Source organism: Cyrtonyx montezumae, unplaced genomic scaffold, assembly GCF_038088225.1.
Source record: "Cyrtonyx montezumae isolate F1298 unplaced genomic scaffold, pur_monq_1.0 scaffold_8, whole genome shotgun sequence".
Taxonomy (NCBI): domain Eukaryota; kingdom Metazoa; phylum Chordata; class Aves; order Galliformes; family Odontophoridae; genus Cyrtonyx; species Cyrtonyx montezumae.
The window spans coordinates 44079086-44223264 of NW_027072089.1; the positions used below are offsets into that span (position 1 = coordinate 44079086).

At 40.4% G+C, this 144179-nt stretch overlaps 1 protein-coding gene across 4 annotated transcripts; it reads right to left on the reverse strand.

Moving 5' to 3' along the window:
- Window positions 1-870: 870 nt before the first annotated feature.
- Window positions 871-38971, reverse strand: RBBP8 (RB binding protein 8, endonuclease). 4 transcript variants are annotated; one of them, XM_065752602.1, is made up of 19 exons: window positions 38865-38971; window positions 32276-32499; window positions 27233-27275; window positions 23072-23167; window positions 21440-21552; window positions 20661-20736; window positions 16730-16899; window positions 15184-15282; window positions 14027-14124; window positions 13275-13402; window positions 11757-12642; window positions 11552-11678; window positions 10329-10426; window positions 9495-9609; window positions 8411-8581; window positions 7772-7841; window positions 6668-6764; window positions 3163-3304; window positions 871-1464 (listed from the first exon to the last, which is right to left on the reverse strand). In XM_065752602.1, the coding sequence occupies exons 2-19, from the start codon at window positions 32385-32387 to the stop codon at window positions 1367-1369; spliced, it is 2739 nt and encodes a 912-aa protein (XP_065608674.1). In that variant the 5' UTR covers window positions 32388-32499; window positions 38865-38971; the 3' UTR covers window positions 871-1366. The 4 variants fall into 4 exon arrangements, with proteins under 4 accessions (XP_065608674.1, XP_065608675.1, XP_065608676.1 ...); XM_065752603.1 differs by lacking the exon at window positions 38865-38971 and adding an exon at window positions 34056-34089; XM_065752604.1 differs by lacking the exon at window positions 38865-38971 and adding an exon at window positions 33968-33984.
- Between the last annotated feature and the right edge of the window lie 105208 nt (window positions 38972-144179).

Here is a 144179-nt window from a genome sequence, read left to right on the forward strand (position 1 = left end):
GACTCTATGTTTATCCATAGCTCTGCAAATCTTGCTCATTACACTGTGGGCTTTTTTTCCCTCCAGTTAAGTCCAATATTTGCACTAACCCATAGAACTGATTGGGCAGCAGCTCCGCTGATCTCAAGTCTTTAGAAATCCAATGGCAGAATTGCAACTGTGTCCTCATCAAAGAGCAGAACTGCTCAGAAGTGACAAGTCCCATGTTAAAGTTAAGGGGGCAGCAGTTTCCTCTTTCAGATCTGTGGGAGTACCCCCCAGTCCTGGCAGCCTGCTGCCACTCCCTTCATCACCCTTTTCTACCACTTCATTTTACCACAGCTCCTCTTACTCCTCCTGCAAAGAATTCTCCTTAAGCACTTCCATAATGAACATCAGTGCTAAAGATCTTTTTCTTGTCAACTCAAATGTTCACATGATAGTTGCATCATTTAACTGTTGGAAATAACTGTTGTTATTTGGCTTTCTGCCTTTGCCATGCAATAAGATCTCCCTTTGCAATGGTAAGGCAAAACTTAATCAGCTAAGCAGGGTAGGTAATTGGTGACAACACCTGGCAGTACGTAGCTGTCACTCAAGTTTAGGAGTAACAATGTTTATCTCCCTATCAATAAACGAGACACGGTGACTTATATCAACAAAAGCTGCACATTCAAATTTAAACAGTGAAGAAATGTGGTACTATGCATTTAATACCACCATTTTCAAGACCCACCGGGACACCTACCTGTGCAACCTGGGCTAGGGAGCTGCTCTGACAGGGAGTTGGACTTGATGATCTCTGAAGGTCCCTTCCAACCCCTACAGTTCTGTGATTGTGATTTTAAGAAAACAAAAAGACTGTACAGGTTTTCATAGTTCCAAAACTATTAACAGTAGATAACTTTCCAATTTCATACACTTTTATTACAAGTAGATTAAACTATTATTTCTAGAAGAAAAAGTTTATATATAAAAATCCAGTGCAAAATGGAAGCACTCTACAAAATCTGCATCTCTGATCCCACTGACAGGCACTTAGACCTTGCAAGAAGAACTGTGATCTCACTGACTTCAAAGAAGTTACTCAACAACAAAAAGATTCAATGAGATTTGCTGAAATTGTAGCAGTTGACTTCAAAGAAAAAAAAAAAGACTCATTGTTTGACAGGTGCAAAAAAATACAAAATGTATTAACACAATATGAACATACATTAAATAGTTTGGTTTCCTGGTAGATACTTCAGATTTTCAAATTAATTTTTATAAAATTTACATATTTAACGCAATGATTTATCGTGGTGAAAAAACAGGTCTCTATTTCAAGTTTATATTAACTATAAATATCTAAGGACAGCAAAGATGCTCTTCAAGTTGGTGTCATCATTTATGTCTTCTGCTCTTTGCCTTTTGGAGAGAACATCACAGCATAAGGCTGCCGTCTTTTTGGACGCTGACAGGGCGTGACATCCTCTTTAATGTACCCTTCAAGAATAAGAACAAATCTGAAGCAATAAATATCATATAACAACACGCATAGCTTCAGCTTCATTTTTTGCTTACCCACAAAAAGTCTGATTATTTCCACCTCTCCCCCCACCCCCAACAAAACGTTACAGATCGCAGGGTGCTGTATCAATAATGAAAGCACTCAACTGCTTTCTGGTAGGTGACTGCACAGTGGTGCAACACTGACACGTTAAGACTGAAGAGAAGAAGGAGGCTATGAGCTGTTCATCTAAATACAAAGTTGCATTCTGCGCCATCTTTTCTGCAGAAGATTTTACATAAGAGTAACGTAATAAGTATGTTAGTACTGCAAATTCAGTCGTCTGACAAAATTAACTTCTTAAAATGTATTCCAGTCATATACAAGAAAATTAAGGCACACGTGTTTTGTGAGTTTGAAGAGTACATCCCTCTGTTTCGAGAGCACTCTATTTTATTAAAGAAGTCTGCCTGGAAAAAGCTAAACCTACAGATCAAACACACTTTGAACAGCTTTCTGATAAGAAAAGTGCATAGGAAACTTCTATAACATACTCAGCTTAGCTAGCATTGACACTAAGCAGACACTTCATGCAAATCAGTTACAGCATCTGGCTTTTGTCAAATCTTTACTGTTTATCAGCAGTAACGTCCATTGAGGTGAGAGCAGTAGATTCCTACTTCACAGTTGGAAAACACTTTATATACAATCCTCAGTTATTTTAAAAATCCAACTGGTTCAAGATACCATTAAGAAATAGAAAATACATTCTAGACACATGCCTGACTTCTGATAACTGCAATTATTCATCATCACTGGAACCCTTCCCAGTGTTCCTGCTGCACCACTGCTTTTATAAAGGAAGGGCACATCTGAAGTCTGCCTTTCACATGCTGCTGAGGACTGTTAACAACTGACCAGCTCTCACCCTAGCAGAACTAGGAGATTGCTAAGAAGCTAACTTAACAGGAGTGCAAGCAGATTCCAAAGGAATAGTAACAGGCAACCTCTCTAAAAGGATATCTTGAGCACCTGATGTTATAAAACGGACACTGCTTAATGAGGATCATCAATTCTCCTTGGTTGGAACAGGTAAAAGGCAACCAAGGTTGGAAGAGGAAGGACAATGATTTATCTTAAAAAGACAATCATCTCAAACCACAGAAGGTTCTACAACGGTGAGAATATCTCATAAACTAAAGGAAAGGAGGAATAAATTCTCCACAGCCAAGCCATAGCCATAAACAGGGTATATGCATTAAGAACTACCTACACACACATCTGACCCTCAACTTTTCCACTTTTGTTTTGTTATAAGGAGCTCCCAAGATACACACAAAGGAGACCAGTGGTGCCACCTGTCTGTCCTCAGTTGAGTACAATCTCAGCCTTTACCTCTGAAAACATTGGCCTCATTCTTGCTCTGGTTGAAGGACAAGTAAGGTTTCAATTAAGTTCTACGACAACACCAATTACTTCTACCTTCTCTAACTAGATTATGAGAAAGTTTCCCTATATTTTCTTCTTCCTAGCTAAAAAAGACAATGATAATTCAAAATAACAGTTACTAATAAGTAAATGGTTGTCAGAAAGGCTAGGTGAGAAAGGCTGCCTGACAAACTAGAAGCAAAGCACTTTATAAAGCAGATTTCTAAAATGGTTTCCTGGATTTATGAGCCATTTTTCATACTAACCTCTTTCCACACAAGTTTGAGTGGAAGGAAATCCGACCTCCCAGAAATTTTCAGGTGTATTTGGAGGAATGTAGCGAAATCTGTGCCTTGAACAGGCAGCTAGCTTCTTTTCTCTTTCCTCTTCTGGAATATCTGCATAATACTGTATGTTAGAAAAACAAACAAACCCCAAGTTAACAGATTTATACATATAGAGGAACTGCTTTACACAAAGACACCATCAATCAGTATTTACTAACACGGTTATCTAAAAGTAACAGCGAGGACAGGCAAGAGTAAAGATTTGTTATCCAAATGACAACTTCCTGGCTATTATCCCAAAAGTTTACCAAGGGTACAGATTAAGCATAACCTTACAGTGGCACATTTGTTAGCTTTGTATCTTTTAGCATACCACAGGTAAAAGGTTTAGCAATGTATATAATTACTTATGTCAACAGTTTTACTTGCTGATTTTGTGAAGCTGGCACAGGTGTCAAGATAGGTGAGTTTCCTAGTAAATGAAGTTTCAGTTTGCATTTGCAAATAGAACAGAAAAGAAGTAAACACCATGCTACAAAATTCACACTGCAAAATTATTTCCAGTACCTAAATTTACAGTGCTTACAACAAATGTAAGTCAAAATCCTTCCTGCTTTATTACCTTCAAACTGGGAGTGCATAAATAGCTATTTTAACACCATTTTTTAAACTTGTGATTTTAGTTTAATATCTCCTAAAATGTTGAGCGTGAAGCTGTCACAAAGTACTACAGTATTTTCAAGGCTGAGCGCATTATATGATTTGAGCGGCATGGAATTGTTTGATTGCACAAGAAGCCAGGCCCTCATAAAAGTGGTAAAACAATTTCATCAAAACAATAGTGTTATGATTCAAAAAAAGCAGAATTAAAACCTCATTAAGTCAGCTGGAAAGTAATCTAGAGTGGGAAACAGGAAAGGAACAGAATACTTCTGTCAATAGAGACTACTTCCTGTCTCCATCTACTGGCAGCATCTCAAAAAATCTACTCTTTTAGAACAGTAAAGTACACTGATAAATTCCTTTTTTTCCTAATAGATAGCAGGTAAAGGATAAAATAGGCATAAAAATCTTCTTGTTCCCAAACTTCCAACAGCAGAACTCTTTCAGTGCCTGAATCCGGAGAAATTTAGTTTGCTACAGTCTTATCCAAGGTTCCCTTCAAAGCAAAAAAGCCTATGGGCAAGGCTGGAACTCCAATGGGTATCAGCAGTTCAGGGATTGAATCTCATGAAGTGGGGCCACTGTTAAGGTCAGCTGGTCTTCAGAGACACAGCTGGAAAAATGACTGGCCCCCTCTTACAGAGGTAATGAAACTAATGAAAAAAAAAAGAGGAAGAGGCATCATTATTCACTAATAAAAGTTAAGAAGTGACAAGGAGTAAGAGTTAATAAGATTATAAAAGTTCTACAGTATCTGTGTGATTGTTAGCCAAGTTTTATTTAAGGATAAGTGGTACACATGTTTATCCTTTAAACAGTTGGAATTTTAGAAAGCAGCCTACTGAAAATCTGCAATGTACTGCATTTTGGAGGAGGGACTAAATAGATGATGACTGGTGGGGAGCATTTATGTATCAAACAATGAGAAATACTGCACAGTCTTGGAGAAACAGATAATTAAAAAAACAAATCAAGCTAATCAATCCAAAGATATTAAAAGTAACTTTTCTATTTTAGTTTGTTTTGGGATGGTAAAGACTGAAAAAGTTACATATGGCTGCTACTAAGAAAAAATAACTAAGCTGTCTTCTAGATGGAGATATCCACAGCATCTTCAACCCCCCACAGAACACTGCAGCTAGTTTGTAATGTGTATAAAAACACCCAACTGATCATCCTATTTGAAGTGTAGCAAGACTGAATCACACTAACACACATAATTTTACAAACTCTATGCTGCTCCTGCATATTATCTTTCTCTGATCTCACTGTGAAATCACAGTAATAGAAGATATCTTGCCACATTTTACACTGTGAGATGAATGAGATCTTCAAAAGAGGTTTATAACCAGGACTTTAAGGACTTTAATATCAGTTTGCCAGAGCACGTGTGAAAGTTGGATCTCTCACAATGAACAGGTAAGACTTCTGATATTGCTTGCAGCATTGGGCCAGAAACTATTTACCCATTTCAACCCATTCTCTAAACATTTCCTCAGACTTTGGAAACTTTTCAAAGCCTTCTGACTAATAAGCCAAGACTTCTTCAGTATTCCTTATGCTTTGTCTAATTCTCCTTTTCTTGCATAGGCATTTCATCAAACACCTGTTTTATGCATGTTGCAATGAGACAGCCAAGCATTCCACACATCCTAAAACATTCATCTTGAATGGCTTGGACTTATATATATATATCCTTGTTAAAGTTTAATGCCCAAACCTAATACTGTAAAAATCAAAGCTGTTAATGTTTCCATAATTACAACTCTAAGCTGTCAGGAAGAAACAAGAACTGGATTGACTGATCTGTAGCTTGCAGATACAGGAAACTGAAAGTCAGTATGTGGCTCTTGGTCCAAGAAACAGACTGAAGGTTTTAGTTTTTCGTTATTTTCCTTCCCCTCAACATCCTGTTTTCCTTCAAAGTATCTGAATTAAGTACATTTTTTGAAAATGTCACTTATAGGTGACTGTAAGAATTATTTTAATTTAATGCGTTTTAACAAGAATATTTTTCAGGAACATGCTTTTGACCTAAATACAGTCCAATACATTTCTTCTGCTAAGTAAATGTGACTTAGCTATAGAATGACCAGCAGCAGAATCTATAACAGTGCTGGTTACCAGTACATATTTGTGTGGAAATTATGTGAAAAGACTCCTAAGAGAATCCATCACTATTCAGTCATTAATCAACATTTCTATCACAGTTACCTATTAGATCATTGCCTAATTAATTCAGTCCACTCAGAATCAAATTACACGCCCTTACTACGCATGTAACAATATCAGTATATTCTCTTCAAATTATACATAAGCAGTTTAGTTAATTTAAAGGAAGGAAAACCCGTAATGGAGAAACCTAAAATCTCATACTTTTCTCCTGATAATATAAACATTTTTCTATAAATTTGCACATATATTTACATTAGTACCTATGTTGGTGTAACCATCTGAAAATACAGATGCCTCAGAAAAAAAGAAACAAAGATGACAGAGGTACAATAGGAAACAGAACATACTTATTCAAGTACCTGTGAATTACAGAAGAGTTTAGAACTAAAATTTAGAAAGTTACAATTCTTCAGCTAGCTAACATTTCTTCTATTAACAAAAACCATACAAAAAAGGCATACAAAAAAAAGAGGAGATGCATGTGTTGTTTTTAATCTGTAGTAAACAACAACAACTTTGTAAACAGCTTTGGTAAACAACTCTTTGATCCTGTATATACCAAAGATGTGACCAGACTCAACTTCAATAGCACTTGAGAATGTAGATGGTAGAAGAGCTGAAGACCAAAACTTCCAACACTACTTACTATTTCACATTCCTTACAAGTATGGCCAGGCAATTTTCTTCTTTCTTCTTTCTTTCGAATCACCTCAATATGAGGAAAATCTAACATAGTGTTCTTTCTGAAAAGCAAAAATGTTTTCATGTGATAAAGTGTTTTATTTCCTCTACGTGTCTGAGAATTTCCTTTTTCTAGGATACAATAATGAATCACTTCAAAAGAAAAAAGAGAAGTCATAGCAACTACAGAACCCACACATACTATATTTCATACTTGAATATGATTACTTCTGGGATAAAAACAACTTCAGAGTTTTTAAATATAATAAAATCCTTAAAAAAAGCCACACGTGTCAAATGTTTATGGCTTTTCATCATATGAAAGTGACTTGATCTGAATTACTCAAAAATACTAGTGCTGTAGAACACATTCTGGAACTTGGAAGTTCCTGCACTGATTTGTGCATGAAAAATATTATGTCACAGTTCAATCACTGAACTAAGATTTTTTTCAAGTAATACGCTCTTCTTTGAAGCTACAGAACACTAAACAAGTTTTCATCTACAAAGAAAACGTGACAATGTTAAAAAGAAAAAGATAGTAATTATTTAATTGAAGGGCTTGGAATCATTGTGAAATGAAGACTCAAGACCATCAACGATGATTCAGTGGAAAGGCAACAGAGAAAGCCCTGAGGCATATAGTTATCCAACATTCCTGATTTATTCCCTAAAGGAAGGGAAAAAAACCACCAAAGATAACTACTTTTTTCGTATTTGTACAAGCAACCCATCAGCTCTTTGATGATAAACTGATGTATGGCTACATGCCCATAAGAAATCACATGGATTACAAAATACTTCATTCAACAGGATTATAAAAAGGAAAAAATATCATTCCTTACTTTGCAACAAATGTGACTGATATATCTCAAAGTGTTTTTTTCCCACTCTACTTCAGCTTTTATCTAATTCACAGCATCTTTTACCTGTGCATCTCCAGCTGCTATTAAGTTTTATATGAACAGGATTGCTTTATGGCAAACAAGTTCTCTTTAAAGAGGAAATACTCTCAGAATGCCTATGCTGAACAAACTACTTTTATTACTATTTATGTTAGGCAAATTACCTTTCATCGCTCTTGAAATATGGCTCCACAAAAGCTTTCTGTTTGGCTTTATCTTGTTTATCCTCATGTTCTGCAAACACGCAGAACAAGACACATGTCACATAAGGTTAACAGACTGTCTGCAGAAATGCCTCTAAAATTATTAATAAGCTAGTAAGAAATAGAAAAATGCCACATACATGCTGCTGAGGCAGCAGATTCAAATATAAAATAAAAATAATACAGAATTGGTTGATCAGTGATCACAAAGCATTAGAGGAGAAGAGCAGTTAGATAAGATGACCAGAACAGGAGTGGAAAGATTACTTAAAATACAAAATACTGAGAAATCTCAATATAGGTGGGGAACACAGAAAGCAAGTAAATCACAATCCTAACTTACAGCCAAAAGTTGGTGTTTCCCTTAGGAGTGGCTATGTTGTACAGCTCCAATATTCTTATGCATGTAATGTAAATAAACCAACAGAACAATTTTCATATTGGTTTGTATTATGTCATTACATATAAATTATCCCATGAACTATGAAAAATAAACTGCTTGTTTGGCATATTTGTTCCTGTTCCTAGAACAGACCCTGACTTCAATTCTCGTGGTCTGACCAGTCTAACAAAGAAGAGAAAAAAAATATTATATCCCACTCTTTAGTTTCTTGCTTGTTACTGTTATTCCTTTGTCTTGCTCTTCACCATGGAGAGTTTCTTTTTCATCACATGCAGAAGGACTATCTTCTGGTAGGCATGATTCGTATTCTTCATCGGCTGTCCGATCAAACATTTCTGTTATAGAATCATTCATTTTTTTTTCCCTTCCTATTACAGCAAAAAACAAAAAATAAGTAACAAACATCCAAATCACTCTCTCAACAATTTAAGTAAAGAAAGCATGCTTTGTTTTAATGTATATAAAGAACTGGTATCTACTTCCAGCTCTAGTACTCATTAACTCAACAATAATACATTTATTCTTTCTGCAACCACTCCAGTAACCTTTAGAATGTGAACACTCATTTTTCATAAAGATATCTTGCTTCCATTTCAAAACTTTGATTAACTGCTGAATCATTTTGATATACCTTTAACAGTACTTGTTGTAATTATGGACTTTTCCAAGCAAAAGGAAATACTTTACTTTTGCGTAGGAAACCAAGTACAGAAATGTGATCAAGCTGCAAAATCTTGGAAGAGAAACAAAGCAACAATAACAAACAAGCAAAAAAACAACAAAACCAACAAAAACTGACCACCACCAGCCTCAAAGCAAAAAACAGACTGCAATCACTGTTAGAAGACATGGCCCTGTAACTACATCACATGTGATATAAACACATCTGGATTTATTTTAAATACACTAGTCATAATTATATGCTATTAAAAATGGGAGTGGCCTTTCTATGTAAGTCTGATATGATTACCTATCAGCCTTTCAAAAGCTCTTAGTTGTAAGCATGTTCTTTTCTGGTTAGAACATGGAAAAAAGTACTTCACATTTTAAGCACTGTAGAAGCATGGTTCTAGCTTTGACTCGCATCAGATCTTGTTTACTCAATGTAAGTTTAGCAAAGAAACAACCAATCTGTTTTTTTTTTTTTTGTTTGTTTGTTTTTTTGCTATAAGCCAGTTTATATTATCTAATCTCATATAGGAAAAATCTCTTGTTTTCTCCTAAAGAAAAAAAATAATAATTATAATAAAAAAAAAATCAAAGGGGGAAAAGAAGTCTTACTTGGACTGCTTTCCTGGGTTTGCTCTTGATTTTTCATTTTTAGTAGCACACTTTCACTGACATATGTATAATCCATATCAACAACTTCTCCTCCAGTTATTGACTGAGAATCATCCTGAATAAAAAAAAGGAAACATGACAATAACCCTCAGAATCAACTAGTATAACTACTATTAGTGCTGTATATCTAATGCCATTTTGTAATTGTTCCCTGAAACATTTTGGGCATTTACCTGGCAAATTACATTACTTGCTAGACAAGAAATTCCTTAAACTTCTCATGTTAAAATTCCGCAAAGAAAAAAAGCTGCATTAAACATACAGAAATTGAAAAGTAGTCAATCTCAATTCAAAACACATTAAGACAGATCTTACTTGAGAGAAAGCCAACCATTTCAGGAAAATTCCCAGTGATCCTGTTATTTCTAATAACCAAACTGTACCCAGAGAAGGATAATGGTCATAATCTGCACATCTTCCATTACTTAATGAAGAGAGATATCTCCATGAATGCTTCCACAGGAAAAATCATGAGATTTGATTTTTTGTTTTCAAAGAAATGCCAAAATACCAAGTCCATCTGTTTTTCATCCTGAATATCCACATGGCAAAGTTTATCAAATAGAACAAGACAGCTGAAATCATTACAGGGTAACTTAACTATACTGTGAATAAACAAACATTTTAGGAGTGTGAAAAAGCAACAAGTGAGCTAAATTGATTTTAGTTAGGAAGTGGGTTTGGTCTGGCCAGAATGAAGTTCATGATATTACTTCTAGAGGCTTTTTCCTAACATCATGGAACACGCCAACTTGCTGCAAAGCAATGGCTCACCTTTGTATCAATCACAGTTACGTCCATTTTGTACTGTGCAAGGTCAGCTCCTGGGTCTACGCTCCACTGAAGGTTTTCTAGAGGTTTTTCTTTCAGGTCTGGATAATAGAATATGATGGGAAAAAAAAAACAACAAGTCAGAATCAAACTCTGTAGGTGGCAGCTGGTACGCATAATATGACTTCGCTCTCTTTTCATCTTTTGTTTTAGGGATTTACTTCTCTCGCATTATAAATACAATAAACAAACTATTTTATTTGAAGATTCAGAAATACATCTCAAGGTTTGGTGTTTTTTTTTCCTCCATATTCAGGGAGCACACCATGCCTATATATTTCTACACAGTATTTAATACTTAAATACTCTTGCTGATAAAAATCTTTGTACTTTGCAAATCAAGTAATGTTAAAATTGCCTAGAAGACATTAGATGAGTAAGTAAACAAAAGTTAATTCTTAGAATAAGAGTACATTAGTGTCTGGTCACTGTTCTAGAGATGGCACCCAACGTAGCTGTGAACTAGTTTAGATTTTAAGCTACATAGCAATACAAACTGCTTATAGATTTTTTTTAAGCTTGTAACATAAACTTTTAAGTATTTCTACATCAAGTATGCAGTGCAACAGCAGAGCTAAGGAACACAGGTAATACTACAATCCCACTTATAGAAATAAAAAAAAAATACAACTGGGATCACCTACAGGAAAGAATATAACTCCCAGGAAAATTTTTTACAGAATCTGTTCATTATTACCGATACAGATTTCTCTAATAGATCATAAAGGACTAACAAAATGGCTTATTGTTACATTTAAGAACAGTTTGAGCATTTGATGTAAATAGTGAAATAAAATTTCAGGAAGTTTGAGTTTAAACTATCTGTAATTCATGAGCTGCAGCAAGGCAATGTGCAGATAAACACACTAAATAAGGAATAATCATGTATCTCATTTATTTGTTGAGTTTACAGCTGAATGCCAATGATATATTCATTATATAGTGTCAAAATACAGGGAAGATACTACTAGAAAAAAGCCTACTGAAATACAGAAGATTGTAATTGAAAATCTGAAAGTGATCTTGAGAAGCACAGAATGGAAAGGGACAAAATATGAAGCAGGAGAGTGATTAACGCTGGAAAAGACACGATACAAAGTATTCTATTCATCCATAACACAGGCTATGAGGATAAGGGAATAAAATGAACAATTTCTTTAAGTTACCTTGCTCATTTGGCTGTACTTTATTTTTTGATAGCCTACAAGGGTTTGGTTGAAGTACAGATGCTGGTTCTGACTCTCCATGCCCTGTCCTTGTTTTCTTTCTGTTTGGTACATGGCCACTGGCAACCTAACAACATATTGCAATTTTATTGTTTCCCAAAAAACACAGCATTTCAAAAGAGAAGGAAAATGGAGAAAAACATACCTTCACATCATTAAAAAGTTGCTCTGTGTCTATAGTACTTGGCAGTGGCGTAATTTTTAAAGGAGGGACTTCTTCTTTCATTTGGATCTGTTTTTTCGTATCTGCAATTGTTTTTGCCAGCACTGCCTCTTGTACATAGGGTTCCTCTTGCACATCTCTACCAAACAAGCTCCTCTCATTGCTGGCATTCTGAATGGATGATGAACCCTCATGAATGGGCTTCCCTAGCTGCAAAAAAACGTCATACAGGGTCACCTGCTTCAGTTTATTTTTACAGGTCTCCTCACTTCCGTGTTTTTTCTCTTGACAACGAACTCCAGAGAAGCGATCAGACAGATCCAAGGGCTTATCACCTGTATGCTCCCCATTAACGTGCTGAATACCTGATCGAAAGGGTACAGAGTTCTCTTTGTTGAAGGATGCATTTTCACAGCTAATTGCATGCTCATCTTCAGCTTTCTTTCTCTTAGCACACCTTCCTTCAGGCTGCTTCTGGTGTATGAGAAGGAAATCACTCTTGATCATCTCATTTTTAGCCGCACAGGTGTTTCCAACACAAGTTACAACCTCATTACTATTCTTTTTCACAACCATTTGCCTGTTGATAGAGACCTGGCTGATAACAGAATTGATTTCAGTTCCAAGATTCAGTGGTGCAACAAAAGCAACATCTTCAGATTTTGATCTGTTTTTATGAGATCTGGAACTGGAAGGATTGTTGAAGAGGTTGATTTTGACATTAAGCTTTGAATCTGTATCTAAAATACAAGATGCATGACTTGGACTTGAGTTGTGCCGTGTACTGCTAGAGGCTCCGAAAACAGGAGACACTACCTGAGAATCCCAGTCAACACGTGGTGGAGTGTTCTGAGATGGACCTGAAAGACTGAATACAGTGAGAGATTAAATCATTTTCTGATGGTTGGGAAAAGACAGAAAAAAGCCTACACACTTCCCATCAATGATCTGCAAGAAGCTGTCAGAGTATTAACTGCCATTATTAATTAAATTGAATTAAAAACAGAAGGAAAAATGAACAGGGAAACTTTCAGTCTAGGAAGTCAGGAATCTCTCCTACTGAAGGACTGCCTACCTTTAAGTGCTGTGAAGAGGTAGAAAGTAGAAACAGTTGACAGAATAATCTATGGAGGCTCTTGTACAGATTCTATAATCATGACAACACTCTCAAAGCTTCTGAAAGTGAAGAAAAAGTGTGCAAGCATTGTTTTTTGGGTTTTGTTTTGTTTTTTTGGAACTACTCTGGTTTTCACTTGTGATCAATAAAACATACAAAAAGTCATTTAGGAAAGGACTGCATACATACAAAGCTCACACACTGCAAGTCTGAAAGGGAAGTAGAAGTCCACAGTTTTGCTTTTATTAGTTCCTTTTCTTCTACTGGTGACTTACTTGCATCAAAGAAAACAGTATCATGTGAAAACAGTTTTATTTCTGTGTCTATACCTTTAAAAGAAAATGCTGTTTAAACCAACACTATTGAAACAATTGGGAACACACCCTACACTGTTGTCTTCATTTCTTGATTCAGAAGCTGAATGTTTTTTCAAGTCTTCAGAGTGCATGCTGTCTGGAGCCTGGTGCATAGCAGTACTAGTGCGGGGAGAACTCAGTACGCTCTGGGACTCCTTGCAAGTCGTCAAGTAAAACAAAGAATGGAAGTGTTAGAAGCTGTTGAAGTTTATAAGTATGCTAGATTTACACATAAATACTCCAAGGTCTCATTCAAATATAAACATTCACCTTGAGAAGTAACAAACTAAAAGATGAACTTTTCCCCAGCAGCTCATAAAGAAATCTTATGGAAACTTAAGAATTCCTGCAGAGACATGCATACAAATGCAGGCACTTTTTCTATTTAAAGGAAAAAATTACTATCATCTTCACTGTACGTACAAAGCAAAAATATAAAATAAATCAAGTCTCATTACCAAGTAAGTTTTTTTTAGTCTCTTACAACTTGATTACTGCATGAGCAGATCCTAGGATTTACTCCACTACCTTTGTCAGACTTGAAATATGTGCTTACAGCAAGAACTGTGACCCACCTGTCTGCCCAGTCTGCAGACAAGTCAGTTCAGTTACCTCTCCTGTTGCTACAAAAATCCTTTATGAAGGAAGAAGTAAGCTAGAGTGAGCTTACTGGAACTCTAAATATGTTTTGCAGAATTTTAATGCAAGACAAAAATACCACTTTCCAAAACAGCTGGCAAAAAAGTTGGTTATGCGAGAAATCTGTGAATTATACTTACAGATTCATCCGTAACAGTGAGTCCAATTGTTTCTGCAACAACTGCAGCCAAGTTAAAAGATGGCTTTGGAACAGGATAACCTCCCATCCTTGGTTTATCTTTATGAGTAGAAAGAAATTCATTTAATAAGTTATACGTATATTATCTTAATCTACTTACATGAGGGATACAAAGTCTAAACTAAAACAAAAAATCACAAATTGAAATCTGATTACTATGGAAATAGTATGATCTGTATCAGAATCAAACCTGGAAGCAATAAGTGGAGCAGAAGGAAAAAAAAAGAATTTCTGATGAGAGCAAACTGCTGCGTTATCGCAGAAACTTTTAATTCCTGTTGGCATACAATTCCCCAGAACTAAAATACAAATCTAAACACAAGTTGTATTTCAAACCCTCAGTCCAAGGCACGAGAAATCTGAGAACAACATGTAGAAAAGGAATACTGAATATTTATAGCAAAATGATTGCGTTGTTTATTTCCTAGGTGACACTTCTATTATTCTTGCATTTCACTGTGAAAGCCAAGAGATGAGTTCCCCTTCTTTGAGGGGCATAATGTTATTCTGTTTATTAAACTGAGTCAAAGGAATAATACAATGGGAAAGTAGAAAAACTACAATACCAGAACTGTTACCTGCATGAATAATTCTAACACTAACTCTTACAATCATTTATAGTTATATACTTCAGAGGAAAAAAAAAAAAATCAGGGACAAAATTATTCCCAAATAATTATTTATGGAGAAAGATTTAAGATTTAAAAGACTTACCATAAATTCACAAGCACAAAGGAATAATTAAATATTATATATTCCAAAGTGATTAAGTGCAACGCTCAGAGTATTTTACCTCATGTTAAAGTTGAAACCTTGGACAATTGAATGAGTTGGCCAAAGCCAATCAGCAGTAAGGGGGTTCTGCAATGAGGTTCTTTTCATTTCTTGACTGTAAGCCCTACTGATATGCTACCAGATCACACTATCCACTGGCACTGCAGTAGGCAGTTCAGAAGCAGTTCTGTGGTTAAACGTGATTTCCTTATGCTGTCTACTGTTCAAAGGGAAGGATCACAAACTGAACCTCAGTTGTCAGTAACTCCACAGTCGAACAAAGTTTTTTTTCATTGTTTCAAACAGAACTATTAATACACTCACTTTGTACAGGGGACAGTTGTGGATCACAGGTGTCTGCCACTAGTATCTCTTCCTCTTGGTGACAGCTCACTTGTGTGGAATACAGCGGAATTTGAAACTCTAGGAAAAGTCGTATAAACATTATCATGTGATGAAACCACATATCATACTTTCACAGTTATATGCAGACACAGAATCAACATCCCAATATTAACAGCACTTGAATATGAATTTTGGTGCTTAGGTGAATGGATCTACTAACACACATCTAATTACTTCTAATATTTGCTGTAAATTCTCTGTCTCTCAGACATATCTCCCCTGCTAATCAGCCTTATTTTAAGGCTGCCACAAAACTGTATCACTTTCTACACTGATTGCATAAACAGAAGATATCTAATCAATACTTCATTAGTTAATACAGCATTGAAAGTACTTAAGAGTAAGCTGTCCAAGACAATAAATTTCTGCACTGGCTAAGTTAATGCAAAAGCAAAAAAACCTGTGACATGAATAATGACCAGCCTTCCACGTGTCACTTAGCCCTGGACACTAATTGCTTCTCTTAACCATTAAACAAGACAGACATTTACATTTTTTCTTATATGTATAGATAGACAGATGAGCTATCAGATTAAACCAAACCTAAGTTTTTTATTCAGAAAATTGAGAGAAATAAGTATGTTTAGACAAGATTAGCTGCTCACAATACCAGAATTAGATGGTTAAAATAAAAGCCATGAATAACCAACCCACCCTATTCATCCCACATTCATTCTGCTTTTATTCTTGGAAAGTTTTGAGTCAAGACATCTATTTAGATCCAAACACATATGTTTTTAAAATACTTCTTGAATTATTATTTCAGAATATAAATTAATGCATTAAAGGCACCTGGATTGTTTAACATATTTCCTGTGTATCATTAGAATACAAACCAAAAGTCCCTTACTTCACAATTATCAGTTATGGTCAAAATACATTAGAGCTATTTCTATGGCATTACAGAAGCAAGTTTGAAAATTAAATGTGCGCAGTATCTCCAGGCTTAGGCATACAAAAAGTGCAATGTATTGGTACTAGGAAAAAAAGATCATGTAGATACTAGAATTAGACTCCTATTGGTATTTAAAATGTTACTTTAATTGGAGGATAATTGGAGAATGTGGCAAAACATTTGTTTTACTCTCCACTAGGTGGTGATGAAGCTGTATGCACATGTCAAACCCTAACAGTTTAGAGTTACAGCACTTAACTGTCAGGAACTGTTGCATTTAACAGGAGGTTAAGGCAAGCTTTGAGCTGTGATATAACAGTTGGTGCTAAAGCATTTTCCCACTCAGCATATTCATATACATATATCTTTTTTTCATATTTTTGCATAAGTGGAAAAAAAAGCAAACCAAAAAACAGGCAGAAGAACAACTGAGACTTTTTTTCTAGTTTCTGTTTTTTCTAGTTTTTGTTTCATGTTTCTTTGCAATCAGACTTGTGTCTTTCACTCCTTATCCCTTTAGAATTTTGAGATGTAGTAAAGAAAACCCAACCAAACAATAGCATCTCTTACCACTGCTGTTCTTTGCAAGTTCCAAATCTGGGTGTGTATGTTCTGTGTATCGGATATGCCTATTCTCTTTTTTCCTCCTCATACGGTTAACCATAGAAAATGAGGAAGTGAGAACCGGAGAATCTGGAATGACACCTTCTTCTACATCCAGTGCTTGCTGCTTTCGCTCCCTGCAGACCAGATCAGGTGGTCAAATAAAACCTCAAGTTTACAAGACAAAGATTTAGTTGTGCATGCAGGACAATAATACAGTTTAAGAAACAAGAATTTAGAAGATACAGACATCTCAATAACACTGTAAAATAAGTACATATATACTACTACAATCAAGCTTTTAAACACAGCAAATTCAAAATTACCCCATTAAACCCAAGAACAGCATGCAATTCTAGCTCTTCACATCTGAGGCAAACATTCTACTACTGCACCATGGAAAACATTTTCCGTGGAGAAAAAAAAACAGCCAACAAAAGTCACCAACTGAGAATTGTGTCATTTTTGACTTGTTTTCATGAAAATGCTCAAGGGGGTGGACTAACGTACTTCTCCTAGGTGGAATTCCATGCGTGCCTTGAGAAAGCTCTCTTTAAATGGAAAATGAAGCTTTCTGACCATTTCAAACTGTAATGAACAGTGTTATACCAAAAGCAATCCCCCTCCAGACCACCTGATGTTACCTCCTATTCACTTCACAGAAGATTTCATTGAGTAGCACAAAAAACAACGTGAACTGCTCATAACAAAGTGAAACATGAGTTAACATTACTGTTAGACATAACTGTGAGAGAAAATATATTGTAGAGTCAGTATACAAAAAATATTAACAAATAAATAGAATTTTCTTTCCAAAACTCTTGTTTAGTGATGGCAAGAAGGAAAACAAAAAACAAAAAAAAACAACCAACACCAGTTTATTCCAATTCTTTTAACTTTGAGTTTTAGTAGTTAATGAGGGCATTGCTCCCTGTAATATGGTGGTGGTAGCAGGCAACAGAAGAAGCAGTGAAAGATAAGCATAAGGAAATCTAACTCTGCCTGCTTGGACATCTTTGGTAGCATTCTTCCTTACAAATCTCAGGAGAAGATATGAACGAAAAGATAATTTCTTAACTATGAAGAGAAAAAAATTGTAAAGTTTTAATCTAGGGGAAGAAGACAGGGATATATTTGTGTCTGCACTAAAGTGAACTGCAGTCGCTAACACAAGTTAATAATATGATGGCAAAACTGTTGAAAGCAGTCAGGCTTCAGACAAGGAGAATTTTTGTAAAGTTTTGCTTTTACCTCATGGCTCACTGTGAACATTTAACTAACACTGATTCACCTATTTTCTTCTCTGACATCTTGATTAATCCTATCGTCCAATTCAGTAATTCCTCTTTTCTAGCACACACAGAGAAAATGCTCTAACTGGAATGCTGTGACATCTACTAGCAATATCTTAAATCAAAACATACAGCAAAACAATGTATTAATCTAGTTACATCACAAATTTAAGTTAGCTGATGGGATACTCATTACGTTTATCAACACAGCCCTGTACAGACAAATGGCTTGCTACCAATATTTTTCCATACCTCAGCTCTGTGCAAGCCAAAACAAAGTTCCTAAATGCCATCACTGAAAAAAAAAAGAAAAAAGGAAGCTGCTGCCATAGACACCATGCACAATGAATATGCATTACATTGTTTCTGAGTTACAGAAACATTTAATTGAGATCTCAGGAAATGTTTTTGTAGAAATGCCCCCTACTCTTCCTATCCACACATAATGAATTACCCCCTGCCAAAGCAGCACCCTAGCCCAGGCTGCACAGGTAGGCGTCCAAGTGGGTCTTGAACATCTCCAGAGAAGGAGACTCCACCACCTCTCTGTGCAGCTGTGCCAGTGCTCCATCACTGCACTGGGAAGGAGCTCCCACTCATATTTGTGTGAAACTCCCTATGCTTCAGTTTGTGGTCATTTCCCCTTGTCCTATCACCACAAACTGCAGAGAAGGGTCCAGCCTCATCCCTTTGCCTCCCGCTCCTTAGATATTTATAGACGTGGATCAGATCCCCTCTGAGTTCTCTTTTCTCATGGCTGAACAGACCCAGGGCTCTCAGCCTTTCCTCATAAGAGGTGTTCCACGCCCTTTATCATCTTTGTAGCCCTCTGCTGGACTCTTTCCAGGAGATCCCTGTCTTTTTTGTACTGGGGAGCCCAGAACTGGACACAGTACTCCAGGTGAGGCCTCACCAGGGCAGAGTAGAGGGGGAGGCCAGACCTGCTGGCCACGCTCATTTTAATGCGCCCCAGGATCCCATTGGTCTTCTTGGCCACCAGGGCACAGTGCTGGATCATGGCCAGCTTGTCATCCACCAGGACACCCAGGTCCTTCTCCTCAGAGCTCCTCTCCAGCAGGTCACCCTCCAACCTGTACCAGTGCATGTGGTTATTCCTCCCTAGGTGCAAGGCACTACACTTGCTCTTGTTAAACCTCATTTGGTTTCTTTCTGTCCAACTCTCCAGCCTGTCCAGGTCTCCTTCCAGCATGTCGGCCATTCCTCCCAGCTTTGTATCATCAGCAAACTTGCTGAGGGTGGGCTCTATCCCCTCATCAAGGTCATGGATGAAGGTGTTGAATAGGACCAGGCCCAGCACCAATCCCTGAGGAACACCGCTAAGTACAGGCCTCCAACTGGACTCCGCACAACCGATCACAACCCTCTGAGCTCTGCCAGTCAGCCGCTTCTTCCACACCTCAACTTTGTCATAAGGATGATGTGGGACATAACATCAAATGCTTTGTTAAATCAAGGCAGAATACATCCACTGCTCTCCCCTCATCCACCCAGCCAGTAATGACATCACAGAAGGCCACCACATTGGTTGAGCACGACCTCCCCCGGTGAACCCATGCTGACTACTTCTGATAACTCTCTTTTCTTCCAACTGCCTGGAGATGGCATCCAGAACAAACTGTTCCATCACCTTTCTAGGGATAGAGGTGAGGCTGACTGGCCTGTAGTTACCAGGATCTTCCTTCTTGCCCTCTCTGATGGCCAGAGTGACATTGGCTATCCTCCAGTCATCAGTAACCTCTCTCATTCTCCAAGACCTCTCAAAGATGATAGAGAGCAGTTCAGCAATCACCTCTGCCAACTCCCTCAGCACATGTGAATGCATCCCATCAGGGCCCATGGATTTACATACATTGATGTTGCCTAGATGCTCTCAGACCATCTCCTGCCTCACCAAAGGGGAGCTTTGCATTCCCCAGACCCTCTCACTCCCACAGACCAGGAGCCCTGAAGGGAAGTTCCCACAGTGAAGACAGAAGCAAAGAAGGCGTTCAGCATCTCCGCCTTCTCTGCATCCCCCGTTAGCAGAACACCTTGTAGGGAACCCACAGCATTAATTCTACATTAAGCAACAGGATATTCTATTGAAATGTAATAGTCACTACCTTCAGTCAAACAGTAGGACCATCCTTCTTAAATCAATCTTAACCCACTCAACTCTGCACCCATTTGTAAGATTATCAGAAGTTTATTTCAAAAAACAAACTGCAACTCTGACTATTAGAAAAAATGCTTTTCCTAGGAGGAAACTGTAAACAGTCTATAAAGGAATAAAAGAATGAGAGGCAAGACTTTCTGATGTACCATGTGTGGAATTGTTTTGAGCAACCACAAAGTCAAACTGAATTTCTATTATATTTATCCACCTTTTCCATATGAAAGCCCTGGTGTACAGAGTTCAAAACAAATAAGTTCTCTAACATGAAGATGTTAGTCATATCCTGTTCACATAAAGTGGCATTAAACCATCTTTTCACAGTCTATTGCAAAGTAATAAATGCACGTTTAAAAGACTTACAAGTCAGTATTTATATTTTTCCAGACTCTACTATCAAGATCAAAAAACAACAATAACTCTGAAAACTTACTCCAATTCCTTCTGCAGTTGCTGGAACTGCTCAGATATCTTTTTATTTTCATCCTGCAGGCTGTTTTTCTCATTCACTGCAATTAATATAGAATAACAAAAATCAATTCACACATGGTATCATTGTGTTATATCTGATTTTGTCAGGTATTCTAAGGAAACCAAATCAGTTCTTAAACCTTAATACCATACATCCTCTACACCTTACCAAAACGAATTTGCAAATTAGTCACTAAAAGTGTAAGAAAAGGCAAAGGTGTCACAGTTACTAGATTACCACGTTAGTTGCACACAATCATTAATTGTCCACGTGAATATGAGTGAGCCGGTGTTGTTAAGATGAATGAATTGCTCTATCAGATCCACGGACCAGAGGGCACTAGCTTGACTCAGGAAACTTTTGAAATTGCTGCTTTCTGATCACTAGTTACTTCTGAAAACATGGTTTACAAAGGAAGCCTTGACATCTGTCATTCATTTTATACTTTGATTCTAGGAGCAAACAAAAGCAGTCAGATTTCAGCTCCACTACTATCTCATGCTATTAGATTTTTCACATCAATACAACTGCAGCATTAGCACTTCAATCTAAGTGAAGGTGGTTCAAATGATGAGTAATTGCAGTGTGCTACATACTTTCAGACTGCATAATCTACTGACATCACCTCTGGAACTTACAAAAACATACCAAATGTGAATTTTACAAAGTTTCAGGACTTCATGAAGGACTAGTTTATAAAACACACTGCTTTTGTCTGCAGACTTGTGGATAAAACTTACTAAGCTCAGTGATGAGTTTAAGATTCTGCTGCCGGATGTTTTCAAATTCTTGCTGTTTCTTTCTCATATGTTCTTCAGTTACAGCACAACGATCACATAATCCTGCTCTTAACCTTCAATAAAATTAACAGAATAAAGGTTTACAAAAATAGTGCCATGCATAAAACAACTATCCACACTAAACAGGCCATTTGAACAGCAAAACTACCAAACTAGTCAAATTAAGAAGAACAAATATGCAGTTCTGCCTGTAACAAATATCAAACAAACATGAAAACCTTTAACTTGACACTTAGAAGTGGAAGCTCCACATGAGGCACTGCCTCCATGTTCTCTAATGGTCTAGATCAGTTGTTTAAAGCTCATCTGTGATCAGAAAAGGAGTCACAATTAGCAGTACACCTTATCTGACACATTCGTTTATGCTGTGAAATGTGTGTTATTATCTGTAAACTGAACTAAAGGTATTTTATTTCTGGTACACAACAACAGTGTAAGCAAAAGGCAGATTATTTTGACTGCAAAATAAGATGCCAGCTGGCTAAGAGTTGTGCTTTGCTGCTGTTAGCAGATGAAAACAGCCAGTTAAATTTCTAATTCTGCAGTTTAATATGAGAAATAGAAGCCATCTTGATTTATAAGTATTTTGATATTGTAGAATAATGGAAAAAGTAAAATAATGGAGATGCCTCTTCATAGTAGCTTTTATCATCCTCCTGAAACAGACCATTTTAAATACTATTTTTTTTTTGTTTTGTTTGTTTTTCATATTTCATCTGGCAAGGAATTTAGAGAACTCCATCCTCCATGCAAATGCTTCTCTACTTACGTGTTGTGAAAGTTTAGTACCTGCCTGGCTACAAGTTTACACCTAGTGCACTTTACAGAGAATTAGAGTTGAAAGCAAGTTTTGAATATTTGTATTGATAATTTTGAATATTTGAATTTTGTAAAATTTGATGTAACACAGGAATGCAAGAAAATTTCATATGAAATCATCTGTTCTCAAAAAACTTCTAAGAGCCTACTTAACAGCAAATTTAACACACTATCCAAAGCAGTTGCCTTTTTTTTTTAGAATATGAAAAAAGTACTGTAATCTCACATCTACTGTTTTTGCTTTGCTGTAACAGATTAAATAGAAGCAGAAAAGCAAAAGGCAGAACAGGTCAAAAGGTGATCAGAGTGGCAAGAGATAGAACAACTGATTAAACTCACACAGAACAGGCATCTGAAATCAGTCCTGCAAAACTGGAAGATTTCTTAATAAGTCATTTAATTTGTTTCAAACACATTACAGAGCTTACCTTTGGGTTTTCTATTTGTATTCTATGACTGATAGAAAAATCTAACTCTGAAAATATGGATTAAAAAGAACATGGCTTAAAATAGCTGTCTGGATCTCAGGCTAACCCATTAAACTTCAACTAGCCTTTACTGAACTAGAAAATAACAACTCGATTCACTCAGAAGAATTTGAATTTTACACTTTTCTTTAAAACACTATCTGGACTGTATTAGAAAAGGACCAATTCACAAACAAGCAACACTGCAAAATATACAGAGCTACTCTGAAAGAACACAACCAACTCCCAAATTAAAAAAAAACAAACAAAAACCACAGTAGTTCACCTGTCTTCTAGAACCTTGATTGTATCATGAAGTGCCTTTTGCTGCTCTCTGAGCTGTTGGTTCTTGGTATAAAACTCTTCAAGCCTCTCTGCATCCCTAAAAATTAAAAGAAAAGTTACTTCCAACTTTAAGTTACAGATTCTATCTTTACAATACAGAACTATCTCTGCTATATTTCTTTTGTATTCTTGGGGAATGCAATAGATCACCAGTAAAAAAGAACAAAATACAAAACAAAAAAACCCCAAACAACTAAGCTGAAGATAAATAAAGCAAGTTTTTCCAATGAATGGTAATTTATAAATGCCTTTGTTAGAAAAGGAGCAGCTAGTTTCTAATCCTACCGCTGCAGTTACATTTCTGTTGCTGTATCTGACTTTTGCTCAAGACAAAATTCAAGTAACAACAGTCAAGGCATAAAATCTAATAGCATTCAAATAATAATGTCAGGGAACATAAGCTCGAGCACTCCCTACTTCAGTGTCGTGCTGAGAAGACAGTTGGAGACTTTCACAACCAGGTTAGTTTGCTCTTTTTTTTTTTTTTTTTAGCAGTGAGTTCAACTTGTAGCACAGTAAACCACATTAGGTTTGTAAATCTTAAAATTCATTAAAGGTTTAATTCCTCAGGCAGCATTTCCTAGTCAACAGAACATGGATTTCTAGAACACAAAGAGGAAGTGAACTATTTCTGAAGTGTTTGCTAAGAGGGAAGAACTTGGGAAAAAATAATACTCTCTGCAAAACAGGACTTAAAATAAAGAACATTTCCTCCTCAAAAGAGCTAAGGAATACCAGTAGCATGAAATTCCCAACTTTAGCTCCCTTTGACTTATCTTTGACCACCATATCTCCAGGATTCAAAGTAATTATACAATTAGTATAAATTTTCTACAAGCCAGAACAGCTTTCATTAGAAGCAAAGCAGCTGTACCTATGTAACATGACACTAACTTCTGAGAACTGTCATTCCTTGCTCTTCTTTTTAAACACTGAATCTTCTGTGTATTCCAAGAAAGAAGGTGTTAGTTCTCAGCACACTGAGATAATTATTTAAGAAATCCATGAAACAGGCTGAGACAAAAAGATGATAACACATACAATAGGTAAAGAAAACATACCAACTTGTTCATACAATTCTTTTACACAGACATGCTTTCAAATCAGCGCTTCCTTTAAAATACATTAATCAAACATTAGCTATTGCTAGTTACATAGCTATTATAGAAATACAAGAAATTGACCATCATGGGTCATAAAGTGAACGGACAGCAGAAGCCTTTGAAGCATACATTCCATAGATATTTCGCTAACTCTGAAGATTTAAAAGAAGCTCTTATTTTTATTTGTGAGCTACCACCCAGATTGTACTATTCTTTTCCACTGCTTATATAACATCAAATGGTCAAATACTAACAGAATGATGGGCTGCTGGATTTGTACTTTGATACAGAGAAGGCAAAGTTCTATTACTTCTGTTCATTAACCAAATACACCTGGGCCACAGAAGATGAAACATCGGCAGAAAGCAGTCTATTTTTCTGATGCCTGTGACAAAAAATAACCAGTCTTTTTCAGCTTTTGAAACTTACAGAAGTCTGAACATAAGCAATTTTAAAACCTTTTCCCAAACTACTTTTGTCGTCCCTTCCTCAAGATCATTAACTATAGAAAATACATAGTATTAACTAACGCTCCACCTCTTCCACTTAAATCCTACAAGATGTCACAGTAAGATATTAAGAAGATAGAAGGAACAAGGCTTTTTGTTTTTCATTCCAGTTCAGTCAATAAACTTAACAGACATTTTTGGCTACGAGGCACTCCTCATAATGAATGGTCCCTGACCCAGCATTTACGAGTCACTAGATCCAATGCTAAAGTGGGGTACAATATAAGGCACTCATTGTCAGCCAATTACAAAGTCTGAAACTTTAAACCATAGGTAATTCAGATGCATCAGGGAGAACAAGATCTCCTATATATGACCACTGTATCTACAATGTGGTAATCAGATTCCAACAAACAATAAATAAAGCATTCAATGCATGTTCAGTCACATCGCTGATAACAGTCGCATCTTGAAAATTAATTGACCAATTTAGGATTTCCAGGATGCAGAAGCAACTGATGATATACCAGATCAAGTTAACAGTAACAGCAAGAGATCGTTTCACCCTTTCATAGTAGAAATGAAATGATGATTTCAATTTGTGAACTGTACATAATAAGAAGATATTAAACTGTTTTTTCTGCCCTAGGAAAGTACAGTCTGTAAGTATAAAACATAACATCAAACATGTGCTAACTGAAAGGAATCTAATAACTGTAACAGCTCATCCTATATTTACTGTGATACTGCACAAAAGTTGACCAGCCTTGGTCCTGAGGAACAGGTGCATACTTGGGGGAACTGGGAATTAGCAACTTCAGTACTCCTAGGAATGTAAGCCCTGCTGTGGGCTTGGGGTATTGCTATGTAAATGCAGGGGATGTCTCATGGTACTGGAATAAGATGAATGCTGTTCTGGGAGTGATTAGTCAACCTTTCCTTTTGTGATACTGTCCTGAACTGTTCTTTCAGCCACCACTATCCTCTAGCAGTTTCTCTGCAGCATTTGGTTCATTGTTCAACCATCTCAGATTTTTGTCTAGCTATCTACTGAAAGTTATCTAGGGAAGGGAGCAACACAAGCATAACACAACCAAAGCTAATTTCTTCCAAAAGCTAAATGAGAAGAAACAAGAACAGCTTTCCTGGAAGTGAGAAACAGATATAATTACTGAAGAACAGTAATAATAGGAGACAACAAACTGAATATGTACAATAGTATGATAAAATAAACATGGAAAAAGCACTATTATTCCATGACATAACTACATCACATTTTGGGGTGAAGGTGAAGAAGGTAAAGTCTACTAGAGGGACTTTACTAGTACAAAAAATAAGCATTTGCTCCCCTTCCAACCAGAGATCAAAGCACACTGGGAGTTAATAAAAGAACTATCAGAAATGCTAGATAACTGCTTGACTACTATTGTTAAAAAAAGTATACAATGCCATAATCTTCCTTACCTAAGGGAGACTTCTCAATTACACAATTTGAAAAACACAACTAAGAAAAGGTAACTAAAATCTAACAAAATAATGAGGAAGGCAACTGACTACACAATGATTTAAACGTCAATTCTGAAGAAGTACAAACTAAACACAGTTAAGACAAGGATGAGAACACAATAGCTGCACCTTAAAACAAAGACTGCATATGCACTGCTTCAGATGGCAATGATGGGAATGTAACTATGCAGTATTTTTACTTATCTTAAGAGGAGACAAATTGTATTTCTTTAATATACCTAATACCATTCTACCGTTTTCCAAAGTGGAAAAAAAACTGTAATTTATTTTTATTCCTCTCACACAGCACTTCAAATTGCAGCCCATTCTACAGCCCTAACTACAGTACTAACACAATGTTAATATAAATAAAACTGAACAAAAAATTCTAATGGAGAGCCATTAGCATATCACCTATCATTTAATTAAATTTGACCTTAGTCAGCAGAAGCACAGCGCAAGATGATGTAACATATACAAGAAAACTGAAGTCTATATTTACCTTGTTTTTTTTCCAAGTTGCTTTTAATGAGCAGAACTGAAGATCAGCAATAAATATTGACAGCAAAAGAAGTCACAATTGTCTGAAAATTAGCTAGCTGTGTTGTTACTGTTTAAACCAGAATTCTAATTGAATGACTGAAGGCTGAATTAAGTCACATCATATTAAATGGTGTTAAATACAAATATCTAGTTTTAAAAAAATCCAAAAAATTGTCTTGTCTTGCCACTTCTCTTTATAAGATCTTAACTAAACTTAAAAATGTCTTAATTAGAAACGTTAATAAACTTGGTGGGCATCCTAGAAATTTGAACTTTACCAGTCATTCGTTCAAGGAAGACAAACCTAGTTTTCAGGTGATATTTTCTATGAAGAATGACATACATCTTTAATAATTCAGCTGAAATCATACAAAGGAAGCAGAACTTTCTATGTCTGAGAGAAGCATCCATGACACCTTAATTGATCTTACAGGAATAACAGGTTGTTAGTTGTACTTAGACCGTACCTTAATAAATTAGACCATGAGCATGACTACTTACAAGCATCTTTCCTTTTTCAGCTTGGATATTTTCAGTTGTAAGCCTAAAAAGTGGAAAGAAAAAAATTACACATTGCACAGCACTCTCAGTGAATAAAATGATGTCTTCTATTGCCAATGACATATGTACAAGAGAGAAAACAGTAACTAATATGGAGAGAAAAAGAGTCAATTATTGGGTATGTTCTGCAGTATCCTAGAAACAAACAAAGCTATTACAGTCTCCAGGAAAAAGAGACTTCTTAAACACTCAGATTTGCACTTAACAGCACCTTTCTGGAAAAGGAGGGGAAAAAAAAACGACCAAACCAACAACAAACCACAAAACCACATGCATACGAATATAACGATTGTCAATCTATTTTCAATGCCTATAAACACATGACACAAAATACATTCTGTATATATATAAATGCATGATGCTACACTTGAAACCTAGTATGCAATCAATGAATCAAAGAATGTACCAGAACAAATATACATAAAGGAAATGTGCTAATAAAAATATATTTTAAAGCTTTAAAGAACAAAAGGACAACGTGCTCTGTTGGTGGTATGCCACCAGATCCTCTAAGCCATCTCCTAATGTGGACTGAGAAATGATATTTCAGATGTGGCCCTCCTCCCACTAAAGTACATTCACTCCAAAATGTATGCTCTGTGCTGCAGTAATAAAGTTTGCAAATATAAATGATGCTCTCAGGCATGAGTTGTCAGCTCACACCAATCCAGACAATTTTCCTGCATTGTTTTAGGTACACGTGGATGTGCACAGGGGCAGGAATATAAAGGTGCTTTAAGTGTTGCCCAGCTTAAGAGGTATGCAGTGATGTTTGTGATACTATCCATATGCAAGCTGGCCATTCCCATTCTGAATAAATAGCTGTAAGTAATCAGACCCCAGCTACTTGACATTTTCATAATTAAATATGCAATAATAATTTTACTAAAACATCAGAAAGGTATGTAACATCCCAAATACTATATTTGCTTCACACTCTGAAAAGCTGTGAACAACTTGAGTTTGAACACCTTGTGAACTTTTTTGCAAAAGCATTAGCCTTTTCAGAATACTTCTAGAAGAACTTCAACTTTAAAACAAAACCAAGTAATGTATCCAATGCATTCTTACTGTAGGAAAAGTGGGTTAAGGCTGCTAGTAGCCCTTTTTTTTTTTTTCCTTCCCTTTCACCTACAACACTTGATTGGGATCAGCTCAAAGGGGTAAAACTACTTGCTTGAGAATGCCTGCTTTTCAGGATATTTAAAACATAATGGCCAGGTCAGCCAAAAACTTGATGTATCACTGCTACAAGATGCTAGTGAGACATGGAGATTAAAAAAATACACTTACTGCTTAAAAGAAAAAAAAAGAAATATTGCCATATTTCTCAATATCTGTAGGTGTTCAACACCTGTGAGATGTTAGGTTCTGTCATGCATATCAGCACAGAAAGAGGGTTTTTTTTTTTTAAGTAGTTGCTATTCATTAAGTCAATTAGGCATCTGCAATTAGAACCCCTATAAAGGGTGCTTTAATGCTGCTCCACACCCATCGGAAGGAATGAAGCTGCACAACAATGCATCTCCTGTATGAACAGGTAGTTCGTTCAGCAAGTATTCAGGACTGCAACACTAGCAATCTGAGCCACAAATTGAAGAGGCAGCACTCAAAAGGCTCAACACTGTGCTGCAGGTAACATAATCTCACCTCTCACCTGAATGCAGGAGGAACTGAACTAGTTCCTTAGAGGTTGTGTTTTTCTTAATTCAAATGCCTGCAATGAGAAGGCAAGAAACCAGCCTGTTACAGTTCTCTGAGAGCACTGAATTACTGCATTAGTTGTAATCTCTCACTTTTGCTTTTCCAGGGTGTTGGAGACTTTAACCAAGATCATTAAGACAGCTTTCCTCCATCTGTTAAGCAACATGAACAAACTTTCACATTTCCTTATTTAACCATCTACTAAGCATATAACTATGTGCAACCATGCTATCTACATTCCAAACTCAATTTTCTCTTACACAATACTCCTATGAAATAGACAAGCTATAGACTATAGAAGTTTACGTTACCTAAAGCTTATTAGTGCTTTAGTAAACAACACTGTTTCTTCTAAGATGATGGAGACTTTCTTCAAACTATCATTAGGCAGATTAAATACACAACACTGTCTTTAAAAAAAAATTGCAAACTAATTAAATTACATACCTGTAAGGTTTCAATTAACAGCCATGACAATTACTGTTCTGGAGAATTTTCAATGGCAATAATTCTATCTTCTTAAAATTGCTTATTTTAAGATGCTTTCCTTAAAATGCTAAGGAAGCCTGCAGAGTCTGTCTTCCAAGAATGGGTTGGACAAGCTTCCATCAGTAGTGACACAGATAAAACCCTACCTTAAGGGTATAGAAATTGACTGGATGACCTACTGCACTCCCTTCTAACTTTGTTTTCTATGATTACTTACTTTTGAAGAGTCTGTAGCCATTTCCTTACTGATGGCAACTAACCAGACTGCTTTTCCTGTTCCCCTGTTCCTGTTTTCCCTGCTTCAAAGGCTACATTTTCCAACCCCCACACACCCATTCTCCGATTATGAGTTTCAGATGAGGAAAATTTGAAAATTATTAATATCTTGTACACAACTCTCTTCATACATTTCTACAGGAAAATATAAAGTTTTACACTAAAAAAAAAACAACTCTTATCTTAATTCATCCTCAGGAACCACGTGATAAGACGTGGTAAGCATTCAAATGATCATTTTCAGCTAGTTTTAAGTGTTGGACACCTGCAAAATTTAATCACCTCATAAAGCAGCATTATCACACTGCTTTCTAATTTGCACAGGCTATGCAAGTCTTTCACACATTCTACAGGCAGGAATAACAGCAAACATAGTTTTAATAAGCAGTATTCTATGTTGCTGAGCATGCCCAAATTCCATGGAACATCAATCAGCACTGACCATGCCCAGTATCTTCAGAAACTGGGTTGGTTGTAGGAGTCCTGTTGTTGGCCACAACAAGGTCTGTTTAGCTAACATGGTAGGAAAAAAAACATCAACCATATGCTCTTTACAACGCAGCAACAGAAAAAATTCAATGCAACCCACTTAAGAATGTATGAGTTTGAAATATTCTATTTAAATATTGATAAATATTGACTGTATAATACACCTGAACACTTCAGGTCTTACGTAAAAAAATTCTGCACTCTTTGGATTTCTAATAAATAAGAATTACACCACAATAGCACCCTGTGCATTGCACACACCACACACCTCCAACTTCTAACTTTCACTTAATCCGACATCCACCATCTTTAAAATAATTTTTTGCTGACATTCAGACTGGGAACTCATGAGTCAATTTTAATTCTTATTTATAGACTTCAGAAACAAGCGAAGTCCAGGCAAGCCTGTGTTTGATGTTTCTAAAATATCTTCCAGTAACATTTTCTATAAGAGGATCCCCACCTTTTGAAAAAATTAACTCTCCTTAAGGCATGTCTTTGATGTTATCACGGAAGACCTAATTTTACCTAACACGGTGCGGGACACACTGACAAAGGGCTGGGCATGAAAAAGTCTGCCTAGTGGCAAAATTATCTGGCCCCACCTAGCATACATTCTAAAGAGCATCTTTATATGCATGAAGAAAACCAAAATGTTAAATCACGTGCTGCACATCCCAAGAAACTGGAGAAGGGGTCACTTAACATCACCCTCCACATTAGAGCTTTTTGGTTTTCAAGTTTTTGTTGTTCAGGCATGCCACAGATTGCCAGATCCCATTCTGTCAGTAATTCTGCTTTTATCTGTAGCTTACATCACACCCACTCTGAAAAGAATTTTTTTTTTAATAAAATCAAGAACACAATTTTTTTCCCTGCAATTCAGGATACAGTATAAAATTATATTTAATATGGCTACACATGCTACTTTTTAATGGAACATAAAGTTATTAACTGGCATCTCCCTCCAAACTGGTGGATTTCTTTTTCTCTCCAAATACTTAAAGCATGAAGGATCAACCTTCCAAAATGTTGAGTTGTGAGGTATGAAACATCTCAACCTTATAGAGCAATCCTCACAGCTTTTAAAATTCACAAGAGATGATCTATCTGGACCAAAATGGTCAAACCTACATCAGGTTTAAGGCTGTGGGAAACAATCAAGGCTACCAGAGTGGTCCGACTGTAAAGACCCACTTGTACAACTAAAGCTCACAATTCACAAAAAAACTGAACTGCTATTATTCCAAAAACAATACTTTATGCATAGCAATATCTTGTTGAATATGCAAATACTGTTTTAACTCTCTTCAGAGAAAAATGGGTTGTGTGACTGCAGATAACCAGATACAACTTCCAACAAAGTATTTTTAGCACATGTTATGAGTACTATGTGTGAAACAATATTACAACCATAAACATACAATGTGATAATCCATCTTTGAGTGCTGCTCATTTCCCACACTGCTGAAGAATGGAAAGATCCTAACAGTCAAACCATAGTAAAACTAGTATCACACAGGTCACAAAATAAATATATTGGCAACATTTTTATAAATAACATTGAGAAACTGTGAATCACTGAAAATTTAAGAAATACTTTTCATTTGAGTAATTCTAACCTGCAATGGGATTTGGCACAGTTCAGTGAAATTACACAGTTCAGTCACCACTTTCATGTACTTGATGACATTAAAAAATAAGTAATTGATCTGGTAACTTAAAATCATAACATTAAAGCTAAGCCACCATTTGAGTGTTTACTAAACAAAAAAAGAGATCTCACATAACACTGCATCTCATCTGGTCTAACAAACCATTTACAGTTGTTGGCAGTTTAAATGTGATTCTTTTAAATCAGACTTTGGTGGTTGATCTGTAGGGATCATTTATAACCATGCAGTCCATCATCTTGAATAACACAAGATGCTAAGAATGCACTTAGTTCCATACACAGAGTGGTACTCTGGTTCCAGCCTCTCCAGTGGTACCAGATAAAATCTGTTTTCACAGAAAGCTTTTTACCTTGCACTTCTTTATCGTGACATTCCTTCAGTTTGGACCACAGTTCCTTGAAGAAATCTCCAGCAGGCTCTGCAGAACTAGGGCTCCCACAAGTTCCTCCAGATGCATTCATCTTGTTTTTTCTGCTCTCAACTTATCTGGTTTGTTGGCAGAACTGGCGCACTCTCACACTTTAAGTTTTAAACAGCATAGTTATGAAGCTGTTTCTGAAGACAGGTGTATACCTGTAACGACAGATTGACAACACTCATGTTTGCATTTATCAGAGCATAACATGCAGCTGTGGATGAAAGACAAACTCACTCATATTCTTGTCAAGTTGCACTTATTTACTGGCAGTCATGCTAGAAGTATGGAAGATGCAAATATTGGGCTGCAACTAATTATAAAACTGTCCCTTCTACCTTGCACTTCTTAAACAGTTATCAAATTAAAAATAAAGATATGTGTGTTTTTATTCCTCCTCCATGTAAAACTACTGCTGTTTTCTAAAAGTAACCCAAGCTCACAAAGTTCTGCTGTTAGTAAAACTGTTTGTCAAAAGTTTTGTAAGACATACATTTGTGTATATGCATTCTTCATATACATAGGATTCGAATGACACTCTTCTGCAAAGAGAAGCCCAAATCTCCCTGAAATCTGCCTGATTGTACACTGAAAATATTCCTACACCAGGATGCAAAGGAACTCAATCAATCTGAGAACTCGCAAATCCCCCAAATGCTACTAGGTCAGGACAACAATGAGCCAGCTCTATGTTAAAAATCAGACTGCTGATACAGATAGAACAATCTTACTTGCAATTCTTCTTTCTTTTTAAGGGTTGCTTAGCAGAGATGATGCCCTCAGGTGATCTGCAGAAGTGTGATACTCAGATCTCTAATTGGTACACTGGGCGTCCAATACAGACACTCATTTAATCTCTGTCCTTCACTTCCCTGTGAACACATCTGCTGGCTTAACTGATAAGCCAGTGGTCAATGATCCAGCCTAGGACCTGGAGGCCTTGGATCCTGTCTCCTTTCTCAAACCTTTGAGCTGAGGGTTAAGCAGGTCACTTTTATTTCAGTTTGCACATCTTTACTATGGAATAAAAACAATGAAGTAAACAGAACAAAGCGTTATTCCTGATAACATAGTAATACTCAAGCTGTATGTTTTCTACAGTGTACTGAGATACAGTAATTGCTGCTGACAGCACATTCAGCATGCATTAAGCATTGCTAGATTTGCCTTAGTATGTCCCAAAATTAAAAAAAAAAAAATCACCAAAAAACCGCAGTGGCCATTTCAGTACGTGATTTCAAACCAGCTCACATCCTCGTACTGAGAACAGAACAGAACATAAAATTACCTTTCCAAGTCAGCAATGCCTACAGCTTCAGCTCAAGTTGGCCGGCACTCTGCTCACATCTTCGCGGTCGAAATGCTCCGCTCTGTGTGCTGCCATCGTATAGCGCTTCCCTACGATGGCCTAGCGACCACGCGAGTGGCTCGTGCGCTCTTATTTCCCTACACCCAACCGCGCATACTTCAGAAAACACCCTTTTCCCCTCACAAAATCACCCGGGTCGCGCTCCCCCTCACAGGTACGGGGCTCACGGGAACGCGCACCTCTTCCGGATCCCATCCTCACCCCCAGACCCAGCAGCACGGCACCGGCCCTCACCCCAAGAGCGGAGCTCCCCGCACCTCTGGGCGGTGACAAACGGCTGACAGCCCTCCGCAAACGCAGCGCCCGGTACCAGAGGGCGGTGAGGAGGAGGGCGCGCGCCGTTACCTGGTTGGCTCCCGGCGGCTCCGCGGGAAACGGCGGGAAAAGCGAAAGCCGAGAGCCGGCACCCTCCCAGCTTTTAGGGAGGGGTCAGGGCCACATCTCGCGATGGTTCCGCGCCGCTCTCGCGAGAGCGGAAAGATGAGGGGCAGTGGTTTTTATCCTGTGCTTCATCTCGGCTGGTTGTCGTGTGTGTCGCGTTGGCGTGTGGCAGAATAGCCCAAGGTGTGCTTTAATGCATCGTGTGGCTGTTAACCTGTGGGCTCGTGGAATTGGCGTGGCTTTAGGCAGCAGAGGCTGGCTGATCTATGTGAGGCATTTTACACCACTTGGATGTTTGGAACCTGCTCTGCTCTCTGCCAACCCCCTCAGTCTTAGATTCACAGTTAGTAACAAAATAGAAACAAAATACTGTTTTTCAGTAATAATATTCTGCCTTCACATGATTCCACAATACCGTCTGGTATGTACAGAAACACGTAATACAAATTAGTGACATCCTTACATTGGTGATCTGTTTGCAAGGGCCAGTGCAGCAAGCACATGCTTCCCAGTCTATTAATTCATACAATCATAGAAATGCCATGTTGGAAGGGACCCACAAAGATTATGGAGTCCCAGCTTCTGACTCCACACAGCACCACCCAAACATCAGACCCTGTATCTGAGAGCATTGCCCAGTTGTTTCTTGAACTCCAACAGCTTGAGGCTATGAATACTGCCCTGGGGAGCACGTCCCATGCTCATTGCCCTTTGGTGCACAACTTTTTCATAATATCTAACCTGATATCTAACCTAGTACAGTATTAGTTGTTCAGGTGTTCAGTAGATGTTAATAGCAGTGTCACCTTCCTCTTATTCCATGACTCAGATCACTTAAACCTCCAGCAAGAGTCGTAAATACCAAGCTACAGTATAAGTAAAATCTGATCTGAGATAGTATTTTAACATTTCTGAGGTATCATGAAAAGCTGTCAGGCAGGAGTCCTAGAGGACCAGTGATTAAATAGACTCAGATCTGTTGTTCATCTCTGCTGAGAATGTTCTCAGTTTCCCATCACCTCTATGCCTTGAATTTTGAAGTATTTAAAAAAATCCTGTCATTAACTCATCCACTAATTCCTCACCATTGTTTAACCACTTATTTTCCAACTAACTTAAAATAAATCCAGTGTTTAGTAGCTCAGCAGCAGATTGCTTACATTATACATTTGTTATATTATAATTTCAGTACAGACGTCTTACAGAAAAAAAAAAGCTATCATCATAGGTTACCTTAGATGCTCCGGTATTCTTATGTAAGAAGAAGACTGTAAATACTGTCTTAGTGGCAGCTTTGTATTCTGCTTTTGAAGCTTCTCTAATCTAAAAGTTAGTGATGTAGGAAAGTAATCATTTCCTTACAGTTAAAAGAAACAGGTGTCTTAGATACATACAAAGACCTGATAAGTAGCAATAAAATTGTCCTCTTCCTTATTCATCGGGTGTTTTACCGTAAATCTCTCTGTAGGAAGCACTCCAGAGAATAGTGTCATCAATTTTATTTCCCAATAAACTCTGTGAGCAGCTTATTTTCATATTTGCTTACGCTGAATGAACTTTACAGCAATATAATTCCATTGACTTCTACAGTGCTATCCTTATCTGTGTAAAGTAAGCGATAATGGATTAAGACCAGCAGTTGAACTTTATATTTATCTCCCTTCCAGATTTATTTGGTTTTATGTATTTCATAATCACATATTTGCACAGATCCCTGGCTCATTAAACATACTAGAAAACTACTGAAGAGTTGTATATTGCACATCCACTTATACTGGATGTCTTAAGCTGGCTAGTCTGACTAGAACTCAACTCATTCATCTCCTAACTAAGAGTAAACACCACACCTAAACAATAAAACTGTGGAAAAAAGACTTCACTGTTCAGCTTGAACAGAGGCAAAACTTTTTGTATTGTCTTGGCTCACATTCAGATTTCAAAATAATATGGCACATTAAACTCGCTGACAGAATACTTATCCGTGAGCAACTCTGGAGAAGGGAACCTAATTTAATCCCAGCGAATCAACTAATGACAGAAAATCTTTTCTAAGAGTACTGCAGTGGTGTAGTACAGATAAAATAACAATTAAGAAAAGCCTTTATGACCCCTCCTTTTTTGATGATGATGATACAGAGCATCAGTGTCTCTAACCATTCAGATAACACTGCATTCAGATAAAAGACCTAGCCCACTGCATATGCTTACAAAATAGGGTTAAAAGAGATTAGTAGATAACTTGTATTTTTCTGTTTCTATTACTTCGAATTTAGATCAAAGATTAAAACCAGCTTTGAATTGCAAGGGGGAACTCTAATTTAGATGTTTAATTGTTTTGAATACAATAAATATATCACTCTTTTCCTGTATTTATAGATATATATACACAATGGTGAAGTCCTTATCTATTTACATAAGATTTAGCAGATTGCACACACACATCCATGGTCAGTTTGCTCCCAACCTCCCTGACTTGCATATCTGCACTGAGGGATAAATATGTTGCGTAACATCTAGACATGTGCATTTCATGAACTTTACGTTACAGTTCCCAATAAAGACATCAAAGTAGCCCAGCTTCATATGCAGCTACCAGGGGCATGTGGCAGTTCAGCTGCTACCTAAACCCCCTGAACAGGGTTTGACTAGGAGTACAGGAGCCGGCAGTCCTCTGTGCGATATGATTTCTTACATCTGGGAATGCACGCAGTGCATACCACTGCTGTCTGGCACTGGTACTATTTGCTTTTTCTGCCACTCCGTCACCCCCCACTAGTTGAATGTGATTCTTCTCAAGCTGCTTGCATAGCCACTTTTGAAATGAAGCCAAGATCAAATTCACTGATGCCAGTAACAATGTTCACTTTAAGAGACTCTCTTCTTTGAAGTGCTTTCACTGCTCATCTGTAGTCAAAAACAGCCTGAATTTGTTCAGCTGAAACTCTCAGGTCTTTTAGAGAGTCTTGATGGAGAAAATACCACACCAGGACCTGAGGGATTCTGTTTCAGGACCACAGCACGGTGCTCCTGGGCCTCAGATTCTGAGAGTACCTGTTTGTGCTATCTGCATGCAGAAATCCTTTGCTCTTTCTGATGTTTCTCAGGTTGCTATGAGTAGTCTTGAATAGTTTTGCATATTTATTTCAGCCTTGGAAGGCTACTTCAGCTTGAAAGGCTGAAGTAAAAATTTACAGGTTTCTGTACAAAACCATGCTGTCTACCTTCTGCTGTAGTGAATGACAAAAATTCAGGACAGGAAAACAATCAAAAGAGGAACAACAAATGGGAAACCTTTTACTTACCTCTTTGGGGAAAAAAATTCCGAACAATAGCCCCTGCTTTCTGTGCCCTTCAACACCCCCCCACACCCCGCAGTGCAGTTCGGCCAGTTACATTCTTTTTCTTTGGAGGACAAAATTTCCTTCTATATTTAATAGGAAAATCAACAATGATGATAACATTTAATTAAAAAAAAAAGTCTTTATCTTTCGTGAGAGTGCAAAACTTTAGGGCATCTCTATGTTCTTTTCTGTTTACCCACACTTTGAAAAACAGTTTTAACAAAGATGCAACGTGACTAGTGAGAAAATCATTAAATCTGCTGTTTGATGGGGTTTTTAGCGGCTTAGGAGGCATTTTTTTTAATGATACTTTACAGAAGGATAATGTTCATTTTTTCATCAACTTGGAAATAGCAGGCAGTTAAATGCCTCTATAACTGAAGCTTCCTGTTGTGTGACTACTGTAACTTCTTACTTAATCCCGAACAGATCTTTTTGTATCTAGTGGCTTATGTCCACTGGGGACACTGATTTATTTACATTTTTAACATCATGAAAGAAAATTTCACTTAAAGATAGACTAAATTAAGACTCTCAGGGATACAGAAGTAACTATGCAAGGGTTTTCAAAAATGCAGTTACATGCATGGTGAGAATATTCACATTTACTTAAGTTAAAGTGTTATTTTGTCCTAACAGGCATGACAAAACCTGTCTTCATTCCTTTCTGTTCAGCTCAGCAAGTACTTCTGTGCTCCAGTAGTTAATCAGTTACCAGATTCCACAGCTTTTGTTTTCACACTGTTTAATTTTTCTTTTTTGACACCATACTTGTGAATGGATTCACTTGCTGATACAGGTACAGCCTTGAGGTCTGCCTACTCTCTACGCCTAGGACTGCTTTTTGTTACTGTTGCCACCACGGTTAACCGGTGTGTTCCAAACAGGAAAACTGTTAAGTATGTAGAAAGGAAGCGGTAAGAATGACAAGTACATTTCCTATTTTACCAGGAAGCCAATTCTGAACATGTAAATCTACTTTTAATTAACTCACGTCATAAAACTGAATAATTAATAAAAATAATTCCAACAAGAATTAGTAACAGCACATCTTGCTGTAGTTGCACTATGCCTCATCACAACAAGAGTTAGTATGAGAAAGGGATTACAAAAACACTGTATTAACGAGGAGACCAGGAGGCAACACTCGAGTGACATGCTCAGTGTATTAAGTCACTGGCAGTGAAGTTTCTCTCTCAATCCATGCTTAGTTCCTTAAACTGTCTCCAGTAAATACTCCTGCAGACAGATGTTGAGCTACACACAGAAGGGTCAGAAAGCTGCTCTCCCCAGCATCCTGTCACCAAGCACCACAGAGTCTGGCAGTACCAGACACATTAAGGAGATAGCCACTATACCATTTCAAGCATCATATAAATTTTTCCTTAAGGTTATCTAAAATTAATTTTAAATAAAGGCTTTCAAAACTCACCCTTCTCTTTGAATTGTGCAAAGTTCTGCTCTTGATCGGGTGATAAATGTTTACTATTGACTTCCCCTCCAGCTATAAACCTCAAGCGTAAGTAAGATGAGGAAGCCACCGTGGACCACACTAGAGAGTGCCGAGAGGAGATCTGCTGCTCCTAGGATATATACAATGTGCAATGGATAACCTAATATGCCTTTCATTTAACTGGCTGGGCAGGTTTCTGCATTCTGTAGAGTGTGGAATCATACCAGAATTTGTTGGCATAACAGGCCTGTCGGACCGGTTCCCAGGGCGCAGGGAACCAGCACAACCAGTTCGCATCAAAGGCCGCCCAACATGCTGCAGCTCAGCACTGGGGAGGCTTCGTGCCTCACGCCTCCGTCAGCTCCCGGTGTGCTGCTCAGAGGGAATGATGTAGCCTCCAGCAAAATAATTTACAGAGGGGTGAGGGAGTGATACATTCATGGTAAGTGTAGCAATATGGTATTATAAACTTTCTTTCATTTTATGTGCTGAAGCACTGGGCTAGAGGTCTTGCTCAGCATAACTGCTAAAGGAAATGGGGCAGAAAATACCTTTTTTTACAGTACTGACCATACAGATTTATTATAATCAACACCAAATCTTGAGTGTGAAAAGACAGAAGTCAGGCTCCAATTCAGCCTTATTTCATAGAATCACTGAATTATTTGAGTTGGAAGGGACCTTTAAAGGTCGTCTAGTCCCCTGCAATGAACAAGAACACCTACACCTACATCAAGTTGCTTGGAGCCCCTCCAACATGACCCTGAGTGTCTCCAGGGACAGGGGCATCTACCACTGCTCTGAGCAAGCTGTTCCAGTGCTTCACTACCCTTAATATGAAAAACTTTTTCCTTACATCCAATCTAAATCTCCCCTGTTCTTGTTTGAAACCTTTTCCCCTTGTCCTATCACCACAGACCCTGCTAAATAGTTTGTCCCCTTCTCTCTTATAGCCCTCTTAAAGTCCTGCTCTAAGAGCTTAAGCATACCTACGAGATGTATAGAGAACTCTGATTAGCTCTGCTATGTGTGAGAGACAGGAGCCTGGGAACACCTTGTGCCTTCCTTGAGCTCTGGGTTGACATAAGGTTCCCTGAATTATCGCATGTGATAATTCAAGGTGAAACAGGTTGGAGAACACTGAGTATATGGGACATGCTTCCATAACCATGAGGAACTACTGATAAGGCAACACCCTTCTCTGAAGGATACAGCAGCTGCCCTACTACAATAGCATACAGGTTGTAAGCAGCAGCTGTGCTGCTTCGTAGTCATGGCTGGGAGGCAAGAATACTTCATATTAGTCCTGTGTAGAGGATATTTATTCAAGCTGTAGGCAGAGAGCAGGATATGCCCAAACAGAATCCTGCATCTGTGTCAACTTACTACATTCTTTCAAATACAAATATAGACCATAATTTTCAGATCTCCTGCTGTGATTGTCAGAGCTGTTGACTAAAATCAGTAGGACTTGTAGGAGTTCAGCACTTCTGGAAATGTGGTCATGGATACCTATAATCAGCCTGCTAAACTCTGCTGAGGCAGATTCCTTTATCTTTTATTTAGGTACCTACATTTAAGCACTCTATCTTGAAAAAAATTCTATTTAATGTTTTCAAGACACTGAGTAAGTTCTGAAACCTATGTTTCTTCATAAAATTATCCCATAGTGACATCAGTTACCCTTTTTAGATCTTAATTTCTAAATTTTTGTAGTAGATAACCAGTAAGTAGTCAGAATAGGAAGTTACCATCAACATCTACCAGTGTTGTGCACCATGATTTTTCATCATTGACCAGAATAGGTAAAAGAAATAGTGTTGATATTTGTAAATACTCTATTTGGATTATTGCACTACTGTTTCACTACAGTTACCCTTCTGATAAGACTACTTTTTCTGACAGCCTTGAGAGAAAGACTTAATTCTGCAGAAGCAACTGGATTACTAACTGAGCTGAAATGACAGATGTACACTGTTTGTGCTTGCAGTCGCACCACCTTAGGGTATGATTTCATACAACTAAGCAAGGCTGGGCTTGGTCAGTATTTGAGAGGTGATTTACAGGAAAGTCCATGGCAGGAAGTGGTTTTGGTGATTCAGTGGGCTGTACTGAGTAATTGGGCATCACTGCCAAATGTGATGGAGATATTGGATTCTGTATATGCAATGGTTTTGGTGCCATATGAAACTGAAGTTTTATAGACTCCAAGCCCTTTTCATGGGCACTATATTTGGAACAGTAAATTCCCATCCGGTATGAAAATACCATGTGTGGAAACATCGCCTTCAATTTGTTTTAATGTGCGTCACATAATTGGATAAACTGCCTAACTGATTAACATAGGTAAATTACAACTCAAAAATAGCTGTTAGACTATACAGGGTGGAGAAGGCTCTGCTTGTAGAGTGGACTGAAGAAAAACAGTTGTGCTTCAAAGTTGTCCTGCTCCTTCCAGCTATGTCAAGTGATCTCATAAATGATGCCATCTTAAATTTTCCCTTTCACATCCTGAGTTCATCATGGTAACAGCAGAACTGAGGAAAGAATATTTTGACCATTCTTAGATGGGTACAATAAATACTAGCTTTCTTGATACCTTTCCTCTATCTTAAATCTGAAGCCCCATAGCGGATCTGTTATCAAGCCTTTAATGCACATTGGGCTTGCCATTTAACTGCTTACTGGAGTCTGAAAATAGAGGGACAAAAGAGATCTTTATTATCAATTCTTTTGATCTGGTGCCTTGAACAAGAGTTAGAATGCCTTTTCACCTCTCCAGCCCATTGCTTACTTGAAACTAAGCCACCACATACACACTTTACACACTCAGTAGGATCTTCTCACCTGAGGTTGCTGATGGGGTTGAGGTCTTTAAATTAGACTTTCACATTCTTTTCCATAAGTTGTAAAAATTTAATTGTTCAGAATTCAAAAAGCGAAGGTACTGGAGACAAAGGTTATTGAATATATCAATAAAGTTTTGGGTAAGCATGACTTGGCTGTTGTTCTCAACATTCTAACTCCTGACAATTCTAAAAATACATATACCACAGAAATAGTTATCATTATATCAGACTTGCTTAGAGCTGTCTGAGTATTTCTTTTCCACCTAAATATGTCAATATGATTATCTGAAATAATGCTATCCAAATCCTTTCTTATTTCTAATACAGTTTGCAACAAGGAGACCTTAAAGATCAACGCTTTCAAGTCAAATCTATTATTAAATGCTTTTCCAACTGAGAACACATTTTGTAATATCTTCAGCTTCAACTAAGAAAAGTCACATAATGCTTATCTGTAAATACTTCCAACTTACACAATGATCACATGAAGTCTTCTTCAGGAGAAAGACTCAGAGAGGTGCAATTCAGAAAAGTAGGCAATCTAAATGGTGCAGGCTTGAACTTGTTCTTATAGTAAAGGTATGCACAAACATTCATGTCTACAAGTATTCATTACAGAAAGTTTACAACATACCTCCCGGTAGCTATCAAAAGCTGCTCAGGGCTTTCACAAACAAATTCAGATAACACATATGCCCCCACACCCTATCAGAGTTAGGCAATATATCTCTTCTTGGCTGTAAGGACAGCGAGACTTTTGGTTCCTAAGGAGTAACCTGAAAGAAATGCCAAGTCCTGCCTCGGATGGGGCAGGCAGGTAGCAGGTAACTTCTGCCCTGGGAGTTAGCCAGAGCAAATGCCTCCCAGTGAGCCAAACGATGAAACCAAATGTGGTTTTAAATGACTTTCTGAACATTAACAGTTTTAAAATTTGTTAGTACTGATTTGCTAACGAGAACAATTTCTCTCAGCTGAGACAGCAGAATTGTGCACTGGCAGTATGTAAGAAAAATTGCAAGAGAACTTTCACTATTGTCCATACAGGAATATAGTGATAAAAGAGAGACAAAGCCTCAAAATGTTACTCTTCTACTTGTCAATTTGCCTCTTTTTCCCCAGTTCTGAAGACCGTCATTAACAGTTGATGCATCTCAGTAATTTGAGAAATTTTGGATGAATAGAAGGCTCTCTACAGACTACAGAGCTACAGGAATGTTTTGAGGGGAATGTCGCAAGAGCAGAATTCTTAGGAAATTCCAGCATTGCCTTCTGGTCTCAGAGGGAAAGAGAGCATACAAGTAGCAGAAGCACCTCAGACCATTAGGCTGGATTTGTTCCTCTGGAATGAGATCACACAAATGGCTGGAAGAGGTCATCCATCTCTACATGTTTTCCTTTCCAGCACTGAGAGTTAACATTTTGGAGGAAAAAAAAAAAAAGACTTCTACAGACTAAAGTATCAGTATCACCTGTAATTGTTTTTTTTTTCCCTGTCTATGGTCTTAATTATTATTACTAAGCATTGTATTCTTTTATGCAGATTTAGGAATACTTTTTTGTTAGGAAAAGAATCTTCACAGAACAGATAATATTTGCTCTGAAGATGGTCTTTTTCAGATGGTACTCTATTAAGCAACAGGCCTCCTATGGAGTGATGTGAAAATGTGGGATATCAAGGACCTTCGAATTACCTTTTCCCAAGCTGAAACTCAGTATTTTATTTTTACATTTTGTTTTCTATGCCTCCACTTTTTTAAGCACAAGAACTGCCTTACTACATTACAGTGACTGAACTTGTGCTTACAGTCTCTTCTGCAGCCTTTTGTCAGACCTTGGGAAGTCCAATTCCCAGCTACTCATTTATCTGCTGTTTTACTAACGCACCAGATACTTTTAACAAGGAGCTACAGTTTTCTATTGCAGGAATCATGTTGAAATCTCCTTACTATATTAGGTTTCTCTTTGTGTTTCATATTGCCAAATGTAATTACAGTTTAAATCAAGTTGTTCCTGAAGAAAGACCCACTAAATTTACCCAAGATTATTTACAAGGTCTGTTTTAAAAGAATCTTTATACTTATTTGTCAGTTCTTTGAGTGAGAAAAGTATTTTTGGTTTAAAACTTGACATTTGTGAGGAGATATCTTTCTGTTAGAAACTTAAAAAGCCTCTTTGTTACTAAACTTTCTCAAAACCCAGAACATCAAGATAAAGCCAACAGCTCTTACGCTTTGTTACTTCATTCAGCAGTTTGTTGTAGCATTTTGCCTTCCAATACCTAAAGCTTCTTCAGTCTCATGTTTCTTGTACCTGGAAACAGCAACATCAGGAGTACTGGGAAAATAAGAGGTGAAAGTGTAGACTCCAATTTTACAACTTTAAAAAAGGACCTTCACAATTAGTACCTTTCAGGTAAAATTCTGAGCTTAAGTTAATGACTTTAGTGAAGCCAAATTTCTAATCTTCATTTCCTGCCTTCCTATTCTGTCCAGAATATCTTTCTGGACTGAGTCTTTAAGAGAGCTACTTGCTTCTTTGAGACAATGGGGAAAGATGAACTTAAGCTAGTTGGTACACATAATATGGGTCCATGCATTATTGTAACCTGAGAATGTCTTCCAGGCTCTGAATGGTAAAAGCAGCAAATGAGGACACAGACCCTTCAAGCCTCCAGCTTTGACCCTCAGCCTGTGACTTGAACCATAATTACTCTTTTATCATCTGTTCGGCGCATCACTGGCAGATCACTAACCAGCTGTCATACAGTGACCATCTTTCTCTGGTAAACTGGATTCTGTAGGAGAGGTGTAGCAGCATCTGATGCAGTAAGCAGGAAAGCATGCTGCTTAGTAAAGTCTTTGCTCAAAGAGGCCCATTAGTGGCAGTCTCCCCAGCAGCATCCTGTTTTTTCATCGTGATTCTTGCTACTAGGGAGCACTATGTGTCAAATGCATCCTTTTGCCTTGAAATGCACTGAAGTACTGTGTTGTGTGTTAGAAAAGAAGTGTCACCGGAATATTTTTAATGAAACGCACTTCATCGTATTTAGTGTTTTTGCTTCCTGCCCCTCTAAGGTTAACTGACAGTAATTTGTCTGGAGCTACTTAAATTTAAATGTATATGTAGAATACACGGAATAAGGCCAATCTTTGTTCTGCAGTCTACCTTCGAAGTTGCTAATCTGTTTTTCATCCACTTCACAAAACGGTAACTTACTTAAATTAAAAGGTTCTATGAGATGGGATTCTGAACCTAAAGTCAACTGCTGTTGTTTCAAAAGCAGTCACTCTCAGAACAAATGAGTAAACTATGGAAAATGGAAACTAGTGTTTACACAGATCATGTCTGATTCCTTAACAATGTCCCGTGTTTCCTATAGATACTCAAAATTAAAAATAAATGTACTCCGTTCTCTTACTTTTGTTTGCTCTTTATAAGAAGAGAAAAGATCTTCTGACTTTTTACAGCTTTTTGGGATAGTCCAATTTGTCATTGTTCCCTAAATTAAATTCAGTATTGTCACACCCAGCAGGTATCCACTGTTCCCACTGAAGTGTCTGAGCAATTACTTAAGTCTTGGCTTAATCACACTGAACTAAATTAATTTCTATTAAAGGTGATGAAATCAACAGGGAGATTAACTGGACCTTGTTTCATCTGATTTCTTGTGCTACTTCTGTCAGTTCCTCAGCTTCTATCACCTATTGTCAGTTGTTTACACTCAGCAACTACAAGAGAGTTGTGTCACAGCATGAGAGGACAGCTAAAGTACTGTCAAACATTGTCAAGGTAGGCAAAAGTGGTGGCCCACAGGCAAACAAAGTACATTTAATTTTAGAACAAAACCATCAGTAGTTGCATGTCTGAGGGTGTGGGCATGTGCTCAGCCCTTTTCAATATCTGAAAAGGATCAAACTTCTGCGAACACGCACGGTAATTCAACTGTCATTTAATAAGATATGAATGTCGCTCAGGTCTTAATTTTGTGAAGGAATTGGACAATTCCTTAGAGCTACCATGCAGGTACATTACTGGGCTCATTCTGGAAATGACATGTTTCCTAAATTCCCTAATTATTTATTGCTGAGTAGATGTGATCAACTAAAAAACAACAAAACAAAACAACACACAAAAAGACCCACAGAGAAGGTAATTGGGATTTAACAATGTCTGTATTAGATCTTCCTCCCAGAGGCCAGCTGTATGGCTAAAACATAAACTCTTCACCTGCAGAGGGAAGATTTATTCTTTGAAGTGATTCTTCATTACATGGTGCTGCTCGGGTTTCTTTTTAAGCTGTGGTTACTATGCTGTGCACAACACTACCATATTTTCAATGCACTGGTGATAAAAAAAAAAGTACAATACAGACACAGTGCAAGTATTGTTGTTTCCTTAAGTACTTCAAGCTTGAGAATTCCAAAGAAAATGGGAATTTGCCTTAAGGAAAGCATATGTTTTTTCTCTGGTACTTCCATATGCTCCTGTGAGAAGACAGTGGTGTCAGAACTGACCATTCAGATAGCCTCCACCTGAAGCATGATCAGAATCTGATTCATAGCTCTTCAGGTTGCTGAACTGTGTGATCTGAGAAAACAAACACTACATTATTTCACTGTTGAAGTGATTCTGTTAAACTAAATTATATTAATCTGTAGCCACTTGTGTTGATTTCCATTCCAAGTTAACTCAACTAAGTGAAGAAGCCTAATCTGGATACTAACTTCAGTGATCATCCTTTCTTCCTTTCTTGAAAATGGGAGTAATGTTTCCCTTGAGTATATAAACAGGAGGGGGAGCAACTGTTTACACAGGTTGATAGTGATAGGATAAAGGGGAATGTTTTTAAACTAAGACAGGAGATTTAGGACAGATGTTGGAAGTGTTTCACTCAGAGGGTGGTGATGCACTGGAGCAGGTTGCCCAGAGAGGTTGTGGATGCCCCACCCCTGGAGGCATTCAAAGCAAGGCTGGATGTGGCTCTGGGCAGCCTGCTCTAATGGTTGACGACCCTGCCCACAGCAGGGGGGTTGAAACCAGATGATCTCCAAGGTCCTTTTAAACCCAAGCTGGTCTTGATTCTATGATCAGATAAGTTGTTGGATTTTCTCATTGCAATATGTTTCAAACTCATCTTCATCAGCTGAGAGGAAAATTAGAGGAGTGTAAGTTATGGTGTGAATTTACAGCTCTGTAGCTGCTGTGCCTTAGTCTCTTCTGAATTAACATTCCATGACTCTAATGGCATTCTCTAGTCCACACTGCAGGAATTACCTTGTATAGTTGAATTCTGAGGTACCAACTGAAACTCTCTCATATCCTGTGTTGGGATTCATTTCTATTCTTCCTTTATCAATAACTGGGCAGAAAAGGCTTACCTGGAGCATCTCTTTAGTACTGGTGCTAATAGAGCTAAGTGTCTGAATTGGGTGCTGTGTGATTCAGTCATCTAAAAAGTACTTTCCTACCATGCCTTCTGCAAGTTCTCCCACTATTTTCATGTTAAGGAAATAAATTTTATTTTAACAAGTGATTTTTAAAGTAAAATAATTTAAGTCTGTTCAGGACTTGTAGAAATGAATCTACCAGTGCAGATCTGAGGCCTCGAGTATTTCTATTTGCAATCAGTAGTATGATTTCTTCTTATGTAAGCATCTAGAAAAGCAAAATACGAATATGCTGCTGAAACCATTCTTTTGCCTAACACTGAGAAAAATAACGTTGATGCACCCACTAGAATTAACATAACCAGATTTATGAGGGAAAAAAACCAAAACCCTGACACTCTATTTCTAGCCAACACTCGCTGGGTAACCATCCCTCCCCCAGGTGGCCCAAACACAGGCTCTCTACCTCCCTTCTTATAACTGAACTGACTCATAGGCAGTTCAACAGACAACACAGGCAGGAGTAGACAGTATGCTCTGTAAAATGGTGGCAAGTAGCGATCTAAAATACAGCAAAGAATGTGGCTAGTAACACCTTTTCAAATTAAGCAAACGAAAATGTATAAGCTAAACAAAAATCTGAGAGAGCTTTTCCCCACCATGGGCAATTCAGAGTAGATACAGAATAGTGAACAGTTTAAGTGTATTGCCAGTCATAATTTTTTCTATCAGTCACGTCTGTAATTCACTACTGGCTCATGTTCAGGCAAATACAGAAATATGATTAATTCTAAGAGCAAAGATCAGGGGCTTCATATTTCAGTTATGTTTTAAGTGACACTGGAAAAAAAGCATGAAGTGTTAAACCACACCTGAAGTAGGATGTAGGCTCTGCTACCATTTAAGCATAACTCCCCGATATGTCCTTAAGTATGAAATATTGAGCTGCTGATGTGCATAAATTTATTTTTGCAACCTGAGATGGATGAGTTTCCATGTAGGTGAGGGAAGAATTTGTCCTGTTGTGCTTTATCCTTTCACTGACCTGTTGCTCTTTGGGTTTCATGTTTTAGGATTTCTCAGAGAATTGTATGCCAACACAGAACTAAGGGATGGAATGGCTTGCTTTCATTTGTAAACTAGACTGGGAGAGGATCTGCTACTTAAATTCCTGTACTGGAAGAAATAGGGAGTGCTTATTGACCAAGAAGAAAATTGCTACATCCCCATGCAGCCAAATATCTAGCTGCTCCCCAGCAAAATGACAAGGAAATAGATGGCTGGTAGCTGATCTGGTAAGAGAACTTCTCTCTTCACAGGGGCCATCACTACATCTACTTTCTTCACTGCAGCAGCGAGGGTTAAACTCTTAGCCACTGAGTTCTGCCAGCATGAGTGAGATGCTTTGTCCTCTTTCTTAGGGTGCCAGGGTCCAATCTTCTCTCTGTGCTGAGTAGCACTGGGACAGTCCAGTGACAGCAAAGCACTGGAAATGTAGAATTTAGCACACTTACATGCTTACTGCTCAGTTGATATCTTAGTTGTTTTTCCAGTCATGTCTGCCTCTTGTATTTTAAACACAAAGTGGTACAAGGATTAATGTAAGTGGAATGTGCGTACTGGAACATGGCCTATTTGTTACAGGAAACTATTGTCACGCATTGCTGACAAGCTGACATAGACTCGATTGTCTGAATTGCAGTGTAAAAAGAGAAACTTACATTTGAGGAAATATAAACCATTTATCAATTGCTAATCTTCAGGTTGTTTTCTTAATGTCAGTGAGAAACAATAATTTGGTGACAGAGAGAAGTTGCTTTTTTTCATAGGTACTCTACGTGAGTTACCACTAATACCAGGTAGGTTTTCTTCGGAAAATAACTTTTTTCCTCGGTCATAGCCATTCATAATGCTAAATAAGAGGAGTAGCACCAACAAAAGGCATGCTGGTCTCACTGAATTTCATGGCAAAATGATGTTGATTTCAGATGGTACTGGAATTGGTTTAAGAAGCAAAGCCAGTCACTTCTGATTTCCTTGTCTCCCATTTTCAGAAGTTTCTAGACCTCATTCATGTGCTAGGAAAGAAAGCAAAAGCTCAGTTATGACCTGGCTCCCCATCACCTTTCTGTCTTAAAAACAAGGCAGGATCAGGCCCATTTTGTATTCAGACTGATGCCATTTTAAACAAAAATGTAAGTTTATTAGTGGGATAGAAATTACCACATTGAATTGCCTCAGACAGTTTCTTTCACAGGATATCAGAATTGCTGAGAATTCAAGTGATATTTAGATTCAGTAAAGCTATGAGAATTTCTGTCTGCCATCAGCATGACACAGAGATCAGACTGAGATCTTGAGTGTTCAGGATGTGAATAGGAAGGAGATTATGGGAACAGCAGGGGTGACAGTGAAACGGCACTTTCTGCTAAGCATGTTGCAGTCCTCAGAGAAAGCAGACAATTCTAGCATCTGATAACCAGTAGCATGAATGTTTCCAATCACCAGTGTTTTCAGCAGTATCAACCAAGCAGCATGCTTAAGAAATTAGAAAAAACATCTTTATCCAAGCAGCTTTTTCCCATTTCAGTTCAGGTCTCCTTCAGATTCAGCTATGGGATAATCACTTCATGGCAACTGTTAGAAAAGTTGGAAAAGTTAAACCAGGGTGAATATGGCCTTTTTGTTTGTGCTATCTGTACTTTTTGTACTCTAAAGCCCAGGGTGACACTTGATATTGTACTTAGTCAAAGCCTTTCAAGCAGTGCTCTCTGTATCAGATTAATGATGCTCTGAGCTACACTGGCAGCAAATCAACCAAATCAATACACATACAATAGTTCAGGTGGCTTTTTGTCAAAAGAATGAAGGACTTGCTGTGACAACAACACCAGAGAGATAGAAATATGTGGGCAGATGGCAGTAGGGCCTCGTTAGGACAAGTGAACAGACTGAACTGGTGTCATCTCACCTGGCATGTGACCTGGGTTTGGCTCAGAGTTCTTTCCTCCCTTTTGCATGGCTCTTTGTTCATTGTCTTCCAGCAGTGATTGATGTTTGAAATCCATATGTTGCTGCTGCTTACAGAGCCCTAGCACCAGAGGAAAGCAACCTGAGCTCTAGATACACTTCAAAAGCAAAAAGACATAATATCTATCTCGGGACAGCCATTTAGGCTCATTCCTTTTTTTATGAAACAAAGCTCCTGAGAACATGACAGTTGCCTACTCTGAGCAGCCATAGCATTCCCTTCCTTTTTTTTTGATGGCTCACCTGGCTCATCTGGGGTGCTTCCATCAAGCAGGCTGCCCACGTCAGTTAAGTATAAGCTGAGGTGTGAAAGAAAGACTTGTAAAAATCCTGAAACAGGGAGGAAAAAAAAAGGCCCATTTTTACTTAAATATTTGAGTCAGAACAGAAGGAAGGACTCTTTCATGTGCTGGAGTTGGTGGCAGGATCAAACCACAGGCCTTCCAGAGACATTCTGAGGAGGCAGTTGTTACAAATGCTAAACTATATTTTGTACTCCATTTCTTGATTAGTTCATCTGGTTTTATAATGCAGGAAGATCAAAAGACATATACATCTTTTGATGAAAGACATCCAGGAAAAGCTGCAATTGCAGAGATGATACCTATTACAGCCTGCAGGGTGACTGAGGTTGGGCTGGCTTCTTTCTGGGCTGGGGCCCATCTACACCGTGTCCTCACACAGCAGGAAAGGCCAGATAAACAAAAAGTAGAATTTCATTTCTGTGCTTCTTGTTCTAGTGTAACTGAAGGACAGCTGAAAGCTTGCATACTGCTTCCTCAGAGCTTTTGGGAGGAGTTGATTGCGCAAGACAAAGCAGGCATGAGGAAGGGTGCTGCCTTCCTGTCTGCAGTACTTTCTCTGATGCACTATGTTGTGTGATATATAGAGCAATGCTTCCATAATGTTCATATGTTTTATAATACAAGCTAACACTAGAGTCAAAGCCAAGTGCCAAGACAATTAATTCCTGAATTGCTCGTAAGGTTTAAGTTATGTATGCCAATCATTAAATTGTTAGGAGTGCAGAAAGTGGTTTTTGCCTGCTGTCTCTCTACCTCACATGCTCTGCACCGTGGAGGGGAAGCAAACACTTCTGCACGTGCCTGTGTGAGCACAGACCCTGCTGCTGGCATTACCAACAGGCCGTGCTGTGCTGGCGGCCTCCCCATGCGCGACAGCCTGCATGGTGAGCTGCTGGTAACTGCCCCCTGTGGAGCTCCTGCTCTGAGAGAGGAGATGGAGAAGACTGGGGCACTGGTGTATCACCATCATGGCTGATAACACTAAGGAAGAACAAAGAGAGATGAAGTGGCCCTAGGTTGTCCTAAGGAGTTGCTGCAAGGAACTGAATCCCCCCATTTAACCCATGTTTCTATCACAGGACCTACCCACAGAACTCCGTGTTAAATCACACAAACCTTGTGGTGGGTCCAGACTTCTTTTACAGTCTAATTTCCTCATGCTGCTAAGACAATGCCAGTCCCTGGCCACGCTTGCTTTATGTAACTTCAAGGGCTCCAGCAACTTAAGCAAACAAGGAAAACCACAATCAAAGGGTAAAACATGCTACTCCTTGCTTGGGCTTCTCTCTCTCTTTTTTTTTCTTTCTGCTGAAGGTGCCCGGTTGCTTTTTAATTATCTTACTGTGATTAGCCTTTGCTGGGCCTGATGTACGATAATGAACTGGAACTTAAACCTAACAGCCTGAGGCTGCTGCGTGACTGTAGAGTGGTAGCACCTCCCAGTTTGCTTGCAGGGCACATGAGAGAGCCTCTATACCAAAGCTGGTGGACTTAAATGATTCCTGGTGTTTTCTGCCAACAAATACCAGATGTCCTGCAGTGTGTCGCATGGCCCTGACAGCCATGTGTGCTGGCTTCACCATGTGGGGTCCTTACACTCACATTGTACTTGTGAGTCTACTTTGGGCTGTATGGTTTGGTTCAGTGGTTAATTCAACCCTGGGCTCCCTAGCAGACTTCAAGATACAGCTCTCTGTCAGTTTACAAGATAAACATATTGTACATGAGCCATATGTAATACCTAGACCACCATCCATCCATCCCAGCAATTCATAGCAAGTAGATAAAACCAGAGGACAGTATATATGCAGGTAATGAATTTGAACCAGGAGCCAGGCAGTAAGGAGTGGGTATTCTCCCAGAATAACAGAATGGTTGAGGTTGGCAGGGACTCTCAAGACACATGATCCAACCCCTTACTCAGGCAGGGCTGCCCAGAGAAGGTTGCCCAGGACCATATCCAGGCAGCTTTTGAAGTTCTCCAAGGAGGGAGACTCAATAGACCATGTCTTTTCTGCTGGTCTGGGGAGACACAGCAAAGTGGTGTTATAAGACTCCAGCTCAAAGCCCGTAAAGCTCGTGTCCCTGGAAATTGTTGCTTTTAAAATGCACACTCTTAGCCTACTAGGAAAGTAAGATAGTTAATGGTGAAAAATTAGGGTGTTTTTTACAATTTTATTTAAAACACTAGGGGAGCCTATAATGGTCTAAATGGACTACTTAAGAGAAAAGCCTCATGTCTTCCTCTTTTTTGTGTGTGTTTTAATTTACTGTGTGTAGCTGCCATTATCCATAAACCAAAACTTACAACTCTGTTACAACAGGAGAAAAGAACACTTTATTGTCTGCTGTTGGCAGATCACCCAAGGTCCCCTCCCAACTTAACAAGCTTTAAGCTTCAATAAGACACAAGACACTTCAGAAAAAAACATCGCCACAAGGCTAATGATGACAACAGCTGCCAGCAAACTTTTCATTGCAAGCAAGTAAAGACATGAAACAAATTTTAGCTCAAGTTTTTGTTTTAGTAGCATCAGTGACATGTCTGTGCCGGCAAAAGCTCAGATTGCATTCCTTAACACTAGGACTGTAGACCTATCTCCTGGAGTCATTGCATTGCAACAGCCTGGTAGTCACGGGCAGAGCTGTGAAGCCTTTAACAAATCTGGCCTTTTTTTTCTTTTAAAATATGGTATTTACACTCCAAAAGGCCAGTGAGAAGATTCTCTGGAGAATATAGATGAGAATTTCTGCGTGCCTGAGAAAGTTAAGGTGTCTTATGTTTAGAGGAGAGCAAGAGGAAGAGATTGTGTGTGTATCATCAAAGCTAGAGAGTCAAGAACTTTGTAATTCTATTTACTTTTCTGATATTATTTTTCTTTCTAGTGGGTAATTTATAGCCCAGTCTACACTGGTGTTCTTATATATGTGAATAAGAGCTCTATGCAGTTTGAGTAGTTGACATCTCACCTCTAGTCTTTTCTCTTCATTTTTCTCATCTATAGTGCAGTGCATCTCTTTCAACTGGCAGGATCATTAGGTTTTTCCATACAGAAAGCCTTGAAAACAACATCCAAAAATTGGTAAAAGTAAAATGCAAGATGGTACAACAAGGACAGTGAATACTGTTTGGTAGGAAGAGGTGTTCACACTGTTTGTCACTGATGCAGACTCCCTTCTCAGTGTTGCCTTTTTACTCGGAATCTTCAAGAACTGCAAAGAAATAATGAACAACAGTAGACCAGAAAGCCCTTTTGACATCCTACCTTTTCCATCCTATGCAAAGTATGACCTTAAAATGGGAAGTGCTTTATAGAGGTGTAATTAAGCATTGGGTAAAAATGGCACTAGAAAATGGAACTAGTTCAAACAAATCTACTTCCTGTGCTGCAATCACAAACTTCTACATATATACCCATTTTCTGACTGAAGTATATCATTGCTGTGTACAACCTAACACAGGGGTAGAGATTGCATTTGGTCTGAGAAAGATCAGGAAATTCTGGGCCAGGTAGTGGAGCACAAGCCAGAAAACTGCCTGAAACTAAATGTATTTTATCTGTATGTCTTCAGTTCTGGCCCTGATGTATAGTTCAGCAACCTGCTTAATTTATAGCGTCATGCTGCAGACACCAACCTCTTTAGAAGGCTCTTGGGCTGTTATGTTGAAAATGTAATGTTGCTGCATTGTGATAAGAGCAGCTAACTTCATCCAAGTTTACATAGCCTATGAGTTGGCATGTGCTTGAATCTGAGCTAAGGGATAGTGTGGCTTAAAATCTCTGCTTGTCTGAAGCTCCCATGTTTTGGGTGTTAGTGTTCAGATAATTTGTACATGAAATGAATTGGAGCTTAAGCTTTTGCTGGAATCTAAGCTTGAAATGCAATCTAGAAGTAATTGTGGTTGTCTCCATAGCCATGCAGAGGATAGTGCAAAGTTCTGTTACTGAAGCTGCACAGGAGCATCATGTTCTGATCTTCTGCTTTTTCTTTATTATTTGCTTGTTTATTATGTATTTATTACTAGGATAACATAGCTTGGCCTTAATATCCTGCGCTGAATTTATATTGTATGAGGTTAGGAAAGCAGGTTTTAAAGAAAATTTAAACCAAGAACGTTGAGTCACAAATTGATCATAAACACCAAAAGCCATGTTACTATTTTTAGAGTGAATTTTCAGACCATAAATGTACCATAAAGATACAGTTTCCAGCTGGCCAATAAACAGAACAGAACAAGTGAAAAACACTCTACAAAAATATAGACCTTCTAAGGGGCTTCTACAGTGATGATTTATATTAGTGGTCCTATCAGCAGCATGGAAAGTATGGTGCAGGAAAAAAAGATAAAGTGTTTGAAAAGGGGTTTGCAGTGACTGAAGGTAAAAAATGCAGGCTGTAGAAAGTAAAGAATGTCAGATTTGAGATTTTCAGCTGAATACATCATATAGAAATCTGAATATTAACTTTGCATAGAACGCTCATCTGTATTTCATGGATGTAGTCCTAGTTGCTTATATATGAAACAATTGTTTGTCTTGATAATTTAGGATACATTTCTTAATTTATTTTAGACTAAAACAAGAGTGAATTTCTATGCTTTTTATTCAAGGCAAAACACCCACATTTGGCCTAAATGAAATGAACTTGCCTTGATTAATCTTTTATTTATTTTCTATGGGACCTGTTCTGTTATTAATTTAGGCAGGATTCTCCTCGTTTCCACTGGGGAGTTCTGCTTAAAACATAGCTCCACGTTACACCATCCCAATGATGGTCTTGGAGTGAGTAAGATCTGAAGGAAGAGATTACCTGATTTTGGAAATCTGTTACTTTTTATGCATGCTCAATTTAAAACATCAAAAAGAACAAAGAGAGAAATTTTGGTTTGAATTCTGCCACACAAAAGCAGCACTCCTTTTTCATTTATTTATTTTTTTTAATTTTTTAGAAGGAATATTCATGTGGAAAAAAAAAAAGAAAAAAAGGAGGAGGCAAAAAGAGAAAAAAAGCCCCTGGATTGCATCCTCCCACGAGGACATTTAATTTAATAAAGCAGCCTCCTCGAGATTGCTCCGCTCTTGCTCAGGCGCCTCAGGGGGAGGATTCTTCCTCGTGAGGGGGAGGATCTTGGCCAGGCATGAGGGAGACGCTGAGGCTGGGTGTTAGGGAGTGGATTTGTCCCTGAGGGCAATGTTCCCCTTTCCAAACAGCTGTATGGATTTCTGATGCAAATTCTGTGCTCATTATGAGTGCGAGAGGATTTGTTTTTAGGTAGATCAACAGTTTTGCAGTTATTTCTTAGTGCTCCCAGTGAGCTTGGTCTGCATTCTTCTTTCTGCTTGGTCTGGCAGCTTGCAGAGCTGCCCGCCTTCTGTTCTAGTGCCCACCTGCAGGCTCTCTATCCTTGCCCCCAACAGTGGCATGCCTGATGGTGACAGTGTGAATAAACTGTTGACAAGTTACCCAAGGTTTGTCTAAGCTTTGGCTTTGGTGAGCCACAGTGGAGTGGAGTCCATCCTCCTTTGATCATAGATCAGAGGAGTTCTCTGTCCATGGCTGGGGTGGAGAGTGGTTTTACTATAGGCTGCCTCAGAACCAGTCCTGGGCCAGAAGAGCTTTTCCTTGTCACATAGGATCTTGTCACTAGGATAGATCCTATTGCAGCATTAGTTTACATGGTCAGAAGCAAGTAACTAAAAAGTTGAAGACTTTTGAGGTTTACAGTTTTGATGCCAGCCTCAAGACAAGCAAGACAGATGAATCCCACAGCCTTTGCAGCAGCATGAAAGTCTTATAAATGTAAAATGGATTCCTGCTTTTAAGAAACTCAGTGTTTACCTGTTACACAGTGCCTCCAGCCCGGGAATGGCAGCTGCCCAGGAAATGGCAAGGAGTCATCTGCAGTTTTACATACACAAATAACGCCCTTTTTTGTGGAGGGATACTCACTGGAAGTAAAATAAGACAGCATTAGTTTCTAGAACATTTCAGGTCAAACAAGCTAAGAATGGAGCCTGGAATGAAGAGGTTTGCAGCTTACATGGAAGAAAATCCTTGATATCCTGTCTGTGTGCTCATGCAGCACGGGATACCATCCTTACCATTGAAGAGGTGGGAGAATACATGGATGTGTGATATAAGCTTTTCGATCTTTATGACTCCCATCCCTCTGGTTTGTCCCACATCATTCACTTTTCAGGAGGGAGAACGAATGCTTACAGAAAAACAAAGCACCACCAGATGGTGCTGAAAGCACTGAGTAACGGCGGTGCCCCCCCAAAACGCAGTGCCTCCAGTGCCACCTAGTGCCCCTGGCGAGCTCCTGCCTCAGGCCAGGTCTCATCCGGTCTGAGAAGCGGACTGGGAATGCAGAAAGAATTCCCGTGTGGTGATATTTTACTGTATTATATATAGCATGTATATATATAATGTATTCTGTGTGCATATGTGTCTTATATGTATGTATTGTGTGTGTTGTCATAGCTGTAGCCATAGCACTCTGTGTGCTGCCCTTCACCCTGTGACATTGAAGCTAGGGAACGACTGCAGTTCGTACCCTTCGTGGATTCATTTTGAGTAACTAATCCCCAGTTCCTTCTGCTTTGCTGCTGAGCTTGCAAATAATTCCTGGCAAACTCTGTTGTTCATCATGGGAGAAAAAAATTAAAGCAAATGAACATCAAAGTAGCAGTGAGAGGAGGACTGACATTTTCCACATTAGACTATCCTATGTAAAATAATAATAAAAAAATAATAAAAAGCAAAACAAACCAATCTTGTTTTATCTCAGATTGGATGGGACTTAGTCATCCCACGCCAGCTGCCTGCTTTACGCAGTCCTTTAGCTTGCCTGAGCATGCATGTTCTCTGAGAGTGAAATGTCCCATCCTGCCAGTTCCTTTTCTCCCCAAAAAGAAGAGCTAACACAAACACTCGTCTCTTTCAGACCTGTGATTTTCTGAGCTATGATTTTCTACATTTGGTAGCTTTATTGCACACCAAGTACTTGCTGTTTCTAGCAGAATGAAAACCTTCCTAATAGTTGAAGCAAGTTAATTGTAATTAATTAATACAACAAATGCTTACAGGCATTACATATTAAGTTATTATTTTGCGTAGCAACCTGTTGGTCTTATGATGTTGTTCTCCTACCCATGCCAGCTCTCTATTCCTCCTGTGGATCACAATCATTTACCCACAAGCAACAGGCAAATATGGGCGTTGGTTGCATTTTCAGGCATTTTTTTCACCTCAGAGTGGCTGTGGTATGCTTTCTCTGCAAAGTACACCTGAGCCACCTAGAGGGCCGAGGGCAAGGAGAGGAAGAGGTTTTTATGTCCAATCAAAGTGCTTGAGGGGATTGCTATTACAGATAGATATGCGTAAGACCCAGCAACAGTATCTGGAGCCAGCTTGGCTATCTCTTGCTCTGAATTTTGAGAGTTTAACAAAATGAGGAATAAAATTCCTAATTAAATAATCTTGAAAAAGGCGGGGGAAGTAAGTCTTTCCTGTGACCATACGAAGGTTCTTTGCTTTATCATGAGTATACCTTTTTTGGCCACTAGTGTCAAAGGTAAGTGCTATGTGCAGGTCTCAGGCACTGGACTGGGAGAAGACAGTGACAAACACTGCAGTTCTTCTAGCTTGAGTGGAATGAGTTCTCAAAATTAAATGTATGTGTGAGAGTTAAGCACTTCTGTACGGAGAGGTCTCCAGCATTTTGCTGAGTTGAGGCCTGGGACACATGTGGGCCTGGACTAGCGTGTAACATGAGGACACCCAGTAGAACACAAACAGGACTAAGAATGTATTCCCTCGAAGACACTTGGAACAGCTACTTGTGCCTGCAGTAACATTGTCTGATGCTTCCCAGTGAGAAAATGGGGGCAGGGTAAGTAGGAACAGATGTGGGGATGGCTAGAGAAGCCAGGGAGAACAAGACCAGCAGAGTTTCCAGCAAGAAAATACATTTTTCTTCTGAGATGGAACTGTGCTTTCCCAACTTTCATCTTTCATTTGCCATCTAACAAATAGCTTTGAAATGCATTCAGTGGAGATCTCTCTCATCTTCCTTCTATGGCTGTACATAGATAATAGTCTTCCACTGTGTCACCAAATACTCAAGTAGATTAGGACAATCGTACCCTGTGCTGTGAATCCAAGTTTTTGGGACCTGTTGACTACCCATGAAGTTTTCCAGTACTGTCTCAATCTTTTTTTTTTCTTTTTTTTTTAAGGGAACTGCTTGTAACAACTACATTATTTTTGATGCAAGTCAAGCGCTACGAAGTTACAAAATATTTGAAATAAGTGTTCTGTGTTACATTAATTTTTCTCTTGTTTTCTGCGTCCCTGACATTTACATGATTTTTGTCCACAGGGTCCTTAGCTATACAAGATGGGTTTTATTCTCAGAACAAATTGAGTTTCTGTCCAACTGATCTCTGGGAAAGTGCAGGGGATGGACCCAAAGCTACAGTCTGAACCACCAAAAAGCTGCAGTTTGCCAGAGTAGTTCTGTTCAAATCTATCTACAAGAGAAATTAATACATTCTACAAGCAAAAGCAATCAAATTTGTACTGTTTTTTACCTCTCTTCTCTTCTGAAACCTATAAAACCATGTGGTTTGCTTGTAGTTTTTGAACCGGGCAGGTGGTGAATTCCTGAGTAGATTGTATGTTGCCTGAGCCCTCTGCTGTTTGATTTGGCTGATAATTAAAATCTTGGTTAAATTACATGGAAATGTTGTGCTGACTCATTCTTGTCAAGGCCTGTGTAGTCCAGGTGGATCAAAAAGTGGAAAAGAGAAAGGGGCTTCCCGTCAGATGGGAACCACAAAGTCCTGTGGAGTCTGGCACTGGTACTTGCTGGTTCTTTGCAGACAAACATATGAGGAACAGAGGTGTCCATTTCCAATGACTGCTTTCAAAACCTCAACATAACATTAATTATTTAATTTTTATTCAGGACCTTTCTGGGGCAGTGGGGCCAACTAGATGTTAAGCAAGTGATACTTAAAAGATCCCATTTGGCTGTCATTATTTTACATTCTTTGGAGATACCCAGTGTGGCTATCTCAAAAAGGATCAAACAACTTTTCTAGACACTCCTACGTGGAAATTTGAGTGCTGCCTGAGACTCCCGGGAGAGAGGGTAGGATGGGATGTCTAAGTTCAGCTTCTTCTCATAGTCAGGAAGACAGTCCGTCTTTGAGACCCCAGGCTTCCCATTTGCCAGGGCAGATTTTCCTTAACTCTTTTGATACCTCTTCCCAAAGAAAACTGGATGGAAAAGTGCTGAGGTGAGCTGATGACTGGAGCTTTTTGTTTCTTCTGAGCTACCTCTGCATCCTTGCGCAATCTAATTCTGACTTAAAGTTTCCAAAAATATCACTAGTTCTGATGATATAGTTTCATCTTAAGAGCTTCCAAATATATTCCTAGCTCCCAGCCAGAAGCCAGGAGCCAAAAGTTCAAGAAGTGACCTCCTTAGGAAAAAGTGAAGCAAAGGTTGTGGAAGATAATTGGCTTTACTGACTGAGGTAAACCATAGTTGCAATATATATGGCCTCTAGTGCTCTTTCCCCCCCCCCTTTTTCCCAAGGAACATAGCCAAAATTTGTTAATCTCATTTAGTTGTGGAATCTCCTGTGGCAAAGAGATATTCTTACAAGTTTTGTGATCCTTCCCCAATGTAAAAGTCTGTCTTACCAGATGAAATACATTCTTGAATTCATTAGATGACATTAATTTTTAGAGCATGCACTAAATTATTGTTAGAGTAGGAAAATAAGATGATGGCATTGCCTTATCTTGTCTAGGAAAGTCTTAGAGGCCTCATCCACACTCAGCGGTACAGCACATTTTGGCTGCACAGCCTTTACCACAGCTGTGCAGATGTATTAGTAAAGCGCTTTTTGAAGCAAATACGTCTGCTTGCCTCTTCTCGTTTGTGGATGTAGCTATATTTCAGGCAAAGGTTGAGCAAGGACACCATTTTTTCTAAGACAGAAACGCTGACAATCTTCTAGGATATAGACATAACGGAAAACTGAAGCAAAAGATGTGTCCTCCTGTATCCTTTTAGACATTGTCACTTTGGACATCTCTTGCTTTCCTCTTAAAGAAAGAAAATGCACATAAAATATGAGAGACACCCTGACGATACTGCAATTGAAATTTATTTGTTTTAGCCCTTATTTTTGCTAATGGAGTTTATCCCAGTGAATACTTTACTAAGTAAATATTCGCTGGTTAGAAACTGTGTGGTGCAGTGACAGTTAGCTCAGAGACAGGCATCAGTATTCATATAGAGAAAAACAAATCTTTTCATATTGTCCGTAAGCCATCAGCTCACTGCTCCTCCACTGCTCTCAGACATTAGTTTCCTGCTGCCAATAAAGAACATCAGAGTATCTTGAAAAAAATATCTGCTCAAACTAACTTGTCCGCTGTGAGCTTCTCTCTTGGCATGACTGTGCTAGACTTCCCAACAATTGCAGCTGTTCTTATAAAACGAACATGCACCTTGATGATACACATAGCATCTAATATACAAATCCGCGTATGAGACAAAACTTAGAGACAAGAGCAGATGCATACAAGACCCTTGGATTTCTAACTTGCTTTCATTCAGAAGTGTGTATTATTCTCTTGGACTTACTTTGGAATTTTCAGACTAATCTCCATCTATTTAGTGAAATAAACGCAACACATTGCATTATTCCTTGTTTAGTGAAACGTAGCAGCTGAAAAGAGTGGAAAGGCCTGTCTTACTTTTCTGCTGAGGGAAAAATTTTGTTAGGAACAAAACATTGATCCTGGCCATCAGAAAATCCTCATGTGAGGGAAAAAGAGATGATAGTAGTCTCAACCACAGGGAGAGTTTAATCAGAGTTTGCAACTTATTAGGCTCAGGATAGTTCAATCACAAGATACAAGGCTGCAGGAAACTGGACTTCATTTTCTGCAGTAACTTGTTTTCTTAAATCAGACCATTTGGTGGTTTCCTCTCTCTTCACTTTCAGAGCATTATTGCTGAACTGTGATCCTGAGCCTTGGACATCCGTCATCTTCATTTTTAGCTCTAGCCCCCTTTCTAATAATTTTATAATACCCTGTCAATGTGAAAGCTAATTGCATAAAAAGTGGATAGTAAATCTGAATATTAAAACATACTGGTGAGGTCTGTCTGCTGATTAACTATAGAGTGTACCTATGTTTAATAAGTAAAAGTACTTTTCCAATACCTGATTCCATTTTCCAAGCAACGCTGCACGTGCAACTTGTCAAGAGTAAATGTTATGGTTATGATCCCCTTCAAATTTCACTGTAGCACTCAGAAAAAAAAAATCACACTTGTGAATTAATTCATATATTTGTTTAAAGGTCTGAGAATTAACTTTATTTTGGGGTGTTATTACTGTTTATTAAATTATTTACTTGGTTTCTATATTATTCATTTAGCAGTATCTGTTTTCACTGTTGGCTTATCGAAGGGAAGATCATCATTTTGCAAACAGAAATGAAGTTAAGGATTCTTTGGATGCATTTCTTCATTTTGTTATCTGTACCATTTCCTAAAAGAGAAGAGAAAAAAGAAGAAAAGACTTTTTTTCCAGGCTAGCACCTGTGGGAATTGCTTGGTCTGCTCTCCCTCTCTCTTCTTTATTTCAAACTCTTTGTAGCCAGTGGATTGGTGTGCAGTATGCTTCTTAGCACAGTAAATCCAGTTCAGACCAGTTCAAATCACTACTCAGCTCAGTGCTGCCATTTAACACTCAAGAAACAAGTTCCTAGTCATCCCCAGAGGAAGCCATGTAGTGAAATGAAGCTGTCCCCAGCCCGAAGGGTTTCTGTGAAATAATGGATATTCCATAATCAGGAAATGGCAGAGTGGAGCAGGCAAATATTTGAAGCCTCATGAAATTTTTGAATTAATATGTGTATAAGAACCTAATTAATGCTTCCTTTCTAAATTATTTTTCCATCTAATAGGCCAAGCTCTGATTGGGAACTGGAAATGCCATCTGAAAATATTTCCTCTTACAAGACTACTCTAAACAGAGTGCTTGTAGCCTCTGACTGTGTTCTCTAGTCTTAGATTTCTTCCTCCAAGGATTTTAAGCCATTGTCACTGTTTTGAAACATATTTACCTGAGCAAATATTCACTGGAAGTTCAGTGGAAATGGGCTTCATTTTGGGTCAATAAGACAAAACAAATCCCTCCTGGTGCTGGTTACCAATGCAGTGTACCCAGGTGAAGGACTCAGACAGAGGAATTGCATTCCCTGCTCACAGCACAGACAAAGCTGCAGTTCAGCTCCCATATTCAGTGAACCATAAACCAGGGACAACCTTGTTTAACGTATCACCGAATCTGATTGATATGTTAATATCATCCAAGTTCAAAGCAACATGTCCTGGCAAGATAAATACTATTTTTTTTCTTGTAATTTACCATTTCCTTCTTCTGTAAATCCTGCAGACGAAGTAACAATGGAGAGGGGGACAGGGGCTAGGTCGCCCTGATCATTTTAAAAACTAAGAATGCTTTGGCAAAGTCCCTCTAACCTGTTACTGTAAACATCAGCAGTCCTGTCACTGTCTCAGCCCGTACAAATACGCTGGCGGTGCCCCACCTAAACCAGTGAAATATGTACACAGTTCAGACATACAAGTTAAATCCCCGGTAGCAACAATAAGGAGTAGGAACCCGAGGTCTTTTCCCAGGTTTTATCTTTTGCAGGCATCAGTGCTGAGAGCGTAGTAATGCGGTTACTAAATCCTTCTCAGCCCAAATTCTGCTTCCTCTGTTTGTGTGGCACTTCCTCCCAGTGTTGTGGCTGGGGCAGCGGGGCTGAGCCCAACACAATGGTCCTGCGCTCAGATTGTTGTCACCTGTGCCTTTCAGTCTCTTGGTTTTCAACCTACTACACCTACGTTTGAATTGAAACCGCTGCGGGCAATGGCTTCTTATATATTATATTAAATAAATTGCATGTACTTGACATTTAGCAAAAAATGCCCTTTGTTGTGCGGTCAGCCCCACACTCTTTCTCCCATTCAAACCTTTGGGAAAATTCTTCTATTTTTTTTTCTTTTTTTCTTTTATTTTCATTGAGACATGATCAGCGTGTACTCTGATGCTTGAGAAGCCCCATGGTCATCTGTTACTTGCTGTGGCAGTGGCTATTTTCAAACTGAGGGAGAGAAGCATTTAGCATAAAGTTCTTAGTGACTTCAAAGACACTGTTGGCACGATGAAGGGCTTGCACACATCTAAAGCCTCCTTGAGCAAGGACAGTTGGGATGAGAAGCCAGGCCATAGCCCAGTTCTCTTAGGCTGCTCAGAAGGCTGGAAACTAGCTCTTAGTCAGCCATAAGATATTTTACACTGATAGATTTCCAGCTGATAGGGAGACAGGAAAGTTAAGTCAGTGCTTCTCTGGAGCACCCACTTAGGTTGTGTTGTGAGGTGTTGTGAATAACTGGGGGCTTCACAGCACTGCTCAGGTTTCTCGTCCAGATTTCAGCTGCATTTTGGAATGTAAGGAAAGAGTATTAGGTGGTCGGGACAAGGCACTGAGAGGCTTGAGGAAGTTGTAAAGCAGCATGAGGTGCCAAAGGGGTACTTGGGCCAATAGTAAGGGCTGGACTTAATCACATACCCATCTGTTCCTAGGTCCCATCTGTGGACACTCTGTGAACACACTGTGAACACTCCAGCTGCATGGAGTGTTGTGAGTGAGCTGCTCCCAGGCAGGGCTCAGAGCCACAGAATCATGGAACTGTTTGAATTGGAATAGGCCCTTAAGGGTCATCTTGTCCAACTACCCTGCAATGAACAGCGACATCTACATCAGGATGCTCTGTCCTGCACCCAATGTCGTTCTTCCCAGTCAGCAAGTGGTACCTCCGGAGCTTTTATGGGGCCCCCATCCAGACAGGGAAATGGCCAGGAGGTGGCAATGTGCCCTGAAATGTGCCCTGAGCTGGGTGGCACATAGGGTGATGGGCCTTTTCCCATCTGCCTGCTTAGAGGCAAGAGGCTCAGTGTGGAGAGCAGCCAGCAGCTCTGCTGAGCAGGGCTCCTCCTTACTGCTTGCAGTGTTGTTGAGTTGCTTGCAGCAGGAGGGGGCACCATCCCTTCTTGGAGAGAACTGCTGGCACATGGATCTGTGCGGGGAAAATGTAAATAATGACAAATTTCCATCCCACCATCCAAGGAAGACAGCATCTTTTTATACATTTGGTTTGGTGCACTGAAATTATAAACGCTGTTTGGGAACATGATTGGAAAAGTTATTGTTTCTAAAATGCTTAGTCAGTTTAATCACTAAAAAGTTAATAAGGGTCTTGTTGTTCTTGTTATTCATTTATTATCCAATTACTTCATAAAATTGGATCTGAAAATGTAAAATGTATTTTTATGGAATAACAAACACTACTATTATGTTTTAAAGAGTAGATTGTTTTTAAATTCCTGTGGAGGATATTAAAACTGAATTAAAAATATTAAAAATGGAATCTGAAAATGAACAACAGCATTAGAAGGGAATGAAAACAAGAAAGAAATGAAAACAAGTTAATGACATTGTTGATAGTACACAGGGATGGAAATCTTAACCCTTCCGCCACTGTGGTGGAAAACATTCTCTGTTCCCATCTTGCCAAGGACCTGGCTTGGCCCTCAGAAGCATCCAACCCTCTTCGTGGCTGTGGGACACTGCAGAATTACAGCAGGATTACATCAGCCCAGGCCTGCAAACCTGAAACAGATATATCAGCCATCATGGCTTTAGTGTATATAACCATTACAATTTATACAACCACAACAATTTAATGCACTTTACAGTTATTTACTTTACTTTGATGCATGCAATAAACTTCTAGTTTAATGGATACAATTCTATATAGAGACAATACTTTCTTGAAAAGCTAGTCTGTAAGAAATGATAAAAAATAAACATACAGACATATCTATGATGAAGTGGAGTCTTCCTGATGGTACTGGGAACCGAAGTCAGAATCCTGCTGTAAGAAGGTTGGTGTCTACTGCACCTTGTACAAGACAGCGTCCTGTTGGTTTCACTCAGCTAATGTATCTTTTTTGGTTGAGACCTCTGTCATCTTGAGTACTGAGGCAGAAAAAGGCAAACAGAAATACAGAAAGCACAATGCTCAGTTTTAATAACCTGAAAACACCTTAGTGTATCTGAGCAAATCATTTGAGATAATGTATTTGATGAGATTGATATTCCCTGCTGTGAAATGTTTGTGAAAAGATGGAGTACTTTTTTTCCCAGTATTTGGGGTTGTTTCTTTGTGAAAGTCTCTGATAATAAGTCCTTGCAAACAATGATCAGACTGCGATATCTGTGTTCAGTCAGCGACAGATGATTATATATGTTATGTTGGTAGAAGGGGTACAGATATGTAACCGTAATGGAGACGGTCTTTTAAACCATGAATTTTATCTGACAGTCCATGTCTATTTTCCAGCAGCATGTTCAAATTTAATATTCATTTCTCATAAAATACAGAAAAAGAGAAAAAAAAAGAGGGTAGTGTTATCAGAAATGAAATGCAGCACATAACTGTGAAAATATTTGACATGAAATTTGGCTTTGGATTAAAATACGAGCATTTTTCTGGACCCTTTCTCCTATTAGGTTTTCTGAGACTTCATCAAGCACTTCCAATGCAAGGAGTTAGACTTGCTCATGAGCCTGTTCATGTCCTTACATTCCTTAAATATCTTCATTGGAGGGCAAGGTGATTTCTTTCTGCATGTGATTATGTTTATGAAATCTTTTAATAATACTGGAAATTCATGGTAACAAAGAAAAGTACATTGATTTGTATGTGTTAAAGGTGTACTCCAAATGCACTGCCTTTATAGTTCATGTGCTTATTAATAACAGAGGTTTCTCTGCCACTTTGCTGAGCTCATCTCTATTTTTTCCCCACTGGCACAGGAATGTATGCACATGAAACTTTTGTTTAATAAATTTGAGTTTAATAATAGTTTAACACAAACTGTGCCAGTAATACTTGAGAATAAACTAGAGTCATGTGCGATTAGGCCTGTGTCTAGAAACTGGCTTAGAGCTACTTTGCCATACCTAATATATAATAATTCCTTATTGTTTCATGCTCTGATGGCAGATGAGCAATTGTTTGTCAAAATACGTGGCCTTATCTTCTGCAGAGGCCATCAGTGCTGTAATGCTGTCTACATGAACAGAAACTTACCACTGGCATACTGCTGTTTTATTCTCTCAGCATGTGGGCACACAAACTTTGACATTTCTAATAGGACAAGAGATGAAGGTTCCTGAGGAAAAAGGCACAAGGAACTTACAGGATGACCTTGTCTTATGTCTCATTATGACTTCTTTATTAAGAGGATGGCGTCCACACTGATTAATCAAAACCTTTGTCAGCTAATAAATTGTGGTAGCACACAGTATTGTGACAAACTAGCTATAAATAGAGAAGGTAGACTTTTTTGTTGAAAATTCTGAGCTCAGTCCAAAGTCAAAACGTAATTTATCCATTCTCTACAGCTGTTTTCACACACTTATAGTAAACTACACGAAAAATGTGCCATTCTGTGACCTTGAACTGCTTTTCCTTGGTATTTCCTCTTGTCTCCTGTTGAAAAGGGAGGCTAATACTTTGCAGTCTGTGTTCAGAAGGACAACTGGCTTCTCATTTTTCTTAGCCTGCCCTCCAAGTCCTCTTCCTCCCTTTATGAAAGAATGATCCTAATAAGCCTGTACACAGAGAGGATAGGGAGAACAAGAAGGAATTAATGAAGGATTTGAAACCACTTTACTCATCCCGATTGAATTCAGAAATGTCACTTTGCTACCAGTGAAGCAGTAACTTAATTTCCAGTAATGCTAATAACAGGTTTTTCTGTTTTACTTACGGGACTTCATGTCCTGACCAGGACATTATACCCACTTTCAGTTTATTATGGTGAGTTTCCCATACGTTCTTGCTGAGCAGCTGCCCAGCATTTTCCTAGGAAATAGATGAGACAGCAAGTAAACCTCTGTTTTTGAAAACAGCCAGGTCTGGTGAACCCAAATAAATTCTCAGGTGCTCTGGAATCCTCTGGATCCCTCTAGCCCTTGCTGATGCAGTTTTCCACCTGATGAAAATGTTCCTTCAGGACAGATGCTGCAGTATTCAGACTATGCAAACCACAGATGAAATATTTACCTCATAAAACTCATTTGCTTGGTACTTTCAAAGAATGAAAAAAAATAAAAAAATAGAAATCACTTAAATTTGGCATATTAAAACTTTTCTTCAGCTTGGTGTCTGCCTTATCTTCAGCTTGACCACTCACTTCCCCGCCATACAATTCTGAGTAACCTCTTTGTCTGTTGTTCTCCTAGCTAAAACAAGAATTTCCAGGCCTTCTACATCACAGTCTTTCAAATGGTCATCACCTCAGTCCACTGCCATGACCACTGGGATGTTTTGTGATGTCTCGCTATGAACTGAAGACTGAGCAGAAGTATGCATCAGAGACAAATACATATTTGCATGAGAACTTGAAGTAAGTTCGCCTAGTTTCTCCTCCGTTTTTGTCATGGGATTATTGCACAGTTCGGTTGAAGTTCGGGTTCCAGCTGAAACTGAGCAGTGTGAGGTGTTTTTCCTGGGCAGGCCCTGTGGCTTCTAACAAGGCTGAGGTCATGGCCTCATCTTAGTAGGAACCCTATTTTGGCTGTCCACATTGCTCCTTCTCTTTGCTGGGAAGCTTGAAGGACTGAAGGTCTTAGTCATCTCTGACCTTTCTAGTTAAAAAGATTCAACATTTGGGAGGGGCATAGGCTATGTGTCAGTTCATATAGAAGTTAAGAGCATCTTAATTTCCCCTGGAAATGCAATTGAACAGCTTTTCTGAGGCCATTTTCCTCCTGTATCTTGTATATTACTCACCCTGCCTGGCATCTGCCAGGTTGAATGTTTGCCAGCAAACACAGCAGTGTCAGGTCAAAAGTTCCCATCCATAGTCTTTAAGTGGTAGCACAGTCCTGAGCGTGGACAGTTATGCAGACAATATTTGGGCCTTCTTCAGAGATATGGGCCAAGATAATTGTGGGCATGGTGGTGTGGGCAAGGGCACACCTTCCTGAAACAGGGTGTAAATATGAGGAGCAAAGGCACTGACTGAATATTGGCCAATATACCTGCCAACCACATCTCAGACCAAGTGACCCATTCTACCATCTCCATGCCACAAAATCCATTATGATGCTGTAATCTTAACCATGGGGCACCACTAAAATAAAGGGCTTATTCCTTTTGGAGAAGACACACTTCATGTTTATGTCAGTTCCCTTCACCCTAAATCCTTTCCCAGTTTGTAACAGCACCCCAAGCCCAGGTTCTTCACTCAAGGTACTCTTTGGGCTGAGGGTTTAAACCACGAGCAAAATTTGTAGCAGCAGTCAATAAAGCAGCTGAGTCCTGTCAGAGAGGCCATTTGTCTTTTCTGAATAACTTGTATCACAGTTTAAATAAACTCCCTTGGAGGAATTGGGTCTCCTCCAGCCTCACCATCAACTCAGCAGGAAATAGAAGAGAGCATGTTCTCCCACTCACACACTCTCTCTCTCACACACATTTTAGTTTGTATAGCATTACTCAGTCCCTGATGGAACTGTTTTCCCATCTTGTTCAGCAGGTCAGTTTTCGTCCAATAAACAAGAGGGAAGGGGCATAAACACACTGTATTTATCAATGTCAAAATAGAAGCGAAACATCACTTAGCTCCAAACAACATGCTATGATTCAAGAAATCTTCAGCTCAGGTTTGACTATGACTTTGTTTTTAAAGCAAGCTGAATACACATTTGTCTACAAAACATATCCTGGTGAGGAAGGCACTGGCCAAACAAAACTTACTTATTCTTACTCAGGAATGATTTCTCATTAACACATTGAAGTCAATTCTAATTTAGCCAAACCAACAAACTTGGACAACAATCTTTCCCTTCACCTGACATCAAAATTGTTTTATCATTTTGCCATTAAGAAGACAAATCTAAAAATGCAGATGAGACCTCTTTTTTTTTTTTTTTTTTTTTTTTTTTGATACAGCTATTGCCTCTGAAAACTCCCAGCAACAGCTATGGGAGCAAAAACTTTTAAGTTCACAGTTGGAATATTTCTTGTACACATAAATGAAATTTGCTGAAGTAAGTGATGTTTATATTCCCTTAAAGGTATGGATTCAGAGGATGTTTCAATAGCAAAGAAGTCACATGAGATAGTGAATGAGAATCTACCAAGAGAGACTTATACACAGAGGAGATACCTAGGAAACAAAACATCTTTGCTCCTTTTCAGCCTCACACAAGTACTGTCAACTAGAATAACAATTGACGTTTGTCTGTAGTATCAAATTTAGCTTCCAGGAGCTGAATCAAAATCAAAGTCTTTCATTTTAAAATGAAAAAATTACAACAACGGAAATCCCAGTTCAAATTCTGTAGAATTTTCAGCAAAAAGAATTAATAAGGTCCCTGCTTTCTAAATGGCTTTGAAACATAGTGCATTACCTGCTCCATAGATTAAAAATGGTCAGAAGTGTTGCTGAGCAGTCAAATACTCAGTGCCACCTTTGTCATCCTCTGAGAATACTGCTTTGTACTACTGATTGTGTATATAGTGCACAGGTTGTCTCCTTTGGGTTTGTGAATTGTGCAAGCTGTGCTGATGACTCCTGGAGGGTAGAAAATGGTGGGAAGAAGTACACACATCCTTGTCATCTTTTGAACAAATACAAGGCTGGGTGACAAAGAGAAAGAACGGAGCTGGACAAAGACTTACATAATTTCTGTGTTAAAGGTAACACCAAACAAGCTGTTGATGCACGTTTTGATAGGAGAGAAACTTGTATTTCTGAGATAAGACTAGGACACACACACAAAAAAATAATTAAAAAAAAATACTGTGGGACCTGATTATTTTCCATTTTGACTGACTAGTAGCAATTTCTGTGATTTTACTATGGTGCTTTTTTGTGTTATCCTCTCTGGGTTTTATACTTAAATTGAAGTGTGCCCCAGCTGCTGTTTGTTAACAGCAACTGTAGCTGGAAGTGGCCCTAATAATGCAGTTTACTGAATAAAAACATTGTGTGCTTAACAGAAGTACAGGCTAAAAGGCAGAGAAACGAGACATGAAAAATACAAAGAACAATCAACAAAATTTACAGAATGCACAGATATCAGTCAATATATTAAATTCTTTGAGGTCCTAGTTCTTTGTAGCTAGCAGAGCAGACAGATGTCTGATCTCAAAAGAGGTAGGACAAGTTGATATTAAGTGTTATTATTTTTGGCTATATGAAGCTCAGTTAATTAACTGGAAAGTTTTTTTTATGGTAATCCAGTTAACAGTCTTTATTTCAATGTCACAACCGTCCCTGATGATTAAAAAACAGCTGCTTCACACTGAAGTAGAGTTAGATGGGATCACCTTCTCCTTTCTTAGTGCAGTTAATGGATTACAATGAATAATAGTGTTGATTATGATGATGATGATGATGATTATTATTATTATTATTATTTTATTTACCACTGGAATATGCTATTACCCATCTTACTACTTTCTTCTGTATTCAGCATTTCCGTAGTACAAGGAGGTTGGAGACATCACTACTCAATTTCAAATAGTAACTCTCCCAGGTGGGAGTCACTTTAAACAATGTTTTGAATGAGAGATGCTCCCCAACTACATACACCTCTGTCTGTTTACACTGGCGCTGAATTTGACCTCAGCAGACAAGGTGAGGATAAGAAAGTTTTCTGCCTTTTGGATCTGAGGCGAATGCCCTGTTCTGAAGTGCACTAATGCAATTGCATCACTCCCATTAGCCTCAGCAGGTTTTTAGACCCTCAAAGACAGCCTCAAGATTGAGGCCACATATTAACTGACCTATGGACTGACTGACTTTAGACCATATCTTTTACACATAAGTTTCCAAAATGGACCAATATACATTTTGCCTTGACCTTAGTCTTTGTCTTTTGAAAGACAGCTTCAGAACTGGAAGTCCTGATCCTTTCAGAGGATTTATTAATAATGTTGTCTCCATCGAAAAAAAATCCTGATTTTAAAATCACATCAAAAAACTGGGATCCTGAGCAATTCCCTTTGCTCAGTCTTCATCCTGCCAAAGGAGAAAAGATGAGGCACCTTCAGAGCCTCTGAGGATGTCTTATCTCTCCAAGTTTTCTCATTTTGGCTGTGTTTCAGTTTAGGTGAGACTTCGTAAATACTATGAATAGCATCTAGCTATTCATTAAATTTCTAAGGTCAAGATCTGCAAAAGATGGGATTAACACAAGATGGTATTTTACAAGGAACAGACTTCTAAAATCAGTGGGGTTCCATCAAGATGCAAGGAGCTACCTCACATTTTATGCTGTAGGAACAAAAGTATGCTCTAAATACATATAAATATTTTCTCCACCCAATTGAAGGAACACCTTCCTGTCTTCCCTTCTCCCTTAGATAGTTTGCTTTCCATTATTAGCCTGGGACACTTTCCCCCACAGCAACCATAACTTGTACTACTCACTAGTGACATTTCAGGAAACATTACATTAAATAGAGCAAAGCAGCATGGTTGTGCAATTCACTTGATTGAATGCACAAGGATAGGAAGCCAAGCTGACCCCCTTTTCCACAGAGTAGACAGAACTCCCTCTCCATGTAGCATCTCCAGATTCCCAGGCCTGTCTGAAACACTTCTGATTTATGAGTAATGAGCCTGTTGGTGATTTCTAAGGAGTGAGCTTCCAAACAGAAGTGCTGATGGGCACTGCACTGTATCATAGAAGTTAGACAACACCTAGGCAGACTCTCAAAGGATGCTTTCATTGGGATGAGAAACTATACGTGATTGAGTGCTCTCCTGTCCTGTCTTCTCTTGCTTTGCACAGTATTTAACCTTCAGATTTAGACTTGCTTAAGTTTTTCTTTTAAAGACCTTGTCTACAGTCAGAGTATAAAAATGTATGAAGCTGAGTGGTGAAGGGTCTGGTGAGACTGATTGATGCAGAAGTCTGGTTTTGAAGAGGGGAGGAGGGGAAAAGATTCCTTTAGTTGTGCTTAAAAGAAGCAAACTTAAAAAGTAGACAAGAAAGTTGAGTGGAAGTTGAGAGGTTGAATACAAACTCTGCCAAGATTTGAAAAGTTACAAGCTAACTCTGGTACTGCATGTTTTCTTAATGACTGAGGAATTCAATCAGTTTTTTATATCTAACTCCCAGAACAGAGACAGTGTAGGTTAACAGTATATTAGAAAGTCAATGACATGATTCAAAAAATGATTTTATATCAGTCATTCAGGTATGCCTTTACTAAATCCTTTTCTCTTTTTTGCCAGAGATCTTTCTTAACTGAACTCCAGAAGATGTCTGGTTAAGTTCTGCCTACTATCCTCTGATTTTTATTTCTGAGTGTAAGACTGAGATTGGTTGTCCAAAAAAGTGGTGGATGCCCTGTCCCTGGAGACAATCAAGGTCAGGCTGGATGGGGCTGTGAGCAACCTGATGTAGCTGTAGTCACCCCTGTTCATTGCAGGGGAGTTGGACTTGATGGCTTCTAAGAATCCCTTCCAACTGAAACGATTTCATGATTCTATGATTCTGTGATTTAGTCTGTGGCTCTGCTACTTATCTGCATCATGCACTTGTGCATACATGTGAGCATGTGTTGGCCATCTGATGAACCTGCCTGGATGCATGCTGTTAGGAGCTTGCTCCCATGCAATCTGGTTGCCCCAGTGAGTTTTCATGTTCATACCCACTTGGATGTCAAAGCAAATCCCCAAATGTGTGCCTATCCAAAGGGAAATTAGAAGTTTCAAGTTAAATAATTGCTAAACTGACTATATTAAGCAGGTTTAGGCCAAAATCTGATTTTTGAAAGCAATTAAGCTTTGTCCAAACCCTCAGTAAGACTTAAAGTAGGGTTTAGCCATATCTTTAGAAGAAGTAAATAGAGAATGTAACAAAAAATGAGGCTGCCAATGGGACTGATTTTAACCCTTTTGCAAAACAAACAAGCAGGATTCTGAAAGAAGGGAACATCTATGAAATAGGGAGATAAAAAACAGCTTTCAGAAATGGCATCCAGAAGCAGAGATATTTCATCTCACTGTGGATTTAACCCAAGTTGCTCTGGGCAATTGAGAGGAAAGTGCTGGATTTACCTCTTTCTGTCTATGCTGGAGCTTTCTCTCTGTCACCTGCATGCTTTCTTGAAGCGAGTCATTGGATGCTGAAGCTGTGACTCACATTTCCACAAGGTCACCATCTTCTCCTGCAGGGCTGGTTTGATGCTAGTGGCTTCAGTGTACTCCTTGGGGACAGGAAGACTGGCAAATATATGAGAAATAAATTTTTTTCCTTCTCCCCATGGCCCATCTAAGTGGTCAGATGACAGAACCTCTGAGCAGTTATGTACTTCACATGGTACTACTGTCCAGAAACAGATGGGCAGGCTCTGATAAGACTGTGATTTCTCCAACACAGGTCAAAGAAGTACCCTATGGAAATGCTACTCTTGGCCAGGACTGCCCAGGTCCAGCAGCAGAAGATGTATGGCCAATGATCTCTTCCTACACCTCCCTTACAGGGTAATGCTGAGGGAGCTGGGTCTTTCCAGCCTGGGGAAGAAGAGGCTCCCTGGAGACATTACAGTGGCCTGCTGGTACTTGAAGAAGGCCTACAGGAAAGCTGGGGAGGGATTTTTTGAGAAGGCCAGGTAGCAACAGGACGAGGGGAAATGTCTTTAAATTGGAAGATGGTAGATTTAGACTAGATATTAGGAAGAAATTATTTAACGTGAGGGTGGTGAGACACTGAAACAGGTTGCCTGGAGAGGTTGTGGACAGTCTCCATGGAAGCACTCAAGGCCAGGCTGGATGGGGCTGTGAGCAACCTGGTCTTGAGGGAGATGTCCCCACCTATAGTGGAAGAGGCTGAAAGTAGATGATTTTAAAGGTCCCTTCCAATCCAAATTATTTTATGAACTGTATTTACAGCAGTTGCAGCTAACTGTGTGGGGCACTTTATTTTTTGGTGCAGTGTACTGTGCTTGTCCAAGCAGCACCAGAACATTTAGCTTGAGATGTCAAAGCAGTTGTATTTTTAACAAGAAGGAATTAATTTTTATTCTAGACTTGGGGGAGCGTTCCATTTTTGTTCTGCTGATGGAGTATCAGAATTGCCTTTTGGTATGCTTTATTCATAAGCTGGTCTGGAGACAATTTTTTTCTTCAAAGTATTTTTTTAAATGAATTGTTTGTAGTTCACATTAAGTTGTTCCTCCTCCAGGCTATACATCAGTGCCTCACTATGCATCAGTTACTCCCTTAATTTACAAGCTGTGGTAGTCATTGTGTGTTACTATGTTTTTAATTTATTTATCTGGGAAAGATCCACTCAGAGTCAATGCCTTTCCTCCCTCTCCTCTTGCTAATCCTGCTTTTTGTACAGATTGTGACTGGAATATAACACAGTTAAAGTGAGATACCCGGATTTTCAAAGCACTTGCCCTCCATGGAAAAATTGCCTAGAAGAGTGACTGAAGGAGTCACATGAAACACAATGTTGAAAGACACGCATTCACAGTAACTGGGGCAGGAGTTACTTCACGTTGACCAATCTGAATTAACCCTATGATTTTGACAGCTTGATGTTCTCCATTTAACTTGTCTTGAATGTGTCTTCTTCCATCTATCCATACTGGATCCATCACACGGAGGCATTTTAGCATCTTCTTTAACAACACTCCTCATAATTTCGCTAACCCAAACTCCATCTCCTGAACCTTCCAGTGGCTAATTAATTCTTGCAAAAAATGTTTTTAAGATGTTTATTTAATTATTTTGAGTGTGTGTGACCAAGAAAAGAAGTATTTCTGCGTGGAAGGGGGTGGCCCACACCTAGTTTCCTCATTCTGCTTCCAGGAACACAATATTCCCTTTGATGTGCACTTACTCTGCACTGCGTGAGGCAAAGCTGACTGACCCCTTGTTTTGTGCACAGGTAATTTATGCACTGCCTCTGGGAGCACACAAATGACAGGACTTACATGTGTGAACCCTATTTGTGCGTGAAATCAAGTGCAAATTTAGAGCAGATGGGTTTTTGACTTATAAGTGATAGAATTTATAGCCAAGATTAAAAAAGGGGGAGGGGGAAAAGAAGGCTGAAGTTAGTTTCCCAAACCTATTCTCAGGTGCCCAGATATAAGACCTGATTTGAAAAAGTGAGGAACAACACCCTAAGAGAATAAAATTTCCCCCCCTTCTTCAGCAATACTTGAGAATGAGGTACTTGTTTGCACTCCCCTTGGCTGAGTGCTTGCTGGTGTGAATGCAATCCTCTGCCCAGCTCCAAAATAATCTTGGACTGTATGTGTGTTTGATGGGGGTTTAGCCTTACTCTTTGCCTTTCCAAAATCAAAGGGGCAAGCTGTTTGGCTGTGGCTGCCCCAGGCTGGATCAGCGCTGCATCTTTGCCAAGCTCTTGGCTATTCTTTGGTCTCTGCCAGTGCGGATCATATAATCATTGAACAATTAAGGCTGGAAAAGACCACTAAGATAATCTAATTCAACTGTTCACCTACCACCAATACTGACCACTAACCCATGTCCTTTAGTGCCACTTCTACATGTTTCTTGAACATTTCCAGGGACAGTGATTCCACCATCCCCTTGGGCAATGTACAATCATTAAAACACTGTGGCAGACCTGATGAGAGAGCTTAACAGTCTGATGCAGGTCCAAAACAGAGGCTCTTCAAGGCTTCAGGTTTGTACTGTTTTTGAATTTTGATTACTTGACTACCTCCACAAATGTTGTGTTGTAAGCACTACATATAGGTACAGTGCTTTTCCCCAAAAGCTTTAGAGAACATGGAGAGTTTTAGTTTCTTAACCTTCGCCTTCTGGTTCCTTCTTCTCTCTCCCATGTGTTCACATCCAGGTGAGGCGCTCTGCTGCTGCCTTTCTTTGCTAGGCTCTTGTGCCAGAACACACAAACAGGGATGCTGCTGGCTGGGACAGCCCTGTGAATCCTATTCCTCCTATTCCTCCTATTCCTATTCCTATTCCTATTCCTATTCCTATTCCTATTCCTATTCCTATTTCTATTCCTATTCCTATTCCTATTCCTCCTAAGTATATAATTTCCCCAAAGCCTATGGAAGTGCTGCTCTGGAGAGAAAAACCCATGGCATGTTAGGTCCATCCACCAAGGAAGCCCTGTGGTGGAACAAGGCAGTCCTGCCTATATTGCTGACTCAGCAACATTTGGTATGTATAAACTCAGATTGGTACATAATGAAATCTTCATAACTGAATGCAGTGTGAACAAATATGTTTGGCAACCCCAAAAGCCAGCATTTATTTTGAGCTCCAACAAATCCATATTTTTTGTTTGTTTGTTTAATTCATTCTGGCCTCTATCAGCAACTCCAAAGATTCTATGCTGTTTTGAAACTAAACCACAGATCTTAAAAACAGGCAGGCTTCTTTTTGCAGGACATTAAGCGACTCCCTGTTTTGATTAGAACTTACTGAAGTGAGGAGTGGGTTCAGAATGTTTCAGATACTGTACAAATACTAATGCTTATGTCTCGTCCTCCCCTTTGTAAGTCCAACTACTTAAGGCCATCTGAAAATTCCAACAGGAAGGATTCACAGCCATGAAACTGAAACCCAACAGATTACTAGTCAGTGTGATCCTGCTACTGTTATCTCCAAGGCACCCTCCCTCTACATGTAACACTGATAGGTTCTATCTTTCACCATACTGCAGCAAGAGTTTTGGGCCAAGACTGTGTCCTACTGTGCAGCACTCTGGAAATTTTTTGGCTTTATTGAAAGCACTGCAGCCACTCATAGCACTGTGATGCATATTTTGGAAACAGACCAGTCAACAGGAAGGATGTCCTTCCCTAAGCTGAAATGTGGTTTGCACCTTTCTCCTCAGCACTTGGTTGACTCAGCCTTATAAATGATGAAATTCCCCACTGTCACTACTAGGCTGCTCAGCATCCTCATCTCTAGCTGTGTGTACTGCCTGGATGCGGAGCAAATTCACATATATCAACATGGAAAGCACACCCTGCCTACCCTACACATGGCTCATTTGCAGCTGTGCATATATTTTCAGACACTTCTCACAGTTACTGAAAAAAAAGAACAACCTTAAACCCAAGACTGCTTGTTATTTGGCTATAGTTACTCTGGTGACAATGCTGGGAAAGGAACTCTGTGTTTTGCATGAGTGTTTGGCTGATGCTTGCCTTCATAGGCTGGTGAGCACCAAGTCTGCAGGAAAAAAATGAGGCAAACTTGCTGACCTACCCCTGATTTCAGCTGGTGCGCTAAGCTGGATCAAGGATATTTCAAATGGTTGTGAGTGGCTTCTTCCCCCCTCCCCTTTCTACCAGATAACATCACCAGCATCAGAGATTCAGAAAACATAAGCCAAAATTTGGAGCTGTGTAAAAAACGGAAACTCTAGCATTCTTCTTGCTGTCCAGCATGTGAGCAACCTTAATGTTAATGTCTTGTTACTGTTCTCCAAAGTATAGAATTATTTTCTGGATTTATTATAAAGCTGCGATTCTCACCTGGTCAAACCAAGTGACTACAAGAGCCTGAGCTTCAAGGAAAGCACCAAACATGAGTGAAGCTTGTGATAAAATTGCACGAGCTGGAAGTCTTCCAAAATCTCAGCCCAGATGAGAGCTTGACTTAAAAATCAAATAATGACATAGGCCTACCACACCTCATGTGTACGGAAAAGAACAATGTAATTGTGAGCAATTTCTGTTCCTTTGTTAACAGCAGAGTCACATACCAATTTCCAGGACTGTAAAAACATCCTAATAAATTTCCAGTGTTTCCTCAAGTTGAATGAATCTCAGAAATGCTGCTAGCCTTGAAAAGGTTTAGATCAGTGGTTCAAGAGAAGTCAGCTGAATCGCCATGTAACTGGAGACTGGCTGTAAATCATAGCTACAGCCTGGACAGGATGGAGAGCTGCCTAACAACATCACCGCCAGTGAGTGCCCCTGAGAACAGCAGCAAGGCTTTCATCCATGCTGGGAAGTGAGTGGCTCCGCCAAAGGAATCACCACATCCTCTCCCTTCACGGGTGGACTGGCTAGAGTTTGAGTAGGAAACAAGAAGTAACCCTAGTAATCTGTCAGGTTTGAATTCAGAAACAAAACTGCATTATATCTTTGCCATGCGCAGGAAGTGCAAGGTCAGGCTGCCCTGTGGTCAGTGGTGATGGGTCGCTTCCATTTTTCAGTGAGACTGATGGTTCTCCTGAGCTGCCCGTCACCAAGTTCCTGTCTGAAAGAGGCTGATCTTTCCCAGGTTGCTGCTGAAAATACATCCTTGCAACAGGCACTGAGGTACTGTAGCAATAGTCTCAGAGCAATTGGCACAATGAACTGGTGTGATGGGTGCCCAGGAGGTCTGAGCTGGGTTGCAACATTTCAGGCCAACCTTGGAGGCTCCCTGGGAAGTGTTTCCTTTTTGTATAGATGGTAAGAAGAAGATGAATGCTTTTTGGCAAGAACATCATGTCTTCTCAGTGCTTCCTTTCTAATGCTCTAATGACACGGGGTGGACTTGGAGAAGTTGTACGGTTGAGTCTTCTGCTGTTTCAGCTAAAATGGGACAATAGTGGACTATAAAATTCCTGTGGGTGATGGGAATGGGTGGAGGAAGTTATTGGCTGGGTGAGAGGCAGCCCTTTCCTCCTAGGCCTAAGCACCACAAGGCAGAAAGCGATGTCAGTAGTCTTTTGCTTTCCTGAGATACCTGAGAGGCCCATGTCAACACAGGGAGAACTGAAGGAGGACAGGTGGGCTGAGATCCAGACTCAGAAGGAGGGGACCACAGGTAGAGAAGCCAAGTCATGAAACAAGGGCGAGGCACAGGACACAGTCCTGCAGGATGGATGCGAGGTAAGGAGGGGACATGCACCCTGTCCAAGGCTCTCTGGTTGTAGGAAAGAGAGGACAAGATGGAGGGGGAAGTTTGTGAGACAGCTGTGAGAAAGCATAGATTGCACTGAGCTGGAAGGGCTTTTGAATAACCAAGAAAATAATTAAAAAAAAAAGTGGTCCAGCTATTTTGTGGGGTGTATGTATGTATAGCTGTGAATCCTGTCGGCTCTGTTCACCCATCTCCTGCGCTCTCCCCACTAGGTGCCAGTATAGGAGCACAGCACTGCACGAGTGTCCTGACAAGGTGGAAAACCGGAGGGGTTGTTGTGGTTTTGCAAATATATGTATATAAAAATATTTTTATATTATATTAATTATATCATATATATACATTCACTGTGTTCTTTGTTTACTCTGAATATGCAATGTGCACAGGATCAGCAATTGCAGCTCTAGGCACGTCCATGGGCAATACTGCTGTTGAATGGTTCTGCGTGGTGCAGCACGCTGCTGTAGCCTTCAGGTGCTCCCCACTGCACCTGGGAACTGCAAGCTTCAAACACCTGAAGAAAATGATTTCATGTCATACTGTGGGTTTTATCATGAAGGAACGAATTTTGTGGTCTTTTTATTTTAATCCATATAGCAACAGGCATAGATAAAAATTGCTTCCACACTTCGATGTGCACACATTCACAGTGCAAAGCAGGATACTGCTCTGGATGGAAGGTGCCCAGTAGGTACCTGACTGAACCTCCAAACTGAGCAGGAGGCACAAAAAGCCCACATTTCAGTGACTTTTCAAGTCCCTCCAGGATAAAGTTGTCATTGCACACCCTGCACACCCGCTTTGTGTGCCCTCTGCACTGCAAACTTGGACATAAAATGAAGGGAATGAACAGTGGACGAGTAATAAAGAGGACAATACTGTGTCACTGACCACCATGGGAATGAGCAGTTTCACGAAGCTATGGTGCCTGTCAAGTCTTAAATCATTCTGAAAAGAGGTTAAGCCTTTGGTTTCTCTGCTACCCTTGCCAAAATAAATAAAATGTGCTCAACTGAAGAAAACAAATACTTGAAAATAACGAAAAATCAATAGTACCCTTGTTATTCAGTAGCAGGTATACAGATCTAATCTGACAGACTGTATTGAAAGTGTAAACAGAATGCTCGCAAACATGTATTAGTAATGTCAAGATGAAATGTTAGCTTAAATCTTATCAGTTTAGTTTATAGAACAAGGAGGAATTATCAAAGTGTAGTTTACCTGCAAACCCTCCTGCTTTAGAAAACCTGTTCTTAATACAGTATGAGAGTGTCTAAAAACTTTTGGATTTCAGGTGCCCTTCTTCATTACCACAAAGCTTTTAGTATTGGCTCAACCTGTCAACCTCCCTTGTCAGGAAGAAATATGAATGGCAAACCAATTTGCATGGAGACATTTAAAGGAGTCTTTCATTCTTGGCCTGATTTTGTTATTCCCATGGGCAGAGGACAAAGAAATATACAGCTAAGGAACAATTTCACATTAAAAAAATACATCCCTTTGTCCAAAAGCCCTGAGAAGTGTCATGCTGTTATGGAGCACATACAGGAACTGCCTGTGCCCTTTTGTACAGAGCTGGCCTTTAGGCTCCGTGCAGTCTGCAGCCACGGGCCCCACTCGTCTGAGGGAACTATGAATTTAAAGAGATGCTCAGCTTTCATTTTTCAAACATGGGTATTTCTTGCCCTATTTCTCAGCAAATGGAAATATCATTGAGAAGTCATTGTTTTTCTTTCCCTATAGTTCTAAAAACAAGAGTGAAATGTAGTCCCCGATAGTTGCTATATGGGCAAAGAAGGATGTGATGACAGAGGGATGGAGAGATGTCTTGCCTGGTAGACATGATCTGCCCTCCGGCAGCCCATCAGGCCTCCAGCAGAGGTCACTATAAGCTGCTCTGGGGGAAAGTACAAATGAAAGCATTTTTACTGCTCCACTCTTTACAGTGGGGAAATAGCACGCAGAACTGCAAATATTAGAGGAGGAATCCATCCTATTATTTTTGGACCAACATCCTCTCTGAAATGTGTAAGTCATCAGAACAGAATGAATCCAGTGACTCAAGTGCAAGTGAGACGAGTATTTTCAGCAAAGAAAAGAAATGACTCACCAGGAGATTTGGATTAGGGAGAATCACAAAGAGAGTTTGGCCCTTACATTTGAGAGGACAACTGAGTGCAAGCTGTGTTCTGTATCCTCAAATGCATCATGGGTGCAGCTTAGCTCAAGGTGCCTGTAGCTCACTGTTAATATGTGGAGGCACCAAAGTTTGATGTGAATGTTAATGTTACCATTTCTGCTGCTGTTTCTGTCAGACAGCATTGACTTTGCCATTTTTTCCATCTCCTTGAGTGTTTTTTACCCTCCATGGGATCCTGTGGAGCAAAATACTGTACTCTTGGTGGCTGACTTAGTTCTGTGCTCCTGCGGCAGGCACAAGGCCTCCCTCTAATCCTCTCTTGGGAAACCACATTACCCCTTGCATATGCGGGCATGTATGAGTGTGAGCACTCTACCCTGGAATTTTCATAGGACAGAAAATGGGCTAAATCAATTAGAGCAACACAAACACATTTGGTTTTGCATGAATCTATTTGCAAGATAAGAATTATCTTCACTTCTTCCCTGTGAACAATATCTGACAACATTATAACTCTCCTCAAATGCTTTTTGATAGGTTAATGGGCTCATTTTGAGAGCATATAATTGCAGCAGTTTTGGTTCAAGGGCTGATGTGATGGATTACGTCCCTCTTGATGCTTGGAGTTGGGATACAATACAGGGAGACTGCCTGGACCCTCTGGTGCCAGAGGGCTTAACACGGTATTGACAGGGCTGTGCATATTAACTCCAGATCAACCTTCTGAATGAACACAGGCACATCTGAACTTAGAAGGCTGGAAATCTCCTTCCACAGTCTTAAACGAGTTATTTTTAGTAAAGATTGTTGATTAAAAAAAAAAGAAAGAAAGAAAGAAAGAAAAAAGCTCAAACCCCTACATACTGCTGAGATATGAGCTGAAGGAAACTCTCCTGTCAGGTCTGTTTCATATATGTTACGAGAACATCAAAACAGAAAAGTTCAGCAGGGCATTATTTTCTTTTTTTCCTATCTTTCTTTCTTTTCTTTTTTTCTTTTAAATTTATTTTAACTGACAAAAAAGTCTGGAGGGTGCCAAGTCCAAATGAATCTGGAGGTATCCCTGACCACTGAGTAATAGCTGCTGATTAGTTTGGCAGAAAGTTTCCCAAAGCTCTGCAAACGAAAGTTAACATGCTTTGAGGCTGCCTTGGAAAAACGCAGCAGGGTTTCTTGTTTAGAGGTCTGTGTTGGGCAGCACTGTGCTCCCAGGCTCATCCCGTGCTTGGCTGGATAACACTGCACTCTCTGGCTCTTCCCTTTGGAATGAGCGAGGCTCTTCCCACAGCCAGGTACGAAGCAATGCAAGGTGGGGCAGACACTGTTTTCACTGTTTTCCGAAGAATATCTTTTTTTTTTTTCTTTAGCTGTAAAATACAATTTAAAAATGCACAGTAAAATTAAAAGCGAATGAAATCACATAAATGAGAATCAGTCTATCATCTTGAAAGCCTGCTTGTCTTTGTGCAGTGAAGAGACTCCTGCTAGAAGCAAGTTCCTAGAATCATAGAACCATAAAATGGCTTGAGTTAGAATGAACATTAAAGACCATCTGGTTCCAGCCCCTCTGCGCTAGTCACAGTTGCTACCCACTAGAACTGGTTGCTCAAAACCCCATCCAACCTGGGCCCTTCTACACTGGGAAAAGTCTTGATTTAGGTAGCACAAAGTATTTCGTAGACCAGTGCCTTTTTCAAGACTTTCTCAAGAGTCTAGCTCAAGTCTTCCTTAGCTGAGAGAAACAGGCTCAAGATCTCAAGAAACCTGGTTTAGGTAAGGTTTTGGAACGGGGGCCTCTCACCTTTCAGTTTAGTTCTCATGGCTCTTGGCAGTTCTGGGGTTGGTGACTGTCACTCAGCACATCTCAAGGCCCTGCTTGTGCTCCAAAACAGACGCCCAAATATCAGAACTTCAGAATTGTTTGTAAAATTGCATCAGGGATTTCCAATGACTTGTAGCACTGAGATGGAAAATGTTCCTGGTCTTGCAGTGGGCTAGCCCAAATTATGATGCCATTTATGATTCAGGAGTTTATTGATATCAAATGCACAAAAATATTCTGGGAACAAAAAAGAAAGGTCAGTTTCAGGAAAGGGAAAACACCAAGGCCAGTTATTTTATGGCTACAAAAACAAGATTGCTAACAATTCCCCTGAAAATTATTTTTCAGAATCTGTGAATTAGTTTTATGGTACAAATATAAAAATACAATTCCCTTCCCATCCAGTTTCCTTTGATGTGGATTGTTTGCCCTAGTGGGACTTTCCAGCTTACAAAACCTTGGAGTACTCATACTGGTGGGAGGCATGTGCCTTTTTTGGTCTCTAATAATTCTGTGAATGGTCAAAATTAGGCAATTCTGAAAATGTTTGTAAAAAGATTTGTTTTTCATGGTCTTTTTCCACCCAGACCTTTTAACATTAACACAGGTGATTCATTTGTCTCTAACCTGTTCTGCTGCTGCTTGTGACCTCTAAAATCACACATGAAGACATTAATCATACCACAGATACCAGGATCTTGGCTAGAGCAAAAGTTTACTTGACTCCTTGTACTGACACTGGAAATAGTCTTCTGTCATGGAGAGCACTGATCTTGTTTCCATGCAGTAAGGTAGTATTTTCTGCCATTTTGTTTGACAAAATACAATATTCCTTCTTACCCATAGCCAGCAATAGGTAACAGTGACTCCTTATATGGCTTAATGATTCAGATCTGCAAGATAGGTATGGGTGGTGTTTGGTGTTTTAAAACAACACCCTCCTTAGCATGTTCCTGGATGACTCTGTACCTTGTGGAGTTACACATGCGAGGCTATGCTCATGGCTGAAGAAGCACTGTATGGTATACATCTAATTAAAAATCATCTTTCTGACTGATAGCTTTCCACATCAAGGTCGGAAGAATCTGCTTCTAATTTTTACTTTGCCACTCGCGATGTCATCTTCCTCCTTCAGGCTTTATAGCTACTGTAGTGCATGATATTTTATTTTGAATAAAAATGAATGTTGTTACATGAAGTCTTGGCTGATGGTACATTGCTTCTGTTTTGCAGAGCTGTGAGATCTGAATGGACTATGAGTACTCTGTTGCTGACAGATGCTGTCTAACTCGAGAGGTCACTAATGACTGAGACCTTAAAGACTCCCCCAGCAGTCTTGGATGGTTGTCACTATCCTACCCCATGTCTGTTTCAAATCTTCTTGGTGGTGGTTTGAGCCCATTTCTTGTCCTGTCTTTTTTGGACACAGCTACTACAGCTGTCCCTTCTTCCTCTTTGTAACTTCTTTATATGTATGTATTTGAAGACTATTGTCATTTCTCCTCTCCTCCCCAGTGTTCTTTTTTCCCATTGATTTGTGCAGCTTTCCATTGCTAATCATGTTTTCAGGATCTCTGGCCATTCTTGTTCTCACCCTCTCCAGAGTTCTTCCCCATTTTTCTATAGATGTAACTTAAGAAATTCAACACCCTGCTCATGACAAGATTTCCCTATGTCTTTTAGGTTGTAATTCTCTTTATATATCACAGAGCAATACTTGGAATATTTGAGATAGGCCTGCCCTTTAGTCTCCAAGGTTTGTTTGGTGACCAAGGTAATTATTTTTTAGCATGCATAGCATTTATTTCCTATCTCATTTTACTAGAGGTCCCTTCCAGCCCCTACAGTTCTGTGATTCTGTGATTCTGTGATACTAAATACCTCACATCCAGTTTCAGCCTGGGTAACCATATGCTGACAGGACATGCTTGCTAGCTCTTTGATTCTGTATCTACAGAAACCAGGAGCGATAAAGGGCCATTGCTCTGGAGATTTTAGTATTTGTTGAGTTAAACATTGCAGAGCAGTCTAGCATCCCCACCCTCATCATGAATGAATCTGGAAGGAATGAGTTTGAAGTCTTGCTTTGGTTGACTATAAACCTTTATTATATGTGGGATGTTCCTTGTGGAGAAGGGGAGGCAGTTGCCTCCCAGATGAAACAAGCAGAATTCATCAGCTTACTCACTGCCCCATGGAGCAGTGTGCAATGGGAGTAATTCAGGGTTCCTGGCACCTGCTGGAGCAGGGAGGCTGGCTGGCAACCATAAACCCACAATCAACCTTGATGACTGCCCTTGGCGCAGACTGTAAATAACAAAGGCATTTATTTTATTTTTTCTATGGGGATGGGAACAGTGGTGAGAGTAAACAGAGGGAATGAAAACCATCATCTTGCTGCAAACAGGTAGTGACATGCCCTGGGCTTTCACTGCTGCCAGGCTGTTCCTGAGCCCTCTGCAACAATTTGTACTCAAGGAAAGTTGACTTCTATCTTCCCCCCTTACCTTGTCCTCGCTGCAACAAGCAGATGAGCAAATCTTAACAGAAAACAACCAAAACAAAAAAGTGCAGAAAATGGAGGAGTCTGAGGATAACCACGTAAGTGTCTGACTTACGTGTAAGACCTTCTCTTGCTCCCCCATACTCCTGTTTCAGCCTCCTTTCTCATCTCTATCAAGGGATGCAACCATAGATCCTTTCTAATTTCACTGAAACTTCACTTTAAATTTGTTTTTATGACATGTTCCTATATCTGGTGCTATGTTCCCACTGTATCATTATTTTGTTTTGTTATTGTTAATGCTCAACCCATCAGCCAAGATCTGTGATGTCTGTTTTTGCCTCTGTAAGGGTGTGTGTACTTGACCTATGAGTGAGTATCCTCAGTCAGGTTGTCACTGTCTACAAAGGACACCATAAAGTTCTTGCCAAAGAAGTTACCCATTAAACATAATCATCACAGTCCTTCCTTTGTGCTGGCGATAAAAATTACTGGCCACAGATGCAAGAGTGGGCCCTTGCAATAGAAGGGCAAGAGAGGCCAAGATTGCATTGCTGCTTTTAGTCTCTTGTCTTGTGAGAGATTTGTTCACTGATTTGGTGCTGAATCCCCTTGTCTGAATTTGTAAGTAGTTTGAGTGGTGGTCTTTTCTGCTCCTTGGGCAGATAGTGGTTAGAAAGACCAGCTGCTGTGGGTGAAAGGAGTCAGGGTCATTGGCTCTGGAGATGTAGGGCCACAGAAAGCCAGGGGCTCTTGGCTCATCTCACTGGGATGAGAACTGAAGGTTTCTAACTCTCTGCTCTCTGCGCACATTATCATCCAGAACTGATATTTTGGGACATTTCCAACACTTAGTTTAGTTCAAAGCAGTTGGATGGACAAAGCCAGGGAGCCTTCTGAGGCTGTTAATTTTACTTCTTTATACACGGGTACATTCTTTTTTCCCAATTGCAGAACTGTAAATTGTCGCACAACTGCACGGGTCCCGACAGGAATATCTGACCGCTGACAGAGAGATCTGAAGGACAATGTCAGAGGGTGGAAGATTAAGCTTTCAATTGACTGAACTTATGTTACCTCCATTAGATTTTGAATAGCTGTGATTTGCATCCTTCTTCTTCCTTGCCTGGGTGTGACCATCCCTGCACTGCCAACTCAGCTCTTCTAGCTAAATGCTTCTGCTCCTGCAGTGTTTGGAGTTTGTACTGTAAAATGCAGTAAAATGCATGATTCATTTTACCTTTCAAAATGAAAACAATTGGGAAATGCATATAAAATACGACTGTTTGTGAAGGTAGAATTCACATCTACAAGTACTTCTATGGAGAAGCGTTTATCTTCCCATAAAAGAAAGGTGCTAGATGGGTGTGCAATCAATTCTTAATTATCCACGAGCAGTTTACCCAGGTTGTGGATTAACTGTGCTGTGCAGGCTCTGACACTTTGCTGGCACTGTGCAGGGGTGTCCATCTGCATTCGGAAGTGCAAGTACAGCATTCCAGGACTGAGTCCAAAGCTTTAGCGAACTCTGTGTGGCAACACCTAAGTATGTCCTGGCTCCAGCAACATTTATCCTTGTGGTTGCAGTGTTGCAAACATACTTTGAGTTGCACATTAGCTAATACACCCTCTTGGAGTGGAGTGCAGAAATACCTAAGAGATTGTGCAAAAGCCAGGTTGTATCTGGCAAAGTCAGGGCTGAATTAGAGCTAATAAGTCTGGCTAAACTTAAGTTGACTCTATCTGGAGTCAATCACAATGCTGACTGGTCTTCACTTTCAATGTATGCAATGTGCTAAAAGATATGCAGGCTGTGTCTTGGCTGTGTTGCTGGGAGTGACTCTGAGCTTCCAGCTCTGGATGCCTCCCAGAGTTTGTCCCAGGCACCTATTGAGCTGAAAGCTGGAAATGTAGCAGTTCCTTTCTCTTTCTTCTCTATTCTTCTGTACAGAAGAATGGTTCTGTTCACCAGGTGAGGTCCAGTAACATCTCGAGATGCTGGTGTTGCCTTATCTGTGACACCATGACATGGGGCATTTAAAGCATGCATGTCACACATGGACTGCTTTCTGGAAATTAATTTCTGCTGGGATGGTCTGGAAATAACCATGTAGTGGAAGTGTCATCTGTTGTGCCAGCAGAATCCTGTGCATACCATCGTGAAGTCCATGACATGGTAATTTGGAAAGGATTTGGGCTAATGCTAGAAACATTCATGTTCATACATGTGCGTTGACTTAGCACTTTTCCACCTTTTCTGCTTAAATTCTCCATCCTTTTCTGCTTAATTTCCCAATCTTTATATGATAATGAAGAAACTGGATATGTCACAAAAACATTGGAGAGGGAAAAAGCCATAAATGAGTCACTGAAAATACTGATAAGATCGTTGATATGGAGCTGATCCATAACTTCCAGCCTTCCTGTTTTTCTATGCCCACTCTTCTTGCAGCTTCTCAGGCCGTTATATTTCTCCTCGGTTTTCGGGGGTGGACCAAGGGGATTTCTTCACCTCCCGGTAGCAGGGACATATACCAGAGTCACTGTGCCAGGATGTCATAAAGTCTTTAGCACCTACCTCTGACAACTCTCAGAACTACTTTTAGCAGCAACCAGAATGTCTTATCACACCACTGTCTTGGTGACAAATTAAAACTGCAATTTGATTATTATCATCTTTCCAAATAAAGGGTTGGATCTTGCTTTCCCTGATACTGATTTCAAAACTGGACTTGACTTCAATGGAAGCAGATCTGGCCTCAGGGTATATTTAGAGAAAGTAAGTAGCAGATATTTTCCAAGTGTTTATTTTACATTTCAGGTTTAGGCATTTGCAAGTATGGTTTCAGATGGACTTTGTATAGCTAGGGTTGTGACTAACAGTAATAATAGGCGAAGCTGTGACTTTGCCCCAGTCCCGGAACAAGAGGCCACCCTTTCCCTAGAGTCATGCAGAAGGCACATGGTGACTCACACCCTCATAATTCCTCTTCTGGGTTTCCCCTCATTATGCGGGAAAGGAATTATTTTCTGTTCTGTACTTGTCTTCTCATGTGGTCTCAGCCATACTGATCCTGAAGCTGTGAAGTGTTCTGAGTGTCCTCTTGCACAAAATCCCACAGGTTAGAGGGTTTAGCATCAGAAGGAAGGAGAGCGCTGCTACGCTGCAGGGTGCAGAGATCCATTTCATTCTGCCAGGAGCACAAACCAAACTTTATTTGTGGTGGAAAGCAGTGTTTTGGGATAACAACACATAGCCTGTACATTGATTTCAAGGTGCACCATGAATGCATTCTCTTAGATTCCATCTGGCAGCAGAAGCTCAGTATGTTGGTCAGCTGATCACACAGGGTGTCATGGAGCCTATTTCTGTGGCAGTCTCATGCTTCAGTTTTAGCCATTCATTTATTAAGCCATCTCCTTCCTCTCAGAGGTACCATCCACACGTGATCATGTCTAATGGATTCTAGCACATGCATGTCTTGGCTTCTTATGTCATTAGGTACTGCAGCATTCATTCTGGTCTGCATTCAGCAGTGACCTGCAGAGTGTCTTCATGATTAATGAGGGTGAGAGGCTTTGAAAATTCCTGGATATTTTACAAGCTTCTGTCAAGTCTACTTGGCTGTGTCATTCCTCCATGTCATGTTCAGAGTCCTTGAATGTACTTAGGGTTATCCATTTGGAGAACAGATCAAACAGACTTTCTTGGACTCTGCTTTCTTCAAGACGCGGAGGCTGTAGTGCATCTTCCTGTTTTTTTCTGCAAGTTTCACTACTCATCACCTCCACATTTCTCTCTGATGGATTCATATTTAGGGAACTGCCTTCACCAGTCATTTGATTCCTTCCAAAGCTGTGGCATCTCTGTGCTGGTGGATAGCTAGACTGGAGGATCACCTCTATATCATGTACATTAAAATCCCATGTTTTCTCACTAAAATGCATATAGGTTCAAACAACAAAAATTTAAGGGTCAGCCAAATGCACTTTGCTGGGGTATTTGTGCCATGCAAAATCATGCACAGCACATTAGAGCCAAATCTAATCAAAGATGTGGTAGATAGAAAACACATTTCTGAAAAATGTTTAGCTGTTGTTTCCTCAGATAAAAATGTGACCATTTTGCCCATTTTGGTTTATATTCTCATAATTCTCATTTATGCTAAGATCTCTTCATCACATAACTCAGAAACAATGCTTCTACCATTGATGGTCAGCTAGGAACCTGTTGGACAAAAGATCTCTCTACTGTGCTATTACCTGCATACAGAAAGGAAAATCAGCCTTATGGCTGGCCGACTCCTTACTGCCTACTTAAACTGCTCCCAGGATCCAAGTAAAATCTACCGTGGGTAGCCCTACTCTTTACCTGAAAGCAAAGGCCTGGGCTTGGTTCATGCTCTGGTGTTCTATGCGGCAACTCAGCAGTGGGTTATGCAATGATTACGGTTTCAGCATGAAAGTTTTGTATTCTAGCACTGGTCATGGTTGTCTTCTCTCATCAAATGGACAATGGCATCGTCCCTTTGCTGGCTTCACACACAGCTTCAACTCAGGATGCAGCAAAAATGGCGCGGTCTCCAAAATGAAGCGTGTTGGCTCTGCTCTGAGAGTAAGGGCATGCTTTTTCATCTCCACAAAAAAATGCAGCAATACACATATTTGGGAAAATATCTATAATCTGAAGCCCTGAGACTAACTAATTCAGTGTAGTGGATCATGCAGACATTCTTTGAAAGTCCTCAAACACCACTTATGTGAGAACTGACTGGGGAACTGGTCTAGTGCCGGCACTCTGAGTAGGTGTAGGCTGTTTTTCCATCCAAAACATTTAACTATGCAGCCTGTCAGAAGTAGGATTAGACTGCAAGCAAAAAAATTTCCAGGGTTTGTGGTTAACTCTCATGGGACGGCCATGGTGCTACGCACTTAAGTCACTTCTTAAAAAAAAACAAAAACAAAAACACAAAAAAAACAACCCACAGATAAATTTGTGTGAATTCGACGTGACTTTGTGTGAAACTGTTGTTCCTCTCAGGAGTCCTCTTCTCCCTGTGCAGCACTCAGACTGTTGACCCCACAAGCCACCTCCATCCCTGCTGCCTACTGGGAGCACGGGGACAGCTGTGACATGGACAGGCGGTCACAGGCCTACAGCAGCGCCTGCCCTGTGAGAGTGGTCCGAGCTCCACAGCCGAGGGCAGTGTTGGTGAGTTTTATCTTCTTTCTGAGCTCCCTGTCCCAGTACATAAACAAATTTGTTTTTGTTTAAAGACTTTCCCACACGAGCGTCTGCCAAGTTCAGAGGACTGCTCTTTGAGATTGATCTCGAAGATTTTTTGGAACAGGGAAGAGATTATATAATAAATTCGGTTAGTCTCAGCGAGACGGTGGGGGGATGCTGTTTCAGACTGCTACATAACAGCCAAAAGGATTAAGAAAAACTAAAAGGATCCTCAGAGTGTGAGTGGGGAAGGAGTTGGATTTTCAATTTAGTAAGTCTTGTCTGGAAACATTCACAGAGAAGTCATCTTTACACAATAGGATGGATGAAACGTTCTCAGAACAATAAACCTGCACAGATTAATTTCTCTTAGAAATGGCCCTCATTCTCTGCTCAGACTTTTTTTTTTTTTTAATATACTGCTTGTCATAAATCTTGTTGTACATTGGTTTCCACATAATAGCCCACAGATGATTTAGAGAATTGTCATTTGTCTTAATGCATGGGATAGTGTTGAAATTCCCGTTGTTTGCCAGGCATCCTGGCATCCTGGTGCTTGTCATCCACTTCAGGTCTCACTCTCATAAATATCAAGCCCCTCAAATGCAGTGATTAGAAAGAGAAATGCAAGAGAGAGAATTTCCTTTATCCTGTCAATTTTTTCTGTTTCCACACAGAGGATTTCTTTTCCAATCTGAGCTCTGTAACACAAAATTTTCAGAGAAACAAAAATTTAAAGGCAATGTTCAACCAAAGAGTTGGCCTGGCATCAGGACACCATGACAGCAAGAGACTGCATGCTGGTGGGGCTGACAGCCCCCTATAAATAAATGCAATAATATATATATATAATGATGATGATGGCATCATCTAACAGGCCCATGGGAAAATAGCTTAATGTATTTTGAGAATTTAACAAACTGTATTTGCGCACTGCATGGGGAACTGCATCAGTTTTACAGTTCCTTCATAGTTAGGTATTTCTTAAACCAGCACTTCACTTTGAATACAGAGCTGTAAAGACCCTGGGAGATAATAGATGTCCCCCAAACTATCTATGGACCATACAGTGAGTGGTCCATCAAGTGTATAGCTTAAGGTTTTAAAGTGAGAATTTCAAGATTTACAGTCTTTGCTATACAACTGAGCTTACTTTCGTTTATGTACGGTCATTAATTCTTACAGGGAAGGAAGTGTTCAGAGCACGTTCATTTAACTATATAACCTTCTCTATTAGATTAGTAATTTTCCACATAAACCTTAAAAAAAATCCAATGACACTTTGAAAGATAAAAATGAAGACACATTTATTATATGATATGCCCATTTACTATTGCTTCCTTTCATGGAAGGAATCTGGTTTGATGTAAACATGACACTGAGACCTGCTCTTTTTATTTACCAAAAAGTCCCAACCCAGCCAATATTCAATTTACAAGGTAGGAAGGTGTTGAGTGTTTTCTGGCCATCAGGTATCCTAATAATGATGAAATGATCAGAGAAGGATGCAGGAGAGAGAAAAGGAAGGCAATCCTGAGAAAAATTGCAAATGTTGGACTCAATGAGCCTTGTATTTCCTCTCAAATTTCAGATATTCTGTGATTCCATGATTGTAACACTTGCACTGTCACTGTGGCAAATTGTGTTTTGATCCCCAGATTTCTTTGAAATCCCCAGATTTCTTTTCCCCCAGGGCTGTGCTGGATAAACTTCTTCCCTGGTTAAAAATCCCAACTTCAGAATTGCTTGTGAACTTTGGCTATTCTACTTCAGGACATTTACCTGTTCCTCAGGTAGTGACGCTTCAGAAAAGTGAGCAAAAAGGGTTCCAGAGAATCCTCGAAGGATTTAGAAACTTACATTCTTCAGGATGTGGAGCTGATTACTCAGTAGGTGATTTTTCTTTCTTCTGAGTCAGAGTTGAACAAGTAGCTAGCCAGGCACATCATCAGTGGGGGATGTGATGTTCTGGTTCTGCCTTCTGCATGAGCCTTCTGTTGGAGGTCCTGACTGCTTCTCCTTAGGCAAAAGCAGTCTGATTTTGAGAAACTGAGGCCAACCAATTCAGCCAGCTATGCTTATCTGTGCAGCATCATTTGGTTATGTTGGCCATGCCTTTTAGTCTTTAACTGTTCTGTGGTGTTGCCAAGCGTTTTAAACAGGGGTGACAAATTTCATTTGGGAGTATGTTGTCCCAATGCTAGATAGTCTTGTAGCTACTTCTTCTGGCTGTTTCTCAGCTGCCTTAAGTCAGTCAGGTCCTTTGACACTCCCAGATGAGGTCCCATATCAGATGAATGCAAAGTCAAAATCATCATTAGTGTTAGGGAGGATGGATATGTGCCATTCTGTAAAAACCTGGGGAACAACTTAGACTCCATCACCTCATAAAAGGAGAAAAATCACTTTCTCCACGTATTAGTTTTGATTTATACCTAACAGCCAAAGCAGGTTTCTCTGTGATTACTTACTTTTGTAATGAGACACTTTTGCGTCTTTTAGGTGCATTAATTTAAGACTGCCATCAAATACTTGGAAAATCTGAAAAACAAGACAGGCAGTGAACTTCTTTCCACTTTTGCCCTTTTTTGAGTGTGTGTGTGGTTAGAGAAAATATTTTAGAGCATCTGTTTGCCAAATAGCAAGCCAATCTGCTCCAGTTGTAAAAACTTACTGTGTTATGTATCATTCCCCGGAATCAGAGCTAATGAAACTTGACACAATAATATGGTCAAATATAGCCCCTATGAATAAAGCTGTTGCTTTTCTCATAGTGGTTACTCCAAGAAAACAAAGACTAAGAGTTCATGCCCCAGTTTTCCTTTGGACCCCATACAGCAAGAATGTTCCTTTAAATTTAGTTCCTACTTCCTGAACAGCACTTCTGCTGTAAAGACTCATGGGCAGTATAAGGTGATGCAGCCTCATGAAAAGGCATATTCCAGAAAAATGTACATCTACATTCTTCTAACTGTGCCCAGCTTTGACTAGCTATACAGATCATCACTTCCTGCTGTTACTTCTAAAACTCTGTCTTTTGGTCATGCCATCATGTTTTTAAATGCACTGTAAGAAAACAAAGTCTCTACATGCCAGCTGTTTGGTGGGCAAAAACCATTCTGAAATGATCCAATCAAAATTATCCATCAGTTCTGACTTGCTTAGTGTGAGAGAGGCTTGTTGTTCAATTAAATGATAACTGTACTAGATATCAAAACACCGGTTCTAGCTCTCTGAATTATATTCTCAGAAGTTACCTGAAGACAATGGGCTGATTCTCCTGCTCCTCTGGCATCCCAATCACAGGATCGTTGATCACAGAGTCATAGAATAGTCTGAGCTGTAAGACCACCCAGTTCAAATCTCCCTGCCATGGACAGGGCTGCCACCCAGCAGCTCAGCTGCCCCAGGGCCCCATCCAACCTGGCCTTGAGTGCTTGCAGGGATGGGGCACCACAGCTTCTCTGGGCAGCTGTGCCAATGGCTCACTGGCCTCCAAGTAATGAATTTTTGCTGAATATCTGACCTCAATCTACATTTTTCATATTAAAAACTGTATCCCTTATCCTATCGCTATACTCCCTGATAAAGAGCCCCTCCTCATCTTCACCATAAGCCCTCTTCATGTACTGGAAGGCCCTTTGGTACTTTGAATTACATCAAGAAAATTCTGATCTGAATGGATGAGATATCCATCTTTGCTTTGACTTGAGACAAGGATCTAGTCCTGAAAAACACAGACTTAGGAGTACTCTGCCTCCTCAGATCTTTCTCGCTCGCCTGTTGGTGATGTGCTGTGACTCCATGAGCCAGAGAAATGGGTGTTAAAGTTGTGACTGCTCCTCATGTGACTCCCTCTGTCCTTAAAATATTGAGAAGAATCATGATTGAATATAAAAAGTTGTTTCTTTTTGAGAGTTTTAAAGCGCTCGTTAATTGCCAAAGAAAGAACGAATATTTTGCCAGTGCAATAAATGTCTTTCTAACATGTTGCTACTCGGCCAGAGCTCTTGTATCACAGTCCCTCTTAGACTGTATAAATCTGTAGTTCCTCCCAGAATCTACCCCAGCCACAGCATCCTCAAGCAGATTCCTCTCAGCACCACACTTAATATAAGCAATTACTAGGGGAACCTGCCAGTGGAATGAAAAGTGGGGAAGTTGTCTTCTTTTTCTTAGAATAAGTATTGCTTTATTTTGATAGATGGAGTCTGTAAGCTTTTTTGGATTAGGAATAGAAAGAATAGTTTCATGTGTCAGGTTGCTATACTGATTTATACAGAGGCATCCTGATAACTTCAATACTGTTTTCTAGGCTTTTTCATATGCAGGGTAGTTTTCTGCTTTCTTTTCTACCCGAATCCCACTGAATGGAAGGTTTCCACATGCTGTCAGCCCTCTTCATTTCACCCATTTGGTTCAAGAGCAAGTTTACTGAACTCCCCAGCAGCTCATGTTTATTTTCATATACTAAGTTTGAGTATGAAATTAAAACATTTCATTTGTACATGGCAAGTTAAAGTGAGTGTTATTTATACAGCACAGTAGGGGTCTGTAGCTCTTTATGAAGAGAAAGAAACTGAAATACCATGCCTTGGGGCAATGTGCTGCCAAGGACCGGATCTTGCTGACCACACCAGGCATGATAGAGCCTGTATAGGCAGAGCTCACGTAGCTTCCCTGGGTGCCTTGGGGCTATGTGCTTTGCTCCTCAGGGCTGCTCTGCCTAATAGGGCATTTCACTGGAAAGACATTGGTGCACTTGTGTTATTTGGGCACAGCCACTGAGGAGATTTTGCAGAGCATCTTGGTGCCGCTTACATTTCTGGCACCAGCTCTCACAAACTTTGCCAGCCGGATTTTGGGACGCCTCATTGGGGTGCTGCCAGCAGTTAGGTCACAGTGCCATAGACCTCCAGGTGGAAAAACTGCCAACCTTCAGCTCTGCAGGTAAGTTTTTACAGTATCTACAGAACTCCAGGTAGTTTTTTCTTGCAGCTGAAGCAAACAGTGCCAGGGAAGCTCACCGCACGGATGATTCAACTCAGTTATCACAAAGCTGCATTATGTTGTTAAAATGCTGTTACACAGTTTAAACATTTCCATATAGCTCGGTTAGTTAAAAACTAAATCTGTTTCAAAAATTCTTTATGCATTCAACTGTAATTAATTTTAACTTGACATTGAGGCTGAAAGCCCACATTCAAAAGGCATCTGCAGTCTCTCCTTGTCTGGTAACAGAGACAAAAGATCCTTCCCATTGCTGAATTTAAGGTGGGAATGGGCATAATAAATTGTGAAAGTTTCAAGAAACTGAGACAAGTAGGAAGTGAAAACAGAACATTACACCATTTCTTTATGCACATTTCCTAGAGTATGTGCACACGCACTCATGAATGCCTCAATACAAAACATTCCTCCTAGAAATAAGCTGTGCCCAACCTCTTGTCAAGTTTCACCCCTTTATTAACGCCTGCAATTTCCTGAAAAATCAGCGCCGTTTCCAAAGAATCAAATCTAAATCAAGTCACAGCGGTTTTGAGAAGGTGCACTGTACTCAGGCAGTTGAGAGCTAGAGCATTACTGCAAATGATTTTTTTTTCTCATTTACCTCCTTTGCTTTGGTACTAGATGTGAGTTATATTTATGAACAAGTAGTTTGCAATAAGTTGTTATAATTTACCCTTCAGTTTTACGCCATGAACTTTAGTATATGTCAAAATTACACTGCTTCATTTTTAAGCCTGTCATAAAAACATTAAACATATTTTGCTGGAGACGTGAAAGAAGCATTCAGTCATTTGAATGTCTCTCCATTATCCCCAAACATGAAAATGTGCAAGTGGGAAATGCTCACCTAATGTACAAGAGTAATGTCTAATAGCTGGAAAAGGTCTGAAGATCCTTTCAACTGCAGGTTAGAAAGATGGTTATCTCTGGGAGGACATTCCTCATCCTTTCCATGTGTTCAAAATAAACTGTCTTCTGTGATTCTGAAGCTCCCTTGGCAGGAGAGGAGAAGTGTTGAAATATCTTATTTCACAATTTTCCAGCTAACTTATAGTTTAAAAGCTAACCTATCTGAACGATATGTTGCTGCATGATGCAGTAAATAAGCTCCCCAGTCCTCTGGAAGTAGATAATAATGTTAAGTTTTCATTGCTTTATAGTCAAAGAAGTATCTCGCAGTTATCACAAATGTTGAGCAAACAGTGATATGGAACCAAGGATCTTTTTTTCTTTGCTAGTAGAGAATGTTTTGATTGCAATGCCTCATTGAAGGCAGTTGATTATTCCCCTCTCATCTGTATAGTGATCAACAACTAACTGAAATATTTTGATGTTACAATGGATGAGACATCACTGTCTACAAGAAAAATCTGTTCTTTTTAACAAAGCTTTAACTTTTATGTTATTTGTAAAAATCAATGTCAGTGGCAGAGTTTGGGATTAGCAATGTGAATAAGCTGTTGTTCCACCATGTTATGTATGATTTTAATTCTGAGTCATTCCTGGAGAATCACATCGTCTAATTTGCACAATTTCTCTGAGCGTGTACACAAGCTCTCATGAATTTCTCGTTACAAAATATACCCAGCGAAGTCAAACTGTTCACGATCATTTCAACTCCATGAGGGAGGATAGGTAGCATTTTGGCACATACTTGTTGCTTCTTTAGCAGCCATTTTTCCTGTATTTTAACAACCAAGAACACTTCAAGAGCTTTGTTATTAGAAACAACGTTAGATCTTCTTCATAATTCATGGTCTTTGTATGCTGCCTTACCATGAGCAATTCAGAAACTTCTCCATAAGTGATCATGAGCTGTCTGACACTTATTGCCTTCTTTACTGCTCCAAACCATATAATTTTACCCTTATTTGGGGAAGATTGCAACCTCTTCTTTTTCCCTTTTTCTATTTTTTCCCCTTTGAGAATGGGGTTTTCTTGACATTTTGATGGAACAGAATCAGCTTGGTTGTCCTACTTCTGGTCCATGCAAGGGCATAATTTGAGCAAACAGAAGTATGTAAGTAAAACTTAAACTAAGATTTAAATTGTGATGGTTTTGCCAGCTTTCAAAACCCTGTGAACTAGACTGACTGATCCCAGTCTGTGTACAGTATTTGGTCAATTATATATATATGTATATGAGATAAAATCATTATAATGACAAAATTTTTCCTATCTAGGTTCACCACAGCAGCAGCTCTTTTGGTAAGTAAATGACTTTGAAAATTATTTTCAAGCACCTTCTTGCTTTTCATTCACAATAGAATTCATCCTCATACAGCCATTTTTATGTTATTTTAAACAAAATTAGGGCCTTGTTTGCTAGAAGAGCCATGCAAGTATAATATATTATTTTTTTAAGATCAAGATTTCAAGATGCCATCTGAAAAAGAAGGCGTGGAAAAGTCTGGGATGGTTCCCACACTGGGATCTTAATTCATGAGGGATCCATCAGAAGATCTGTCTCTCAATGAAGTGCTGGTGGATGGACAATGAACAATGTCAAGTCATTGGGACCAGATGCTATTTACCCAGGGGTTGTACAGGAATCCAAGGATGAAAGACTTGGACTTTAATGTTTAATCTCACATTTAAAACTAGTGTGGTGTCTGAAGACTGGAAGTTGGCAAAATAACATCATTTATAAACTGTGTAAACAACAATAACAATAAAAACTAACAAAAAAATAAACACATGTTCAAGGAAATTTGAAGAGAAAAACAGATTTGTAATCCTAATGACTACACTTCTGCAAATCTGTAAAAATATAAATAATAAACGTGGACATAATGAGAAACATTACTAATAAAATTGGACAAATATGATGTCCTGAAAAGTCAACATGATGTTTGTAAAGAGAGGTCTAGCTTTAAAACTCCACTGAAACCTTATTTGTCTGAAGGAGCCAATTAGTACATAGATAAGTGATGTTCCATTGATTTAGTCAATAGAATTCTTAAACATCCTTCATCAGTGCCATTACCAACACTCAGGAAAACTGAAAAAACATAGGATATGAGGTTCTTATTTGCAAAAATAATTACTGAAAAGATGGGAAGCAGAGAGTGGAAAAAAAATGGCCTGTTTCCACAGTTGGAATGTTATCAGTTGTGTTCCAGATGGTCTGTTCTAAAACCTATGATCAAATACTCATACAGGATCTGGAAAATAGCTTAATAGTAAGATTGCATTGGTAATGCTACTAGGCTATTCAGAGTAGTAAAGTGACGGCTGACTGTGAACAACTGTGGAGAGTTTTGCAAGAATGGATGGTAAAATGGAAGACAAAATTCTATATAAATACACATAAGGTAATGAACATTGGAGAAGGAATTTGAAAATGTTGTGTACAATGCTAAAGGTCAGGTAGCTATCACTTCTGTTCAAGGTGTCAGGCTAAATAATAGTTACATGAAAAAGCCATATGCACATTGTGCAAAACCAAATCAAATGTTAGGAAGCATTAAGAAAAATGTGTAGGGGAAAACTATCATGGTACAACTCACTATAGACCTATGGTTCCCTTGCACCTACAGTAGTGTGAAAGTCTGCATCCTCCCTTCCCTTGTAGTAGAGGAGCAAGTTTATCCTGCTTTCATCTCTGTAGCAGAGGAGAATTGGGTCCCAAGACAGGGGGCAAAGGTGACTGAAGGGGTAGAAGAGACATCCATATATACAGTTGGTATATGAGTGATGTTCTTCACTTTGGAAAGGAATCCACTAAGGGAGAGTTATGGCAGAGGTCCTGCACAGTCCTGGATAAGAGGACAAGAGAGAACAGGAATGAAAATTCCCAGCATGAGAAGTACTTGGAAGCTTCTAAGCTTTGACAAAACGATAGACCCTGATACAAGGCTTCAAAGCAGTATTGCTCACAAAACACCTGCTGAACCTTTTCCAAAAGCACATCATGGCATATATGTAGGAAACATTAACTGTCTATACAACCGTTGGCTAATATTTTCTGATCAATTCATAGTTGTTTACCAGGATAACAAATGCAAAAAAAAAACCAACAAAAACAAGGCCTGTGGTAGTTCATTTTTAATAAATAAAGCCTGAAACACAAAGGCATAGCCATGTTTTGATGTTTTTCTCTTATTTCAGACATGTGAAACACCTTTTTCCTGAGTTTGGATTATTTACTTGAAGATAAGATTTATCCTATGACAAAAAAGGTGATTGCCTGATTGACAACACTCATTCATTCCTTCACTGAGTCTTCCTTATGTGGTCAGTGAACAAAATAAAGGGTTGCTGGGGTACGCTAAGCCAACAGGCAAAGAGAAGGTGGCTGAGTGCACAGAGGGAAAGGAGGAATTAGTACACCTGGTGGAAAAGGCAAGGAGTAGTTGATGGGAAAATCCTGTAAGGGAACTAAAGAGGGAAAGTGTGGCAGTAGGTGTAATTCTACACAGTATGTTCATCTGGGTCTAAGGTGTCAGTTATACACATTCAAGCACGCTCAACTTTGATGTCATTCTAGTTTTAGTTGATTTTTACATTACATTACTATTTTTATTTTCATTACTTGTTCGTTTATTTTTATTTTTTGATCTCCCTACCAAAACTAAACACTGCAAATCCTCTGGGGCATAGACATTATCCTGTGTGGTTTGGGCAGTGCCTAGCTCAGAGTGTTGCTGACCCCATTGCAGGGATATGCCGCAAATAAAAAATGATAGGAAAGAGATTTTTGGAGATGAAACCCTGAAATTGGACCTTGATTCTAGATGTTTCTTTGGTATTTGTTTCTGTTATTGCTATTCTTTATCTGAGTAAGCAAAATCATTAGTTCACTTCATTAAAATCAAAGAGAAAAATCTGAGAAATGTAGCTCACCATCCAAAGTCTGAAAATTCACCTTGAAATCTTATTGGCTATCTTCTTGATAGAAGTGTAAATCTTCCTTTAGTTGGCTTTTATTTCTGAATTTGGCTGTGCTCCTGGAAATCTTCCCTGAGAGGCCTCCATTGCTATAAATGTTGCAAAAGGAGCCTTGCTATTGGCAATGCTGCTCTAATTTTTCTGATGGGTCAAGAGTCGCTTGTGGCCATCTCAAGAGAGCCTTGGTGTTGTATTCCTAATTCATCACTTGGAGTCATTCTGGACATTGGGTCTTTGCTGCCAATCAAAACAACTGCTGTCTCAGGGTCGAGCTGTCAGTCTGTCCACATCTCTGCAAACAAAACTGGTTTTCCATCTGATGGGTGTGATACAATTAGATGGATTCCCTGAAGGGAAGGCAACAGGAAAGTGAAATGTAAAAGAAATGGAGAAGGGAGGCTTTGCCATGGGAACCTGGGAGGAGCAGTGGTAGCTGGCCTTTGCCTGTGCTCTTGTTCTGGGATCCCTTCACTCTAATTTTGGAAGAAGACCCAGCTGCCCATTGCACTCTTTTCTAAACTGTGGAAGGATCTGGGATGAAATTCAGTGACTTTGTAATAGGTATCTAGCTTTGCCTGGATAAACGAATGCCTGGGGTGTGCTTTTAAGAAAGAAATTCTCTCAGGAACACACAGTGAGGGCTCTGTTTGACAGTGGATCAGTTCATTTTTACAGTAACAAGACAGGAAGTTCAAGCTAGACAACTAGAAGAAGTCATCCAGGCAAAGAAAAAGAAACCCCATGGAGCTCAAATACAATTGTTTGTTTTACTCTGAAGTCTGTGCTGAACACAATCCAACTTGCAGGCACCGCAGAGGTGCTCAAAGCAAGGAGGCTGATAAATGAATGAATTTGAGGGGGTAGGAAATGTTGATGCCAACTTAATTGGGTACAATTCTAAGACTTCACTGTAACCTTTGAGCTCTGACTTTAAAAAAATGTTATACAGCCCTGCACGACACAACCACAGCAGTTACCAGCCGAGTAAAGGAGAAAGGAAGGGAAGGGAAGGGAAAAGGGGAAAAATAACATGGTGACTTACTTTGTTTTTAGTTGAACATTTATCTTTAAATATTTTTTTTTCCTCTGAATTAGTTTCAATAAAACCTGCATTGCTCGTGGAGCTCCTTCAATAAAAAAGTCACTGTTTGTTATACGATAACACTGAACAGACTCCAGGCACTCCATTTTCTTATCTTAGATATACAGTGGAGCATAACTCAAGCAAAGGGGAGAAGTTAATGCATCTGTAACACTAGGTAACAGAAGCAACAGTAGCATGTTAGTGTAGTAATAACTCTCACATGTGGAATATCTGAAGATGGGTTTTATTGAATTCAGTTTATTTTACCAGGATAAACCCTTGAGATACGGATCTCATTTACAAGATGGTGTTGGCAAGAAGGCAGATTATTACAAGCACATGTGGAAGATAAGTATACAACAAAACGTGAAAGACCTGTTTATATTCTTAATTAGAATCCTTTTATCACCAAAACATGAAGTGAAAAGGAAGGCATTAGATACGACTATTCCTTGTTGGTATTTATAGCAACAGCACTTCCTATTTGTGTAGCACATTTATTCCCTGGGTATCTTAATGGTGATCAAAATAAAGACAAAATGCTCTCCCTCAGTGTACGTCAGGCCTGGCTAAGCCTGCTTGGTCCCTGTGGAGCAGCCCACAAGGGCCCAGTGTGCCCAGCAGAGCCATGCCACCATGCAGCCATGCTTAGGTAACATTGACATGTCAGGGCAAAAGCCAGGAGAACATGGATTTCAGTGGAGATTTCAAGAGAATTGAAGTAGGCAGAGTGCAAGCGTTCAAAGTGAAATCTGACCAGGATTAACCCCTTTAATCTTGCTAAAAATACTCTGAGCGCAGGCATTCAGGACTAGGCTTCTGTATTTCACACAAAAGGCATTAAAACTTATGTTTATATGAATTCGTTTTTTGAAATAGTTACCTTTTAAGTGACCTCTAAACAGATACCAACCACATTAAAGTTATATGTGGTATGCTGGCACTCAAGGCTATGAGGTGATGAAGTGCTTTTCTTTTCAAAAAGCAATTTTGCTTGATAATCAAATGTCTCTGGTAGGTAAATACAAAACCTCTCTCCTCTATTAGAGAGTTAGTATGTTGTGTTTACAATGTATTCTTTTGGTCTGTAGTTAACATACTTTAAATACTCTTGAAAGTAAATGGCTGCCTTCCAGCCAATTACATTTTCAGACTATTGAGTTGCATATTTTGCTCAGAAGTGTGGTTCTGGTTTTACTCAGCACCACAGGTTCCCTCTCAGTGTGTAGCTGCAAGCAGCTGAGTCCAATGTGTTTTTCAGCTCTGGGACAAAGAGAAGACCAGGCTCTTCCAGCCATCCTGGGATCTTGCAATGGCTGGGATAGATGTAACGAAATGTGACATTATTATGAAGGAATGTGGGCCAAAGGAAAAAAAATATATATATATATAAAGGTCTTTTCTGAATGGGAACCTCCAAGAATTGCTATAGAACACTCATCTAAGCAGTAGGACGTTCAGCTGGGGAGTCCACAGCAAAACTGTGGTGCCTTTCATCCTTGTAGGGCACCCACAATGGGAACTAGCTGTTGGGTTACCATTGTAAAAGCACCTGTAGGCTATGGAGTGTTTGTAGGCCATACTTTGCTAACACTTTTTATGTTACAGTGGTGTAAGTGCATAGGTTGCTCTGATAGTAATGCCTCCCATTTGCTTCCATGGGAACTACAACCAATACAAAGTGCACAATAGCACTTTGATAGAGCAAACAGTAAAATACAAACACTATTTTCCAAAATAGTCACCACCTTTAGCTATGCATTTTCGCCAGCAACGAACAAGAGCCTGCATGCCACACTCTTAACAATCTGCACCAGCAGAGGTGACCCACAGCTGAAACTCACCACCCATCACCTCACTGTGCTCACAGCCACTGGTTGGTCTCTATAAACATCCAGCAAGTGTCAATGAATGTCAATGGGTACCATTTTTTCTGCATGGAGGAATTCAATGACACACTTTTGCTCAATATGCATTTCCATGTCAGATAACAATTTCTCACTCTGTCCCTCTGCTGCCATCTGTCACACAGCAACAATATGTAGTGGAACATTAGTGAGAAGGTTCAGCCTCTACTGCCATATCACCAACATCCACTTCTGACATCGAAGACTAACACCATAAAGTAGGAGGCAATGTTTTCAGAGTAGACCTTATATATTTGCATTGGAATAGCAGGCACTGCTGTTTCAAAAGAAAAATTGTTCAACCAGCTCTGACACAGAGAAGGCCAACACAGAGGCCTGTGATTTGCTTCCTGAAGCTTCAGAAAGGAGATTTACTTAAAGAAAAGCACAAAGAGTTGGAAGATAGGGGTGTGTGGGGTATTTCACTGTTTCACTATATGTTCTTGGGTGATATCATCAGGGTAGTTTTACACAGAATGAGTACAACATCCTTCCTTGTCTACTGGGATTTGCCCTTGGTTTTCTGTCCATGGCCCTTTTACCTAAGGAAGGACATCCAGGGACCACCCACAAAAGCAAGAACTGAGCAGAAAAAACCCTTCTGTTTGCGTGACAGATGTATCTGTCTATGGCAACCACCAAGGAACATTGGTTGCCTCTGTAGATGGTATACCATAACCTCCTTTTCTCCTGAGTTTTCTGGATGCTTGGAACCCTGATAGACCATGCCTCATGTCTTGCTGGTGGTGGAGGGGCTGTGAAGGGCACACCGGTGTCCTCAAGCTCCTCAGCTCTTGGAAATGTTCTTGATGTGTAACTTGTAGAGAAGCTTCCCCCTCAGTCACTACCCATAGCCAACTGTTGGCAGAATAAAATGTCAGCCAGGAGTAGTCACTCAGATTAATTGGCTTCCCAGTACTTTCACCATCGTGTATTAATTTCCTGTTTGAAATTGATGTTTATTGCCACAGATGTGCTATGGAAGGCTGATTTGGTGGAAAATGTCAATGTTTGTTCTGAAGAACAACAAGACCCCAATTCAATTCAAAAACACACTTACAGACTTGAAGTACATGGATGTGCCTCACTAGCTTTGCTGAATGAAACCTGATGCTGGGAACAGAAGTCGTGCCATGAGCTTTCACTGACAAACTGGTTGTTGTCCACCCTGAGCTGAAATTGTTTAGCATCTGTCCTCACTGTTCTGAATCTGAGCAGACAAATCACATGCTAGGGGTCTGCAGGCATTTGAGGAAAACATAGCTCTGCCATGGATACACAAAAAAAAGAGGGAGGCAATGTGACTGTTGAGAGCAATTGTCATGGCAGTAGTCTCTGCAAAGGCTGTGGTAAGGAGACAAAAAAGAATATGACTGCTGAAAATATGGTAGAAATGATGTTTGGAGGTCATATTCCCTGGCAGGCCTTCACAGGTGTTTGACAGACCTGAACTTTAACATAGCTTGTAATAAGCTCATAATAATATTTGGCAAGAGGAAGATTTGCAGCCAGGAAGATGATGTTTTCTGTCCCTAAAAAATCATTCAGTTGCCTGTACTCTGTAATGCAATCATAATCTTTAGAAAATTGTTGAGGTTTCTGGACATGCAGTGCCCACTGAGCACACCCCTGCCACTTTGAGGACTGTCAGAGGGGATGGCCCACCCTGCTCTCTTTGTAAGGACCAATCCTGGAGCTATAGATAGGGAGAATGATGGGGTGAAGAGAAGACAGAACCAGGTTTGAGATTTCCTGGGTATGATGAACCAGAGCTCAGACAGTAGTTCAAGTCACTGATCCAACCCATTGATGTACCTTGCTTAATTTAGACTCAGCTACAGATTATCCATAGACTTTTCCCCTAGCAGGGCTTTACAGCTGTGTTACTGAGAACAGGTGCAGCATTTCAAAGGAAGGCACTGGGTGATTGCAATGACTTCACATCTGGTATAGTTGCATGAAGGCCTCCTATTCCAAGTTTACTTCACATCTTGCTTCATCCATGGGCTAAATTATATCCTCCATCTTGATTTTCATTTGGAATGTGACTTCCCTGCTGCTTCATGAAATACGACATCCTCCTTTTCTTCTCCCCCTTCTCCAGAACACATAGAATTGAGTACCGTGTAGTTCAGATTTAGCCATATATCCAAGTTCAACAAATTAGCGGCCAGAAATTTTAATCAGATATTTAATCTTTCAACCATGTAAGTGAGATTTTGTGTTTACAGTGGCAGTAGGCCAGCTTAACCTCAGAGAAGAAAGACTGTTAGCAGTGTCCTTGAAGCTGGGGAGCTGGAGAGCAGTGATTCTGCTGAGCAGGTCTATCTGTCCCATAGCTTAAAACTACACCAATATCAACGGGTTTTTATGGTTTTTAGATACAGGAAAGTGAAGAAAGACATTCCCTTCTTTGGTATATTGCTGGTATCTGTGCATTCCAAATTATTTAAAACTGTAAGGAAAAGAAAAAGGTTTTGGTGACAAGAAGCTACTGCAGATAAACTTGTAATGCATACTGCTCTTGAATTTACTTTTTTTTTTTTTTTTTTTTTTTGCAGTGAACAGCATATGTGAGAAGTGGATGCTATTTGGACTGTTTATGCTTTATTTGACTCTGGGGATGCTATACCACTGCGTACTAGGGTAAGGTTTTATTACCTTGTTAACTCTCCGACACTTTGCTAGGCAAATTCTGCAGACAAATTCTGCTTGAAATAGGACTACATCTTAGTAAGGGTGTGTATATAGTTCCTGCCTTAAAGACAGACAAAACCTGTGTGATTTCTAAGCAAAGCATACCACTTACTTACTTACTTACTGGTCTCCCAAAATGTTTTTTAAGTACTTACTTACTTACCACACACTTACTTACTTACTGGTCTCCCAAAATGTAAATGCTTCTTATAACTCTGACTGCTACAGTTTAATTGCAGTTGTTGTTCACGTGACTTGTTTAATATGATTAATGTCATAACAGGTTTGTGGACATTCCTCAGTTCTTTACCTTGACAGTGGAACAACACTGGTGACAAAGCACAGGTTAGGGCATAATGGATCTCTCTTCTTTTCAGGAATTACCTAAGAGTGCTGACAAAGGTGTCAGCCTCAACATCTGCTTACTGGGTAATTTTATTCAACTTTATTTCCAACAAAGTATTTTGCATTTCATCCTAGAACTGTCAGAAATGCTGCTTCTGAATTAAGCTGTGTTAGAACACTTGTTCTATAGAAAATGGGCCATGTAACAGGGAGAAAGAAGTGTGAAGTAGATAATGACTGTAGACATACTGTAGATCAGAACAGACGTCATTTTGCTCATTCTGGCACATGATTAGAAGATGAAATATGTCTTCTACATTTATAGGAGCAGGGATATTAATTAGCATTAGAGGTGGTGCAATTTGGATTGAAACCAAGACACTGAGCTGAAGCCACTTTGGTGGCATTGATGGATGATCTCTGCCTGTCAATAGATGGAAAACAGCCATCCATTTGCATCCTCCTGGACTTTTCTTTGACTTCTTACACTCTTGACCTGAAGATACTCCTGTTTCACTTGGGAGTGTTAACAGGGGCCGGGGTAATGTACTAAATGTCTGGGTCCCTTCTGGAGGGGGAATGACTAATAGAGGTAGAAAACTGCACTTCTGTTGTTGGACCTTGTATTTATCCGGTCATTCAAGGATCAATTATCTCTCTGCTATTCAGTGTCTTCCTGCCAGTTTGATGACCCACACTCTGGGCAGATAGTTCTGATCGTCCTTTTTGCTTCTGATTGTGATTCTACCAGTTGGCCAGTGTGACCAAGTAAAGCTTCTCTGGATGAGAGCAATGCATAGGTGAAGGCTAGCAGCTGGTAGTAAACCCAGAGATAAACCAGGAGCCACAGATAATAGAAAAGATTTTTGTGCAGTTGACATCAGATGTAGTACCCTTGGTGGGAGGTATGCACCAGAGCTGGTCAATGGCAACTTCCATAGTTTGGGGGTGCTCTTGGGTTCCTCACTGTCTGCAGAACTGTAGGGATCACTGAACTTTAGGTTATCTGTGTGATTAGCCTGCCAGTCAGGATCAGCAACACCCAAATTATTACTGACAGTAGTTTTACCAATCTGTACCTGCATTTAACTACCTTTAGCATCAGAACATTTAAAATGCATGTTTGATAGAAATGTCCCACTGTAATTTGATCTCGTATTTTATTGTTCTATCTGCAATGGATGAAGATATTTTTTTTCTAACTCTTTGTTTGCGGCTTTATTTTATATATCTAAAGATATTGTCCTATCTCCCCTCTGGACTAAATAACCCCATATTTTTTATTCTTTCTCTGCAGGTGATGTTGTCTGGTTATTCTTGACTTTCCCCAGTCGCTCCAAATCTTTTATGAAATGTGTGTTTAATATGGACACAATCCTTTATTGGGTGCTTTGTAGGTGCTGAGCAGCGTCTTTGAGTCTTATATATCCCCTTTTCAATATCCCCATAATTTGGAGTTACTTTTTTTCCCATAAGCATCATAAAATTGACTCACCCTCAATATGTGGTCCCCCACATACCCCAATTCATTTTTGGAAGAACTGTTGACTCTTCCCCACCTGCCTTTGCATTTGGAAAGCTGAGAATATATTTCTAACTAGATTACTTTATTCCAGTCCTTACTGATAATATTATATTTTTATAACGGCTTTTTTTTTTCAGTGTACACAATCATTTTAATTCCAATCTACTCTCCTAAAATGTTTCCAATCTCTTCCAAGAAGTGAGAAATCCCTTCTGATGTTTTCCAAGTTTTTAATAAAAATGTTGACCCAAGACAGACCCCTGTGGAACTGCAGTCAAAGGAACTTTCCAGTCTGGCAATTACTTATTTCCAGCTACTTTCTGAGTAGAGTTCCAAGTGTCTGAGCACCTGCCTTACAGTAGCTTTGACTACTTTTTTATGATTTTCTTGGAAAAATATAATACATGATAATGTCAAAAAGCCTTGCTAGCATCCAGATATGTGACATCATCTCAGAAAGACCCATATCACGCTAGACATTAAAATTATGTAGAGCTTAACAGGGCTAGTGTTTGACAAAGTATCACGTTCATCTGCACCAGTTATCTCCTAAGCTGTTGGACTGTCATCTGGTGGTTTGGCTATAGTATTTTGCTCTCTTATTTCTCCGGAAATAAAAACCAAGCAGGCAGGCAATTATTGTTCTAAGACTTCTCCTTAGAAGAACAAGTACCATATTTGTTTTTTTTTTGGTACTCTATAACTTCAGTCATTGTTTTCAGATCACTGAGACGGACTTTCCAAATTTGTTGGAGTGAATTTTATCAGGCAAAACTGATTTGACAATATCTAACTGTGTAGGGGGTAAAACTATGCCATTTTCTACTTTGCCCCTGACTAATGAATGATGACTTTTGGTCATACTAATGACTTTCAACCAATGGCATATTTGCTTACAGTGTTAACTGTATTAGACATTTGATCACAGTCAACGCTTTTAATGAAGACTGAAACAAAAAATCCCACAAACGGTTTGGATCAATTCTTTCCTTTGTTGTCTTATTAGTAACATACTTGCAGAAGAATGTTTCATTATTGTTTTACATCCCTTGGAATTTATGTTCTGCCACAACATTTCTGATTTTCTCCTTGTGCCATGGAATAGTTCTTATAGATATTCTCAGTAATGTGCCATGTTTTCTTTTTTATTCTTGAATTTATGGTTGTTGAAGAGATTTAGCAAGAGTAACACCCGCTTCCATTTGCAGCTTATCAAAATGTATTCTCCAACCCTGGCAAGCATTTGTCTGGTTCCAGTTATTCATGCCTATGCCATTCCCTGGCCAGGCTAGAGCCATGCTGTATGTAGAAAGCCCTTGGAAAATCAGCATGTGCAGGAAGCAGTCGTTTTCTCAACTGCTGAGGATATTCCAGATTTGTCATCTTTGTCCTCTACAATTTCTACTGGCTTCCCATCAGAATTTCAGTCAAATTTATAACCTTATTAAGGACCTCCATGTTTTCCTGGTCAGTGTGGACAGCCTAAAAAGTTTGTGTTAAAGCTAAGGGATGAAAGCCGTAGTCCTCTACTCCATCAAGATCCTTGATAAGAAAGGGAAAATTGTCTGCACAGAGAGCAAGGACATCCCAGGCCTTGATGAGAGGCAGGGAATGAATTAACCTCTTCCAAGAGTGGAGATTACTCCACAGCTGGTACCTGTGAGAATTTATCAGGTCTGTGTTTGTGTCTAACTCTAGACTGCCTTCCTCTGCACACTTTCTGCTGCTAAACAAGGGAGAAATTTCTTAATACAGCACTGCAAGTAGCTCATGGCACTCTCATACTGCCATGACAAATACGATTTTGGAGCATGTACAGAATCAAATAGAATAAATAAACCATAAGCCAAGCATTTTAGCCTGTGTGACTTTGTTTTGTTATTTACAGTAATTTTCAAATTGTGAACAATTTAGGAAAAGTGGAAAAATTCTCACATTACTAGTTTGATCTTGGTACTTTGCCACACGACTGCTGGGAATGTTTTTTTCATCTTCTTTTTTTTTTTTTTCTGGGAATGGGAATGGTAGGAGGGAGTAGGAGGGTATTATGAGGAATCCAAAGCTCACTGGGTAAAGAGACAGAATTTAAGATTAGAGCTTTATGACACATGATGACTCCTTGCCATGTCTTGATTTCTGTTTCATTCTTTTTGGCACTATCAAAATGGCAAGCACACCAACAACTTCATAACACGACTGTAAAAATTCTCACACTCCTGGAGCAGGACTGGTGTATGTCTGTGGACTCTTATGGGCTTCAGTGTTTGCACACATCCAGCTCTCTGAGATGCTGGGAGAAAGCATCAGCATCACTGCCATTCCTGAATATGCTGTGGCAGCTACAAAGTCCAGGCAGAAGCAATCAGCCCCCTACATCAGTAACAGCCCTGAAGACCACTGACGCCTTGGAGAGGGTGTAAGACTTCCAGTGTCGGATGAAGTCTAACCCTATATAATATTATTTACTTACTGTATAGCATTTACCGAGTCGGTACTTCTATCTGAAAACATCCCCAGACCAAAAAATAAAAAAATAAAAAAAAAAGATGAGTTGTATTGAGGACAAGAAAACTTCACAGGGGACTTATCCCTAGCACAATGCCTGTCCTTTGATTCAGTTGCTGTTTGACCAGCAACATCTCCCTTGTTTTCATTGCTGTCAGACAAAAGAGCAGCAGCTCTGAAGACTGTCAAGGCATTTTTTGAGAATAAGCCGGACACAGGACCCAAGTAATCATCCTTAGAGATTTACGTCATCCTTTGGTGTTTTGCCCATCAAAATAGGGCCTGCTTCAAAGAAATGACATAGCCCCCTTGATGGCAAAGTGCAAGCACTGGGAGAAAGCTTTTGGATTTCTGACTGCTTCACAGCACAAGTCCTTGCCTCAGAGAAATTCAAGTTTACCAGAAGCCCTGCAGTTATTTTTTTGTTTCATTTCCCCCATGCCCACCAGATTAGAACACAGCTTGGCAATGTCACTAGAAGAAAGAGAGAGAAAAGAAAACAACAACAACAACAAAACAGCTGCCAGTATTCCAACTACAAATGCTATGCTATTGGGAGAGTTTGTGATATATGCCATAGAAGTACTTCAGACAGAAATGTTATTTCATTTCTATGACTTTTGGAAAATTTCAGATTTCAGTTGGTACTGTGTGCAAAATCAACAGGTCTACGCAAATATGTTGGTGCATGTAAGATTGACAAGTGGGGAAAGTTGACAAACTCCCATCAGAGCCAAAGTAATCTCTGCAGTGTGTGCTGATGGAAGAACTCCTGCCCTCTCTTGATGAAGATAAGGGTCTTTTACAGTAAAATGGAAACAAGGAATCAAAGGGTGAGAATCAGTCTTCCAGTATCTCATCTGATGTGTGACTTGATCAAGGGATATTCATGATTCCCAGCATCACAGGCGAGATGGGAAGGGAACACGGATTGCTGAGATTGTTCCCTGGCAGCTGCTTGTAAGCATACAGAAATGAGCTTTTATGGACATTCATGGCTTCATAGAAAATGGTGCTAATGTACCATGATATTCATAACCTCAAATTGTGATGTTTTCAAAGACCAAGAGATGTTTAATTATTGTAAGAATGGATCTGTTCTTTTCCATTCTGAGGTAGTAGCCCACAGGCACGTATTTTCAAGATTCTCATCGCAAACACAGAAAAGCTGAGCCTGTCATGTAAACACTCAATTTTGGAAGGCAGGGCTATGTGAAGAAAAAGTAGAGCCTAATTGGAGCTTTGATTTAGCTGGAAGAATAGACAGTGTTGACACTGTATATTTTCAGTAACATTTATACTCTGTCTTGGTCATATATTGTGGTCTACATGCATACACATACATATTTTAACTATCTATTGACCTTAGTTACTAGTTGCCTTCTAAACTTAATTTTAAAATCTTCAGGTATACTTAAATACGCAGCTATGTAAGTTAGGCAAAGTTGTTAAATTTTTTCTGATGCTATTTCTTAATGATAATTATTTGTATCAAGTGATTATAAAGCTGTGTCATATACTGTTGCGCTTATGACTTGGCAGTGGTTTTTGGCTTAAGAAAGACTGGCAGAACTGTGTGATATTCACTGGGAAAACAAAGAGCCATTTTGCTATCTCTTCTGGAGTTTCAAGAGGCGAGAACCTAAGTGACTCTTGTACAAACTCAGTTGTATGTGATTACATCTGTTCTTTGATGCATACTGGTGGTTTCCAGAGGGAAACATGTATCCACGTCTGCTTAGGCTCTGAACTGATCATTTTCTTCTATTTCTGTTCTGGCTCTGGGTGACCATGGCCCTGTTCCTACCCATCTGTAGAACTCATAAAGCCTGATTTAAACACAGTAACATACACAGGCAGACGATGACTTGGAAGTACTTGAAGGAAGGGATGCGCTTCATGACTCAAATGTTTGTGATCTCAGAAGAAAACTCTGACAATGAAAGTTCTTCATGTGGAAAAATTCTGTCAGCTTTTCCACAGAAAAGACCATTCTCTCGTGTTATCACCTTCAGAACAAAATTCAGAAATATCTAGGGAGGTTTCATCCTGGCTTGTTGACTGGACCTGATTTAAGTGAGAATATATGAGCACAGCCTGAATTTATAACAGATTAGCAAGATTTCAGTCAAAATGGGATAAACAACACAGTTGGCTGAGCAGTGAACTTCACAAATATCACAACAAGTCCTACAATTTTCACTAAATATGACATAGTTTTGTGGAATAAATTCATCTGGTTATGATCCAGCCATTTCTCCCTCCCACAGGAATTCCATAAAGTTACAGAAAACAGTGATGAGGGATACCCGTGGCCAGTGCTTCTCCTGAGCAGGTACCTATGTGGAAGGTGTGACCAGGATGGGTGCTGTGATACACTGCAAATGCAAATATAGCACCTAAAAGAAAACCTTGGTGCAGAAGTGCATTCAATGAAGGATTCAGGACTATGTAAGCACACAGTTTTCTAATTTGGATAACTTCATGTTTATACTTTGAAGGACCAGAGGTGAATGGATTCCATGTTAATTTGTCAATCTATACCTATTGTACTAATTAACCTTGTAAAAGATTTTCTGGAAATATTCAGTGTAATCCATACCTGTCTGTGCAAATGACCACGTTGTTCGCTCCTGCAGGACTGAGATGAAACTACTGTGAGAGGTAGAAGAAAAATGTTGTCAGGAGGGAAAAGGCAATAGCTGGAGAAATGGCAACATGAGAGACCTTGATATGATATCTAATGAAACATTTATTGGTAAATAGATTTACAAACTATTTCTTTGTATAACCAGTGGGGGACTTCAGTCAGGAAGAAAAGGAAAATACTTTCATGGTATAGAGGTGAGGAGAAAAAGGAAATGGCTAAGAAGCTGGCCTGAAGGAGTGAATGCCTTATACAAAAATATCTCAGTAAAAAAAAAAAGAAAAAAAAAAGAAAGAAAAGCCTAACTATTTTGAGTTAAAGTTCTAGAAATGGTTCTTGACCTTTTTCTGAACTAATTGAAGTAGTTCCCCTCTGGTGGCAGGCAACCCACAGCTGAGGTGGATACTCCTTTACATACTTTGCACGGATGTTGTATAACTTAGCTTTGGGCTACAACTCTTCCCAGAGAGCAAGGTGCCTAGAAATTCACAGCATCTTATCCATTAGCAGCCAGTGTCCCAGCAAAAGTGGCATCTCCTTTAAAACAACATTGGTATTTGCAGGCTGATCATACAAAAAGCCTTGGAAAGACAGACTTGAAATTTCTGAATGCATAATGCCCATCTTCACCTGCAGACAGCCATGGATATTAGCTCTGAAATGAGATCTCTATCTTCCTCCACATCCAATCTGGTGCCATCCTACTAGTTGGAGTCCCTGCTCTGGTCTGGGTGTGGATGGAAGAACTGGGAGCTCACCAGTGGGATATTCTGAGGCCAACAGTTTGGCCTTAACATCAGAGAGAGATGAGAGAGCACACTTTCTAAATTTTCTACTGACAACCAGATACTGAAATGTTCCTTGTTTCAGAAGGCCTCTCTTGCCAGTCATCATTCCATGGCATTTGACTGTTCAGCCGGATATATAGCTTGGTGTTAAAAAGAGTTACTGCTCTGAGTGCTGTCCCTTTGTTTGGGGTTGTTCACCTTTCTTTCAGGAAATACTGAAAGACTGTGTGAGGTGGCACATTTTCTGATATTGTTGCAAATACAAAACTGTTTTTCCCCCTTCCTTCTTAGCAGCAATTTGCTTGTCAGATCAGCTCCTTCTAGGTGCACCTGTGTAGGTTCAGACTGACAGACTAAGAGGTCCTTGCTACTGCTGTTTTCTGTTTTCACTGTTTTTATAGGCTTTATAATGTTATTAGGGGAGCAACTAGTGAGCACATCTTTCCAAAACCTTGCTTAACTAGTTCAAGACAGTCAGGGAACAGTAGCAAGTTTTAGAAGTACAGGAGGCACAGTTCACTTTGTGTTTTCTCTTTTCCAATAAGGACTCTGTGACTCACAAATGGATAGACACATAAAATGTGAGTCTGAATGCAACAGTCCCCAGAATCTTAAGATGAGGAAATCTCCTTAGAGCTGCTGGGTGTACATGCTGGGTGACAGGGAAATTCATACCATGGACACGGGGTAATATCCTGCTCTTCAGAAAAGCTTGCCCAGAGAAGGACAAACATGGTGTTTCCCACTCCTTCCTGTTAACAGACACTTGTTTCCTCAGGCTGAGAGCAGATTTGCTGTGAATTGTGTACCTCTGTACTTATAGCATCCCTCCAAGTCTACACATTCAGACGGTCACAATAGCCAGGCCACTGAAATTCACAGCCAGGGAGAAAGCATCTCCTGCTACATGACACAACTGCCTCCTCCCAATCGTGCTGAGGTGAAAGGATGGGCAAAGAGCACTGGGGAGCCACAGATGACAAAAATCCAGTGGAGCTGCTGTGGAACAAAACCAGGAGAGAGCTGGGGTGGCGGGGGGAAAACCGCCTTGCTCTTCTCTCCCCAGCAGGCCTGGGCCCAGGGCCGCGGGTGATGCCGCCAGGCCGGTGGAACAGCCGCCGGCTCCTCGGCGCTGTTTGTTGTTCTTCATCCGGCGCAGGAACTTGGCAGGAGCCGGTTCTTGCTCCGGGTCCCACAGGCAGGAAAAGTCTCCCAGCCCGCGGAGGAGACAGCCTGGCTGAAAGAGCCCCGCCAGCCCCGCTGCAGATAAGTTAATGTACACAGAAGGGACGTAAATTACCACGACCCTCAGCAGCAGGACATTGGCCAGGGCCTGTCAGGAGGAGGACAAGCGTCGGCCGGCTCCGTGCCTCGCTGACGTTTACCTCCAGATAGAGCCGCCGCTGCCCTGCGAGGAAGGACCTCGTGGAGCCAGGGCTTCCTTGAAAACAGCTGCCTGTCCCCGACACCTAACGACTAATTCCGTTTTAATCAGGGGAATTAATGGAAGGCGGTGCACCGGTTTCCCAAACCGTTTGCATGGGGACAGCAGCCTCCCCCGTGGCCCCGCTGCCATCTCCATTATGTCTCCTTATCTGAGCTGATTTTTTTTTCCTGCTCCCCACTCTGGGGAGCTCGGCATCTCTTTATCTCCACCCCCGAGCCCTGACGACACTCTTCTCCCTGTTTACACACTGACATCACACTGCGGCCTCCCTCCCACCCAGAAATAACCCTTGGGACGAAGCAAACAGGAAAAGCCCCGTGACGCATGCACCGCCGCGGCCGTCTGTGCAGCTGCAGACACGCTGCCCAAGCGCAGGGCTGTGCCCACAGTGAGCCTGCAGCCGTTGTGGCTGTGCACATTGTGACATGACGTTGCACTGGATGCTGGGCACTTGTGTTGTAAGAAGGAATGGAGACCAGGTGGTGTTGCTGCATCTGGATGTGAGTCAAGTGAGAGAAGTAACGCTGGAAACCAAGTCTTCAGGTCCATGCTTCAAGCCACCAGACCGTGCTTCTCCATGTAAATGTTTCACTCTCTTTCTCCCTTCCCTTGTTTCGTTCATTCATTTGTTGATGGAGACACGTGGGTAAATTTAGACCCAGGTACACTGGATGGGACGGTGGGAACAACAGTGGGAAAATGCCTATGAGGTCACACTCATTTGTTCCAAATAGCCTCTTGTAATCCACACACAGCCCATTAATTTCAGCAGGGCTCCTTGTGTGGTAAGACCCTATCCGAGATGCGTGTGGGAGGCACATTTTGGCCCATGGAGATTTCATTATTATTGTAAGCTTCAGAGTTAAAAGGCTCCAGGGGACAGCACTTTGCTCTCCCTCTTAGGGAAAAGCCAGACTTAGCCAGACCAGCTTCTCTGTATTGTCCCCACTCTTACAAGCTGTGCTATCTTGTGTTTGTCATGTATTCTGTCCAGATACTGACAGCAGACACCCATCATGTCAGTGTTCTCTTGAATTATGCTGCATAGTTTAGGTTACCTAAGTTGCTCTAAATGCATGGATTATTTCTCTGCTTTGGAAAGGCAATTTTGGTTCAGCAAAGAAAGCATTGTGCAAGCCAGAGAGCAAGAGTTGAGCAAGAAGGACCTTCTTGTTTGGCAGTATTCACCTGTATGAATCCACTTCCTGCCTGAACTCATGAAGGTTTTATGCAGTTGGTTGCACAGGCACCTTTGGATATGGAGTAGATTAGCCTTTGTAACCTGCATTAGAGAAAAGTAGATACTCAAGTCACACTAATACAGGTCATCGCCAGACAGACTTGTCTGTCTTATTGGCTTAAAAAACGGTACTGTCTTTGTAGCAGGGAACTGGTCAGAGGACTGAACTTCTTCCTAGAGGCACAGTGTCCTGAAACCTAAAAGGTGGTAGCTCCTGGAGAAAGATAGCTCTGTGCAGATATACAGTGCCATTTTTTTGCTGCTGTTCTGCACATTAATTAACAGGAAAACTAGCAGCAAGATAAAGAAGTACACTGATAACCAGGTAGACATTTAACAGAGAGCAATAACCTCTCTTTTTAATTTACATATGCAGAGCAAGGAATAGAAATATCCTTGGCCTTGTGGAATGATTCCAGCATCACATGTTGTAAAGGCTTTTCTAGGAGACTGATAGATGCCCTTTTCCTTGAGGACACTGGTGTTGTTTTAGGGTCAAAGGGTGATCAACGTGTAAGGGTTTGGTTGTGACAACACCCATTCTGTTCATGGAAAAATGAGGGTAGGTTCCCAAATGAGTCCAGGAGTGCAACACATCCAGTGGCCAAATCCCCTCCTGGCCCTGAGAACTATTCAGCACCCATCTGCACAACAAGAGCACAGAGAAACACTACATGCCCTGTGGCAAGAAAAAGAGACAAATAAGAGCAGAGCATGGGGATCTCCATGCCTCCTTCTGTCCAGCTGAAGATCTGCTTTCCCTGGTCATCTGGCACGTGTATGCCAAAGTGCTGGCAGGCTCTGTAGGCTGACACATGTTTTCATCTCTTCTTGCACGGAATGCCCCCCATGCTTTTTTCCAAAATGAATTTGTGTTCCTGGCACTGACAATCTTTATCTTTATGTGTAGTTTTGAGCACACCCACTGCTTCCTGACTTAAAGCAGTTGTAGCATACACAAAGGTTTACTGACATCAGATAGCGGTTTTCTTAAAGCTGCTGTAAGTGGTATTGTTCTTTTGGTGGATAGGACACAACTGGGTTCCAATTGGACAGAAAATAGAGTTTCACCAAAGCAATTGTTTTGAGCAGGAAGCTGAGCCATGAATGAACATCTCTTGAATGCTAAGAGCCTGATGGGAAGGACTGGAAAAACTGTGGTATTTGAGCAAACGCTGGTTTGGGTTCTAAGGGGGCTGAAATCTGGTTCTAATAAATGTTATGATTTTCACGGCAGGTGCCAGTGCCTTCAAAACAGGATCAGAACCACTCAAAACATGTACAGAAACAGTTCTAAATAGCTCTTTCTCAGTCCATCTGTAATGTCAGAGTGAGAAGTAGGAAGGAGGATACAGAAGAGATTTCTTCCTGGGCCCAGATGTTGCATCTGCTTAACACTTCCCGTGCCTTCAGAGGCAGTGGCTGGCAGCAGAGACGCAGCCCACACTACACCAGCAGGCTGGAGAATCCAGCCTCACATTTTTGTGTGCTCTGTTGCTGTGCTCACACCTCTTCACCACATTTCATTTCAAGACCATGCTCTTTCTTGGTTTCAAGTAGGGCTTCTGTAGTGAGTCACCTCTAAAATACCCAGTGCTATGTATAAACACATCTGAGGTCTCCTGAAGGAATGAATCCCACTTTTTGGTTTTGCAGCAGACACCCTGATGAAATGCCGGCCCATCATAATGCTGTCAGAATGTTCAGGGATGATGTTTCAGGATGGAATTTACATTTTTTCTGACATAAATGAAGATTTTGTTACAGGTGCTGAGGGATTTGGGGAGGTATCTGGTTCAGAAAAAAAAAAGTTTGCTTGACTGTACATAGCTGGCCTCTGGCTTCCTTCAGAGATGCTCTCCCTTCCCCCAGCCTCACGCTTTGAATAAGCATCCAGAGGCTTGGAAGCTTATCCAGACTTATCCAAATCTCTTTGAAGGGATGGATTAAGGCAGGAACCCTGGGACCCAGGCCAAGAAACCTCAACCGAGCAGCAAGTCAATGAGAAACGAAGAGTCTGTCCAGGGGAGCTGGCGAAGGAAAAATGAAGAAGTCCATCCCAGGGAGGCGACAGGAAGGGGTCGTCTGACTGGACAAGGGGGGCTTTATTGGGAGTCCAGCGAGGGAGACGAAAGAGAGAAGGGAAGGAGAGAGCTGGACCAGCAGGACAGGGGCAAAGCTCGCTATGTCGGACTCAGGCCTTGGTTGCCTCAATCCAAGATTGCTTTAGGGGCCTGGGACCTGGACTGTAAATCTTTTAGGAAGATATTATTATGGGGGACTTCTGGTACAGTCTGGCTGTGGCTCCTACAGCCACACTGGAGGAGCGGGCAATTATCCCAGTGAAGATTGCCTTGTGAGAGTCATAAATAAGGTGAGACCTGAGGAAATTACATGAAATAATAAACAGTCCCAGGGAAGAAGACCAGGAGGTTTCTATTCACCTAATACCATGGCGAAGGACAAGAGGACCTTTAATAGGAATGAAATATTGCAAAATAAGAGCTGATGAAAGGATATCTCTGTTCATCCAGCAGAGTATAACCTGGTGTCATTATTCAGTAGCAGACATCACTTGGTCTACAGGTCTCCACAGGCTAAACAGAGAGTGAGATATACTGACAAATAGCAGCATTTTATCTAACCATGATATTGAGGACTGTGACAGTGTACCATCTAAAATCAATAAAGATGTTTGGATTGCTGTTTCCGTTTGTTGTTTTTTTCTTTCTTTCTTTTTTTTTTTTTCCCCAGACAGACTGAAGAATTACCAGCAGAGCAGGCTTTCTGCTGGAGAAGGGCAGACCGAACACCCTGAGACGTGATGGGGGCATCAGCCATGTGGGAAGGGTGAATGGGAGCCAACAGGAGTTGGGCCTGTGGACGCCTCCGCTGCCTGGCTTGGCCAGCAGCCCTGCGCCTGGGACCCTGGCCTGCCATGTGCTGAAACAGAGCCTCGACCACCCAGAAAGACTCTTAAAGCAGGAGTTACCCTTTTCCAGCCACCTAGTTTGTTGTTGTCGATGTTTGTTTGGCTTTGGTTTTATCTTAGCTGTTTCATTCATCTTTACATTTGGTGGTTTATTTTTGCTACCCAAATTAACCAAACAACAGGCAATTAGTCTGCTTTACTGCACAAAAGATATGAATGTTCCATGTTCTGGGCTTCTAAAAATGGGTGGGAGCAGAAGTTACATAATCAATTGACTGATTTTTTCATGATTAATGTTGTAGTAACTGAGAATAGAGACAGCCTTACAGCACAAGTAGCTTTGGAGCAGAGTTGGAGCTCAACAAGGTTGTCTACACATAAAAAAGTCAAATTAGTACACAGGTAAATCAGGCACTTACACTTGAAAGCAGAGATCAATTTTCTTCTTTTTTTTTCTGTCTTTTTTTTTAATGTTACAAAGAAATTTTTTTTGCCACCAAAGATGCAAGAAACATTCCCCTGTGGTTGAACCACACTGTAAACTAAATTTCAAATTCTTGGGAATAGTGGTTATGGCTGAGTGAAGCTTGTGGAACATAGAGAAAAAAGACATCTGCTTAAATCAGTGCTACAAACTCCTACTGTGTCTCTGAAGCTTGGACAATGCTTCACCCAGCCCACTTTTTTATATTTCTTCCCTCCCCACAGGAAACAGGGTGCAGAATATGGAGCAGAGATGAGGCCCTACCTCAGATCACGATGGTGGGGACTGTTCTCTGAGCTGTGCTTCCTGAGAGGTGAGGGAGACCAGAAATTGTTAACACAAAGCTAATTAAGCAAGAGCTTGCAGCCGACTTAAAGACCTGGCTGATTTGTAGTAGTTTGGGAAGAGTCCATCTCGTGGTGATACAAGCCTGGGGACTACTGCATCTGCCAACCACTATGTCAGGAGCAGCAGCACAACAGTCGTGTTGGGGAGGCAGTAAGAGGGGAAGCGACAAGTTACTTCCAAATACGACGAAAGAAAACATTCAAAATGTTTGTCTTAGAACTATTTTTCTGGTTAATGTTTAACCTTTCATTTTTCCAAAGCAATGTTCTTGTTATCAGCTCCATTGCTGAAGGTCACATATAGAATAAAAGTCATATCTTAAACATGAATAAATAACACAAGCAGAAATTAATTGAGTGCAAGTGACTCATGCGACATTTAAGATTTTCTTTACCTACCAATGTAAGCAAATGGTGTAACCATGTCCCTTTTTGTCCCATGAGCTGAAAAGAAATCAAGTGAGCCAGAAATGACCTATTGTGCCATGAATGCACTCAAGCTCCATTAGGAAGGCTCTTGTCCTATTCAAGGAAGGAAACAACTATGGGATGAAGGGATAACTGTGCCCCAACAGGGCACATGCTCTAGAGGTAGGGAAAAGCTCCCTGCTAATGGGGAACACTGGGAAAGCTTTTGACTCGTGCTGTCCTGTACTGAATGACAGTCATGATTTTGACTGATGTGGGGAACTCCCTGATAAGAACCCAGGGAATAAAAACAAATTCTTTTGAGGAATTTGGGACCAATAAATCAATCATTTAATTAAAGCAAGCATGCAGTGCATATGGTTTGTCTCCTGTGTTTGGGGGTCTCAGCAGCTTTCAGATGCGCAGGGGTTCATCCACTGAAGGGATTTGTTCATGTGCAGGGGAAGCTAGCTGGAGTCTGGAAAGAGTGGCATTTAGATTTTCTTCATGGAATCCCTAGCTGTATTTACTTATGGTTTTAAGCAGTCATATATTTTCATAAGGAAGAAGCTGGGACAGAAAAGAAACAAATATAGCTGCCTAAGGATTAACAACAAAGATGCCTGACTTGTTCATGTGGCTCATAAAGGTGTGTCTTTATTGCACAGTCCAAAAATACCAACTACTGACCAACTTCTCTTTGATTGCAATGATATTAATTCATCCAAGATCCAGACACTAGGAAGAAAAGCCCCTGCTCTATAATACCTGCAGTGCAATTCCCCCATTCACACCAATTATTTCTACGTTTCAGGAAAAAAATGGGATGAGTGCTCTGTTGCAGAGCAAATTATTGTTTTCTGTGGAAGGCAGAGAAGCAGCAACTGTTACTTGTACAGATTTAAGTGGAGTCGAATAATTCCTAAGATAACTGCTGAGACAGTTCTTAAGATAATTATTAGTAATCAGATAGAGTTTATTTATCCAGATGCTTTGGTACTCTGGTCAGATCAAGCTGATTGATTCTTCCTGTTCTGGTGGGAACAAAAGGAAAGCAATATTATCCAAGCAGTCTGTTTTCAAAATCTTATATGCACTACTGCCTTCATGGTTACGTTTTGATGGTCTTATGGTGGCTTGCGGGGAATCTGTGGCTGATAAAGCTTTCACTCTCACCAGATGAGAACCTTGTGCATTGGGGATGATGGAGAGAAACCCTGGAGGATGAAATTAGGGCACTCTGGGCACTATTTTGCCCCGCAAGCCCATCAGTATAACACCTGAGAAATGGGAGGCAACTTTCTTTGCTGCTAGAATGACGACTGCTCTCACCTCTTCCAGGCAGCAATGGGTCAGTCTGCAAAACTCTTATGGGGTAGAAGTAGCTGAGCTTTAGGTGTTTCAGAAGGCCTTTCTAAGGGACAAGTAAATAAAGTGTTGGAACATTCAAATGGTCCACATGCTCCCTACTAGCAATTATCATTTTTCTAAAGAAGACACTTTTTACTTGACCTTTTGCTCTGCATGCTGCAAGTTAAGTCAATAAATTAAAATCCAGCTTTGATGTTGAAGACTCATGCTATACTCCTGGAAATGAAAGCAGCTGTCACAAACAGTACTTTTTTTTTCCTTTTTTTTTTTTTTTTTGAGAATAAACACCAGCAAACAGACAAATGAGTTGTTGTATTTCTCCTAATCTGAGTCCAGTTTAATTTTTAAGCTGATAATAGCAGTACTGGAGCAAAGTCTCAGAAATATAAACTCCAAAGAAAGAAGAGCCCTTTATTCAGTGACTGCTCTCATAGTGTCACAGCTGACACTTGGACTCTGTGACAAGCTTGTGAGGTGAAGGGTTGGAAGGATGAGCTCCTTTGCATTTCTGAGACCATAGCTAAGCCGGGGCTAATGCATATAGAATCATAGAATCATTAAAGTCAGAAAGACCATGTCTGACCATCAACCAATGCCTCTGACCATTCTAGACTATGTCCCTCAGTGCAACATCCACTCAGTTCTTGAACACCTCCAGGGATGTTGATTCCACCACCTCCCTGGGCAGCCTGTGCCACCACTGCCTCATCACTTTTTATAAAATGAAATTTCTACTCATATCCAACCAGAACCATCCCCTAATGAGGAACTGCCCTCACCAACATAACATATTTCTCTTTCTGAGTAGGAAGTGGAGACTTTTTTTTGTTTGTTTGTTTCCTCATCTCTCAGACAAGTTTTATTTCTTTCTTCTTCCAAGATGTTTGGCTTATTTTCTAGACCAGGATCTAGAAAAATAACTTCTTCTGGCACAAAATCTGATTTCTGAAGAGAAAGGGGCTGTTCAGAGCTGATGCTGAGGTCCAAGTCACTGTCTATCACACTTTCCTGCTCTATTTTCACTTTTCTCATGTAACATCACATCATCTCACTTAATACATTTGTTTCTGATTATAGGCTGTGTATAATGGCCCAGCACAGTGCCTTACAGTATGCTATGGCCTCATGCCATGGGAAAACATATTCATAATTTTTATGACCCCAGTGCAGCAGTGATGCATTTAAAAAAATACAGAAGAACATATAAAGGAATTATTTTGTAGCAGGATTAAGCATCATTACTCACAGCAGACATACACATTTGAACTCATTAAGCCTTTGCTTTGTTATTCTTGGTATTTCAGAACATGTGCTCTAAGTGTCTCTTGGTTCTTTCCAATTCAGCTATATAAAACCCCTTTAAAATTAGGCAGGACTAGACCATAAAGCTCTTGATCTCAGACTCTGGGGCCAGATTTTTCCCTGCCTGTCAATCTGGAGTGAATCTGCAGGCAAGGGTTTTTTATTTCAGCTTCAGATGGTCCAAAAAATGCTGAAGGGATGATAAGAAAAGTGACAAGGATCAGCAAAATGAGTGGGTTACAGCAAATGGATATGCACATCCTTAGGTTGCCTTTTGCTGTTCCATACTATTACAAAACAAATAAATAAAAAATAAAAATTAAACTGAGAAGAGCCTGGGTAGATGGATGAATGGGGTGGGGAAGAAAATGTCAGAGCAAGCCCCTGGCTATTTCTCATTTCATTTCACTCAATGGCAATATGTCAAAAACAGAAGAAAAGGGAACATTGAAATGTAAGGGAGGGAGAAGGATGTGTGTGAAAAATTCCATAAAATGTGGTTCTGTTTTAAACTCTGCTGTACGGAAACAACTTCTATGCTTTCATGAGTTCTTTGCCTACTTTTTTAGTCCCTTCTCTGAGATGATGCTCTTAAAGGAAACAGCTTAAGACCTAAATAGTGTAAACCCTTCTCAGAGTCATGCTACCCAAGCAGCTCCAGAAAACCTGCTGGCAAGTAGAGGTGGGGATCAGCCTCAGTCTTGGTGTAACTCCACTGACCGCACTGGGGCTGTACTACAACAGAAGTTATTCCCCAGAGGGGTAGCTCTTAATTTTGTGTTTAAAACAATACTGAAGTGAAGAGGGAAGCAGAATCTAGTGAATAGCTTCATTCATTAGCGTGGAAAGTTCTGGTCGAGTGGACTGGATCCTGAGCTGTCACCGCTGCTCTTTCTCCTTGGCCTCCTGTCTTGGAGAGTCTTTGGAAGAAGTGGTCATTCCATAAACACAGCTAATTCCCCACTTAGCATACCAGTGGCATTACCCATTTCTGGTCTCCCACGCGCTGTCGTGCCCTTATCAGGACATTCACACACATGCTAACACCAGGACACTTTGGTAGCTTCATAAAAAAGCAAAGCCATTCTTATGAGTCAGGATCTGGTAACGCTAAGTTCTGGAGAAAATGTGTACGGACAGATAAGGGTGAGGCTAAGGATAGTGCCTGCCTTCTGGGACTGACTGCCTCTGCATTAAAGTCATCCAGAAGACAAGTTGAGAACATGAAGATCTCCGTGGGCTACTTTTACATGGTTGAATGTCCCTAGAGCTTTCAACTGAGTTGAAAGCATTGAGCCCAGTCTGCCCAGTACATCTCCAACATGTTCCTTAAAACTCCTCCACATAAAGAGTTTCAAAGCTCTTTGTGAATGAGTTGACTCTTGCTTGTTCAGATGGGCATTCAGCCATGTTTCCCATGGAAGGGGAGGGAAATCAGATGTGCTCAGCCACATTTCCACTTCACCAGTATTTTCCTCAGATCTGTCATTCCATTTTCACTGCTCACCACACTCAGCTTTGTTGTGCACTTGGAAACAATCTGGTCTGTATGTAGGGATTATCATGTAAAAACTGAATGTGAATTTGAAGGTTGGCTACAGAAATTTGGTTTAGGAAAATTAATTTGATCTTAATAGAGCTGAGAACAAGGACAAGGAGGAATGCTTCTTCTGTGTGCTGTCTGACGGCACAGTGAATTTCTGAGAATGGAAGCCCTCTGCAGAGGTTCACACAGTGAATGTGGTTTGGTCAGACAAATAATATTCTGATAAAATCATTGCCTCTTGTGGGTTTTAAAAATGAAAATACTGGATAAAGTCTCACCTCCTGGCTTTGTGCTTGTCAAGAATAGGATCTATTAGTCTTAAAAAAAAAATAATAATAATATTAACACATGGTAGCCAAGGAGATTTATGTGAATTGGCACATAATCAATGTTTCATGAAGGGTTGTTTTTTTTTCCCATTTCATCTTTTAAAATTCTCAGAACTGCCATTAATAAAAAAAACTTATAGTTCCAAGCTTTCCTTGTCTTCTCATGCAGAGATGCTCCAGTTCTCTAGACATCTGCTTTCTTCATTTCTGGATAGTGGCTTGTATCTCAGAAAAAATGGACTCTCAGAGCAGAGTGTGCAAGAACTGGGAAGCCTTTCCATCCCTAGATAGCTGGGCCAGTAGATCTCTTCTAATCTGCTGCCTTTAAAATAACTTGTCTGCATCCTCCAGCTATTCTGGCAAATGTGAAACAAACTCCACTTTGACCAGCACCGGCAGATACCACATAAGTTCATAAGTTCATAAGTTCATAAGTTCATAAGGTTGGAAAGGACCTATAAGATCATCTAGTCCAACCATCCTCCTATCACTATCTCTACCCAACTACTAAATTAAGTCCTTAAGCACCTCATCTAAACGCTTCTTGAACAGCGCTAGGGATGGTGCCTCAACCACCTCCCTAGGCAGGCCATTCCAGTGCCTGACCACTCTTTCAGAAAAGAAATGCTTCCTGAGGTCTAATCTAAATCTTCCCTGGCGCAACTTGTGGCCATTCCCTCTCGTCCTGTCATTACTTATCAGGGAGAAGAGGCCTACCCCCTCCTCACCACAACCCCCCTTCAGGAAGTGGTAGAGTGCTATAAGGTCTCCTCTGAGCCTCCTCTTCTCCAGACTAAACAATCCCAGCTCCCTCAGCCGCTCCTCATAAGACTTGTGCTCCAGGCCCCTCACCAGTTTTGTTGCCCTTCTCTGAACACGCTCCAGGGCCTCAATGTCCTTCTTGTAGTGAGGGGCCCAAAACTGAACACAGTACTCGAGGTGCGGCCGCACCAGAGCTGAGTACAGGGGGATGATCACCTCCCTGCTCCTGCTGGCTACACTATTTCTAATACAGGCCAGGATGCTGTTGGCCTTCTTAGCCACCTGTGCACACTGCCGGCTCATGTTGAGCCGAGCATCAACCAACACCCCCAGGTCCTTTTCCTCTCTACATTCTTCAAGCCATTCTTCCCCAAGCCTATAGCATTGCATGGGGTTATTGTGGCCAAAGTGCAGGACCCGGCACTTGGTCTTATTGAACCTCATCCCATTTTGCTCAGCCCAGCTGTTCAGCCTATCCAAATCCCTCTGAAGGGCCTCCCTACCCTCAGGCAGTTTGACACATCCTCCCAGCTTTGTGTCATCTGCAAACTTACTGAGGGTACACTCAATTCCCTCATCTAGGTCATCAATAAAGATATTAAACAAGATGGGCCCCAAAACTGACCCTTGGGGGACACCACTCGTTACAGGACGCCAGCTGGACTTAACTCCATTAACCACTACCCTCTGGGCACGGCCCTCCAGCCAGTTCTCCACCCAGAGAAGAGTGAACCTGTCCACACCACGGGCTGCCAGTTTCCTTAGGAGAATACTGTGGGAGACCGTGTCAAAGGCCTTGCTGAAGTCCAGGTAGACTACATCAACAGCCTTTCCCTCATCTACCTGTCTGGTCACCCAGTCATAGAAGGAGATGAGGTTGGACAAGCACGACCTGCCCCTGGTGAACCCGTGCTGGCTGGGTCTGATCCCTTTATTGCCATGCACGTGTCGTGTGATCTCCCTCAATATCATCTGTTCCATAACTTTCCCTGATACCGAGGTCAGGCTGACAGGCCTGTAGTTCCCCGGGTCTTCCTTACGGCCTTTCTTGAAGATGGGAGTCACATCGGCAAGCCTCCAATCTTGTGGGACCTCTCCAGATAACCAGGAATGCTGATAGATGGCAGAAAGTGGCTCGGCAATCACCTCTGCTAGCTCCCTCAGCACCCTTGGGTGGATCCCATCTGGCCCCATGGACTTGTGGCAGTTCAGATGGAGGAGAAGATCTCTGACCGTCTCTGCTTGAATCACAGGGGGTGCATTATGCACCCCGTCCCGGACTTCCAGGTCAGGGCAAGTACCATGTGGACAACTGTCCTGTCTATTAAAGACAGATTTGAAGAAGGCATTGAGAACCTCAGCCTTTTCCTTATCATCTGTGGTTATATTGCCTGCCTCGTTGAGTAAAGGAGGGAAATTTTCCTTAGTTTTTCTCCTGCTGTTAATATATTTGTAAAAGGGTTTCCTGTTCTCCTTTACAGCAGTAGCCAGCCTAATTTCAAGCTGGGCTTTAGCATTTCTAATTTTCTGCCTGCAGATCTTGGCCAGTTCTCTGTAGTCACCCCAAGTAGCCTGACCCATCTTCCAGAGGACATAGACTCTCCTTTTCTCTCGGAGTCTCAACAAAAGATCCCGGTTCATCCACACTGGTCTTTTGCTCCTCCGGCTTGACTTACAGGACTCCGGGACTGCCTGCTCCTGTGCCTTTAAGATTTCCATCCCAGTTACCTCACAATTTGTGTAGTCATTTGATGTCAGTTATTTTATGACTGCCTTCGCCTCTTTGCAGCCGTGTAAACTACAACACGAGGTGATGAGCAAGCTCTGACTTCAGTGGTTTTCAGCAACGATGGTGAGGTTATGAGCTGGTCCTAATATCCCTGTAACTGTAATCAACTGTGGGAATGAAAGTGGCCTGTACATCATCATGTGGTCTGGGCCCTCTGACATTTCTCACACAGGGAAAAAAAGTTTGCTCCTCATGCAGCCTCTGGCACCAGGGCTGGCCCAAAATTCTTCAAACTCAATCTACTTGCAGCTTGACCCCTATCAATGACTTACCATAATTTAGAAAGCCACTCAGCTCTGGAGTTGTTTTATAATATTGAACTGACTGTTGACTGCCTGTAACTCCTAAATGAAGCAGAAGTCAATTGTCACCCAGGCAAGAACCAGGTTTCTGACTGTTTTCATCTGCTTGTGCCTAATTTCCTTAAAATGTAGACCATGATGCTGTTGATGGTAATTTTTATTTTTTGATAGATAATACTTGATTTTGGCTCCAAGGAAAAGTTTCTTTAAGAGAATGGAGGAATGCCACCTATTCCTCTGACACAGTATATATTCCAAAGAAAACATTACACTATGGATTCAAGAGTCTAGTTTGTTTGTCCAGAAGAAGCTGGTGTAGATACTTGCCCTCCATATGATCTAGAGATATCTGTTGAACTGTTAGAACTGAGAGCAAATATGACTACATCTGAGAAGCAGACTGCCACTTCAAGTCCTCTCATGCATCGACACTGGAAGAGAGCTCAAGAACGCATTTGTGTGCCTATATATATATTAGAGATGTATATGCAAATGTACATGCATGTCATGCATTTGTTCTACATATGCCTGTGTATTATCTCTATATATATATGCATGCATGCATATTAATGTGTGTATATGTGTGAAAGTGAAAAGGAAAGAACAGAGGAGATCCAGTGTTTGTCCTCTATTAACCAAGTCATCTTTCAGACAAGAAAAAATGCTACGACCAAGCCAAGGCTTCTGCTCAATGAGTTAATGCAAAGCCAGAAAATTATAACAGTATCTGCTGTCTGAGCACAACCAGAATTTGAACTGCTCTATATGTGTGCATTGCTGTACGATCTGCTTTCAAATAAGCTGCATTTACGGTTTGGATAGTACACTGAGGAAAGAGGCCTTTGCAGTCCTGAGACAACAAACTATATCCTTTCCTTGAAACAATGGTAGGCCTCTGTGTAAAACAACAACAACAACAACAACAACAAACAACAAACAACACAACCAAAAATGCCTTCATATTTGTTCAGTGCAGAGATTTGCCACAAGACAACTAAATGTGGTTTACACTATGGTGAAGGGTAATAAGAAAGAAAACGATTGGTAGGAAACTGATAAACTGTTGTACTTAATGATTTTAAACAAGTAGACCACAAATGGCTAAATCCTAAGCAGGCAGTCATTTCATTTAGTTGCTTGGGGGCAGCAATTGCTTCTAGAGATAGCAGTCTGAAATGATTCCTAATCTTTTCATTTACAGTGGCTGAAGCTATGTCTGGTCCCAGAGTGAAAAGATCCCATTGCTAATAATGCACATCTCCACAGTGAGTGACTGAAAGCTAGTACGTTACAGTCCTAAAAGCCTGTCTCCTTCAACAGAGCAGATGTGCCATGGCCTCTTCCTGCTTCATGACCCCTGAGATAGATCTGCTGCTGAGGCTGTGTCTAATGTGTCTTTCCCAATGAGTCTTTTGACGTGCTCAGAGAAGGATTGATAGGTGGCTTAAACATGGATGCAACATGCTCTTATGGTCTAACTGCGCCCTTCCCTACTAGTTTCTCTTGTTGCAGAAGGTCTTCCACATTAGAAGACTAAGGAACTGAAGTATCTGCCTGCTCATAGGATGAAAGCAAAGAATTTTTTTTTACTTGAAGTTCCTCTATTCCTCTTTCATACTCTTCTTGATCTGTTTCCCAGCTTCTTTGTAAGACTTTTATCTTTGATCTTCAACACTTGTCAATGATCCTTTGATGAATGATCCCTTCCTTTGATGAATTATATCTAACACCTACACCAATCCTCAGATTTAATCTTCAATAATCTTCATTCTTCAATGAACATACTGAAAATGTAATTATCTTGATATCCCGTCCTTCACCTCTTTGCTTGGCTCTCTATCTTCTCTATCAGTTGTTTAATACTGGTGGTATAGTTCGATAGTTAACTACCCAAGTTACTCACTGTAGCCTTTATATAATTTAAGGGCTTTAAAAATTTGCAAGTAGACTGGTCAGAAAATAACTACCCTATCCCAAGTTCATTATTACATGCTTAAACATATTGTCCCAAGCATGGAAGACTGAGATGGAAACTCAAAGGACATGAGAAACTGCCAATTCATGCCAAGTTCAACTCCCTGCCGAGATCCTGGGCTCATAAAGGTGCAGACCTAGTTCTTGAAAGACGCTTTATGAGTTATATAATTGAAGATAACACCCAATGACACTGGAAACCCCTGGAAGAAAGTCAGTTACCAAAGCATCAACTATGAATAATGGAATCTCCCTCAATATACAATTTTTAGGCATTTGTATTTCACCAGTAGAAAAGAGAAACTGCCTCCTTTATGAAAAACGTCTTTCTTTGTTAGCTAAAAATCAATTTTACTTGAAAGCAGTTTTGCTGTAAAAACCTTTACCAGTCCTACAAAGAGTGATACTTCTCTCCAAAATGTTTTGATGCAACAGATAAGTGTAAACTCAACAATGACTACAACGGAAAACAATAAATAGCCTGTAAGTGGTCCAGGGCTTTTGGTTGAGTTTGCAGATGTGAAGCATAGACTGGTAGAGTCTGGAAAGGATGAAGGAAAGGAAGAAAAGAGAGGCACTGTTTATAAATCTTTTTTTTTTTTTCTTAAACACTGAGTCAAACCAAGAACGTGGGGATCTCAAGGCCAAATTCTTGATTGACACAAAAACAGTGTAAGCCACATGTCAGGCACGAGTAGATCAGAGAGTTGGCCTGGCTCTACTCTTCTCGCACTGATATGAAGCAGGAGTAACTGCACTGAGGCCAGTAAATAGGTTTTAGAAGAGTGTCAGAGCAGTGCCAACAGATTTAAGATTGTTTAGGGGATAATGGATTTTAGAGCAATTTCAGCTCTGGTAGCTGCATAGCCTGCGTGAGATGGTAGCCTACATGTCAAAGGGACAAAAGCAAGGGTGTATCAAGAAAGCAATTAACATCAGGGAATAAAATACAGTATCAGGAGGGCCAGCTCCACTCTGCACTCTCCTTTTGTCCCTGCTCTGGACAAATTGCACTTGCCTTTTCCTTTCCAGAGGCCACTCTGTTGACGTCCGTAACATCAGCGGTGGTGCATGAACTTGAAATATCAGTCGTGGCGTAAGCACTGTTTGGTTTGGCCCAAATTACAGGACATTAAAAAGCAAAGTAGAAAGGAAGGGCTGCTCTTTTTTTAATGCAGTATTAATTGCTTTCTCCTTTCTGGTATGTACTGGAGACCCTCTTGCGAAGCCCAGGATTAAATTTCATGTTCACAGTTGTCCTAAACCAAGATACTACCCTTTGGCTTTTATGTTTTTTATTCTTGTTGGATATAGCAAAGCATTTCAATCAGGCCAAGTCACTGAAGAGAGGAATGCCAAAGTAAACAGAAAAGTTTAAATTACTACAGCAAAGGGACCAAAATTTCATCCAGGACCCGACTTATGGGGATTTCCAAGCTATTCTATAGGACTCCAGTATATAAATTTTCTAGATTTGACTCACCCATCGATTTTGATTATCCTGCTGATTTATTTCTGATTATCGAGGTCATCTCCGTATTTCAAATGTCATTTATCTTGTCAGGAAGGTGACCAATGGGGTTTGTCAGAGATTCAGGCTGGCCTCCAGTTCTCTTAGCCTTGATGCTGTTGGCAGGGAGCCCGCCAACCTCCACCACACTGGGCAAATAGCTGGGTATCTGACAGGACCTCACTCCCAACCCACTCCACTGGGCTGCAGCCCCTGCATTTCATCCCAATAGGGTTTGCTTTTGCACCGAGACATTCATTACATACTGTAAAATAGACAGGGTTTCAGTTATCTGTAGCCTCACACTTCAGGCAATGGGCTCATTATCGCAATGGGTTCATTATCCAAGCTTATAAATATTTTGAACATAAAGTATTACCTCCTTTGGGTTTTTGGAAAGAGACCAAAAAATAAACACATCCGTTTCCTATTGTTGGTTTGCAGATATTTTAGGGCCCCTTCTTTATTTTTAACCCTGATTTTTTTCTCCTCTTATCCAAGTGGTAGAAATACATTAGGAGTCAACAAGAAATCTCAGGCAGTAGCAGGGAAACCTCAACTTTTGGGAACCCCTGCATCTAATTTTTCTCTTGTGGGGAAAGTTGTAAATAAGCAAAACAAAACAAAACAAAAAGCCACAACAAGCTGAAAATAGGAGTATTTACTTGTTTTGGAAGAAACGATACATCTGAAACAAGCAAAGATCACATGAATATTTCCAAAATATGGACAATAAACATGCCTGAAAACCTGGGGGGCAGAAATGCTTAGAAAACAAAATTCCCCCAAAATCAGGATAATAATGTATGGTTCTGGTGCTATTTCCTGGCTGTGGATGAGCACCTGCAGTCATAGTGGCTCTTCATACCAGCCAAATGCATTTGCTTGCAGCTAGGTGAACCCAGCACATTTCCAACCCATACCCGTGCCTACAGGTAGGGCGTAGGGGTGGAGCACCCCATGAAATTCAGTTGCTGGATTGTCTAGGTCATTCTCATGTGACAGAAGAAAGATCTTCAAAATAGGAAAACCTGGACACTGTCACTTGTGATGATGTCTAAGTGGAGGTCCCCAGCCTGATGCTGAGGAGCAACCAACCAGCTAGAGAAAAGCAGCCTGGAGCTCCACTGATGTGGTCTTTGTGTCCTGCTCTGAGAAGGCAGCAGAGCCTGCAGACCCTTACCCCAGGGCTCCATGGACAAACATGGGATGACTTGGTGTTCCTCTCTTTCTTCTCTGGGACAATATCCAGGGAAAAGCCGTAATCCTGCATGACTGTGGAGGTGGCTCACAACTGGCTTGAAAATGCCCTTAGGAAAGACTTGACAAGTAATGGACAGAAAAAAGGTAATTTGTTCTGATAATTGTTTGTGTTCCAGTCTGCCCAGCTCCAAGTGCAATTTGTGGGTTGGCAAGCTCATTGTAGCGCTCTTTATTCTGCACAGCTAAAAATGAATTTTCCTGCTTTTGAGAAGAAGACTTGGACTTTACAACTATTTGAATAGATACTACTATTAAACAGCTGTTTTTTTCTGACATGAGGTGTTTTTCCCCCTTCCCTGTTTTCTCTTCAAATGTGCATTTGCTACATACATTTACATACATAAGAGGAGGCTACTGGCAAGAACACCCTTGCAAAGAGTTAAGGGAACAAGTCCTGTTTGCAGCTTCCACTTTGTTTAGAGAGGAGGTCCTGATCTCTGAGCCCAGCTTCCTCCACAGGATTTCTAACAGCCTCTCAGGATCTTCACCCCCACAGCAACTAAGGTTTTCAAGATCTTTTCCTGTTGCACAAGGAGAGCAGAGCTGATTTAGTCCGATTCCCCTTTCCTGAAGAAAGGACCTATTTCCTAGCTACTGGCTCTTGTCTTGTACCATGAAATATCACATCTTTGGATCAAAAGGCACAAACAGCAGTGGGGATGATGAGGAACTGATTAACTCAATTTCATATCACTGAGAAATTAGAATGCAGCGTCCATGTCAATACAAGGAAACACTTCTTCATGGCTCTATTCACAGTGTAAAAGAGCGAGAGAGAGAAAAAGTGAGTAAGCAAGTGAGAGGGAGATTAACGAATACAATACACAGGAGCCTAAATTGAAGCATCATTTTTCACAGAAATTAGGCTTTGGCAGGTCTCATGCTGTTTGTGATGTAGTGTCTCTAGTTGGTCCCAGTAAAAGTTGGCTGCAGTTTCTCAGAACCTGCCTTTTGAGACTCACTGACTGCTTTTCTTCCCACAGATCTGATTAAGCTAATTGCACATATTTTTTAATTATAAGAAGGGAGGTCATTTATCTGCAAATAGCCTGGGAAAAAAAAAGGATGTTGTTTTAATGCAACTTGTCGTTTGGTTTTGTTGTTGTTGTTGTTGGTTTTGCTTTTGTGTTGTTTTTTTTTTTTGTTTGTTTGTTTGTTTGTTTTTTACTAAGGTGTTTGGCTTCTTTTCACTCTGCTGCTTTCAGATGCCCCACTGTACTAGGGTTGGGCACTCTGGCATATCGACAGATGCTTTGGGAGCTTGTGAAGCTGCTTTATGGCATCCGGTCTCAGGATTTCATACCATGAAGAAAAAACAGAGCTGATGAGATCTCCTCCAGCCCCGGTCTGAACTAAAACACAAGTGAACAAAGACTGGATATTGGTGTTTTTTGAATTCCTACCCTTGAAACTCTTGCAAATGCCTCATACCAAAGACGAAGTTATGCATGCTCTCAAATCTGCCTTAAAGACCAGCTGCTGGATGTTTTGCAAAGTTGCTGGATGTGGCAATCCTGGAGATACAAGTCAGCACCAGGAGTATGGCAAAATAAAATATGTTTCAGTTATTCCTCAACTTCTACACTGCCAAAGTATCAGTCTCAATAAGGCTGTCAAGAACAAATTCTCCATCACACTATCTTCACTCATTCTCTAACCCAAGTAGCAAGGACACACTGAGCATTTAGGGCAAAAATTCCCTTTCATCACTCAAGTCAGTGAAGAATGTTCAAAAAAGGCAAGGAATTAATATGTGGGGGTGAGATGGGCAAGGAGAAGGAAAGCTGCTGGGGATGAGGTTCAGGGAATTTCCTTGAGCTATGTACAACTCATCCAGATCTCTGCAATGCATGGAACGTCCTCCATCCATTGCAAAACACAACTGATTTGAGAATCTGAACACGGGGGAGCCATCAGTATTGCCATGCACTGTCAGTATGCCTGCTGATAATGAACACCATGGATTATTTATTGAGTTCAAACAGCTGTGTTGTCCTGGATTCATTGGTTCTCCATGCCAGTGAGCTGTGACTGTGGCAAGGTGCACACATGACACGTTCCAGCTTGGTCTGGGATACAGCTATGACTGTTCTGTGAGTTGTGCCTATCTTTCTGATTTGACGTGGGCAATGTGGGGTTATCACTTGCCATTGCCCAGCAAGTGGCTGAGAGCCATGCTCAGAATCATTTAAAAGAGAAAGATGGAGAAGCTGATCTGGACTATCATAGTAGCTGTCCTCAACTTCCCACTCACTGTTGGGGACCTATGGACCTCTGTACAATGTCTTCCCCTTTCCTCCTGGATGTGGTCCAACACCATGCTCCTACCTTCTTTCCTGTGTGCTTTTTTCATTTCTCTGTATGTGCCTTCTGCAAGCACTAAGGAGATGTCTTTTTTGTCTAATCCTCGAAAGAGATGTCAAACAGCTAAAAAATGTGCTCTGTCATACAGGGTTTGACGAAAAGCAAAGGGGTGATGTCTGCCAGCAGTCCCTGACTACTTCTGCATCTGGCTGCTTCCCAGTGTCATGAGAGCTGGGAATTCCACACATCAGCCTCAGGGATTAATGCACAGAGGTTCACCCAACCCTTGGTAAAGGCCCATCTGTCTGTGAGAGTATGTGCTGTAGAGGTTATGGGATGGGCATAGCCATAGCCTCTGCTGTCCTCCCTGTGTACCTGTGTATGGTTAGATGCTCCCATGCAGATAGAGAATCACTCAGAGTCTGCACAGCATTCACAACTCACCACAGATATCCATGCCCATGGCTATTAGGCTGAGATACAAAGCAAGCTTGTCCCTACAGTCACATTTTCCTCCATGCAACTTTTCTCAAGCACTTGAGATGGTGAAGTCATGCTGGCATTTCCCTGCTGGCACAAATCCCTCTGACACATCCCTTTGGGATGCAGACATGTCAGCAGAGGCTGTGTCTCCCAGCGGGCAGGGAAGAGGTTAACCATGGAGCTGGGCAGAAGAGGCCAATGGGCAGAAGGCGTTATGGTCTCGTGTCTGGATGTTTTAGTGCAGAGCTGTCGTGAAGCCTCACAGAGCTGAGCAGTCTCTCAGTGGTTCCTATGGCTTTAAAGTGCCCAGGATGATTTAGTGGAGGGGAGGGATTCCTGATCAGAGAAGTGCCTTTTATTTTTTTTTCCTTCCCTTTTTTTTTTTCTTCAACATGTCGCTGATCAAAGCGGTGCCAGGGAGGCTAGGAAGAGCAGGATCCTAATGGATCAGCTGTGTAAAACATGTCAGCAGACATGCCCCAGTTCTCAATGTGTCTCTCAGGGAACAGCTCACAGATTAGAAAGAAAACACACACACACACACACACACACACACACACACACACACACACACACACGCACGAACCCTCCTGCTGACCTTGTGTCAAGGAGTTAAGTGTTATTTGGAAGCGATTGCAATCAGCTTTTTTTTATTTTTTTTTCCTTATAAAACAAAAAAAAAATCCCAAATATTCAACAATAACTCAAGAAGCAATGGAAAGATCTAAACAAGTTAGACAATGACCTATTTGAGGCAAATGAAAAACAGTGAGTAGGAAAGGGCAGTGGACTGTATTGTTACCCAAATGAATCATACCCCCCACTTACAGACAGGCTTCTCTCCCTGTTACCCCTACAACCATGACATGTCTTGATGTACGTGACCCTGCCACTGTTTCATTCTGCATAACTTCTGGCAAGGTGTGGAGAAAAGATTTCTGATTGTCTTTAGTAGGCAACACATTGAAAGGCAACATCATGTTTTAAAGGATGAAAAGAGATTGGGAAATGTATGTTAACATGAGTAAGAAAGATAGAAGTACTTTTTAAGAGTGAGCCAGTAAAGAAACTAGCAATTATATACACGCATGAAAGGTGGTTTTACAGAAATGTTGGTGTTGATTGCCTTGACATTGCTAATTAATGCCTTGTTTAAAATGTGCTGCAGAATTGTTCAAGGATTGCATGGGAAATGCAAGGTTTCTAATTCTGTATTTTTTTTCCATGTAGCCTGAGTAGAAAGGTCATGTGTGCCAGTGAGGTGAGCAGTACAAATCAGAAGTGCTCATAGCAGTCTCCATGTGCTCACAGGTCCTCCTCTCCCAACTTGTGTGGTGGCAATGAAAAGCAAAGTCTTCTCTTCCACTGCAAAGACACAAAAGCAAAAGCTTGTCTCCGGCTTTGGGTGGTAGTACCATGAAGGTGCTCCTGCTCTGAATGTGTGCTCCCCACGGGCTGAGTTGAAGTGCTTGCAGAAACCAGGTCCTGTTTGCATGGGCCATCTGCCTGGTACAGCCATTGTGCATTGACTTGCACAGACAGCAGAGATATTCCCATAGTGAAAGCATTGAACAAATGAGAGTTTTCATCACCATCTTTTCCCCTTCCTCCTCTGTAGGAGTTCTCCTGCAGATCAACACCACTGAATTTGCCATCTTTTGAGAAAGAAACCCTTCCAAAGTATTTTGGCTGCTCCAAGATCCCCTGCACCATGTTCCCATTGTATTTATCCTGCTGCAATGAGAGACGAGGAAGAGGGCTGAGGTTTCTGCCGGCCGGCAATGAGGAGAGGTAGTTGTTTGATGAAGTAGCTGAAAACCCGGGGTTACATAAACAAAGAAAGAGTTCACTTCACACAAACATCAGCATTTCCACTCAAATAAATCTGTAATGGCAGCTTTCATCTCAGGCTGAGAGGAAAAAAAAAGCCAACAACCCAAAACAGCCTGTAGAATTATACATTGGTATGTAATTATTTGCTTCATATTTTGTACACATTAAGTATAGCAAGATTACTTATGAGGTGCATATTGATTTATGTTTATGCCTTTCAGTGTATCTTGTATCTGCATACAGTTTATAGGTTTCTTTTTTACAGCTTTCCTGTAATTCAGTGTACTTTGATGAGTTATGAACCTGGTTTATCTGTGGAATGTTCTCCAAATAGTGCCGGGAGGAGCGCGAGAGGCAGAAATCCTCCCTGCTCCGCCAGGCTGGGGCAGCCCTGGGCCGGCTGTGCCATGTACCATGTGCCATGTGCCATGTGCCATGTGCCACATACCAGCCCCTGGGGACAGAGGGGATGGAGGGGGTGGCCATAGGGGCTGCCCCACCTGCGGGGTGCAAAAGGCGATCTGTATGTAGGCACATCATTCCTGATTTAAAGGCTCATGGGTTGCCAGGCTGCTGGGCCTAGGAGTTCCAGTGGACCCAGCAGCAGCAGGGAGGACCAAAATCATCCTGGACTGCATTTTGGGAAGCATTGACAGCAGGTGAAGAGAGGTGATCCTTTTCTTTTACTCAGCACTGGTGTAGCCATAGCTGGAGTACTGGGTCCAGTTCTGAGCCTCCTAGTACAGAAGAGCTGTGGACATACTGGAGAGAGTCCAACAAAGGGTCATGATGGCGTCAATGGGACTGAAGCTGGTATCCTATGAAGAGAGGCTGAAAGAGCTGGGCCTGTTCAGCTCCAGGGGATGATTATCAACATGTACAAATACCTGAAGGGAGGGAGCAAGGAGGACAGAGCCAGGCTCTTTTCAGAGGCTCCCAGTGTCAGGACAAGAGGCAATGGGGACAACTGAAGCACAGCAGGTTCCCTCTGACCATCGGAAAGCACTTTGTTACTGCACAGGTGATGGAGCACGGGCACAGGCTGCCCTCAGTCTGTGGGGTCTTCTCCTTGGGGACCATCAGAAGCCGGCTGGATGTGGGACTTGACACCCTGCTCTGAGTGGCCCTGCTGGATCAGGGGTGGGCCTGAAGGACACAGTGTGCCCTGACGACCTGTAACTATGATTCTGAGCTGAGTTTTCACTCCAGGGTGTGTTCTCAAGTGCCCTATTAACCGCGTTTCAGCCTGCCAGGCACTGGGGGCTGTCTGCAGCTTGAGGCAGTGATCCATAGAATACATTTTGCCTCTGCCTTTCACATCCCCTGCTCCACTGTTTGGATATTTCACCATTGCACTGAAGATGAGATGAAATTCTATTAAAAGGGTATATATTTTTCCCAACAGAGAAAGTTTTCCTGTGATTTAGATAACTGCCTTTTAGTGTAATAATTGGCATCGTGCTACAGGTGAACAATGATGTGCTCTAACAGTAACAGGAGACCAATTCACCAACCACTAATCTCTATTTAAAATGTAGCTTTATCACCACAGCAAACACATTGACTATAAGTGATCACCATGAACAAATAAGGAGAAGACAGATGCTCCCCATTTCAACTCTCTCTCCAGTCCTGTTTACAGTTTAACCAGTTTGCCACTTGATCTTCAACCTCTGAATAACAATGCTAACCTCAGTATTTCCTACTTAGCTAAAAATAAAGCCACACATCTTTCTAGTGCATATGATATTAACGGTTGTTCTATGAATCCAGATAAAGCATTTGCTTGCTCAAAGCACTTTGCCAAAGCCTCATTCATTTATCAAGTGTCTGGATGGATTCATTGCTGCAGATGAATGCAGCATGATGGCCCTACTTCCAAGTAGGAGCTAGAAGCAGGCAAGTCTCAGAAGGTCTGCATGCTTGGTTTGGCCAAAATGGTTATAGGAAAGTTTGGATGTGGGGACAAACTTTGATCTAGGTGGCACAAGGGACCCTCAGGCCATGGAGGCACTGCCTCTCCCAGCCTTTGCAGCAGCCCCTCTGCCCCTGGCCTTTCCTTTCCGAGGCCACTGTGTGGATTTCAGCAGAAGCAGCGGTGATTTACAGCAGCCTGTGTGAGAAGAGAGAAACGATACACATCTGCAAATAAAGTCTAATGAGATGTTAAGGTTAAGAAAAGCCAGGAAATTCCAGAAGTTGAGGCTGCAACGGCATCATTGGTTCTTGTGAAGCTGGTGCATATCCTCTCCGGACAGAGGGGGCTCAGAGGGCTTTCTGTCCAGCCTAGTGCCGTGGTATATGAAGCAGGCTGTGTGCATGATCAATTGCTTCCCCGCGACTGAGGGAATTACCCCTGCACTGGGCAAAATTATACCTCACATGGGACTGGGCTCCGCTGGGGAAGCGGAGGTTGTGTATCACCCCAGAGGCAATGTCAGGAAGTCATATGATGGCCAATGACAGCAGGACACTGTAAACAGCAGTGCTTGCCTCATCTTCAAAAGGGCATAATCAAAGTCTCAGTGATTATGATTCCTATCATTGCAAAACTGCAACAGCAACCAAATTATCATTGCTTTCAGCATGTGATCCCCTGGGGCTGGGGGTTAGAGGGAGGAGGATGGTCTATCAGCCATCATGGTAATTGAAGCAAAGAAAGAAAACACTTGCAGTGTGCCACAGATGGCAGAGGTAAACAGGGGTACATTACTCAGTGGCATGATTTTGGAGCTGGAAGAATTGATGATGAGGAGTGGATATGAGTTGTGGTGATTACCAGAAAAAGAGCTCCTTTAATTCCTACTCCCATGCCTTCGGAGTGCTTGGATGTTGAGATTTACAGCCCAATGCTTTTTGTGACTGGTGAAAATACAGCACGCGATCCTTTGGCTTGAGATCCTACACAAATACATGGTGGCAGCAGCCTTGTGACATCCAGCCTTGGTGGATGGTTCCCCCGATGGATGCTGGGGCCCTTGTAACAATGCGCAGCCCTGAAACATAACCTCCTTCTCCTCTGGTTCCAGATAGTCTCTTAGAGAAGAAATATTGCATCCTACAAGACCTTCCCCTGACTTTGTGTTAACCTGTCACCCAAGCTTGGTTGAAGACCAACAGCATGTCCAAGAAGAGAAATAGCTGAGCAGCCAGAAGGGTGTCTGTTCTCCTCCTTTGTGAAGAACTGCCTGGAAATATTTGACTTAACCTGACCCACAAATCAAAAGATCATCCTGAAAACAAAAGCTAGAACTAAAAATACGCAATCCCATTGAATAATAGTTTTATTATTATTATTATTATTTTTCCCATGCAGGAGAAATTACTTTCATCCTGAGCTGTTGCTTTTGGGGTTGAGTTAGTTCATTCATGTAGATGGAACAGGAGTATGTGCATGTAATAAACTTACCCCCATTTTGGGATAGATAAACAAAAATGGCAGCTGAAGGATATGAGTAAGAATATTTCTGTTGGCAGACACTACTGACACATTGCAGAGCTGGATGTTTTACAGTGTTTGCTCAAACCAGCTCAGTCCCTGGTGTGAAATGACGCTGCTCCACCAACTGTGACAGACCCGTGTCAACAAGTCCCCACTGAGGAAGCACTAGTTTGATGCAGGTTTGGAGTAGCAGGGACAACTCTCCAAATACCTGAAATACCTGCTCTAGGCCACCAAAAACACGTGTCTGGGCTATGTGGGCACCTTTCCTACCTACACTTGATCAACAGCATACTAGTGACTAAACCCTCCATGAAAACATCATGGGAATTGGATACAGGAGGACAAGGGGCATCTCAAAGGATTTTTGTCAACAGCTGCACAAACCCGTAAGGTTAAAATTATACTGATACCTTTTTATTGATGTCAATATAAGCACAACTCATGGCTTTTAGGTAAGATGGTCCCCACTGCCAGAAAATGTTAGGACAGCATAGGAGGAGGCATAGAGAGAGTGGGACACTGAAAGTGTGTTAAAATGTGTCTCAGAAGGACACAGAGGGATTGTGAAAGCTAGCAGGGATGCAAAAAGAGACAAGATTCTAACGGGTAGATTCAGTATTGTAGTCGAAACCCAACACAGTTCTTGTCTTATAATATAAGTAACTTAACATTAATAAAGAAGAATTATCTAAGCAGGATGGTCAAAGCAGAATCAAGCCAATATAAATTATCTGAGCACTCTCAATGAAATGCAGTTATTAATAGGAAAAGTAAAGCCATAGAAGTGGCTATGAGAGGTCTTACAGCATCCTTCTGCCTTGGTAAGAGGATAGGTATGGGATTCTGTGGCAGTCTGGGGCCCCTCTCTGCACGCATTGGGCCAGGGACCATCATGGGCATAGGCTTTCCAAGTGACATGTTTGGCTACCTCTGTGCTTGTCTTAGGTACCAAAAAGGACCAGACTGGAGGAGAAAGGAACATGGTATTTCCAGAGATGCTGAGGATAAACCTTTAGAAAGACCTTCTCACATGAGTTACTCTTGTCCAGCTATGTGACCAGGCCTTGTTTGGATGGGACTCTGCAGATCACCACAACATTTAAGATCTGCCTTTGGTGTGACCACTGTCTCTCCTCTCTATTTGGCTCAGACTTTGAACATTAGTACACCTCCTTGTGCAGTCTTCATCCTGCTTCTGCCTGACCTATTTTTGCTATGGATATGTCCAACTCCGAAGATTTGGAGAATGCTATCCTTGCTGCTCAAGCCCTCATTGCATCAGCACTGAAGATGTGGATCTGTGAGCTTCTGTAGCCTACTCCTAGGTCTACCCACTAAAATGACTCAAAGTTTCCTTTCAAGAGCCAAGTTCTACTATTATGCTTTGATCTAGATTTTTTAATCTTTGAATGTAAGTGTATTTATTTATAAAGCAATGCAAGATCTGAAAGAGATAGTGTGAAAGAGTCTTTCTGTGCCTACCCATCACATACATGCTTTCATGAGCATGGTGGTTATGGGCTGACAGTTGGACTAGATGGTCTTAGTGGTCTTTTCTAACCTTAATGATTCTATGACTCTTATGATTCTACACTTACGTACTCCTCCTTGTACTCACACGCTGGCAAGGTTTGATAAGATCAATCCAGTGTTCAAAGAGTCTTCTCCTCTGAAGGCTTTTAAATAAAATTTGCTGTGTGTATGTGTGTGGTGTTTTGTTTTTTTTCTTTACCCCACTTCTTAGGAAGGAAAGCAAATGTTTCTGGAATTTCACTTCTGGATTGCTCACATATTTGCTTGAGGAAAAAAATTATAAAAGATGTTTGGCATAGCTTGCATTCAAAAAGGAATCCAGCGCCAGATCCAAGCATTGAAAACAAATGTGTGGCTTAACTGTCATTTACTCCAGGATCATGGGAACCACTGCCTGGTTTCCTGATGAGAAGCCAATGGCTGGCTCCCTGTGGATGAGAGCATGGATTTGGCTGCCCCACTGCAGCCTGAACATCATCCTGCATGTCTGGGTGACAGCCAAGTGCCAGTGTCAGTGCATAGCAGCTCTGCAGCAGCAGTCCTGCCATCGGGCTGCCGCAGACATCCCATGCCAGTGAGAGAACCTCCTCTTGACCTGTGTTGAGCAGAGGATGTGTATCTGCACTAATCTGAAGGGCTCAAGCCAGCCTGCCATGCTGAGTGTTCCTCTTGGATGGGAGATAGTCCAGTTTCCAAAGGGTTCGGGAGAAGAAGTTCAGCAGAGAAAAAAACTGGGAAAAAAAATCTAACCCACAAAAACAAAAACAGAGTCAGCGACTCCAGAAAGCAGCTCTTAGTCTGTCTGTTCCAGTTTGAAATAAAGTCATCCCTCTTAATTCCCAGCGCATATTGTTCCTACCAAAAAGCAAAACCTTAGGAGGAAATCACATCAGTGAAGGGAAAGCCAGCTCCTTTGTACTATTTTTCAACCCTGCCTTGGGAGCCAATAAT

Coding starts and splice junctions, on each gene's coding strand:
- RBBP8 (XM_065752602.1), bottom strand. CDS start 32,387: ATGAATGCATCTGGAGGAACTTGTGGGAGCCCTAGTTCTGCAGAGCCT. Junction 23,168..27,232: donor CTGAAAAAGGAAAGATGCTT/GTAAGTAGTCAT, acceptor TTTAATTTTTAG/GGATGCAGAGAGGCTTGAAG. Junction 10,427..11,551: donor AGTACAGCCAAATGAGCAAG/GTAACTTAAAGA, acceptor TCTATTATCCAG/ACCTGAAAGAAAAACCTCTA.